Here is a 106,050-nt window from a genome sequence, read left to right as displayed (position 1 = left end):
CCATCCATCTATCTATCTATCTATCTATCTATCTATCTATCTATCCATTCCATCCATCCACTCACCCTTCCATCCATCCATCTATCTATCTATCTATCTATCTATCTATCTATCTATCTATCTATCTATCTATCTATCTATCTATCTATCTATCTATCTATCTATCTATCTATCTATCTATCTATCTATCTATCTATCCATCCATCCATCCATCCGGCTTTAATGTCACATTTCTGAAGCACATATAAATAGGAGTGAACCCATAGACTGTATATAAATAATGGACATAGTCACCCTGACATCACCCATTGGTTTGTGGACTGCCCGTTGGAAGCATCGAGTTCAGTATTACACTTGTCGCCATCTTGTTGCGCCTTGTTAGTGACCTGTCAATCAAAGGTAGCCACGCCCCAAATTATACAATTCTTTATCTTCTATTTTCTTCTAAATGGGGCCATTATTTGAACTATTAACATCAAATTGTCTTGAAGAAGATTTTTTTTACTAGTGATTGAGACCATAGTGTTGTCCTAAAAAAAATTCTGAGATAATAAATCAAGTGTGACGTTTTCTCATTTTGCATTAAAATGAATGGACCAAAATGTTTTTGCAGCCAAACTTAGCACCCCCTGCTGGAATTTTCGGTAGAATGCAGCTTAAGGCACTTCCTGGTTTGCCTCCCTGATCAGACCCGGAGGTTGCCGCCTGAGTGAACCTGCATGGCCTTTGTCTCACCACAAATTTACTCCGAATGAAACTGTCTTTGCTCAGATGAATTGTCAATCAATTTCAGGTGCTTTGCTGCAGCAGCTTTACCCTTCATGGATCCGACAACTGCAAAGCGCAGCTGGAAAATGATAAGCACCACTGCTATATGAAAATTCTCCATCTGCAATAAACTCGCTATGTCTTCTTTAAGCAGCTGGAGTCAGGGCTGCACAGGGACTTTAAATCAAGCAGCCCCAGACATTGCCACGATTAACCGTCTGTTTTTGGTAATTGGTCGGTCAAAAGTGTAGTTGGCAGCAACGAATGCTCTGCTGCCAGTCTGGCTGCCTACCTGTTACAACAAAGTTCAGCGTAGATGTGGGGAGGATGCAGAACATATTGTGTTGGTCCCAGGGTAGAAATGGCAGAAGCAAATATCAGATTAAATGAAGTTTATTAGCCCATTTAGGCCTAAAACGTCTGGAAAAAATGCCTGTAAAACCTCTGGGCGATTTTAAAATAAGCCCCTAAAACCTGAAGTTTTTCTGCAAATTCAACAGAAGTGTCAACGCTTCTACTAAATAATCAATTTTTCAGCCTCTGTAGCAGATAGAAGTGAAACTCAAAAAGTATTTGAGAGCTTATAGCTGTTATATCTGAGCTCCCTCCGCTATAGCCGCCATGATTTCAAAGTTCTGGAAAAGTCCCATGATGCATTGCGACACTCCCACATGTATTCTGATGCATTTCATTGGCCAAGAGACCGAAAATAGGTGGAAAAAACTACAAATACTACAAAATGACACATCCGCTTTCCCGGCTTTAATGGTAGAATAACGCAACAGGTTTTAAGCCACTTAATTTTAGTTTTTTTTTTAAATCAACAAACTCAGCAAATGTTACATTTGACTGAATAAAAATCCTATGCATAATACTAATACACGCCCATTAGCAAGATGCAAACATGATATGACCATTGGAAGAAATAGACATAGTTCTCATTAGCCTACTGTAATAAAATAATAATAATAATAATAATAATTATCATAATAATAATAAATAATAATAATACATTTTATAAATTGCACTTTTTCAGGGTACTCCCACATGTATTCTGATCATGATTCTTTCTTTTTTTTTTTTTTTTTTTTTTTTTATATTTCAGAGATTTATTGTTTTTTTTATTGGTGAAATGACGTAACAAACAAGGTGACATGAGAGACAAATACACTACACCATGTGGACCACAAGTAGAGAGTGTGTGTGTGTGTGTGTGTGTTGTGTGTGTGTGCGCGTGCGTGCGTGCGCGTGCGTGTGTGTATGTGAATGAGGGGCAGATGCTACGACATATATATAAAAATATATAACATGGCATCATTTATATGTATCACACAATGAAAATAAATAGGCAAACAAAGCAAGAAGCGCTAACGAGAGAAAACAAATAAACAAGAATAAATAAAATAACTAATTAAATAAATTAAAAATAAATAAATAAATAAATAATAATTACAGAAATAATAATATTAAAAATAATAATAATTATATATATACCCACATACATACATATATGAAAAAAATGTGATCATGATTCTGATGCATTTCATTGGCCAAGAGACCAAAAATAGGTGGAAAAAAAATACAAATACTACAAAACGACGTATCCACTGTCCCGGCCTTAATGGTAGAATAACGCCACAGCGCTCTCGGTTTTAATGGTAGAAATGCGTTAATGCTTTCCCATCTTAAATGGGTTAATGAAGCTCGTGTTAGACCTGAACCTGTTATGTTTTCTGTTATGATTTCATTAGCTAAACTAAACTTGTTTTTAATGGGACAACGACTAATAGTGTTTGCTCCTTAATTACCATTAGAGACATTAGGCAATGAAAAGGCTGATGATGGCCACAATGAAGCTGAGATTAGTTGAATAGAATGAAAGAGGAGGAGGGGGGTGCTGTGTCTCCTGTGTCTGACCGTGCCCAGCAGGAGTTATTTGATTTTCTTGTAGGTTGCTTAATCGAGCACTTTACTTCATGCATTACATTATTTGAGCGGAGGACAGGGAGGACAGGTTCAGGTCTCAGCAGAATGAATATGCCTTCCACAATCACAGAGCAGGAGCTGTTTCATTAGAGCTCAGCTCCATTCTTCCTTTTGATAAATATCTGAATGTGGTGTTCATCAATAATCTATGTATACAAGTAAACAGAGTTACATATAGATTGTTTTTGGTCAACTCTCACACACACCCTAATGCTGGGCTTACACCAAGAGATTTTCACAGTCCCAGACTAAAAACTGAAAGTCTTTATTAACCCTCTCATGCATGAATTATGATAAACTCAACCAGGATTTTTTTACTAAGTATTTTTATACATCATTAGGGATGTAAAAGTTTTAGTTAGTTTTGTAACCACGCAATACAGTTTCAGTTAGTTATCGTTTTAAAAAAAAAACTCTTGTTTTTATTTTTATTTCAGTTAACGAAAATGTTTTTTCAATTTTAGTTTTTGTTATTTTGTTAGTTTTCGTTAACTATAATAACCTTGGTCTGTATACACCCTGCAAACACCAACTGTAATATTTAATTTAGTGCAATATTGCCAAAACAAAAGGTACAAAGCGTTGCGTTGGCAGTTGCAGATATCCAAATTTTATTTGAAGACGGCCCACAGAGCACGGGCTTTGTAAGTCTGAACTTCTGGTTGCTCCTGACTGCAGCTAAAAGCCTCATTTGTAAATGTAATTCAGACCTATTGCCAAATACACAGAGCTAATGAGAAAAGTGTTGGACTCTGTCAGAGAACTCTTAGATGAATTGCAGAACATTTCATCTGAACCCTGAAGAAATAATGAATGTTTCTTATCTGATTGCTTTCCTATTGATCTATCCTCTCTCATCAGTGCTTCTCTGTGAAGTGTAAAATCCCTTTAATGCCAAGTTCTGAATGTCATACTGCGTTTTCTTGTTTGCATCAAATATCCAATATTAACGTGAGTTTCCTTTGTGATCTGACCTCTAGTGCTGTAGTGGTCATTTTAATCTGCTGTACCTGTGTGAAGTGGGACAGAAGTTTCTCTTATCAGCTCGCTGAACAGATTCAGGAGGCGACCTGGATTCATTCCAGTACAGAAACTGGGATTGAGTTCTCTCCCTGCTGCGTCCATGTGCCAGGGATTTACTGTTGTGTAGCATTTTGGCAAAGATTCTACTTCTCTCTCCCCTTTGAAATCCCTGTCTTTTATTCTCTTTTAGCTTTTTAAACATTTTCTTTTTGTCTTTTCATTTTTTTTTCCCCTTGTATTCGACAGCGTTTTTCAAAATGAGTACAAATCAAGGTTATTTTACACTGTAAAAAGTGTTTGTAGAAATGACAGTAAAATGCTGTCAAATTACATGAGGAATACAGCCTAAAATAAAAAATTGCATATCACCATAATAGACACTTTTAATTACTGTAAATCACAGAATAGAACAAAACTTTTGAAAAACACACAGTTTTACTGTAAAAATATTTTAAAAAATCATGTAAAATGAATGGAGAAATACCATATTGTCTCAAGGACACAATTACCTTTAAATAAAGGGACTACTCAGTCTAAATTACAGTTTTTGCTGATATTTACATTTAAATTTACAGTAGAACTCACTGTAATTTTTACGGTGAAATTCTGGCAACCACAGCTGCCGGTATTTTACCGTAAATTTAACAGATTATTTTTTACAGTGTAGTTAACGAAAACTAACGAAACAACGAAAACTAGAATTGAAAAACATTTTCGTTTACTGAAATAAAAATAAAAACTAGAGTTTTTAAAAAAAACGATAACTAACTGAAACTGTATTGCGTGGTTACAAAACTAACTAAAATTATAGTGAAAATGTCCTTAGTTTTCGTTTTTGTCAACTTTTTTCATTCATAATTCAGTGTTTCTATTGGAACATGCAACACATGGTGAATATGTTTACTGAGACTGGGATGTCTACACTAGAACCAAAATTCAAAACACCCAGAACTGTAAGAGTTAATAACCTTATTGGGGCTGAGATGATAAACCAAAGGAAATAAAGGGAAAATTTATTATGACCACTTTGAATCTGGCACCCAACACATAGCCCATTACAAAAAAACTAAAACTAACACTAAAACTAATAAAAACTAAACAATTTAAAAAAATAAAAAATAAACTAAAACTAGAAAACTCACTCTAAAAACGAACTAAAACTAACTTCAATCGAATTTGAAAACAAAAATGCACAACGAAATTAAAACTAAAACTAATGAAAAATCCCAAACTAGTATAACCTTGGTACAAATTTATAATGAGTAATGTTGGCACCTAATCGAGTTGGTACGTCTTGGTGTCCAGTTGCATCACACACAAATACACTTTTTTAACATGTTGTTTTTAATTGTTTTTGTTATTGTCATTATAACTTGTTGATGTTATACATTTGTTTTTTCTATTATCAGTTTATTACTTTCTAATGACATTTTAGGTGGAGGCTTTAACCCATTAAGGCCTAAAGCGCCTGGAAGAAAATGCCTGGAAAACCTCTGGGCGATTTTCAAATGACCCCCGAAAACCTGAAGTTTTTCTGGAAATTCAACACCTACTAAATAATAGATTTTTCAGCCTCTTAGCAGATAAAAATGAAATTCAAAAAGTATTTGAGAGCTTATACCCGTGGCTTTCATACGAAGTTGAGTTTATTCGTCCAAACCTTCAATAAAGTTTTTTAAAAAATCAACAAACTCAGCAAATGTTACATTTGACTGAATAAAAAATCCTATGCATAATACTAATACATGCCCATTAGCAAGATGCAAACATGATATGACCACTGGAAGAAATAGACATAGTTCTCATTAGCCTACTGTAATAAAAAAAAATTATCATAATAATGATAAATAATAATACATTTTATATATTGCACTTTTCAGGGTACTCAACGACGCATAAAGTAATATAAGACATAAACAGTCATGATTTCTTATATCATCATCACAATCAATTAGCCTATTATTATTATTAATATTAATATATTATTAATAATATTATTATCTCCAGATGGCCACAAATCTGTCTGTTCTTCGGTGAAAATATGTTGTCTAAAAACATATTCCTCATCCATAAATGCCGGTCGATTGGTTCCGAGGGTTCAAAGTCGGATCAGCAATAAAATCATCGGTGCTGTTTTCATCAGATCTCTTCCGTCACTTCCTGCTGAGCTCCTCCGCTATAGTCGTCTTCTGTCATGATTTAAAGTTCTGGAAAAGTCCCATGATGCATTGCGACACTCCCGCATGTATTCTGATCATGATTCTGATGCATTTCATTGGCCAAGAGACCGAAAATAGGTGGAAAAAAATACAAATACTACAAAATGACATATCCGCTGTCCCGGCCTTAATGGTAGAGTGACGCAACAGCGCTCCCGGTTTTAATGGTAGAAATGCGGTAATGCTTTCCCGGCGTCAATGGGTTAAATAAGCCCATCTGGGTTTTCTGCCTCTCCCTGCACTTTACATTATATGTTATCATTGTCATTTTATGTAATTCTAACTGTGCAAATAAAATAAAACCATAAAACCGTAAATCTGAAAGTTGAATAATCCAAATGTCATTAATCAGTGTTTCTGTTTGCTGTCTTCTAGTTAGTGGCTGAGCTGCAGCCCAGACCGTCCCCATTCCCCCCTCAGAGGCCCCTCCCCCTCAGCCCCGCCAGAGGAGCCTCCCCCACAAGGAGTCCCGCTCGGACCCTGGTCTCCAAACCTTCTCCGGGCCTGCTGGTCATGATGGCTCCAGCAGTGGGACCCAAACCTGTGGGCAAAGTCACAGCCATCCCACCTCTCAGAGCTCTCAGGTGGGCAAACACACAGCAGGGATCACTTTTAACTCTGTCTATGGAGTCTTTATGGGCTATTTTGTCCATTTTTAATCCTTTTCATCCTGCCTGAATACACTTACACTTAAAAAATGTTTCAATGCCACGTATATATATATTTTTTTTTTTCAGCCCAACCTCACCTATACGACCTAATAATAATAGATGTTTTATTCTGACTTACTGGATCAACATTTTGAACCAAAAAGAAACAAAGAAAAACCAACATAAATGTGATCTGGTTTTTATTTTAGTGTGACTCTATTTTATTTGTGTCTTGTGTGTTAAGCGTAACGATTTTGGTCATTTTGTGTATCTTTAGTCATTTTGTGTTTTTTTTTTTGTCATTTTGTGTCTTTGTTTGGTTATTTTGTGTCTTATTTTTGTCATTTTGTGTCTTTTTTTAATCATTTTGTGTCTTTTTTTAGTCATTTTGTGTCTTTTTTTTGTCATTTTGTGTCTTTTTTTAATCATTTTGTGTCTTTTTTTTGTCATTTTGTGCCTTTTTCTGGTAATTTTGTGTCTTTTTTTTAGTCCTTTAGCCCAACATAAAATGTGATTTTGAATCTTTTTTTTACTTTCAAAACACTATCATGCTCAATAAAGAATTTTAAATGTTGCAAATGTGAACAAAGGTTGCAAATATAACATATAAGAGGGTTACATCCAGTTCTATCATTTTAAACAAAATATACTTGACCTTGTCTCCAGTTTTACTTGGTATATCATCATCAAACTGAAACTGGCCTCATGGAGTTTACAGTGAGAGAGACCTTGTGCTGATTATAAAGATCTTCTGTGCAGCTGGGTTACAAAATCCATGTTTTAGAATTAAAACAGGCTTTATGATGCAGTATTTATTTCTGAATTACCAGAAAAAGATGCTATACAGAGCAAACAAAATTATTTATTTTTGAAGACCAACCCAGAAGTTAGCAGCTCCTTGGAGTCTATTGAGAATTCTCCTGTGGGATTTTTGCATTGGATTTTGGATCATTGCAGAAAATAAACTCTGTTGCAAACACACGATTCTGATGCTTACACGTTATGTTCAATAGGATAATCTTCACAAATGAACACCACTTTTATGATGTTTGAAGTGTTGAACGTCACTACCGTTATGCCTCAAACGGTCTCTGGCAAGCTAACCAGCTGTTTTGGCAAGCTAGCAAAACTGTGACCAAATATATTGTTTATTAACTCTAATCTACAAGAGTCTACAAGAGTCTGGAAAACACAACAGGCTGCAGGACTAGAAAGAGAGTTCCTGTCTGTGCCTGGCGTGGTGACGTTTAATGTCCCCGACAACCACCTTAGCAACCGCCTTTTTAAGGACACAGTGAAACTTGAAAATTTGGGAAAAACACAGATTTTAGGTCGAATAACAAAACACGAACATCACTTTAGCTTTTGTTAATCACAGACCTTATTTCAGGCATCTAACCACACAATGGTAAATGCACTGCACTTATATGCAGCTGATACTTTCCATGTTTTTCTCGGTAATGATTTTGGTTATTATCAAGAAAAACATGGAAAATGGCTAGATATCAGCTCTTAAATTAAACTTTTTTTACTTTTTATTTTTTGTTGTTATCATTATATTTTTGTCCAAACAAATGTACCTTGTACCAGTGTTTACAATGAACAAAAAAATAAGTGATCTAATAATTTTTCCATGACTGTATATAATATGAGTCTGGATAGACATGGATGTAAAATGTAACTTATTGTCATGTTTTTGTATGTGGAACTGAGTCAAATTAAAGTGTAAAGTGTGTGTTCATGGTAATAAGAAAATATGTCACTCAGTGCAACAGCATGGCTCATTTATGTGTTTTCAATAACAACAATGGATCTTTGTAGTACAAAGGAAGAAGATATATCAGGCTTTGATACGAACACAATGCTTGTTCTTATTCCAAAGCATCAGAAAGTCTGTATGCTGTGAGAGTTTAACATTAAGCTAGAATCTCTGTTTTTTGTCCTTCTCCTTCCAGACCGGTCCCAGGTGCCAAACCAAACACAGCCTCGCCTCCGCCACGAAAATGACCTTCTCCTTCCCCCTGCCCCCTCAGAGGAGGCAGCAGCTGACAGCCTATTTGCACTAAAGAGACTTTGGCTGGTAAACCACAGAGCTGTCGCACATACCAGAGGAGGACAAACACAAAGTTAAAACCTGAGACACGAAATGACAAACAGGACTTCTTACCGGTCCAGACTTCAAAACGAAACCTTATGCCCCTCTCATTCTCAATTATGACCCCCCCCCCCCCCCCGCCCTCCTCCTGACAGCGAGCTAACATTAACCATGACGACGCGGTTTTGCACGGAGGCCTTGCAGACTGAGACAATTGTTATCGCTGGGGGGACGGTCACATTTGCCAAATCAATTTTTTTAGGATTATTGTTTGTTTTTTAATCTGTTACTCCTGTCTGTGTATAAAAAATGCATTTTGTAATGACTGTTGTTTTGTTTACAGTTTGTTTTATGTCCTGTTTTATGATTTATGTTATGTGCCAAAGAGGTCTCTTCATATCTGGGGTGTGCCCTGAACTCTTGAAAATCTTCTTATGTCATGTTAAGTTTACCGCACATCAACTCCTCCATATTTTAGGTTTTATAATTTATTGTATTGTATAAGAAATGTCTGAAAATAAAAAATCTGGAGATACAGTGGAAGGAGAGTCAATCACGCAGCAGCTTCTTTTCAGCACTGTTTACATGTTGGAGGATTTGATGGATGCTTGGGACTTGCAGGGCACACCCCAGATGATCGTATTGGTTTGAATGTCTTTTGCTGTGTGTTATGACTTTTGAATTGTTACATAAAATATTTTTACAAAACTATCATCAAGTTTCTTTAATTCTTTTTTTTTTTTTCATTCCAACTACAACAGTATTTAATGGAAATTTACAGCCTGTGAATGTGTTTGAAAGCGTGAAAACATGACACATGAGCTACTTCAGGTCAGAAAATGTTTCCACTTGTGAAACTGAATCTGTCGTGCAATCTTGAGGCCAAAGTCTTTTCTAAAGAACGCAGATGAATCCCTCATTTGAGAGGATCACATTTTAGACACTAAGATTGCTCTGCTTGTGAAGACAGTTGTATAACATCTTCTCTGAGGCTTTTTAAAGTCTGAAAGAGAAACGCTCCTCATGTCATGGTGTTACCTTCAGGGTTACCTCAGTTTGCAAATCTAATTCTAACCAAAAAGCCATGTAATAAACTGCCAGCATTTCATTTAAACAGAACAGAGTTTAAAAAACATGTTATTTGTTTCATTATGGGAATTGTAGCATCCGGGGTAACGCTTTATATTAAAGTCCTTGTAATAACCATTAATTAACAAGTAATAAGGCCCTTGTAAGTCCTTACAAGATGCTTATTAACATTATTGTGTGTTTATAAGCTTAAATAAGTGTTAATAATGGCATTACAAACACCCATGACCCATCCATTATGTCTTTGCCATGGCTTTATTAATCTTATTTTGTTTGCTTATTGATATTAAAATATACTTTATTGCTCATCTATTACAAGTTAACTATAAGTTAACTATGCTTTTTGCAACTACCGGATCTAAAGCGAGAACAATGCCTTATTACTTGTTAATTAATGGTTATTAAGGACCTTATTATAAAGCGTTACCTTTATTTTTTCCTCCAATGGGGAAGGCACGACCCACCTATTCATCCTGCACCTGCACCCAACAGTGATGTCATGATGCACTGGAGTACCTGTACATTACTGCAGCAAAGTGAGAAGTTATTTTTTAATCACATGCTGGGGGGTAAGCAGATCAGGTCCAGAGCAAAAAATAGTGAGGGGCCGCTGTGAAGGGGGACACACATGTAGCAGGACAGTCCCCAATGACACAAGCTATATGAGTCAAAGGATTTTAACACTCACATGAGTCAGTGTTGGTTGGGACTGAAGACAGACCTCTGTAGCTCCTCATCTCTGAAGTGACAACAAAGTTCATGAACCATTTGCTTTATCTCTGTGTCCATGTGTTTTTTTCCATCCACCAAATATCTTAATAATTCAAAATGAAGTAATCAGAGGTAGACACTTATGAGTGAGAAGAGGGTAGATAATGCTGCTAGATCTGTTGCTGGCAGATTCGGCAGCATTACTGGGCTCCACCTTTGTGATTATCATGTTTTTACTTTGATTCTCAAAGCCACTTTTTGAATGTAAAATGTAGTGAAGTGACAACGAAGCTTCATGAACCGTTTGCTTTATTTTTTGACCCCACTAGATGGCTCTCGACTTGAAAAAAAAGGCTCTAGCAATGGTAATTGAGTGTTTTCAGCCCTTTGTTGAACAAAGAGCGCCATCTGGTGGGCTCAGAAAATAAAGACAATGGTTCATGAAGCTTCGTTGTCACTTCACTAGGGCGAGAGCATATGTGAGCAACTGCTAGCATAACACAGGTAATGGTTATGGCTAGAAAGGATCCGTCTTGGGTACAACCATAGACTGTATATTAATAATGGACATAGTGACCGTGACGTCACCCATTGGTTTGTGGACTGCCCGTTGGAAGCCTCGAGTTCAGCGTTATACTCGTCGCCATCTTGCGTCGCCATCTTGTTTCCGATACACGGAGCAGACCATATTTGGACTGTGGAGGAGCGCGAGGGATCTGACGACACTGACTACAGCCTCTCTACACCGGCAACCCGAGAGAAGCTGCTGCTAATTCATGTTAGCATTAACTGGAGCATTAACTGGGATGTTAGTTTTGGCTAGCAAAAAAACAAAAATAAAATGTATCTTTCTTACCTCAGAAAACTGAGCAGCGACTCCTTGGAGTGTCTGTTAGTCCAACCAAACACTGAACAAGACATTTTTACTGAACAAAACATTCAAATAAACTGTCATTAAGTGAAAATACAGTGTGAAAGGCCCAAATCGGTAAACGTCCTCTTTTCTATCTATATAACGTTATATATAACTTCATTGACACGTTTCCATGGATACGCATCGCTCTGCTTCTCTCCTGGTGACGGCTCGCCTTGTTACTGACCTGTCAATCAAAGCTAGAAACGCCCCAAATCATACAATTCTTTATCTTCTATTTTCTTCTAAATGGGGCCATTATTAGAACTATTGACATCAAATTGTCTTGAAGAAGATTTTTTATTAGCGATTGAGACCAAAATGTTGTCCTGAAAAATTTTTCTGAGGTAATAAAATCAAGTGAGAAGTTTTCAAATTTAGCACTGAAATGAATGGGCAGATTTCTTTTGCAGCCAAACTTAGCGCCCCCTACTGGAATTTTCGGTGAATTGCAGGCTTTATGCACTTCCTGGTTGGCCTCCATGCTCAGGCACGGAGATTGCCGCCTGGGTACAACTCTTGCAAGAGTTCAGCTCTGCTTACTGCAAACTAAGACCTCTTTGAGCAGCTGTGTTCTGATTTCTTACCTTTGGCCCATAAAGCACCCAACTGATGTTCAGTGTCAGAGAAGTACACCTATTTTCTCGATGGAAAGGTTGTACTTGAGGGTCGAAGGAGCTGTAGGCCCCTGGTGTCTTGTTCAAGAGCACCAGTGAAAAAATGGTTTGAACCAATGTCCTGTCATTCCTTATTCTTGTCTACTCTTTCTCTGTTAGGAAATGGGATGAATAAGACTTTAAGTCTTACTGTATGCTTGAAGATTGAAAAATGCTTCCCTTTAAGTCTGTGCTCTTTTATGACTTACTGCCAGTGCTCCTTTTGAGAATAAAGAATCTGGCTTATTTTGTCTCACAGTGGTGTCATGATGATCTTATAGTTCCTGGCTGATGAGCAAGTATGAAGGCTTAACTTCATGGGTAGTCTCCACTCACCTGCCTTTAATGGATTCCACTCTGTTGGAAATGAGATATCTGAAAGAGGCAGCTCTCTTCTCCCTGGAGACTAATGCATTTGAAAAGTCTACGGTTCGAGTGGAACGCTATCAGACAGCAAGGAGGAATGACCTCATGGGGAGATATATCAATGTGGACGTTTTTCTAGTCCATTACCAGGGCACCCGGCACCCAAACAATCCTGTGGGGGGAAGTCTGCACCAAATAGCCAACATGATTTGAAATGAAAAGAGTTGCATCTTTCCAAGACCACTGCCTATAAATCAAGATCTGCAGCCACAGGCGAGTGGGAGGTGAATAAATGCTTCATTGTCTTCCCTCAGGGTAGCCTTAAGTTGGTGAGCCACATAAATGAAGTGAGGAGTTCATAAAAACAGAAGCCAGTCAGGTTCTGTTGCCTTCTTAGCTCCGACGGTGCATTTAAGATAGTGAAGTGACAACGAAGCTTCGTGAACCATTTTCTTTATTTTCTGAGCCCAATAGATGGCGCTCTTTGTTCAACAAAGGGCTGAAAACACACTCAATTACCATTGCTAGAGCTTTTTTTAAACCAAGACCGCCATCTAGTGGAGTCAGAAAATAAAGTAAATGGTTCACGAAGCTTAATTGACACGTCACTAATTTAAGATAACAGCAACAGCGTCATGATGTCATAACCCAGGTATGTCAGGCTCATCAGCTAGCTTCCTGAGGGTTTGCCCGTTTTTTCTGTTTTTCCCATGTTCGAAAATGCATTATCTACATGTATCTTATAAGTATTAGACAACAGTTTGTTCAACACATTCACCAAATATGTATCTTATTGCTTTTGAAAACAACACATGTCATTATTCAATTAAATTCAATGTGTGAGAGGGGGAGAGAGTGACAGATAGACAGAGATGCACAATGACAACTAAAGAAGTCTAATGATGGTATAGTGTTGCTGGTAAATAGAACCAATCAACAGCAGTAATAACAGTAAAACTGTTAGAAGCAATAATAGAAAGAACATGTATATTTGTAAAAGTCAGTAGAATTGACAGAAAATAAAGTTGAACAGTGACAAAATCACCCAAAACATGTGTGTGCATGTCTATGGATGAACAATCTGAGCAAGACAGAGGCCAACTTCAGTATTACTGACAATCATTCTGACGATGACCCAGACTATCATGAGCCTATAGACCCGCTAGTCGACGTCAGTAGTTACAGTAGGATGATGACGTACAATGACTGAGTACACTGTGAACAAACTGTGATACAGTTATCACTCTACGACTGACAGTTTTTTTAAATAGAAAATATGGCTGTCACTTTTTTCTTTTTGTGCCACACAGTGTAATACATTTTTCACAATTTTGTTGTTGTTTGTGTTGAGAATGGTTTATGGTTTTGTTTATTGAGGTTTTAAAAAAGTTGGTTTTTGATGTTTATAAGATGCTTATTGATTTTTTAAAAATCGAAGGCAAATGTCTACAGTTATAGCCAAGGATTTATGCTTTTAAGGTGTTTTTATTTCATGTCTTTATCTGCTACAGAGACTGGGAAATACATTTTTTTGGAAATAAAGTTTTTCTAGGCGGACTTAGGTCTTAATGGGTTAAACAAAGAGAGGGTGTCTGCTAGTGAAGTGACAACGAAGCTTCATGAACCATTTGCTTTATTTTTCTGACCCCACTAGATGGCGGTCTTGGCTTAAAAAAGGCTCCAGCCATGATAATTGAGTGTGTTTTCAGCCCTTTGTTGAACAAAGAGCGCCATCTAGTGGGCTCCGAAAATAAAGAAAATGGTTCATGAAGCTTCGTTGTCACTTCACTAGTGTCTGCCTCCTGGACTGAAACTGGAAGATGGTTCCACAGGAGACTAGCTTAATAACTGAAGGCTCTGGCACCCAATCTACTTTTGGGTAGTCTAGGAACCATGAGTAACCTTGGGTTTTAAGAGGTCTACCGGGGTATTGAATACTATGAGTTCATTAAGATATGATGGCGGGTGACCATTAAGTGATTTTACATTTTTAAATTAAATTTAAATTAAATTCTGGATTTTACAGGAGGAGCCAGTGCAGCGAAGCTTGAACAGGAGAAATATGATCCTTTTATTTCTAGTACACGAGCCGCAGCATTCTGGACAAACTGAAGAATTTTAAGGGATTTATTGGAGCAGCCTGACAGTAAGGAATCACAGTAATCTAATCTTCAAGTAACAAATGCATGAACATGTTTTTCTGCATCCATTTGGGACAAGATGTATCATTTTTGTAATATTAAAGGCAGTCCTTGAAGTTTGTTTTGTATGAGAGCTAAATGACAGCTCCTGATCAAAGATAACTCCAAGATTCCTTACGGTGGTGCTGGAGGACAGTGTAATGCCATTAATGCTAATTAAACCTTAAGATAATGAGTTTCGGAGGAGTTCAGATCCCAGCACAATCACTTCAGTTTTATCATTCAGGTTTAACATTAGAAAATTGTGGATCATCCAGGTTTTTATGTCTTTAAGACATGCATTTCAGCTAGTTGATCCATTTAATCTGGCTTTATATATAAATAAATATATATCAAGGCCCACAACTAGGGTTTGGGAACAATCACATACTCACTTGTTACAGTTACAGGCACCTTTCACGTCACTCAAGGTCACCTTACAAACACAGCTAAAAATATTAGATAAAAACAAGAACACAATCAGCTACATAAAAACAAATAACTATATAAAAACAACAAACAGCAGAAGTGATAATTGCATGGTCAAACAGAAAAGGCTAATCTAAACAAGAGAGAGGTAATGTCACGGATGGTAAGTGGCTGCATGGCCAAAAGCTCTGGAGCCCATTAAAGAGAGGCAAGCAGGAGGAGTAGTGAGGAGCATGGAGGAGGAGGATTGGAGGGTCCTGGAGGAGATCAGAAAGGTACAGAGGGGGGAGGTTTTGAAGAGTATTTTGTCATCGATGCAGTATTTAACACGTAGCCAGTGGGACAGAAATGATGAGATTTATGGAGGGGGTTCTGGTGATGATCCGGGCAGCTGAGTTCTGGACCAGCTGGAGTTTATGGAGAAGCTTGAGAGGTAGACCAGAAAGGAAGGTATTGCAGAAGTCTATACGAGTGACCAGGGCGTTGACAAGGATGGCGGTACTGTTGAGTATGAGAGACGGACGGAGACAGTTGACATTGCACAGTTGGAAATATGCCGATCAAGTGATATTATTGATGTGAGATTCAAAGGAAAGAGTTCTGTCGAGGTTGCCACCCAGGCTCTTTACTCGGGAAGAGGGAGTGACTATGGAGTTGTCGATTGTTATTGTGAGGCGATCGGACTTGGCCAGAGTGGATTGGGAACCAATTAGAAGAACTTCAGTTTTATTGAAATTGAGTTTAAGAAAGTTATGAGTGAACCAGGATTTAACTTCAGAGAAACAGTCAGTGAGGGATGAGGGTGGAAGGAATGGGTTGGGCTTGGAGGAGATATAGAGCTGGGTGTCATCTGCATAGCAGTGAAGGTGAACGCCAAATTTCCTGAAGATGTGACTGTACGGTTTTATTAAACCAACTAAGTTAATCTAATAACTCCCACTGTATAGGGTGGTCTTAACTGGTGAAACAGTGTCTCACTCGAGCTCGGACAGCAGATTGCAGACTTTTCACTCGTTTATTAAGCATTAGCATTCAACAGTTTACATGCTACACTTCTTAGTACAAGGTTAGCAACTGTGCTGTTCGCCAGGTGATCAACTGAAACGACACAAATGTAAACAAAAGCACAACATTAATTACATGGACATATAATGAACTGTACAATCCGCATAAATGAACATACTCAAGAGCTTGAACACAAGCTGCAATCATAGTTTTCATACATATATTTCAACTCACCAGCTCAGCTTCACCAATCAAAACAATGGCATCAAAACAAAAGAAGTTCCGGCCGGTAAAAGCATACGCCCCAAAACACACTGATAGGACTGCCACCACGAGAGGCCGCCACAACAACCATAAATGTGGGCAAACTTCACACAGTGACTAAGAGGGTGGAGTTAAATAATGAACAGGAGAGGGCCCAAGACAGAGCCCTGAAGGACACCTGTAGTGACTGGGGTGAGCTGTGATCTGAAGTTTTTAAGTTGAACAACCACAGATATGACTTGAACCAGGTGAGGGAGGTGCCAGTGAAACTGATTGAAGCAAGTCTGTCAAGGAGGGTGATGTGAGAGATGGTGCCGGAGGCTGCAGTGAGGTCAAGGAGGATGAGTATAGTTAAGAGTCCAGAATCAGCTGCTATCAGGAGATCGTTAGAGACTTTTAACAAGGCTGTGTCAGTGCTGTGAACAGGACGGAAACCAAACTGGAATTCTTCATACAGTTTATTGTTAGAGAGATGTGTGTGTGTGTGTGTGTGTGTGTGTGTGTGTGTGTGTGAACCTGAGCTGCAACTACTCTTTCAAGTGTTTTTGACAAAAATGGTAGGTTGGAAATAGGTCGGAGGTTATCAAGGTTATTGGGATAAGCACCAGGTTTTTTGAATATAGGGGTTATTGCAGCTGTTTTGAAAGATGCTGGAACAAGAAAGGAGGTGAGAGAAGACTGGATGATCAAAGTTAATAAAGAAGAGACAGAAGGTAGACAGGCTTTAACGAGGTTGGTAGGTAAGGGATCAAGCAGACAGGTTTTTTGAATTATACTAGATATACCAGCAGTTGGGACTTGAAAATTGGAGAACAGAGAAAAGGGGTTGAGTAGAGGGTGGATAGAGTGCACTGGCTGCTGAAAGTTTTATGGAGGTCAACTGGTGATGAATATTATTGATTTTTGCATTGAAAAAGGTCATGAGGGTGTTACAGTTGTCAGTAAAGTGAGGTGGTTGCAGGATGCTGTTGACACTGGGAAATAGTCCTTGAGTTTCCTTCTCCTGACGTGATTAGGTTGGCAAAGTAGGTAGATTTAGCAGTGGAGAGAGCATCTTTGTAAAAGTGATTGTGATCATGGTACAGATTTTTGTGAATTGTAAGACCAGTTTTTGAATGCAGGCGATCCAGGTGCCGACCTTTAGTTTTCAAGAGTCGTAATTCAGGGGTGAACCAGGGGGCAGAGTGGGAAAAGGAAACAGACCGAGTCTTTAAGGGAGCAAGATCATCCAGGATGGTACGCAGTCCAACATTGTAGTGGAAAACCAGTTCATCAGGAGTGGATAAATTGTCTTTACTGGGGAGGTTGCCGAGTCTATTCATGAGAGTAGGTAAATCAATGTTCATGATGTTACGGAAGCAGATGTAACGTGGTGGGTTGGTTTTGGATATTGGTAACTGAAAGACACCATTTTATGGTTGGATATGGATACATTTGGATGGAACACAGTGAGGAGGGGTGATACTAGTAAAGTGACAACGAAGCTTCGTGAATCATTTTCTTTGTTTTATGAACCCACTAGATGGCGCTCTTTGTTCAACAAAGGGCTGAAAACACCCTCAATTACCATTGCTAGTTGGGTCAAAAAATAAAGCAAATGGTTCACGGAGCTTTATTGTCACTTCACTACTCTCTACAGCTCCATTTTGTGCTAGATTCACTAAGTCACACTCACTTCTGAGCCGTCTATTTCCAATCAAATTCTACAGATTTGATTTGAATCACTTTTAGTTTCACTCTGAAAGATGTCTGATTACTGAGACTTTAACTTCCATTTTAATGTGACTTTAAGTTTCTAAGCCATTTGTATCCTTCGTCCGTGCAGCTTCCCCTAAAAGCATGTGAGACAAAGGAAGGAAATATTATTTTTTTTCAAAGACCTTCAACTCAGTAATTTTATTATAGTAAAATAAAAGGTTCCAATTAAACCCCTAAAATCTATTCTTGAAAAATAATGACTAAGGACAGTTCATGCAAAGTTGTTATCAGAGTTTTAGAGCATGTCGTTGTCATGTTACTTGGAGGACTAATTATAAACTCAGAAGAAGAGCACTTATAAATATGACATAAATACAGTGGAGGACTGGGGACCAGCTTATACTAAGATACAGTGTATGTACTGTATAATTAACAAATGTGAACATGTCACTCCAGAAAAGTTAAATAAATATAATACAGTAGAAACATTCCAGTTATGCACTATAAAGGGAATACTGCTACACAGAATTTGGTAGTGCAGAAAAATAACAGGACTGTTAAGAAATACAATGGAGAAGGAAGGAAGAATAATAAAAGAAGTCTGACTGCACTCACTGATTTGCAGAAAGACTAATAGACGCAGTACTAAAAAATAAGCAAGGTCGATGTTCTCAAGTCTTACATTTGAAAACTGATTATTAATGAAAAGACTGATATGAAAGAATGATTTGTGTCCTTGTGATCTGTAAATTGAATGTCTCCAGATGACTTTCACCTTAAAAGTTTGATTTCATGTGAACAGAATGTTTTACATTATTGCTCAATAAAGCTGAACTACAGCTCCATATTTTTATTATCTCCAAATGCGAAATAGGAATTAAATATTTTGAAAAACACAAGACATTTTTATCAGCATGTAAATTATAGAAAGCAACTAACCACCGACCATAATCCCACAAGCCCCGTGTCTGCTGTTTTCACTCAAGCATTTTATATTTTTCGTAGCTGCACTTGGTAATCAGACATGTCTGCCCACCTGTCAGGGTCCATTGATTGTGTCAGTACAGTAATCAGCACCCATTCAGAGCCTTCATCTGTTGGCCGTTCCACAATAGCTAATAAAGTGCCTTTAAAAGTTCCAAATGCCTTCAATCAGCCAGAGAAAATAATAAATCAGGTCATGCTCGTGTTTCTCACCTGCTTTTGTGATTCCTTAATGAATTTCAGAGGGAAACTGGTTCAATTTCCTTTATTTTTTTCCCCTTTAATATTTTCTCACATCACACTTAAATAATAATAAATTCTGCTGCTGCCTTTTTATACAACACTTTCATATAGCTGATTAATGTGCTGTCTTGAGTTACTTCTGTTGTCTGGTCTGTAAACAAAATTGTATTTTTAACATGTTCACTAATTAGTATTCACTAGTATTTATAGCAGTTGTATTAACTATTGGCAATATAGTCATATTTATTATTATTATTATTATTATTATTAATAATAATAATTATTATTATTTTTAAGATTAAACAGCCTAATAAGTCTAAATTAGCCTACCAACATTATTAATAGTCATACTGAGCATTTATTAATGTGATTTTAAAAACTAGTCTATCTCGGGGAACTCAAAACTAAACTCAAAGTTGGCAAAACTTAAAGGTTAGAGCGCCGGGCCGCAGACTTTCGTAAGCTATGAAGCACATTTTAGTTGACTTAAATGTCCAAACTTTTTTAATATGCTGTAAAAAGGCTATACAATTTTACAATTGAAGAATACAAATAGTTTCTGCTCTACACCATTGATAAATGAAAATTTTAATGTAAAAAAATATATATAATATTTTTGTCTCAGCCACGGGGAGCCCCTGCAGGCGGCCTAAAGAGCCACATGAGGCTCTGGAGCCACAGGTTGGCCACCCCTGTAACAGATCATGAAAGAGAAAAATGCTTTTCTCTCCATTTATTATAAATGTAGAAATATGTTTGTGGTCTTTTTGTTGTTCAGACCCACAGTATAACAGAATTTTTACTAAATGGTGAATCAGAAGATATATAAAGTATAAAACTTGTCAGTGACACACTTCACACTGGTATGGATCAGTGATGTATCAGATCAGCTGCAGTGTCCAATCAATAACCAATATCCAGTATGGAGGCACGTCGAAGGTAAAAGACTTCCGTGTTCCTCCTCGATCCTCCATCCTCAGAGCACAAATAAGAGCTTTGGGACGGTCGTAAAGCCCAGAAGAACTTCCGGTTTAAGCGAGGATCGAGGAGACATAAAATAAGAGAAGTGAGACGTACCCCCAGTGCCGTGGTTCCTTAGATACTCTAACCCCGGTCTTTCCTTGAATCCCATCATCTGTACGCAGGGGTTCATGTCTACTTAATCTAATCTGCTGCTCCTCTCGTCTATTGCTTTGATCTCTAGCCTCTGGCAGTTGGCCACCCAAACGTACGCTGTGTTCCTTCTGCAAGCAGCACAGTCAGTTTAACCCATAAATGGGGACAATGTGCTTTTCACCTGATAGAAGTTTTTACAAATCAAGCTTTTGTTTATATGCTTTTAGTTTGACATTTTTATGAACAAAGGTTAAGAGTGCAAAATTTTTTTGAATTTTAGCTCTGCTTAACACTCAACTGAAAATGTTTTCCTTGATTAAACCTAAACAGTAATAAAGTAGTTAATGCTTGCTTATGGAGCATGTCTTCTGGGTTCCATGCACTACACAACTGTAATCTTTTGTCATTTATCTCTTTTCAGTCAATTTTTTGTTTAAAATATTTTCTTGAAGGTACACTGATTTACACTACTGGTCAAAAGTTTTAGAACACACCAACTTTTCCAGAATTTAATTGAAAATGATGCAGTTTAATGTCTCAGTGTACTCTGAAATTAATGCACATTTGCAACATTTTATTGAGCATGATAGTGTTTTGAAAGTAAAAAAAAGATTCAAAATCACATTTTATGTTGGACTAAAGGACTAAAAAAAGACACAAAATGACCAAAAAAAGACACAGAATGACCAAAAAAAGACACAAAATGACTTACAAAGACATGAAAAGAATTCAAAAATGGACAAAATAGCCCAAGACTCCATAGAGTTAAGTTGTTAACCCATTTCTTGTTCCCTGAAAAAGGCCTACTTGTATAATTCTGAAATGTACATTATTTTTCAGTTTTGGTTAACCTTACCTTTTTTTATTTACCTCTGGCAGTTCACCACTTACCTTTGTACCCTTTCAAGCTGTTCATTGGACTTGAACTGCTTGAATTTCAATAAAAAACTGAAAAAATTGGGGTGTTCTAAAACTTTTGACCGGTAGTGTATTTCAGTATATTTCCCCCAAATTTCAAACTTAGCTATAATCTGTGTCGAGTGTCAATACTAAAACAACTTCAGGGTACCTTTACATAGATAGAGTTGGCTTAAAGGTATTTTAGCTAGCTAGTAAACATTAAGAATATTCTCTGTTAAATACTCATTCGTCTTTGTATTGTAAACAAATTACCATTTGTAAACAACACTTTTATCCAAAGCGATGTACATTTAAGAGTTAATACAACACAAGCAAAGATGAAGTCAAGAAACAACATGAGCAAGTGCCATGGGTTCAGTTAAATCCTATTGGGACGTAATAATAATAATAACTTTATTTATATAGCACCTTTCAAAAGCAAGTTACAAGGTGCTGTACAACAGAAATAAAACATATCAAATACAATTTACTGACACCAAAAATCACCAATCACAACAAGGTAATCATACAACAGTAATAAAAGGAAATTAAGAGAAGGCCAATCGATAAAAGTGAGTTTTTAAAAGAGATTTTAAAAGAAGAAACGTAAGTGCAGTCACATGCTTTTAATTGTCAGTTTTATTTTGAAATGTTTTAAAGTGGTTCACTCAGTTATTCTGTAATTGTTTCAAATTATTTGTTTATTGTTGTTAAAACTGTGATCTGTAGTGAAGTGGCAACGAAGCTTCATGAACCATTTGCTTTATTTTTTGACCCCACTAGATGGCGGTCTTGGCTTAAAAAAAGACTCTAGCAATGGTAATTGAGCCCTTCGTTGAATAAAGAGCACCATGTAGTGGGCTCAGAAAATTAAGAAAATGGTTCACGAAGCTTCGTTGTCACCTCACTAGTGATCTGTGTTGATTGTCAATATGCCCCATTAATAAGTGATGCCTCTCAGCTTTACTTTTCTGAACTAAGGCTACGTTTACACGAGGACGGTCTGAACAGAAGACGCAAAAGTGGCGTCACGTCTTCACTTTTTATTCCTCGTTTAGACGAGCATTTTCGGGAGGAAATCTGCTGCATACGGTGACACAAAAGAGTGTGAAATCCGATTGTATGCAGCCAGGCGGCATCACTTAAAGCCATAAGAGCATCTTTGGGCATGCGGAAGTTTTCACGCCACACATTTTCATCAGCTACTCCTTCCACAAAGTTCTCCACCATCACTAGATCTCCCAGGTCTCGTTCACAGCCGTCTGGCTCGCCTCCGACCAATTGCTGCATCCAAAATGTGATGGAGGTAATTCCAGATCCTTCTCTGTTCACTAATACTATCTGTACATATCCTGTACATTTGGTGGAAAGACTCCTGTAAGTTTATTAGAGCTGCCAGAGCAGCTTGAAGGTCCGACGCATGGAAATAATCCCACGTTTGTTTATTTTCCTGTACTGGAGCATGTATGTGACGTAAACACATACGTGACGTGAGCAGATCAGATCAGAGTTTTGCGTCTTGTCAGTGTAGACGACACGCTACGGAGGAGCGTATTTAACTTTTCCACTTTTGAAGGTGGTTTCAGATTTTTGCATTTTTAAGCCCCAAAAACGCCGTCACCGTCTAAACGAAAGGCACTTCCGATAAAATATTTTGTCGTTTTTACCCGCAAGCGTCCTCGTGTAAACGGGACCTAATGTCGCAGTGTGAAAACAGACTCAGAGCCTCAACAGTGAGCTGTTGTTTTATCAGAAGTTTCCCACCTTGACAATCGCCTAATTCACCTTTTCTCAGCCTCGTCTCAGGGCGGGCTCATGAAGCAGGACAACAGATCTGCTGCTGGCTGATATCTATCTATGTCAGAGCATGGGGGTTCATACCCATCTTCAATTACATCCCATAAATGTCAGGCTACCTCTTCAGTCGGTTAGTGGTAGGTCTCACGGGGGCATCCAGTCGGACGTGACAGGAATCAGACCGACGACATTTCCATACACACCTGTGAGCATTCATTAAGTGTGTGTGTTATCAAGAAGGGAGGCTAAGCTGGCAACAGAAGGTTCTCCAAGGCGGAGCGGGATAGAGCAATTAAGATGATTGTCAATTAGGCCACGCTGCTAATTGACTCGTGATTAAAGCTGGAGCTGATTAATAAAGTGAAGGCAGCTCTCTTCTTCTTCTCTCTGATAGGGGGAGGTGTGACCGAGAGCCTTTATGTGGTGAGGCATAGCAATAGAAGAGGAACAGCTGGGCCCTTGGATCAAGCTTTATGCTGGATAGTTCAGCATTTGTGTGCAGTGAAATGGCTTTTCTATTTTGCCAGCTGCACCCAAATAGAGTGGAGGTCAGCAAAAGTTAAATGAATGATTTTTTTCGCTTGTCAAGGTTCTTAAAATGACGTTATATCATTATGCATTTTTATACTGTCTACATATGAAAACTGATTCATGTGAAAGTTGACAGTCTGCTTGCACAATTTGACTTTCTATGGTGCACATTTGCCACAATGTTATTGAGGCTTAACCTACTGACACTGTCGTAGAATTAATTTGAAGATGTATTAAAATATCTGACATATAGCAGTTTAAATATGCATCAAATATGTTTTGATAAACACACAGAAATCTCACAATCTCACAAAAGTCACAGTCACTTTACAGGAAACGTCTGCTTGATTGAGATATGAACAGCTCGGATTTGGGAAATCCCAAGTGTGCTCTTATATCAAATGTTTTTCACAACAGGAAATTACAGGACGTTGAACCTTAGTTACACAGAAACAATGACACGCCAACCTGCAAAGTAAAAAGAGAGAAACTGGGTGTTGTCTCTCAGTGTTGTTCTGACTTTTGGATTCGTCTGACACCTTTGGCATCTGAATCTGTTTTTCGATACTTGCTAAATAAATCCCGCACAAGGCTGCTATTCGAATCGACCTGGTCGTCAGTTGTTTTTCTTTAGCGATTTTCTACTACAACACAACCTTCTTCACGTAACTACTGGATTCTGTTACGCAGTTTGACTCCAGATAACATTGCCTCATGGGACCTGAACAACTGTTTTGTTTGTTTTTGCATTTATTGGATAGTACAAGTGAAGTGACAACGAAGCTTCATGAACCATTTGCTTTATTTTTTGACCCCACTAGATAGCGCTCTTTGTTCAACAAAGGGCTGAAAACACCCTCAATTACCATTGCTAGTTGGGTCAAAAAATAAAGCAAATGGTTCACGGAGCTTTATTGTCACTTCACTACTCTACAGCTCCATTTTGTGCGAGATTCACTAAGCCACTCTCACATTGAGCCGTCTATTTCCAATCAAATTCTACAGATTTGATTTGAATCACTTTTAGTTTCACTCTGAAATATTTCTGATTACTGAGACTTTAACTTCCATTTTAATGTGACTTTAAGTTTCTAAGCCATTTGTATCCTTCGTCCATGCAGCTTCCCCTAAAAGCGTGTGAGACAAAGGAAGGAAATTTTAAATAAAAGCCTTAAAAAAAAGGCTCTAGCAATGGTTAGTTTCCTGCTTGCTATTAGTCTTCATGCTAAGCTAGGCTAACCACATACTGACTTCTGCTTTGAAGTAGAGACCGATATTAATCTTCTCATTTAACTGAGATAAAGCTATGTTGAACTATTTCCTTAACTTGTGATATTTAATCTTACTATGAGACATGATGGAAAAAAAAAACAGAATACTTTGAAGTCATTTACACAAGTCTTTTTATTGTTGCCATGTATTTGATCTTTGGGCACAGTTTATGTAACTAAGGTCAATGTAATGAACATGTTAAATATAAAGCATGTTAAAAACAACCCTGGCCCTGAGATGAATCTCTTCGTTGTGACACTGTTAAATCTTTGCAGATGCAGCTATGCTATGCTAGCATTGTGTTGAGCATGTTTCCTGTTTAGGGACTTGCTGGGAGCCGTCTGCCAGGTCGACCAACACATGGACGGTGTGGGCAAGCCGACTCAGGCCCTCATCCTCTATGATGAGGTGGGGGGAACACAAGGAATCCTGGGAAAGGAGGAAGAAAAAGTGAGAAGATGCAGGGTCATACATGTTGTGATTGAATTGGACCTTTAATACACAATATAATGCCTATAGTCTAGACGGAATTGTCCAAAAAGTGAAAGTGAGGAGCATTTATGGGTACAAGTCGGGAACTGGCCTACTTTACTTATTTCAAAGGTGCTGAATAAAAAAAAAATGGTTCCCAAGGGAAATTTTGAGTTTTTGACCTTCTCATTTGCATATCAAAATGGCGGCCGTTGGTCATTGGACCATTTCCCCTTAGTTTTTTTGTAAGTATATATATATATGCAAAATACAAACTTTTAAGGTGAAATTCAGCATTATTTGTGTCATTTTTTTAAGGCCGACATAAATATTTAATCAATATCACTTTTAAAGGTTCCAGTTGGTATTTTGCATATATATATATATACATAAAAAAGACACTGAGCCTCCACTATATCCTTGCTCTGACCCTAGACTATGGATCCAGAAACTTAATTTCCTCATCTTTGATTGCCTACTTACAAAAAAACTAAGGGGAAATGGTTGAATGACTGTGCAAGATGGGCAATTTGGTGGCCATTTGATACAAATTAGAAGGTCAAAAACTCAAAATTTCGCTTGGGAACCATTTCTTTTGGATTCAGCACCCTTGAAATATGTAAGATAGGCCGGTTCCCGACTTGTACCCATAAATGCTCCTCACTTCTTATAGGAGGCCTTTTTTCTGAAATCCGTCTAGACTACTATAAGTAGTGAAGTGACAACGGAGCTTCATGAACCATTTTCTTTATTTTCTGAGTCCACTAGATGGCGCTCTTTGTTCAACAAAGGGCTGAAAACACACTCAATTACCATTGATAGAACCTATTTTTTAAGCCAAGACCGCCATCTAGTGGGGTCAAAAAATAAAGCAAATGGTTCATGAAGCTTCATTGTCACTTCACTAACTATAAGGTTTCATGTCATTTGCCCTTTCTCTTCCTGAATGTGCTGCTCTGAGGAGCACATTCAGAAAGCACAAGAAAGCACAATTTGTTGTTTTTATATTTCTTTGTCAGATGAGATGTGTTAGTTAATGATCTTTGGAGGCCATGTTGGTAGAATGGCTGGATTAACCCTTAAATTACTAACTGCTTTTCTGTGTGTCAGTCAGTTTTTTCGTAATTTGGTGAAATACAACTTATATTAGGAATATGCACAAAAAAAACAAAATAATAGAGGTCATTTGAACCGACTGTAAAATAATCAAATTGCCAAAAGAGAAACAACCGGGTGTTTTCATAAATGATAAATTATTATTATTTTTTTTTTTGTAAATATGTATTATTTAAATATGTATGTTTAGGGGGGGAAAAAGTGTTAATTGAGTAGTGGAGAAGGGGTAGGTTTAAATAAGCATATGCTTCATCCTGCTCCTTTTCGGACATGTTGCGTTCACATTACGGCGTTTGTTTTGACTATTGCTATTTTTTTATTTTTGTTTGTTTTGATTATTCTCATTGGATGTATTTGTTTTTGTGTTTACTTTGTTGTGTTACTCGCACATGTTCGAAATAAAAGCTGAACTGAACTGAACTGAAGAAAAGATAATGGCAGTACAGGGTGGTGTAGTGGTCAGTACTCTCGCCTCACAACGTGACAGTCGTGGTTCTTTCTGTGTGGTTTTTGTATGTTCTCCCCATATCCAGGTGGGTTCTCTCCTGGTACTCCAGCTTCCTCCCACAGTCCAAAGATCTGCATCTAGGTCTAATTGGTGACTCTAAATTGCCCGTAGGTGTGAAAGAAAGTGTGTTGCCCAATGTCAGCTGAGATTGGCTCCATTGCCTCATGCCCTGAGTTTGGATAAGAGGTTAAGGATAATGGATGGATGGATAGATTTGGAATAACATCTACTGTTTCAGTGCATGCTCCTTCCAACTAATCAGAATCAAATGTTTTATCACAGCCCTCTGTATGTGATACCAACGCACACAGAACCTTTTTACTTTGGTTTTAGACGAGTCAGGGACAGTGTATCACTTTCCACTAGTTAAAAAAAAAAACTGTGTTTACAAGAAACAGTTAACCGTAGGCAATAAAAACCACTTGGCCAAGGTTAGGGTAAAAGAACAGGGCTTAAAAACAAATATCCACAGTTAACTACCAGAAGCAGTTAATGCAGGTTGACTCCAAATAACCTTTTTGTAAATATATATGCACTCTTTATGAATTAGAAGCATTCCTTTTTTTCTTTTTTTTTGTGGAACCATGGTTGTAAATCATATTTATCTTTTTTTATAATCTCCTGTTATTATTAGGATCCCCTAGCCTGGCTAACACCAGACTAATCTCAAATGAGATCTAGTCTGGAAACCAGCCGTTCATTTCTCCGTAGAGGAGGTGTGGTTCACGATCCTCCGGAGCCGTTTATTGGGCGCTTAAAATGTCCATCAAAGCGTCTGTAGGTAGCTCTTAGCCAATCAGATCAGTTATACCAGATGACGTAGTAGAGCTACAGAAATGGATGTTTGTTTTGTGTGTGTCTGTGAGAGAGTGTTGCTGCTGCTTTGCTTCTCCAGTTCTCCCTTTTTTGCAAGATTATTTATTTTCACGCTTTATTCCCCCTCATGTCATTCAGCCACACACATCCACTGATTTTATGGGCAATAAACAAGCTGCTGCGGGTCTCTGGGGGCTCCGCTGTCCCCCGGCTCGTAGCCTCGTTACGGTAGCGCCGGTGATTAGTGCCGCTAGCGGCTATTAGCTCCGCTATCGTAACGCCGAGAGACCTTTCGCCTTTCAACTTTCACTCTAAACTAATTAAAACACCATCTACAGCTAAAGAGAGTTTCGCGTCTGCTGCAGCCATGTTGGATCCGTAAGAAAACTACAAGCTTCCGTCTGCCAAGTAGTACGCGTCATCGTCTTGCCGTCCCTCCCCGCTCTGTGATTGGATCCCTAAAACAGGGCTAAGAAACCTCTCTGGTTGCCAGACTGGATGGAGGTTCGAAATTAAATTCGAGCGCGCAAGGCAGTATGGGTATACCCAGGCTAAGGATCCCCTGTGATCCAATAAGGATATTAAGTGACCTCTAGTGGCCACCCACCCTCAAGGAAAGGAGATTCTGGTTTTAACAGGAAGTAGTTAGAATTGGTGATGAGCTAAAATATAATGTTTAGAGTACAACAAGTCTGTCAACTGTAATCGATGTGTTGTCTTTTTTCACAGCTGTGATGTGTGGGTATAAAGTCCAACCTGGTGGTGAGGAGACACTAGTGCAGTGACCCTTCAAAACATGCCTGTTCAGACCCAGTAGATTGCTGATTACCTCCAGTTTTGCTGCTTGCAGGTTTCTCGAGAACCGCTTATCCAAAGAACTTCACACCAGACGCTGCGATTCCTTGAGTCCTGACCAATACACCTCCCATGACATAGTTTTTCCCTTTAGCAATTCTAGATTGTACTGGTCAAATACTAACAGCTAGCTAGTTGGTGTCAGGCTGTTTCTGGGAACAAATTTTTGAGTTTTCTACAATGAAACATCTCCAGTTTCTTTCCTAATCTGTTGTTGAAACTTAACTGTAGTGAGAGACTTAGAACAAACTTTAGAAATACATATTTTAATAACAATTATTTTTTTCTTAGTATTGTTAGCCGGCCTTTTAGCATTTATTCTGTTAATAAAATCATTTCTTATGACCCACCTTGTGTTTAACCTTTTCTTGTTTTCCTCTCTGCAGCAGCAGTATTATTTTTAAGTTTCATTCATGCACTTTATCCCAATAAAAATATTTGTTTCCTTTTATCCTACGGTCTCTGCCTCCTCAGTCCCTTACCTGTGTCCTTATAGTAATTAATACCTTCAGTTTCATATCCTGGGGTGCAAGTCCCCAGGTGGCGTTGTCGGGTTTCCAAACTTTCTAGATTACTCCGCTCCTTGCCACATTATCATTGTGTATGTGTCTATTTCGGTTGTTACTTTCACATAAATCATACATTATTATATGTGCCATAAGCAATAAAAGGTGTTGCCTGCGATACCTGTCCATCTGCCAAAGGGCGTTCTTCTCTCCGCCTGATGCTGGTATGTGTGTAGTTTTTTAGGATTTACCTGCTGGCCCCTGATTTATTGACAAGAAGTGGATCTGTGGCAGAACATTTGTGCTGAAGAAATATTTGGCAATATCCTGCTCAATTGGGCGGCTTAAGAATAATTTTGGTAGATATAAGCTAGGATGGGTTGACAAAACTTTTGCCGGCTTGTTGCAGTGTTGACAATTTTCTTATTTTGGTTGATATTCATGTTTTTTTCTGAATAATAAATACTTGTTTTAACCAACCTGGCAACACTGCAGTCACTAGCTAGAAGGCTACTTGACCAGGCTCCCCGGCTGGTCAGACCAGATAGCGCAGCCACGCAACAACAGATTACAAGAAAGATCCCACAATTCCCAAATCCAGGTACATTTAAGGAACCTATAAGTATATACAAGGTGTGTGTCCACCGGCAATAGCCAGGGACCTTCGTACCCGTGACATCACAGCCTTGGCCCAGTACAGGGGCAGCCTGGTGCAAGGTTATTATAGTTAACGAAAACTAACGAAATAACGAAAACTAGAATTGAAAAAACATTCTCGTTAACTGAAATAAAAATAAAAACGAGAGTTTTTAAAAAAACGATAACTAACTGAAACTGTATTGTGTGGTTACAAAACTAACTAAAATTATAGTGAAAATGTCCTTAGTTTTTGTTTTTGTCAACTTTTTTCATTCATAATTCAGTGTTTCTATTTGAACATGCAGGAACACATGGTAAATATGTTTACTGAGACTGGGATGTCTACACTCCAACCAAAACCCAGAACTGTAAGAGTTAATAACCTTATTGGGGCTGAGATGGATAAAACCAAAGGAAACAAAGGCTAAATTTATTATGACCTCTTTGAATCTGGCACCCAACATATAGCCTATACAAAAAAAACTAAAACTAACACTAAAACTAATAAAAACTAAACTAAAACTAAGCATTTTCAAAAAATAAAAACTAACCTAAAACTAGAAAATTCACTCTAAAAACGAACTAAAACGAACTGAATTTGAAAACAAAAATTCACAACGAAATTAAAACTAAAACTAATGAAAAATCCAAAACTATTATAACCTTGGCCTGGTGGGCAGGTACAGGTCTGTTCAAAGCACCAGAACAAAAACACCTTCACCCAGTCAGTATGATGTCATCCAAAGACTCACTTGTTACTTGATTTCTGTGACATGGGAAATACTTTCTAAATAATCGGGCTACCATTGTTTAAAAATACAAAAAAAAAAGACAAAAATATACAGAGTTACTTATAAGGCAGCCCAACCTGTAAAGGTCATGTCTGTGAACAGTTGTCAAGGAAATCAAAGGATGGACAGAGACAGAGACTTTCTTTTTTAGTGAGATGCTCAATGGCATTCTGTAGCAAAGCATGTCATTTCACCGTGTATACAGCAGATATCAGAAACATCCTCACAATGTTGGAGTGTTTATTGCCTTCAGGGCTGAAATGAAAAGCTATTAAATCAGACTTTATTTCCACTTTCCTTTGGAAAAAGCAACCAGGTGCAGCAGGATGAAAACAACCACATACTCACTTATATGTATGATAGAAAAGCTGTTAAATGGAAAAGAAGGATCCATGTTTTTTTTATGATGTGTTGCTATGATTCAAACCATGGCAACCATAAATTATGGTTATGGTTAAATTATAGCTTAGTGACATATATTACTTGATCCCTACAATTGTAAAACTGTTTTTACAAAAAGAGTTATGTATGGTACAGCTTGTGCAAAAATGTAGCCTGACAAATACATAATTTTTGGCTGATTCTGATATCAGTATTTGTCAGTTTTAAAAGTCTTGGATTGTTTGTTTGTATGTTCATTTTCTTATTTAGATTGAGACCAGGAGCCATGCTAAGCTGGACACGGTGGAGACTTTTTCTAACTGACATCCAGCCTAGTCCAAACTTTTGCCTGTACTGCAAGTTCTTGTCACTTAGCAGATGCTTTTATCAAAAGTGACGTACAGCTGAGACTTACAACAAGCAAAGTCATTGCCATGGGATTAGGTTTGAGTCCAATAGGACTTATGTGCCATCAGGCAGCGTACAAAGAAAGTGCAAATAGTGCATAGACGCCTGTCAATGGAAGAGTACAGTGAGCTGGAGGGTGTGTGGTAGTGAAGTGACAACGAAGCTTCATGAATCATTTTCTTTATTTTCTGAGCCCACTAGATGGCAATCTTTGTTCAACAAGGGCTGATAACTCACTCCATTACCATTGCTAGAGCCTTTTTTTTCTTCAGAAAAATGAAAAAATAGCTTTGTTAGAGCGATCTAAAAAAACTGTTCCATTTCCCTTTTTCCGAAATCTTCCTGCGTTTTTAATATGGGAGCCAATGAGGCAGTTGGTGGTGTTGGTGGATCATCTGTGCGTCTTACGCCCAAACTATAACTCTGACAGCTTAACCAGAGGATTGTGAGTGAGAAGACAAATTTTCCTACATTTCTATGTATAAATTATTTCTGTAGAGTGGAATTTGCGGCCTGGAGCGCAGTTTTCAAATTTCTTTTTTGACAATTTTTTCTCTCCCTCTACACTCTGGCGATGATGTCACACACTCTGACACGAACATTCCGTGCAATACACACCCATTATAATCTCAGAATTTCTCCAAAAATGATCATGGTCATTGAACAGGGATTGATAAAAAACGATATGACCTATCGAAACGTGGATTAATACACCGATACACAAGACTTGTGTCTACTGTTTAAAGTTTAAATGGAGTCTCTAGGTGAAATTATGCCGGAGAAGTAGACGTTTAAAAATCTCCAATTAGTGTTCTTTTTTGCTCATTTTCTGTTGGCCGTCCCATTCATTTCAATGCAAAATGTTGGGCAGTTTTTCGCGACGTAATTTGTCCTGCAACTCTTCAAGTTGTAGGACTAGTAGCGGGACGAAACTGCGTCCGGAAGAGGAAGAAGAAGAAATCCACAGTATAACAGTAGTGCCCAGGGCTATTGCCCCGAGGCCCTAATAACACATTTGTACTGCATGAGATTATCATCATAGCATATGATACCTAAATGTTCTCTGTAACAATAAGACTACTGTTAGGACTCAGCTACAGCCTCTGAAAAAAAAGCCAACTGGCTGGCGGGCAGAATCTCAAATCATGATCGTGTTATATTTATATTCCAGACATTATATCACTTTTTCCCCAGTTCAGACCAAGACCGCGTGCTGATCTTTTTCTATAGTATTGCTTATTGTCTATTGTTTCACAAATTATTCTATCTGAGAATGACTTCATGTCTAGGGTTCATCTTAAAAACACTTGATGCAGCTAACTGTGAACAAAGTGCGCTTATGAAGGGCTTGTTGCTGTGACAACAGCTCCAGATAAACTTCAAGCCATCTTTGAAGCCCTGAAAATCCAGTCTTGCATGAAATCGTCGTCAGTCAAACGACACAGTTATTTAAGAAAAGATTCCAGGTTCACCTTAGTTTCAGTCTGCAACTGAAATCTCACTTTATTTTTCATGAAATGACCACTGGCTTCACTGGAAACTGTGATCAATTACAGCATAATGAAACAGTCATATGATGCACTAGGTCACAAATCGGACCTGACATAGAACAGACAAAAGCTCAAGCAAAGTCTGATTTATTGATTGTTTTATCTTGTCCAGCATGAACTGATTATTACTTGTATACTCGCTGGCTCTGTGCTTCACTTCAGTGCTGCTGCTCTGAACTGTTAGAGGTCATGAACAAACTATCCACATCCTCAGCTCATCCCTGCTCTGCACACTTCATATCACACATCACCTCACACCACTGACTTTAACAGCCATAACTGTGGCTGAGAAGACTATAATGCTTTAAACTTTAAAGGCAGAACTACATAATCCACCAAAACACAAGAAAATGTCGTTTCCTTTGTGTGATAAAAGAAAATGTGTTACAATTTCATTGCTTTTATCCAAAGGGACTCACATCAGTTCAGAGAGTTCATACAACACAAGCAAAGATTAAATCAGAATGTGACATGAAATATGACATGAATATGTGCTGATGAAGCTCAACCCACATTAGTGTCAAGTCTAGCAGAGTATCATTTAATTTTGGGGTAGCAGCATATTTTCTGATACCGGGGGTGCCAAAGTGAGACATTTTCAAACACATACCTGCTTTAACCCATTGAAGCCTGGAAAGCGGATATGTTGTTTTGTAGTATTTGTATAAGCTCTCAAATACTTTTTGAATTTCATTTCTATCTGCTACAGAGGCTGAAAAATCTATTATTTAGTAGAAGCGTTGACACTTCTGTTGAATTTCCAGAAAAATTTGAGGTTTTAGGGGCTTATTTTGAAATCGCCCAGAGGTTTTACAGGCGTTTTAGGCCTCAATGGGTTAAGGAAGTCCTTCAAATGGAAAGAATGAGGGATGGTAAGTGTATTCTGTGATTTGTGTTTTGGTGCTCTGTACAGATCTGACACAATTAAGAATCACTATGGGGCGTGTTTAGATGTATCTAAAGTGCATGGTGCACATGCATGTTCCGTGTGCAACTTACTAACTGATTAATCATAGGTGTGTTTGAGCGTAATGTGAATCCTCTTCCCTTCAAAAGCCCGGTGCACCTGGTGCATTGCTTGCTCACTGGAGAATAGGGCTGGGTGATATAACGGTATAAAAAATATATTGATATATTTTTAAATGTGATGTGGAATTAGACCATATCACATATATGAATATAGTTCAAATTTGCACTGTGATCCTTGCTCCAGGCAAGCTGTAGCTGTATTTAAAATATTTTCTATTTAAATGTGCACTTCATGGAGCTTTGATTTTCTTTTTTAAAAGGTACTCCTGTTGTTATACAGTATTTATGTTCACTTAAATACACTTTCAGTAAAACTACTTGTGACATGTCATATTTGGCTTTGATTTTGACTGAACATTTGCTCTCACTTTGCGTAAAAAATATTGAAATATATATTGTATATCGGTATTCAGCCTAAATTTATCGGGATATGATTATTTTTATTTTTTTTCAAATGTTTTGTTTTTAAAATGAATTTTTATTCTACATAAATCAAGAGGAATAATACTATTGTACAAGTAAAAATCAGCATATGTTCACTTGTAGTTATTAACTCCATGTGGCATCAATATTTGACATGGGGCATTTATATTTTTGTTCAGTATATTTGTTCTTTCATGTCAGCTGGTCAGTCATGTGAGTTAAATGTTCGCTACATCAGAACTCGTTCCCAAAAAATTTTCCATCTCCCATTTAGCGCAATAGTCAATTTTTGAAAAACCACATCCAACGAGCATAAACTTTTAACTTCGTGCATTTTTTTGTGTTTTATGAAATATTGTCGTTTTCATCAAGCCTTGCTCATGCATTGATGGAAACATGACTACTGAGGGAGTTTGACTCCATTCTCAGCCCACAGCACCATTACTCCACTATATCTGAGCAATTAGTTGTAAACTGCTATATCAATGTTTCCATCCATCCAGCATTAAATATAAATCTATTGTTTTATTTTGAAATTCACAGTATCTTCCTTACTCTTTTTTTTTTTTTTTTTTCGCCCAGCCCTAGTGGAGAAGTGATTGGTTTTCTGCCGTCTCCCAATCCCCCCTCTCTGAAAAACTCCATTTGACTGCATATGTCATATGCAAATGCACTGATAATATTTATCTGAGGAGGAGGAGGAGCACTGCTGTGTGTTACAGTGTGTGTAATCTTGATGTTTACATGAAGATTACAGTGCCTTAATATGGGGTTGTGTTTACCATATTTACCGCCCAAATCATCAAAAACTCCCATGAAAGGGCCAAAACAAACAATGTGTTAGTCTGGTCTGTGTGCTATATAAATACTGAGAGTCAATCCAGTGAGAAATGCACACAGTCTGTATTCAGAAAGTGTGATTTTAAATGACCTGTCCATAATAACGTAATGGCAGAGCTGCACTATATAGGAACAAAGTGTTGCTACATGCCATTGCACTCATTCAGTCTTTTCTCTTGTAAAACCAAAAACATATCTTTGTGTGATTTATTTATATAGTCCATGGCTTTGTCTTAATTTGTTTGAATTTGTGGGTTTAGCTCCCTGCTGCCTCCTTGTGGCTGGATCACGTACTTTTGATTCCTTTCCCCCTGTCTAATGCTACCTATACATCAGAAGACTTTGAAAAGATTTGGAAAAGACTCCTGGAAAACTATCAGCTCACACCTGCTCACATCTAAAGACAAGTGTTTAGAGATTTTAGTCCCAGCCTAGTCTCACACTGAGATTTTAGACTGTGAATCTTGCAGGGTCACTATTTACAAGACTACAGCTAGATTCTTTTAGCATTTTTTTCCTACCATGCAATTTTTTCCCCAACATGCTCTCAGTAAAAGCTTACAAATGGAGGAGAAGCAGCTTTTGGCTCCAGCTGCTCTAGTGTGTGCAGTGGTTTGTGTTGGAAAAAAAAAAAACAACAACAAAAAGAGAAGACGCCACAAAATGCCCCTCACAAAGCTGAACAAGGGTTTCTGTTTTTCTGACATGAAAAGTTGACTATTTTACAGTAAAAATAGATATAAGGAAGAATAAAGGAAAGGAACATTTAGAAATGAATTCATGAAATAAATGTATGTCCTATTTAATTATAATTTGTTTAATTGAATAATTATATTTATCAGCTCTATCAGTTTTCATTTAGTCAATCATAAATTAATCGATTATTTATTACTTATTTATGTATACATTAATTTATACATTTTAACTGGGTCTCCTTACTGTTCTCTTTACTAAGAAACAGCGCCCCCTTAAACGATGACTCCAGGTTTAAGGTTGCTGGGGTAGAGTGTAAACTCTGGTTGGCTGGCTTGACTGCAGCAAAAAAAATCATAGTTTTAAGGTGGCTTCCACCACACCAGTTATCAATAACACATTGGTTACAAGCTCTCCTTGAGGTGATCTACCTGGAGTGGTCATCAGCTCGCATTAATGGTTCTAAGCAACAAACACTGGAAATGTGGAAAAAAGCTGCAGAGGATGTTAAGATTTTTTTTTTTTTGGAGCAAAAAAAGACATTCAGAAGCTGATTAAGCAAACGCACAACAGCAGGCAAGCAGACAAACAGCACATGGACAAGGTTCATTTTTTAATAATTTCTTTACAGCGGGAGGAAAAAACTTTACATATAGATTTATAATATAAACTCAAAAATGATTCTCAATAATACAAGGCTGCCATATACATATAAAATACAAATGTGTTTCTGTTCCGCTAACATATTAAAGAATATAGCTTGGTCTAAGCCAGTGAATGAATTACTGTGATCCAGTTTCATTTATAAAATCTACATTTAAAACTGTAACAGTAGAACATTTTATTTTAACAGCAGGCTAATAAAAAAACTCGAGACATGGGACGGAAGGTTTTTACATTGGACACCAGCAGAGATGTGGACATGGACTAAAAACACCCTGTTAAATAAATAAACCAAGTTTTTAAACTATATTGCTGAATCAACAGAATGGCTTTTTTTAAAAATTTGGTAGAAGTATCATGAATTAATCGGACAGGAAATATAATTATGACAATTAAAATGACAAAATAACATTTTATAATGAGTTTAGTGTTAAATTAGGAGTCAATTTGTATATTTTACACAATATATTTGTGAGTTTTTTTAATTTTGGACACTTTGGGGCTCAATATTTTAAGTGAAACAGTCCTTTGCATATACCTATTTGATGTTTTAGGCCGTGTAACATATAATGATATTATAGATATGATAATCCCATCAGTCTAATAAGCATTATAATCAGATTCCAGCCTGTGTTTAGTTGCGGACATATGTGCATCAGGTCAGACAGAGCTTGTGGTAGAAACAGCAGAGGCATTAAATGTTTTGCCTCTAGGGTATCAATTATTTACCAATCAAATTAAGGGGCAAACTTTTAAACAATCAATGTCATTTTAACTCTGAATAATTGAATATTGATTGCATTTAATTTGTCTGTGTGTGATTTAAAACACACTGATTTCACAAAGCTTTAAAACAAATTGGCTTATAAGTTTGACCAAATGAGTGATGGCTCTGCTGTTTCCACTCAGAAACAAACAAAAAAAACTAAAAACAGGACAGATCCAAAAATAAATAAAAAGGAATAATTTAATAGCCTGTTTACATTTATACAAACATGAAGTCAGCTGGTCAAAGGGAACAGTGACAACAACAAAAAAGACTTTACACACACAACCTCCTGAGGGGTTTGTACCGTCTGGAGGAGGAACATCGCCCCCTGCTGCTCACAGTTAGCATAGCAGACATAAAAATAAAAGAGCAGTCTCTAGTCAGTGTTCAGTAAGAGGCACTGGATTTTGTCTCACTGTCACACTGTTGTGTTCTCCAACATCCAGGTTCTACATTTAACTAGCTTGCATCTGTTGAGGCTAATAAAAATCACATTCACAGTTCAGGTTACTTCAACAGCTTCTCTATCAGGACAAGTGCAGACGTCATCTCAAGTTAAAACTTGGTGAGCAGAGCTGAAGAACCAGTCAGGTTCTCTGACTGAGAAACCGATCAAACAATCCCATCATAGTAAGTTCTCTTGTTAGCATAAGCTATTGAACTAGTCTGCTGACCTACTGATATTTATCACCAGTGGCGGTTCTACACAGGGGCCTACAGGGGTCACTGCCCCTGTGAAGAAGCCCTTGGCCCCTGTTGTGGCCCCTGTGTCAATTTAATAATAAAATGATCAATTTATAACGATGAACGACGGAACAATTCTTACCTATTTTTTGTTAAAACAATATCTCATTGTGCACAAAAGGAACCCAGAATGTGTACATTGTATACTAGTTTAAGTGTGCAATAAAAGCTTGTGTGTGTGTATATATACATATATATATATATATATATATACATATATATATATATATATACACATATATATACATATATACATATATATACATACATACATACATATATACATATATACATATATACACATATATATACATATATATACATATATATACATATATACATACATATATATACATACATATATATATACATACATATATATACATACATATATACATACATATATACACACATATATATACATATATACACATATATGTATATATGTATACATATATATACATATATATGTATATGTATATACATGTATATATGTATACATATATATACATACACATGTATATGTATATATATATGTGTATATATATATATATATACACATGTATATATATATATATATATACACATGTATATGTATATACATGTATATATATATACACACATGTATATATATGTATATATATATATATATATATGTATATAAAGATCATTCTCACTATACTGCACTTTCAAAAAAAAAATAATAATAATTGTGCACAAAAATGTCAGTGTATTTGTATCAAATATACTTAAATGAGATTTTTAAATGAGCTAAAATAAAGGTTTTGAATGCCTAAATATAATCTTTTGCTTAGTTTTTTAATGTGGCCCTCTGATTAAACACTGGCCCCTGCTTGGCCCCCATAGTAAAATTAGTCTAGAACCGCCACTGCCAATGTTAGGGAAGTTGGTCTTAAGGTCATTTTATTAACAGTTTTTCTTTTTGCTGCTTTATACTTTCAAAATTCAAACTGACATCATCTGATTGACTGAGCGGGACTTGTTTTTAGTGATGTTCCCTGATCTCAGCTATGTACATGGTGAGTACAATATAATCATAACCAGTAAATGACCAGAGCTTAAAAAGTCCAAGTTGTATTTCTGGTGACGGACAAACGAAAATGAAGCCTCTGATATACTATTAATGGGTCGAATCAAAAAGTGCGGGATGGGTGAGTTGTTATAATGAACCCACGGAGCGTTACGACCAGCAGCTCTTGATCTACCAGTGAATAGAAGGAATGAAGGGCGTGGCTCCTTTTGCTCATTTGTGTTTCAGCCAATCAGATAGTTTCATGGTGCGGAGAAGCTCTTCCTCAGTTTACCACAAAACTCCTCCATGCATGCTGTGCGTTTCAGGGTGAAGGCTAAACTAGGCTAAGGCATTTCCCTCTTCACCTGCTCTCATGTAGTATTTGTCCAGTAACAGTGTCAGTGTAGTGCTTTCTAAATGACGAGCTGAAGCTCCAGTGTGCTGTAGTGTATTGGGTTTGGTAAAGGTGCTCGGCTGCCTGCTCTATACGGCTATATGGAAACACACACACACTGCAGATGACAACTGTGTGAACAGCTGTGAATGTTGGCTTCACACTCTCCAACTGTGACTGTGTGTGTCTGTGTGTGTTCGGTTAGCCTGTAGAGCAGTTCGACAGTCACGTGAATATAAAAAGCTGTGCGCGTGGCTTCTCTAGGTGAGCAGGTAGCAGTAGAGGACGTAGAGAAGGGCCATGGCCGCACAGTAGAAGAGCAGGAAATCTGTGGACAGCAGCGAGGACGATGACGACGATGACGAAGGTGAGGAAAGACAAGGAAGCTGGTCCTCCGTCATCTGTCCCCCCTCAGCAGCCAGCAGGGCCGCCACACAGCGCAGCACAGCAGACAGCTTACACAGAAGCACATCAGAGTACAGACACATGTCCGTCTGGACAGGAGACACACACACACACACACACACACACACACACAGACACACAGACAGACACAGACGCAGACACAGACACAGACACACACGCACACGCACACACACAGACACACACACACACATACGCGCGCACACACACACAGACACACACACACACCCATACACAGACACACACACACACACAGACAGACACAGACACCCATACACAGACAAAGACACACACACACACACACACATACACAGACACCCATACACAGACACAGACACACAGACACAGACACACACACACACACACACACACACACACACACACACACACCCATACACAGACACCCATACACACACACACACACACACACACAGACACACACACACACAGACACACAGACACACACACACACACACACACACACAGACACAGACACACACACACCCATACAGACACAGACACACCCATACAGACACAGACACAGACAAAGACACACACACAGACACAGACAGACACACAGACAGACACACAGACACACACACAGACACACACACACACACACACACACACACACACACAGAGGAGGAAAATACAAGTAGTTATATTGTTAAAACTAGCAGACAAAACAGCAGTTAGGGTTGGGCTGATATTTGGGCCAGACACAGACATTTGATTGATTGAATGTGATTTAATTAAGAGCCTTATCAGTCCAACCCTGACAAGATTCATATAGCAACACAACTGAGCATAAAGCACATAGAAAATGCTATTTCAACATTGATTTATTGGTGAATTTAGATTCATCAAAGAATGCAAAAATGTACATGAGTAATAAAAAAAGTTGCAATAAAAGGTGAGAAGAGTGAGAATCATAATGACACGCGGTCTTTACCTCGGGGACTCCCAGCTTGCGACAAGCAGCAATAAAGTTTTCCACGTTGAGTCGACACTTTGCTGAGCTCAGTTTTGGCTGAAAATAATATCAGAAAAGCACATTTAGTCAACCTCATCATGGAGTGAAATAATTGATTTTCTTTGTATGAATGTTATAGCTGTAAGTTATAATATAAGTTGGTATTAGAAATTCTCAAAAAGTGGATCTTGTCATGTCAGCCAGAATCCTTCCACCTAGTACCACTTTTTCAACAGAAGAATAATAAAAACAATTAAAAATCTGAAAGACTTCAAAAGGGTTCCAACATCGCTGGTACTGGGATTGACGCTGTTTGCATGCGTCAGATCCCAGCCCCCTCTGGCTGGGACCCCTGATGATAGTTGAGTTTTTTTTTGTTTGTTTTTTTAAACATGTGTTTATTAGGTTTTTGTTTGCAGATTACAGCTAGTCAAACAAGACATTATTACATGCAACAAAGAAAACTTTTTCTCCCTATTCTCCCTCCCATTCCCTCCACCAAATAAGTATAAGAAAAACACAGTAAACCTATAAAAAAAAAGATGTAAATAAAGCAAAAATTAAATAAAAATAAATAAATAAATAAAAACAATAAATAAAAGTAAATAAAAAATAAAAAACATGCATACATAAAAATAAAGAAAAAACAACAACCAAACATATATATATATACACATTTAAATTTAGTTATATAGACAAATACTGAAAATACTGAAACAAATACTGAAAGGGTCTCTCTCAAAGCATCATCACCAAATAAACATTCTGCTCCCTCAGAGCCTCCTGCTGAAGCAAGTTACCAACATTATTATCATGTCTTATAAAACTCATAAAAGGTCTCCAGATGTTATCAAAAACATGTTGTTTCTGTCTAATAATGTATGTTATTTTTTCCATTGTCATGTTTGATGCCATCTCTTTGATCCATCTTCCAATTCTTGGTCCATCAACATTTTTCCAATTAAGAGAAATGTTACGTTTAGCTTGTAATATACACATATCTACAAATCTAGATTCTTTATTTTGTAAGTGTGGGATAGTTGGATATATGCCCATGATAGTAGAGTTTGGGTACTGTGGGGTCATGTCAGTTGTCTTCAGCACCATTACAGTCAGCATCTCCTGGTTAGAGTTTTAGGGTTTTACCAAGAGCAGAATTATCTGCAGAGGAGTCCTCTTTAAAACAATTTAACCCAGCGATTCAAACTGGTAAAAAAAAAACATAAAATAAAGCAATTTCCCATTAAAAATCTATAGCTCCTTTCAGACTGCTGTTTTAAGCCGCCGTGTTTATGCCTCTGTGACTATTGTACACGTGCTGCTTATTGTACACGTGCTGCTTATTGTACACGTACTGCTAATTGTACACATGCTGCTTATTGTACACATGCTGCTTATTGTTCACGTACTGCTAATTGAACACGTACTGCTAATTGTACACGTACTGCTCATTGTACACGTCCTGCTTATTGTACACATACTGCTAATTGTACACGTACTGCTAATTGTACACGTACTGCTCATTGTACACGTCCTGCTTATTGTACACATACTGCTAATTGTACACGTACTGCTAATTGTACACATGCTGCTAATTGTACACATGCTGCTAATTGTACACATGCTGCTTATTGTACACGTACTGCTAATTGTACACGTACTGCTTATTGTACACATACTGCTTATTGTACAAATACTGCTTATTGTACAAATACTGCTTATTGTACACATACTGCTAATTGTACACGTACTGCTAATTGTACACGTACTGCTTATTGTACACATACTGCTAATTGTACACGTACTGCTAATTGTACACGTACTGCTTATTGTACACGTACTGCTAATTGTACACGTACTGCTTATTGTACACGTACTGCTAATTGTACACGTACTGCTAATTGTACACGTACTGCTAATTGTACACATGCTGCTTATTGTACACATGCTGCTTATTGTACACGTGCTGCTTATTGTACACAGCTGCTTATTGTACACATACTGCTTATTGTACACGTACTGCTTAATGTACACATGCTGCTTATTGTACACATGCTGCTAATTGTACACATGCTGCTTATTGTACACGTACTGCTAATTGTACACGTACTGCTTATTGTACACATACTGCTTATTGTACAAATACTGCTTATTGTACAAATACTGCTTATTGTACACATACTGCTAATTGTACACATACTGCTAATTGTACACGTACTGCTTATTGTACACGTACTGCTAATTGTACACGTACTGCTAATTGTACACGTACTGCTAATTGTACACATGCTGCTTATTGTACACGTACTGCTTATTGTACACGTACTGCTAATTGTACACGTACTGCTAATTGTACACGTACTGCTTATTGTACACGTGCTGCTTATTGTACACAGCTGCTTATTGTACACATACTGCTTATTGTACACGTACTGCTTAATGTACACATGCTGCTTATTGTACACATGCTGCTTATTGTACACATGCTGCTTATTGTACACGTACTGCTTATTGTACACGTACTGCTTATTGTACAAATACTGCTTATTGTACACGTACTGCTAATTGTACACGTACTGCTAATTGTACACATGCTGCTTATTGTACACATGCTGCTTATTGTACACGTACTGCTTATTGTACACGTACTGCTAATTGTACACATACTGCTAATTGTACACGTACTGCTTATTGTACACGTACTGCTAATTGTACACATGCTACTTATTGTACACATGCTACTTATTGTACACATGCTGCTTATTGTACATGTACTATGTCTGAGTGAAATTGTATTGATATGGCTTAAAACTGGATCGAAAGTCCATCTATGACAACTTCTGGCAGACAACAACAGCACTTCCACTTGTACAAAAGGGATATGACAGGTTACACATTACACAACTGTGTAGGTAATGGGAGATTTGCTGATGCTAACATACCAGTGCAAAGTGGAAGGGACTGAAAATAATAACTGAGTGAACAGTATTTTACAGAGTAGGGAGTATGACATGACTTTGTTGTACTGATGGAATTAGTGCTGTGGGTACACTTAGCTATTACAACACAGGTCATTCTAACCCTGTTTATTAGTAATTGCTGGTCTGTATTTGTTCATGCTGTTTTTATTAACCCATTGAAGCCTGGAAAGCGGATACGTCGTTTTTTAGTATTTGTATAAGCTCTCAAATACTTTTTGAATTTCATTTCCATCTGCTACAGAGGCTGAAAAATCTATTATTTAGTAAAAGCGTTAACACTTCTGTTGAATTTCCAGAAAAACTTCAGGTTTTAGGGGCTTATTTTAAATTTGTTAAAGAGGTTTTACACACAGTTTTAGGCCTCAATGGGTTAAATACCACTTTTTGAATACTGGCTTTTATTTAAAAAAATATTTAAATGTGGCAATATAATTTTACTACATTTTATTTGATGCACACAGTTGTTTAAGTATTTTGAGAGCTTGAGTCATTCCTTCCTACTCACAGATTAGTTATATTTCCTTTACAGAAACTTAAAAATAGCATCTACAAAATAAAGGCACATTGAACTTTTCATGACTTTCTGCTTAAATGTAGCGCAACAAAAGCACAAGTAGAGAAGAATCATGACCTCAGCAAACTGACTCCCCCGAGTGTACTACACTGAACAAAGCTTTTCTTTACTGCTTATGCATTTGACTTTTTTATTTACGAGGGAAATCATTTTTTTTATGCTTACAAAGCATCGCTTTAATACTAAATAAGAAACTACCAGGCAGAGGTAGAATCACTTATGAAACAAGTGACAAAAACACCATCATTGCTGTTCTTACCAAAGGAAACTAATCATTGAATGCCACTGGAGACATGTTAAATAAACTACAATGTATACAGAATAGAGCTGCCCGCACAATACTAAAGTGTGACTACAGGACAAATATTATCTCTATGCACAAGGAACTTAATTGGTTATTGGTCAAAGACAGACTATTGTACTCACTGCTAATTGTTATTAGAAATATATCTGTCCTAAAAGCACCTTCTATTTTGTTTAAAAATCTCGCTTTTAGTGCAGAGAGTCATAAATATATCACCAGACATGCAGCTGTAGGTAACTTTACATTACTTAAAGCAAGATCTAACGCCATCAAGCGCACGTTTCTGTATAGAGGTATGAAAGAATTTAATTCACTGCCTAAAAATATTAAACTCACCACTAACATAAAGCAATTCAAAATATTAATAAAACAGTATTTATCAAAATAAGAAAACATGGTATATTTATATGTATGTAGTATATTTCTATAGATATATGATATGTGTTATTATAATGTATATGCTGTAGAACGAAGGTGTATATACAACATATGTATTATGTGTTAGTAGATTTTGTAATGATGTATACATATATGTAGAAATGTGTGTAATATGGATTAATATGTGAATAATTTTTGTTTTGTTTTATTTTTTATTTTTATTATGTTTTGTGTTTTTAACTGTATATTTGATACTGTTGGACCCCAGGAAGAATAGCTGTGGCTTTGCCGCAGCTAATGGGGATCTTAATAATAAACTAATAAACTAAACTAATTGAAAAGGACAGGATTGCAGTTTATCACACTCACCACTGCTGGAGAGGGAATGTGGATGATTGCCACGGAGCGTGGTCGAATCTGATTGGCCAGCTGGCAGAGGACGGTGCCATTGGATAAGGCCTCGCCCAGATCCTCCGGTAGAGTGATCTTCAGCCGAGACTCCAGAGTCTGAGGGAGTATCGTCACAGATTTATACTCTCCAGCATTAAAAAGCTTCTTACAGAGCATTTACATTCCACATGATACTAACTTTCTAAACCCAGGATATCATATCATAACAATGTTTTCTATATGTGTAGAAACATCATACAAGTTCAAACAGTAGCATCTTACATCTTTAACAAACAGTGAAAAGAAGCTGCTACACAATATGTGTTGCAGAGTGGAAGACAGCTAATTACATTATAAGAATATATATATACACTACTGGTCAAAAGTTTTAGAACACACCAACTTTTCCAGAATTTAATTGAAAATGATGCAGTTTAATGTCTCAGTGTACTCTGAAATTAATGCACATTTGCAACATTTAAAATTCTTGATTGAGCATGATAGTGTTTTGAAAGTAAAAAAAAGATTCAAAATCACATTTTATGTTGGACTAAAGGACTAAAAAAAGACACAAAATGACAAAAAAAGACACCAAAAGACACAAAATGACTAAAAAAAGACACAAAATGACTTACAAAGACATGAAAAGAATTAAAAAATGGACAAAATAGCCCAAGACTCCATAGAGTTAAATTGTTAACCCATTTCTTGTTCCCTGAAAAAGGCCTACTTGTATAATTCTGAAATGTACATTATTTTTCAGTTTTGGTTAAGCTTACCTTTTTTATTTACCTCTGGCAGTTCACCACTTACCTTTGTACCCTTTCAAGCTGTTCATTTGACTTGAACTGCTTGAATTTCAATAAAAACTGGAAAAACTGGGGTGTTCTAAAACATTTGACCGGTAGTGTGTATATGTGTGTATATATATGTATATATATATATATAAATGCTTTATTTTTTTGAAGCTGAGTGCATCACAGCTGTTTTACACATGATTACAATGATACAGTATAAATGGACTAGAGGTAAAGTGTTGGTTGTGCGGGGTGAAGCCCTAAATAACTCCCAATCTGAGTACTTGGTCTGGGCTTCTTGTTTTGTTTTGTTTTTTAAATAGATCAGACTCAGCTCATCTAACCACAAAGATACAATAAGTCAGACCAGCCGATCAGTCAGGACCTAAAATTAATTAATGTTCTGTTCACACATAACATAAACTTAATCGTAACCTTAACCCTAAAACAAAGTCTAAACTCTCAAACAAGCCTTTAAAGAAGTGAGGACTGGCTAAAATGTCCTCACTCTGTTGGTTAAAAATGTGTTTCGGTCCTCACTATGTAGGAAGTACAAACACACACACCAGAGGTCTATTTGCTAGATTATCTTATTTTTCATTAACTGACCCACAGTGGATCGTCGTGTCACTGAATCCCAAAATAAAGGAGTTTGAGTCGACCTTCTATTCGTCGTTATAAATGTGCTTCATTTACCACCAGCTCTCTACAGACGCTAGTAATTTCACTTTAACTGTGTGTGGCTGTTAGTGCTGGAGTTTGTGAATTGGACCTCTTCTGCATTGAGGCTCATTTGCATAGAAGTGGGACTATTTTGCACCAAATGTATGCATATTACCTTGTTTGAATATGTGCTAATTGTACCGGAGCACCGAGAGGCAACATGCTTGGCAGCACGGTTAGAGGTGCAGGTCACCCTTTGTGGGTGCTTTGAGAATTACTAAGAATTAGAACTAAGAATTATTAAGTTTGTGTCAGCCTTTTATGCACGTTACGCAGGCGCAAAAGCCTCCTAGTGTAGTGTTGATTTATTTTGCAGTAAATATACCCAGTGACTGAACCAGCTTTGGCTTGTATTTGAAAAAGCCTGTGTATATTGTGGTTTACCTTGCGTAGTTGTGTAATTTCTGCTCTCTCCTCTTTAGGAGAACGCAGCATTGTGCGAGACTCACTTCTGCCGGACTCCCCGAGAGTAAAGACTGCACCTGACGAAAAGACAACAAACAACTGTTTTGTTATGTTTCTAAAGCAGTGAGTGAAGGCGTGTGAGTGTGTGTTGTGTTGTGATGTACCTGTGGGTTTGACGTTGCTGCGGGAGGTGGCGCGGAACAGGAAACTGTTGGGTCTCTGGGCCTGACCGGGCGGGGGGGAGGTCTTTGGGGAGGAAGGAACATCTGACACAAACATTCAGTGTTAAAGATGTTATATATGAGATACACTCACACAACACCATTGAATGAAATGACGCAGCGGAAGACTACAATGAATATGAAAATTTAGAATATATTGCCTGCCTTTCTAAACAGATGGAGTTTGCTCACAACAGTTATGAGTGAGTAGGACACAAGATGGAGTTTAACCCATTTACGCCGGGAAAGCATTACCGCATTTCTACCATTGAAATGAAAACATTTGAAAACAGCGGCGATGATTTTATTGCTGATCCGACTTTGAACCCTCGGAACCAATCGACCGGCATTTATGGATGAGGAATATGTTTTTAGACGACATATTTTCACCAAAGAACAGACAGATTTGTGGCCATCTGGAGATATTAACAATAATAATACCAATTGATTGTGATGATATAAGAAATCATGACTGTTTATGTCTTATATTACTTTATGCGCCGTTGAGTACCCTGAAAAGTGCAATATAGATAAAATGTATTATTATTATTATTACTACAGTAGGCTAATGAGAACTATGTCTATTTCTTCCAGTGGTCATATCATGTTTGCATCTTGCTAATGGGCATGTATTAGTATTTTGAATAGGATTTTGTATTCAGTCAAATGTAACATTTGCTGAGTTTGTTGATTTTTTAAAAAACTTTATTGAAGGTTTGGACAAATAAACTCAACTTCTCATGAAAGCCACGGGTATAAGCTCTCAAATACTTTTTGAATTTAATTTCTATCTGCTACAGAGGCTGAAAAATCTTCTGTTTAATTTCCAGAAAAACTTCAGGTTTTAGGGGGTTCTTTTAAAATCGCCCAAAGACTTGTGTGCACCTGTTCTGCTGTTGGAGCGCTGTATAAGTGAAGGAGACACTCTGCTCATCTGATCGGCGCTCTAATGAAAAAAAAAAAAGGACACAATTTAGATTTTCAACAATGGAAACATACAGAGCAGCTGTGCACCTATCAGCTCTACTTCCTGAAGGAATACAGGCTCTACTTACTGCACATCGCTGCCGCAGACCTGACTGAGAGCTGCTGTTCTCTGGAGATCCACCACTAGGGGGAGACACACACCAAAGTTTGATCACTACAGAAAACCAACAGTTCCCACACCCTCCAGCTTCCAACCGTTTCTAATTCAGCATGGAGGGACAAAATGCAAAGATGAGTGGAAGTGAGTCTAACTTGGACTCATGTGGTCATGTGTCTCTTTGCTGTCGCTCTGCTGTGCGTTTTATCTGCTCTACTTACGCTGAGATACTTCCTGTCTGTGGTGCAGTGGCCACATGACTTCCTGTTTTGGAGGATGACTTCAGCAAACTGCAAAATTAGAGTTTTTGACATGGAGAACGTATAATTAGATATGACAGACAGAAGGGAGTTGCCCCTGACGGAGCCTTTCCTTACTGTGTGTGTGGAATACAAACATATGACTATTTATAAAAGCTCATATTAACCCTTTCTTTTAGAGATAGGAAGACATAGACTCACATTTATGTAGCTTATGTCATAGGATGTCTATGTACAATACAGTCATACACTGCAAACCTTTTCTAAGATGACAAAGCACCAGATACCTCTTCTTCCTTCATAAAGGACTAAAAGCTTTATTTGATGAATCTGAATGAAATGCACTGAAATGCACTAATCTATGCACTAAATCTACACGCGACACTTTGCTATGTTATTAATATTATTACTATTATTATTATTATATACTGTTGCTGCCATTACTATTATTACTATATACTGTAATATACTACTATTATTATTATTATTATTATTATTATTATACCGGCCTTATTTATTATTATTATTATATATATTATATCATATTATTTTACTTAAAATTACTTTATTTATATTTTTCATTTTATTTTTATATTGTTTATTATCTATTATTACATATTATATTATATATATTATATACTGTACTATTATTATTATTATTATATACCGTCTAGTCACTATAGCATTGTTGCATCATATCACCAGTTTAATTATTACCATCATCTCGCCAACCATCCTACCAACTGATGTTCTTTTTTTAACTTCTTAAGTGTCCTTGTTCTATTCTGTGTTTTTTTCTATTGTTGTTTTTATTTATGCTACCTCAGTATTTTATTCTATTGTATTTTATTGTACTTGAATACCGGACTGCTGTGACAACCGAATTTCCCTTCGGGGATGAATAAAGTAATCTATCTAATCTATCTGTTATGAATGTTTATAATGAGCGTATGTATACCTGGCCTTCTCTCTCTGCTGCTGCTGCTGCAGACGCTCTCTCTCCTGCCAGATGAACAGGGTGCCCGGCCTCCTGCGCTCCTCCAGCGTGGGGCTGGAGGGGGACAGCGGAGAGGAGGTGGCCGATGATGGCGGGCCCACCTCCACATGGAGGCTGGACCTGAAGACAGAGAGAAAAAGAGAATGTCAATAAAACAAATATGAACGTGATATTAACCCACTGAAGCCTGGAAAGCGGATACGTCGTTTTGTAGTATTTGTATAAGCTCTCATACTTTGGGATACTTTGGGAATTTCATTTCTATCTGCTACAGAGGCTGAAAAATCTATTATTTAGTAGAAGCGTTGACACTTCTGTTGAATTTTCTTATTTTAAAATCGCCCAGAGGTTTTACAGGTGTTTTAGGCGTCAATGCGTTAAAGTAGCCCAAATGTTTGGTAGACATTTTTGTGCATTCGATGTGTTATGTAATAGCTGTTTTGTCAGAAGAGGGTAGAATATTATTTAACACACCCATGCCCCTAGATGTAAATATGCTCACATTTAGACAGCATTAACCACTCTGGCTTGATAACAAAATAATAGCCAAAGACAAAAAAAAAATGCAATTTGGAAGTGCACAGTCAATCCATTCTGCTTATTTAGGATACTGCACACAGTGACAGTGTCCCTGTCAGTCTCAATCAATCAGTGTCACTATCAATCTGATTTTTATTAGAGGAGAGAAAGGACTTGGCTTATTTGAAATGCAGTCTTTAACTTTTCATTGGCAAAAATCTCCAAATGGTACAAAAAACACAACATATTTTCTGGTGGTGGTATTTTTTTGTGAAATGAGCCCAAACATTGGATCAGAGTCCAAGTTGTAGAAAATATCAAATAATCACATTTTATAAGTTGCATGTAGGTCAATCCAAATTCAACCTTATTGCAAGATTTAAAAAAAAGTAATAAAACCTGATTTATTTTCCCCAATAGTAATAGTGGGGGGAAAAAATATGAAATTTATATATATATGTATGTGTGTTGGTCTTGAGTTGCTGTAAAAGGTTAAAAAAAAAGAAGAAGTTGTTAATACATTTTTTTTCTGCATGTCCTAAAACCAGTCTTGTGCCATGGGGTCCTCCATAGGTGTGATTTTTTTTTTTTTTTTTTTGCTGCCATCCAAAAATGAACAATGCTTTCAAAACTTAAGTTTGACCAAAACTTGACATAACCTACTCTGTGCATTCCCATCAAGAAATTATTATTTCACTATAACTATTGGAAAAAATATTCAGGTTTTATTACTTTTTTTATTACTTTTTTTCTCTTGAAATGAGGCCTAATTTTGTATATTTGACTAAAATTGACCAATAATAATGGAAAAAAATATGAAAATATCATATCATATCATACCGGTATATATCATATTATATATCAACATAACTACTGTTTGTATTTTCTCAAATATTCTATCTAGCAGGGATCAAGTCCCAAGCATTTCACTAACTAAAAGAAATTGAGCTGACTTGACAGATTTGCACCTTTATTTTTAAGGCTTGTGTAAAAATAATGTCATAATTTAACTGTAAAAGTCTGCTCAGAAAGTGTGTGTTGAGTTTCCATTTCAAGTGTCAGTCTTCTATTTTTAGGAGTCCCAGAGGAAGTACTGTAAGCCAAGATTTGGAACATCCGTTGGTTCAAGCTGATTGTAAAGTGTTTGTAGAGGAGATACAGGATTGTGCAGCTGCTAAACTAAATGTTGCTCAGTCAGAAGGCAGAGAGCGGCAGTCCAGTCCAGATCTGGGTTCAGTATATAAGGATTAAAATGCCTAATGATAGAGAGAGTTCAGTAAAAAACCCTCAAGGATTTAGAATTAAGCTTTCCACTTGTTGCTCCAGAAGCTGAGAACAATAGCTCTGTGTCACATATTAACATGTAGCCAATGGGATTGCCAGGACACTAAATCTCAACAATGCAGTCGACAACAGAGGAGCATGACAAAAGCTGCCTGCTGGGCTTCAGCACAAACATTTTAACAGGAAGTTTTAAAAAGCAGCAGTTCTTACAGAGTCTGACAATCAGACTGACATTTTGCTCCACTTCATTCCTTCAGACTGATTTCATGCAAATTACATTTTTGGCACAGAAAGTAACACTACTTTTCCATCCAGACTGAGCCACAACAAGCTGTCTGAAAAATGTTTTTTAAGTTTGTATCGTATCATTGATGATGCAGTTGGTACACATCGTATTTTTTTCATGTGCATTAAGGCTTTGATATCCCATTGAGGCCTGAAAAACCGCTGGGCGATTTTAAAATAAGCCTCTAATTTTCTGGAAATTCTGGAAAAAATTCTGGAAAAAAAAAGTGTCAACTCTTATACTAAATCAGGGGTGTCAAACTCTGGCCCGCGGGCCAAATTTGGCCCGCAGTGTAATTTTATTTGGCCCGCGAGGCAATACCAAATTATTATATTATTATTGTAAATTAATGACATTGATGTGTTTTTTATTTGAAATTTGATTTTGCATGTCTGCACTATTTAGTTATATATTGTATGTTTATAAGCATTGCTGGTTCCATATTTAATGTTAAAGCTAAACATGTGTGGTATATATTAAAAGGTTTATTTGTTCAATGTTGCCTCGCGATTTTATTCAAGTTTTAAATTTTGGCCCATTGTGTATTTGAGTTTGACACCCCTGCTTTAGAGTGATTTCATGCAAATTATTTTTTTGGCACAGAAAGTACACTACTTTTCCATTCAGACTGAGCCACAACAAGCCGTCTGAAAAATGTTTTTTAAGTTTGTATTGTATCATTGATGATGCAGTTGGTACACATCGTATTTTTTTCATGTGCATTAACCTCCTGAGAACCTGCGTCCTCATATGTGGACATTACATTTTAGGTTTGCTGGACCTTTATACTTCATTCTGCTTAACTATGACCTGTTGTCCTCAGTAGTACACACTCTAGAAAATACATCAAGGAGTGTAAAAATCAGATGGCAGCATCTTGGTAAAGTCAATCAGCAGCTTATCCCCAGAAAAAAAGTGGACCAGGTACAAAAGCTGATCAGATTTCATGGTTAAAACTTGTTTATTTGTGCTTAATAATGTTTGTAGTTTGAGATTTTGTAGAAATTTGACTATTTTTAGCAATAGCAACAAGCTACGACTGCTAATCAGAAAGTTCTCATTTGACAATGAATAGATTTTGCTATCGTTCTTTCAAAAAGAGGCTGTAAATGTATGGAAATAAACAGATTTACACGCTGGTGAATTAATTGTGTTCTACAGTAAAATAACGCTTCGTTTTTAATAATGCTTAGTTTTTGTACTTATCATGTCCTACTAATCCTAAATATCTAGGAGAAACTAACAATACTTACCAAACTAAAGCTTGGGTCTCAGGAGGTTAAGGTTTTGATATAGTAACTGACATGCACCGGCTCAAAAATGGAACTGCACCCAGTATGTTATTAATAACATACTGGGAAGGAGTTGAGGAAATATTAAAGTACATTTTTGAGTTTAAAGAACCTTTGCAGGTACAAAAAAGAAAAGAAAGGCTGTTAAAAACGGTGGAAATATTTAATCAAATTAAGGAGATGAACTAAATGGTCCCCTCCCCAACACGAACACTCACACACACACACACACACACACACAGATTCATGAACACGCATACATGCACCACCACTTATTTTTTCATTATATTATTACCTTTTTTTGTTTGTTTGTTTGTTTGTTTGTTTTTTTTTGTTTTGTGTCATTAGTTTGATGTTTATTTCTTTTCTTAGAGATCCTCATTTGGGGAATACCAGTTTGCCTTGTATATATGTTTGTCTGTTCACCCTATGTTTTTGTTATTTACTTTGTGAATATATACCTTGATAAAAAGGGGGGGAAAAAAATGCAAGGTACAATATTATAAAGAAAACGAAATGACTCATTATGTTTGTGAAAGTAAGAAGCCTTGCAATAAAGTATTAAAAAATGGACCTGCACGTTGGGGCTGTTGCAGCCATGGCGACAACAAGAACTTCAGTGTGGTTTCTGCATATATAAGAAGCTGGGGCCAGATGGTGTATTTTTTCTTGTCATCTGACTTGATGATGATTAATCCATTATCAAAATTGTTGGCATACATTTACATTCCTACAATAGTTTCAGAGCCGTGTAACACCTTGAACTGACTGGGATCTGGTTTGGCTCCTACACTCCCTCTGACAAGCTTCATTTTACATCAGTTTTCAAGAGAAACATGGAAATTTAGACAATGCTGTTATGCTGCCACAATGTAATACATGTTTGGGCAAGTCGGTTAGTCATGACTGTTAACTTCCCGAGATAACAGCAACGCCAGAGTTTAGGGGCCACTGTAAGCAATGGGAACAGCAGTATATTGACTTTTCCCAGCTCTTCAAATACCATGTGAAATGACCTCGTACAACAAGAAAGGAAAAGAGAGAAAATCGTGTCTGTCTGTTTCACAGTTTCCAACCAGAGAAACCAACACGCTTACCAGTTCAGTTAAAGAAAAACAGGTGACTCAAACTGAACCCATGGTTCTTATTAAAATAGATATCTAAAAATATCCCATCTTCTTTTCATTTATTTTAAATCAAATTTTGTTTTCTTTGTTACCTTTGTCAACTTTGTCAATTCTGTATTTTATTGCACTTTCTTGCACTTTTATGTGAAGCACTTGTTGCGGCTCATCCGTCTGTAAATGCGCTATATAAATAAATCTGACTTGACTTGACTTATTCTTGTTATGTTTCTTGACTTTATCTTTGCTTGTGTTGTATCATGTGGAATTAAAGGCGATATGGAAATGCTTTTCAAATACACTAGAATACTTTGGCACATCTAATGTAAGCAAATGAGACCTTGGTAGAGGTCATTACTAGCTTCCAAGACCAAAATTTCCGTGTTATGGAAAGCTGAGACACTTCCCAGAATCCCTTTTGCTTCTCATCCTTTCCTTCCTCCACTCTGCCTGAAGAGGATTAACAAATTGACAGTGATGTTTTTCAATCACCTTTAACTCCTTCCATCATCTGCTGTCACCAGAAACTCTGATATGCGTTTGAATGATGCATAATACTATTTTACTATTATGCTATATTTGTTGTGTGCTTTAAACTGGTGTTAGTGATTTGCACTATAAACTGATATTCCAAATTTGCAGCATAAACTAGGGCGCTTTCACAACCGGTTGGTCCGTTTCAATGGAACTCTGGTGCAGTTAAATCCTTGTTACGGTTCGTTTGGTCACTTGTGAACGCTCCAATACATACAATAATACAGTAAATTACAGGAATTGAACCAAAACCGGCAGATTGTGGGATAACTGGACAGGCTTTTATGTTATTTTATATTAACAACTGCTCTTTTCACCTTTTAAGGCAACTCATAACCAACAAATTGATATATAATTTTCATATTTTTTTCATTATTATTGGTCAATTTTAGTCAAATATAGAAAATTAGGCATTATTTCAAGAGAAAAAAAGTAATAAAACCTGAATTTTTTTTCTCAATAGTAATAGGGGAAAAAAAATAAATAAATAATGGGAAAAAAAAAAAAAATTATATGTGTGTGTGTGTGTGTGTGTGTTGGTCTTGAGTTGCTGTAAAAGGTAAAAAAAAAAGTTGTTAATATTTTTTTTATGCATGTCCTAAAACCAGTCTTATGCCATGGGGTCCTTTTCGACCCCTGAGGACCATGGGTGTGATTTTTTTTTTTTTTGCTGCCATCCAAAAATTAACAATGCTTTCAAAAGATAAAGTTTGACCAAAACTTGAAACAACCTACTCTGTGCATTCCCATCAAGAAATTATTATTTCACTTTAGCTATTGAAAGAAATATTCAGGTTTTATTACTGTTTTTCTCTTGAAATGAGGCCGACGCAACCACACACAATTTTAACTTATTTCACCTGGTTTTTGATAGTGTAGATATTCATTTCAAAATTCATACATTTTTCACAGTTCTTGCACTTGTATTTAAAATATTTACTTATTTTACTAAACCTTATGAAGGAGTTTATTTGTGATTGCACTCTTTTAAATTCTCTTGTTACTTTTGAATGTATGTATAGAAATCTATTTAGTTGTAGATGATCATGTTTTGCTGTGCACCTGATTTGTCCATTAGTTTACTTTAAACCAATATTCTCAGTTTGCACTTAAAACCACAATACTGGTTTATGCTTTAAACTCATATTCCTGTTTTGCACCTTAAACAAATATTTCAGATTTGAGCTTTAAACCTTGATTCCTTCTGTTGTGCTACAAATAACTATTAATTGCTGGTGTTGTAAACTGGACAAATGAAGCAGCTCTGTGTGAAAGGTGTCTTTTACAGTATGATTTACAAGATTTACCTGCAAGTTGTTGAGTCCTGGGTTTGGGATGATGAAGAGCCCTCCTTCTCCTCCTGGAAATACATGACACCATCAATAACTTAGATAACATACAAGGCAAGATGTTGAGCAAGATAATCTGACAGAACTGCTGGTCAGTCTGTGCACAATACTAACTATACTATACTATATACTGTACTATTATTACAATTATATACCGTCTAGTCACCATAGCATTGTTGCCATCATATCATCAGTATCATTATCATCATCTTGCCAACCTACCAACTGATCTGCTTTTTTTTTTTAACTTGTGTCCTTATTCTATTCTGTGTTTTTTGCTATTGTTGTTTTTATTTATGCTACCTCAGTATCTTATTGTATGTTATTGTACTTGAATACCAGACTGCTGTGACAACCGAATTTCCCTTCGGGAAAGCTATCTATCTATCTATCTATCTATCTATCTATCTAATTATGCTAGCTAGCTAGCTAGCTAGCTATCTATCTAATTATGCTATCTATCTATCTATCTAATTATGCTATCTATCTATCTAATTATGCTATCTATCTATCTATCTAATTATGCTATCTATCTATCTATCTATTTATGCTATCTATCTATCTATCTATCTATCTATCTATCTATCCATCTATCCATCTATCTATCTATCCATCTATCCATCTATCTAATTATGCTATCTATCTATCTATCTATCTATCTATCTATCTATCTATCTATCTATCTATCTATCTATCTATCTATCTATCTATCTATCTATCTATCTATCTATCTATCTATCTATCTATCTATCTATCTATCTATCTATCGAATTATGCTATCTATCTATCTATCTATCTATCTATCTATCTATCTATCTATCTATCTAATTATGCTATCTATCTATCTATCTATCTATCTATCTATCTATCTATCCATCCATCTATCCATCTATCCATCTATCTAATTATGCTATCTATCTATCTATCTATCTATCTATCTATCTATCTATCTATCTATCTATCTATCTATCTATCTATCACAAATGGTACCGTTGGGGCTGTGAGAGGAGGTGTGGGTGGATCCATCCGGATCTCATCCTCCTCTTCCTCTGTCACGCTGCTGTCCATGAAGTCCACATGCTCAGCCTCCCCATTCACTGCAAAGAGCAAGCCACAGTTAGAAGATTTGTTCTATATGTGCAAACTGATCTACTGTTTCAGAAACACCTACACTTTTTACAGAACATTGTGAAATATGCTCAGTGACATAAAAAAACAATCCAATCCAATCCCCTTTATTTATATAGCACAATTTTAGCAAACACAAGGTTTCCAAAGTGCTGCACAAACAATAAATACATAACACAATACAAAGAGATGTAGTAAACAATAGATCAGTAAGATGCAATAAGATAAAATAAATAAAAAATGGGATAAAAATAAATAATAAAATGTAAAATGTACTGACCGCACAAAATAAAATATGCATGAATACAATAAAAACAAAAAATCATAAAATCATAAAATCAACATAAAATCAACACTCTACGTGGCTTTTTTTGTAAAGCACTTTGTGTTGCATTTTTATGTATGAAAAGCGCTATATAAATAAAGTTTGATTTGATTTGATTTAACTAGAATACCTTGGCACATCTAATGTAAGCAAATAAGACCTTGGTAGAGGTCATTACTAGCTTTCGAGACCAAAATTTCCGTGTTATGGAAAGCTGAGACACTTCCCAGAATCCCTTTTGCTTCTCATCCTTTCCTTCCTCCACTCCAAATGGGATAAAAATAAATAAAATAAAATGTAAAATGTACTGCCCGCACAAAATAAAATATGCATGAATACAATAAAAACAAAAAAATCATAAAATCAACATAAAATCAACACTCTACGTGGTGTTAAAACAACAACAAGTTAGAGCAGGTGTGTCCTTCCTCACCTTTGTTAGCTTTCAGATGAGATCCATCTTCCTCTTCCTCCTCCTCCTCCAGGTTCCTCTGGTCTCTGCTGACCTCAGCCATACGGAGGGAACGCTCTGAGAAGTCATCTGCTGACTGGACACACACACTCTGAGTCATTGATCGATTGTTAACACCATAGGGCGGGTATAGGCTCTATTTGTATTTTTGTATTGTTGTTATATTTGGAAATGTTTCATTTGTTTACACTTTACACTACTGCTTGACCAAGAAATACTACAGGTCAAATGCAACAACTATGCTATTTTCATGTTGTCATATTTTGGCTGACATATTTTCTCTCCTCTACTGTATATTTTACTTCATGAATATTACATAGGAATGGGTGAAATATGTCCTCAACTGTTCATCACATCTTAAACGCAGCTTAAGTGTATTTACACACTTCTATCTGATCAACATATAGGGTGCCAAAATGAGTTCTTAAACCAGGAAGTGGATTAGCATGTTAGCGCCCTAGCGCCTAATGAGGTTAGCATGTTAGCGCCCAGCGTGGTTAGATGCCTCAAATAAGGTCTGTGTTTAACACCAGTTTAAGATAAGTATGTGTTCTGTTGTACAACATAAAATCCATTAGTAAATACAACCACTTAAACTGAATTTTAAAGTTTTCCTGTTTCCTTAAAAAGGCGGTTGCTAACAAGTGGCTAAATGAGACTACAGTGGTTGTCGGGGACATTAAACATCATCACACTGGACAGGGACAGGAACTCTCTCACTAGTCCTCCTTATAGTCGTGTTTTTCAGTCTTCTCGCGCTCCATTTTACTGTTTAGCTTGTCAGAGAGCATCTTAAGGATTATGGGAGTGAGGTTGAAGTCATTTGACCGCAGTGTATTTCACCATAGCATAACGTTAGCTTTTTACTTCGCATTTTACTTATTTGAATCTTTATTAACGCTTCAAACATCATAAAAGTGGTGTTCATTTGTGAAAATTATTCTCAGAAGCGTGTGTTTGCCACAGAGCTGATTTTCTGCCATTATCCAAAATTCAATGCAAAAATCCCACAGGCGAATTCTCAATAGACTCCATGGAGATGCTACTTCCGGGTTGCCCAACACAAATACGTCATTTTGTTTGCTCTATCTAATATACAGTACAGGCCAAAAGTTTGGACACACCTTCTCATTCAATGTTTTTCCTTTATTTTCATGACTATTGACATTGTAGATTCATCAAAACTATTAATGAACACATGTGGAATTATGTACTTAACAAAAAAGTGTGAAATAACTGAAAACATGTCTTATATTCTAGTAAGCAAAGGGTGGTTACTTTGAGGAATCTAAAATACAAGACATGTTTTCAGTTATTTCACACTTTTTTTGTTAAGTACATAATTCCATATGTGTTCATTCATAGTTTTGATGCCTTCAGTGAGAATCTACAATGTAAATAGTCATGAAAATAAAGAAAACGAATTGAATGAGAAGGTGTGTGTCCAAACTTTTGGCCTGTACTGTAGTCACTCAAGGACATGTGTTGGTGCAGTGTATATATAACTGAGCGTGTCCAGTAGCTTTACCTCATTCCCAGACCACCGTTTGCTGCCGCTGTCCACACTGTTAAAGCCAGAATCTAGCCCTCCAAACTGACCTGTGAACAGCTCCTGGTCTGACAGACTGCAGGGAGACATGTAGAACACACATTACACACACAAACAAATACACGGAGGTCTTGTTAATTGACTGCTACTTAGTGGTTCATTAGTCTAAAGGGCAGTGACTCGTGTTTTTCTCATTTCCAGATTGGAGCTCTTCTCTTAGGCAGCTAAAATGGTTCAATCAAGTTTCTTCTTTCTGCTTCCTCATAATTAAAATACACTTTCACTGTACGGAAATGGATGCCTTTATCATCCATTTCCCCATACTACATTGTGTGTGTATATATATATATAAAAATATATAAATATAAATATATATATAAATTTATATAATATATATATAAATACACATATATATATATATATAAATATATATATATAAATATATATATATAAATATATATATATAAAAAAATATAAATATATATATATAAAAAAATATAAATATATATATATATATATATATATATATATATATATATATATATATATATATGATTAAAAAAAAAAGTTTGTATGTTTAGTAAGTACTACAACTATTTCTTGGTGCACAGTTTATCCATAACTTAGAATTGCAACATCTCTAGTTGTGGTGCAAGTTTGCACTGCAGTCTTTCTCCAGACTCCTCACCAGCTGTTGAACCCAGTGGGCCTCAGGTGTCTCTCCAGCTCCTCCTGGCTCCTTTTGCAGGCTTCCATGTTGAGGTACTTGAAGATGTGGTATTTGCCCTTGGAGCAGATCTGTGCAGGTGGCATTTGCAGCGGGTTGTTGTCGAGCAAAATGCTCTGGAGATGTCGGAGATGGCGGTAGCACAGGGGCACATGGGAAATGCGGTTGCAGGACACATCAAGCCGGACAAGCGGGAGCTCAGATATTTCTGGATGGTGCAAAGAGAGGGAAATTATGTATTTGTCATAGTCTTACAACTTGTTGATGCGCACACAATAGTCATTCCTTTAAAAATAAAAATAAAAATTTATGAATTGAATTTTTGAACTTTCTCTCTCACATTCATTGTGTGCATCCTTGTGGTTTAATAAGCATGGTGTTTTTTCTTTCACATAAGCAATGTTGATTTCTTAACTATAATACGTTATAAATTGCTTTGTCAGCAGTTATAGTACTCTTAATTCCATCCTCCTAAATGTCACCCTGCCTTTAGTGTATTTAAGGCCTAACAGCTTACATCAGTTTTAAACACTATTTCAGATTATCAGATCAGATATGTCCATCATACTCCATAATATCTTTTGTACTCTTCACGTTAACCATTACATAGATTAGCAAGCTGGTTTTAATTTATTAATGGGAAAATCTCATAGTAGATTGGGAGGGTCGGCGGTTTGATCCCTAACAATGGCAGCCTACATGTCGAAGTATCCTTGGACAAGTGGTCGCTAGGACAAGTAAGTGCAAGAGTATAAGTGCAGTCCATTTACCATTTATATCAAACACACTTCCAACTTGTGCAAGTTTTGGCTAAGTTTGAACTTAGATAAAGATGGTTCAAGCTGCTTCTGTCCACTGGTAGTCTGTTAACTTTAAGAAGTGTACATGTCCTTCTATTGAGCTGGACAGTGAGGTCAACTCATGGTGTAAGGTCCATTAGACTTGCAGTGTTGGAAGGAGCTCAATACTTCCCCATGTAAACAATCAATAGCTCACAATAATGACTCAATTGACCGTTCGAAAAATTCCTCCCCCGAACACTCATCATCCAATCATACCTTAGCAAATGTAACTAAGAGAAGAAGGTCCTTCAAGCTTTGAGCTCTGAGCAACAAGGTGACACGGTGTGTGTATACAGGATTTGTAAATCTGACACCAGGTACCCTAAGAGTTCAGCAGGAGGAGTAGTTTTTCCCCTTTTCCAAAACTCTACAAAACACAGTGTGGGAGAGCCCACTCCCAATTTAATATATCAAAGATCAAAACAGACACAAAGTCTGCTCCGAGTTAAGCTGCTAGCTAGCAAATATGAGCTAACTAACGATTGTCTAGCTATGTTAGATCAGATAACCCAAACCAGATTTACCAGGTGTGGTTCCTCTCAACTAGAATTCTTACCACAACTAGTGCAGAACTAGTCCAACAAACTTATGTTAATGACACCGTCTGTTAGCATGCTAAGCTAGCTAGCAATGATGCTAAGAGCTTAATATAATACAGGGCTGTACAGTGCTAATAGCTAGCGTCACAGAACTCCACATCGGCCGGCTTTTGGCTAACATTCTATCAAAATTTCACATTAACTATTAATATAAATTATCACGTTATGTTTACAATCAATTAAGTGATGTAAAACTAGAGGCTAACTTCTTGTCTTTCAAACAATAGCCTATGTTAACAGGCCAACATGAAGTTGTTTTATTTCAATCTTTGTAGCATTTTGTGACTGGGCAGCGTACCTTGCGGAGGTATTAACGTTACTCCAAAAACACTTGTTAAAGCACCACCGGTCCGCTCCATGTCTGCTGATGGTCCTGAAGGCTTGACGGGCATAGCAACAGTAACTAAGGGGGCTGCACTTTTGCGAACGGTCAATTGCCATCTAACTTGAAGAGATCTACATTTCAATCAATGATACAGAGCTATCATTAAGCTGTTATCCACTAATATTAAGCTTCCTTAAACCTGTTAAGTAGAAGATATCTTAATCATCTCCAATAATAATCATTCATTCATTTATAATTCATTTAAATTTAATTTGTTAAAATGCAATGTGATCAACACAAGCTAAGCAGAACAAATTTGTTGTGCATGTCGTGGTTTGGATGCCAATGAAGGCTCGCAAAGCCAGGAAGTACATTTGTAAAGAGACAATAATGTCCGCCATTGTTGTTATAATGCTGCAGAGAGCTGAGACGTAAACAGACGTATACAGTGACGTAATTATGTGGCTCTCTAGCCTGTGGAAAAGCAAACAGGTTCTAAAAAGGTTCGTCCCCAACTGCAAACCTGCACCAGCACCAGCCCAGCACTAGAACTAGGTTTGCGTTGGATGTAAAGGGGTAAAAGAGGACTGAGAAATATGAGCTAAGAGGATCACACTAGCTTTATTTTGGGGAAGAGGTACCTAGAGAAGGTTTGAGATCAATGGATGATGAAGAGTGTACATACCTTCAGGCAAAGTGGTGAGCTGGTTCCTCCGCAAGTTTAAGTCCCTCAGACACTCTAGCTGGCCAAGCTCTGCAGGCAAACACTGCAGCTCATTACAGCTTACATCCTGGTAAAGAAAGACACAGAGAGAATATGGTTTACCAAAACTCACCAGCTACATGTTTCACTACATCAGAACCACATTATAGACATACATATATATATATATATATATATATACACATTATATATACACATACACATATATATACACATATATACACATACACATTATAGCACCAACATTTCTATTTTTATCCTGCATATTCAATAGCACCAACATTTTTATTTTTTATTTTTTTATTTATTTTTTTATCCTGCATATTCATATTTATTCTGCACTGGAATTTACTCCTTAATACATACTCCTTCTTTAGACACTTTATGTTTACATTACATTTTATTGTATTTTATTGTATTTTTATATTTTATTGCTTGAAGTATGCCTAGGTTGTTCTTTCTATTTAATTGTGTTGTTATTGTCTCTGTGTGTAATGCTGCTGCTACACTGTAATTTCCCAGCTTGGGATAAATAAAGTATATCTATCTATCTATAAATTGATCTTGAGACACCATGCTTTAAACTCAGTAAAAGTCCATAGGGTCCGTTTGAAACCTGTAGGATATCAAAAGATCTGTATGGAAATACTGTGTGCAGAAGTAGAATTTAACTTTTATTCTCCCACTATCACCATAAAAATAAAATCAGTTGCCTAACACTGCTGCTCTACACACAGATATATGAACGTGAGACAGTGTGGGAGTGTAAGAGTGTACATCATACCAGCTGTCGGAGGTGTGTGAGGGAGTATATGGAGGCGGGCAGTGAACACAGCTTGTTGTTGCTGACTATGAGAACTCGCAGCAGGGGAAGCTGAAACACCGAGGGGGGTAAACTGGACAGAAGATTACGACTGTGGAGACAAGCACACAGACAGTATATTTTAGTTAGAAAAGAGCTAACCACCTAGCATATACACACGCACACACATATATATATATATATATTTCATATTTTTTTCATTATTTATTTTTTCCCCAACTATTACTATTGGGGGGAAAAATTCAGGTTTTATTACTTTTTTTCTCTTGAAATAATGCCTAATTTTCTATATTTGACTAAAATTGACCAATAATAATGAAAAAATATGAAAATTATATATCAATTTGTTGGTCATGAGTTGCCTTAAAAGGTGAAAAAAAGTAGTTAATATATTTTTTTCTACATGTCCTAAAACCCGTCAAATGTCATGGGGTCCTTTTTGACCCCTGAGGAACATGGGTGCTATAAAAAAAATAAAAATAAAAAAGGCATATATTCCTAATGTTACTGAACAGAAGAAAAATCTAAATCAATCAATATTTGGTGTAACCACCCCTTGCCTTCAAACCAGCATCAATTCTTCTAGGTATGTTTTCCACACCTGCCTAAGAATTTTTCACAGGACTGTATATGACACATTTGTATTTGTAATAGTTTATTTGTATTATACACTCTATATTTCCTTTCAGTCTACTAGGGCTGGGTGATATGGACCAAAAGTCATATCCAGATATATTTAGGCTGAATATCAATATATGATTTATATCCCGATGTTTTTATCTCAAAGTGAGAGCAAATGTTCAGTCAAAGTCAAAGCCAAATATGACACGTCACCGTTTACTTAAGTGAACATAAATACTGTATAACAACAGGGGTACCTTTTTTAAAAAAAGTCAAAGCTACGTGAAGTGCACATTCAAATAAACAAATATCTTAAATAAAGCTACAGCTTGCCTGGAGCAAGGATCACAGTGCAAATTTGAACTATATCGATATATGCGATAGGGTCTAATTCCATATCACATTTAAATATATCAATATATCTTTTACACCGACATATCGCCCAGCCCTAGAGTCTACACTTTTGCCAACAGTGTTACCAGCCACCTGGACTGTCAGTATAGTTCTGTTGTTGTAAGAAGGTTTGAACAGGAATTGTACGTCCCGTCTACACCTTAAACATAAACAAACACTGAAGTTCAAATGCAGTTACTGTGCTTGCAACACTTTGCAAACTGTGAAATGGATGCAAAGTCTTGACTGCCGTCTTTTTGGTGTGATAAAGTGCAACTTTTAAACGAAAATTACAATGTATCACAACTTGGGATTTATTCATGAGTTATTACCATGGATGGATCAAGAGAATATGATAAAGTGTTGGGGTTGGGGCCCCGTTCATTTCCAATGAACAGCCTCGTGGCACATTAAGCAAAATTTAATTCCTGTGCTTAAAATTACCGAGGTCTTCCTCATCTATGGCACATAGAACAAGCGCATTAGCATTTAATTTAGCCTGGCCTTGCGAAAGGGTGACCTTGGGCCCAATGTTATTATACCCGGAAGTTGTAATAAAACTGTTTAGTCACTATATCAAATTGGCTTCACAGCCCAGAATTGTGAGCTGGGCCTTTGTTTTTCCAACTTTGACCTACAGTACTGTACTTATCACAGTTGTGTGTACACAGTTTTTCTGCAATGTAGTACAATTACAAACCTTTGGGATGCACCAATATGAGCTATCGCGCAGACTGAAGTGATGGCCAAAACTTGGGCCCAAGTTGTAACAAACACATAAGATTCTTTATCAGAGAAGATCAGACTTCAGGAGATGGAACCATCAGTGTTTTGACAGTGATAATGTTTATCAAGGGTAAAAAAATCAAAGGGAACATTACATTACATGTCATTTAGCAGACGCTTTTGTCCAAAGCGACTTACAATAAGTGCATTCAACCTGAAGGTACTAGACATAGACCACAGGAATCAAGTAAGTAAACATGTCTAACTATGAACGTTTAAACCCCTGTAAAACTGGTTTAAATGGGGAGATTAAAAACAGAACAAGGGGAAATAGAGTGTGAGTCTGGTGTTGACTTACCTGAGGTTGAGGTAGGTGAGGGCCTGGAGGTTGCCCAGGCTGGAGGACAGTGAACGCATCCCATTGTGATAAAGGCTCAGGGTCTCCAGAGAGATGAACTGACAAAGATCTTCCGGCAACTCACACAGGCGGTTCTTGGACAGATCTGACAACACACAAAATCAGTAAACATTAGACTGGTCCATGAGAGTTTCTCCAGTATTCAAACTACTACCAAAAACAATGGACATTCACTAGTGGGAACTAGAAAACAATAATACTCAAAGTTTCACTCTCAGAGTTTTTGAGAGCACTTGATTAAGGGCTGGGAATTCAGTAGAGAAAATGATAACATAATTATTTTGGGACAGATTTACAATTTTGCAAGATTGGAAAATTGAATATTCAGACTTTTCATGATTTCTGGAGTGAAATGCTTTTTCACACACATCTATAAACCACTTCAGCAAACTGTGGTGTACAGGTGAAACATTTTAGAAAGAGAAATTTCCAAACTAGGTAAAATAAACAATTTTAGCCCTTAAGACCAAACAACTGGCAAAGAATGGATATTAATGGAATCCATACTAGATATCTGGTACTTCCATAATATGGAGTATTCAAAAGAGACAGAAAAGAATGGTCCCAATCCTAGACTTCCCACGACAGCCCTTGATAGAATCTTTTGTTACAGCTCTTTTGTTTCCAGCAATTAATGCACCTTTTCTGTGATCATTTTGTAATTCCAACTGAAACACAAACGACCAGCCTAAAATGAACAAATAGCTCAAAGCAGGGAGCCCACACTGCTGTGACAGAATCTTGGCAAGATGAACATTCAACTCCTGACCAAACTGGGTGAGGGTTTCCAGAAATAGCTGCAATTGGCTGCTTCCTGCTCTCTTGTTTGCAGAGTAACTGTATCTGGGCCATTCTCATTGAAGGGTACATGGACACCCAATTCAAAATGAAGATGCATATTCTCTATCAGTGTATGGTCTATTCGTACAGTTTCACTTAACATGATATAATTCCTTCAACAAGGGCAATTTCTCCCTAGTTTGTGGATGTTATATTTTAGTCTTGTTGCCACAATAGTTCAGCTTAACCACTTCAACTCCTTGAAAATGCTTTTTGTCAAAATAAATGCTGCTGAGAGCTGAATTTTGGAAGAACTGGCATGCCCCTTTACAAAGGGGTCCCTTGACCTCTTACTTCAAGAAATCTGAATGAAAATAGATTCGATGGGTACCAACATGAGTACTAGGGGTGGAACGATATGGATTATTTTTCATTTAAACATATGGAAGAGCTCAGAACATAAAATGGTAAAATCATATTTGATTTTTCTGAGTTGATATAAACAGGTTGTGTCTAATGTGCAGGCCCCGGAATCGAACAGAATCTAAGTGGTATCGAGGCAGACTTTGTGATATTGGCAAATATCATATCGTTGTCCAATCAATTGATCTAATATCATGTGGTGATGAAACCTGTGATTAACATCCCTAATGAGTCTCCCCTTTACAGACTTCACTTTCTACTAATCCCATGTACTTTTTAACAAAAAAATACAGTTTTTCTCAGACAGTTCAAATGTGTAAGTTTTACAGTTATATTTGAATATCCAACTGGTTCAGAACGCAGCAGCTCGGCTTCTTACCGGTTATAACAGACTACATCACATCACCCCGATTTCAGCTTATTTGCGATGGCTCCCTGTTCATTTTAGGATTGATTTTAAGATTTTACTGATCACTTTTAAAGCTCTTTCAGGTCTGGCTGCTAGCTATTTAACAGAATTACTAACTCCTGGTCAAACTCTAGGCACGACATACACAAATTGTTATAGCTATAGCTATAGTATATAGTTTGTTTTTTCCAAGCATTCTGTATATCTCCTCTAAATGTCCCTTTTTATTTTATTTATTTATTCAATATTATTATTATTTGTTTGGTTTTATGTGTATGTATGTATACATGTGTATGTATGTATGTATGTGTGAATGTATATATATATGTATATATATATTTTTTGTTTTGTTTTTTATTATTGTTTATTTGGCTACTGTTCACCCCTCCTGTCTTTCTTTGAGGGGGAGAGAGTTGTATTTTCTCATTATCATTACTATTTATTGTTTTTTGCTTATTTTTTGTGAATGTAACTCTCTGGTTCGGGGGCGGGGGGTTGTTCTAAAAGGGGGAAAAATGGGTGAATTGTACCTTTTCTGATTGAATATGTATTATGTCCTGACAACCCAATAAAGATATATATGAAAAAAAAAGAATGACTAACTCCATACGAGCCGAGCCACATCCTTAGATCCTCTGGTGATGCCTTTCTGACCTTTCCAAAGTCAAAATTGAAAACCAAAGGTGACCAGGCTTTCTCCACAACAAGCTGCCCGAGGAGATAAGGCGATTGAGTCAGTCACTTCTTTTGAATCACTTCTTAAAACCCACTTTTATAGACTTGCTTTTATGTAATGCTTTCTATCTCTCCACTCCTTTTTACTTCTTCACTTTTTACTTCTTTACTCCTTTTACCTTTTATTTTCTGTGTATCTAAGAATGTCTTGTGATTGTTCCTGCTCTGTCTCTTATTGTTTTTCTTTTAATGTAAGAATTGTTTTTGGCCTCATGGCATCATTCTCTGTGTTTTTAACTGCTCTCTGTCGAAGCACTTTGTAAACTGCTGTTTTAAAAAAGGTGCTATACAAATAAAGTTATTATTATTATTTCTGTATAATGGTGTCTTGGAATTGCATAAATCGAGAATGAATGGAGAGCTGAGACTCGTGGACTTGTGGATTCAATGAGCCCAGAGTTCACTGTAATGAGACCATCTATTGAAACTTGAGCTCAGTGTATAAAATTAGCTGCTGTGACCTCTAGGATAATCACAGCCTCATGAAACTTTACAACCACAAACTAGAGACCTGGAGCATTCAGAGCATCCTCTGGGTGGCGTATGCTTAAGTATATATTGACAATAAGGGGGTTTCTCAGCATTTTCATCAAAACATTTTCACAAAATCCCAATTTTTGGGGAATTGGGCTTGTGGTAGAGCTATTTAGTCATGATTTGGTGGGACTGTCATTTTTAATTGAGCTGGAACAAAACGTCAATTGACGGAAAATTAACCAGTAACTATTTTTTTAATTGATTCATCTTTTTATTATACAGTACATGGGAAGACCCAGAACACAGTGGAGGGATTACATCTCTTGACTGCCCTGGGAAATCCTTGGGGCCCCCAGGAGGAGCTGGACGTTGTGGCTGGGGAGAAGGACGTCTGGAATGCCCTACTTATCCTGCTGCCCCCGCGACCCGGCCCCGGATAAGCGGAGGAAAATGGATGGATGGATGAGTATTTGAATAATCAAGACAGATCGATCTATTTTTGAAACACAGATTGATTGTGTTTGATTGTGAACATCATCTTCCACCATCTTCTCTATTTTCCGTCTCCTTATTTTCTTTCCTTTCTTCTACCTTACAAGCATGGCCTCTTCTTCTAGTCAGGCGGCTTAGGACCAGATTTGAGAAGAATGGGGACACACCGGACAAAAGCACCACATTTTTGTGCTCTCTATGACCATAGGTTTCAATTTTTGGTAGGAGCCACTTCATCAAGATTCCGGAACGGATATGGCACCCATATAAAGTCTATGAGAACCAGTATATCTTCCAAGCCACTTAAAATGTCAATCTTTGTGTCAAAAAATAAATTTTCTGGGTCAAGGAATCATTTAAAGCCCTTGAGAATATCAGTAGGTTATTACTTTTGCCAACAATAGTTTATTTGGTTCATTTTGACAATATATGACCATATATTCACCATTGTAGATTATGCACAACTGTTCTAATGACAGAATGGGCCTGTTCAGTATAAACCATATCACCAACATATCCTCTTCCTTGTAGAAATTAAGCTCTATATCAGGCTTAGTGTGGGATAAAAAAAAATGTGTGCAGAAGACAAAATAAAGCAGCAATAGATTTTCTATGGAGCTGCAGTGATTCCAAAAAAGCTCCATTAGCACTGAGCTTTCAGTGGCAGCGGGATGAGACAGAAGTCTGTCAATGGCAGACAGCCCAATGGCTGTTTATTGATTGCTGTTGGGAGCAGCAGGGCTGGAGGAGGGGGCAGTTCCCCTCTTTGTTCCGGCTTTATTTAGAAGACTTAAACTGAAAAAATCAAAAAAGAAAGAAAACAATCTATGACTTTTGGTAATTTACAGTTTGATGGGCTAATAAAAAGGGCACATTGTGCATTTTCATTATTTAGAAATGTATTGTATACTTAAGCAACATTTTTCCTTGATGGATTCAGGATTCAGCAATCTGATGATAGACTGATTTGGGAAATTGCAATGAGTAATTTTCATATTTTTTTGACATTCTAATACCAACAAATTTATATTAACAGATAAAGGGGAAAAAGCAGGTTTCAGCATTAACCAAGCTACAGTTAAACTATTAACCAATTTAACAACCAACATATAGAAACAAGATGGCAAACCAACCCATTTCAGATCTCCAAAAACAGCTTAGAACAGCTAACAAGTAGAAATGGCCAGAATAAGAAAGAGGACACCAGTAAAAAGAAGAAATGAGGAATAAAGCACAAGTACTTGTGCTAGCCACACTCATTAATGTAAGCATGAACAAAGAAACCAGACAGTGTTTTACTATCAGGACCATTTCCTGTGACATATACAGACAAGGTTCAATCTAAGAGTGTGTAAAAGTAATAGTGCCTGTACAGTGGTCTGAAGCTGGATTTTTCTCTGTCTTTACTGTCCCATAGCTGGAGGGGAGCTGTCTGAACATAAGATGGGGGTGGAAATAGCTGTGTGTGTGTGTGTGTGTGTGTGTGTGTGTGTGTGTGTGCTCTGGGGGATGGAAAGGTTGTATAGCCCTGTATTCATTGTTGAAAAAGACAACCAGATATCTAGGAGCTCCAGTTTGATTTGAGAAGGAGGTGAGGGTTTGAATGGAAAAAAAAATCTGCAATAGGCAAAGGTACAACCCCAATTTTAAATAAAAATGGGACACTGTAAAACTTAAATTGAATCAATGAATGCATTAAATTTAGAATAGAGTATACAAAAACCAAAACTTTCCCAGTTTGAGACCATATCTTGTCTTTGTACTGCATTCAATTGAATGTAGGTCGCAAATGATTTGCACATCACTGCCTTCTGTGTTTGTTGTGTTTTTCACAGCATCTCAACTTTTTGGGATTCCTGGTTGTATTTGCTACGCACACATTCACGCACAAAATTTTAAATACTATACGTATGTGCACCTTGCACTGACTTCAATCACTCCCTAACTTTAAGACAGAATCTAATTACATTCCAGCTCTTATCGTATCCAAACCCATGCTACATTACTACAGATATGGCCCATATTTGGTCTTAAGTACAAAGACATAGGAATGCACAAACACACACACACACTGCCTTTCCCTGCTCTCTTTTCCCCCCCCAAGAGGCATGTTGGCCCAAATGCCCCAGTAGCTCATTCACTATTGGCAACATGGGAAAAAGTATGTGCTGTGGAATGGGCACTGGCTGGCCATGGTTCAGACAGCGGGGCACTGACTTTAAACAGGCATGCTGTATGGTCCAGCACCAACTCTGTCGGCTCAACAAAGCAGCATGAAGAGGAGGCCAGCCAACATGTCATGATGACAAGAACGAAGATTCTTCCGGTTAAAGAGCTGACTCACACTGGCCCTTGCATTTTGTTTCCAAATTGTCTAGATCCAGCTGAAACAGCTCACAGCTGCTGTTTTAGTGAGTTTGTGATAGATTAGACTTGCTTTCCCTGCCTGATGCAAACAAAAAGGCCGACCTTTATGTATTTTCTCAAGTGGTTAAGTTACTTAACTCAAGGTCCATTGACTGAATTGACGGTGGTGGAAAAAAGCCAGATGGGATGTGGTCCAAGTTAAGATTTGTTGGAAAAATGGGGGGAAATACATTTGACCAGCTGGAACTTTGTAGGTGGGATTCAGCTGGGAAGTCACCCTTTACATAACTATTGAGCTATATTCATTAAAAAAAATTGATCGATCCCCGACCATGGCAGCCTACATGTCGAAGCTCCCGATGCTGCGTTCATCGGTGTGTGAATGAATTCCCAATGGTGGCACCAGTGTGCCCTGGTAGCCTCTGCCACCAGTATGAATGTGTGTATGAACGGGTGAATGAGCGTAGTGTGTAGTGTAAAGCGATTTGGATAAAAGCGCTATAAAAGTGCACTCCATTTACCATTTACCAAAAAAGGTAAGCCACACAAATGGCAAAATTTCAAGGATGACATTAAGGACGAGATCGCAGATACAAGCAGCTGAAATTATTTTTCCTCCGTAGGGTGGCTGGGCTCAGCCTTAGAGATAGGGTGAGGAGCTCAGACATCCGGAGGGAGCTCGGAGTAGAGCCGCTGCTCCTTCGCATCGAAAGGAGCCAGTTGAGGTGGTTTGGGTATCTGGTAAGGATACCTCCCAGGCGCCTCCCGTTAGAGGTGTTCCTGGCACGTCCAACTGGTAGGAGGCCCCGGGGAAGACCCAGAACATGGTGGAGGGATTATATCTCGCCCTGGATAAGCGGAGTAAAATGGATGGATGGATGGATGGATGGATGGATGGATGGATGGGGTCATTGGTGGGTGGGTGGATGGATGGATGGATGGATGGATGGATAGATGGATGGATGGTTGGATGGATGGATGGATGGATGGATGGATGGATGGATGGATGGATGAATGGATGGATGGATGGATGATAGATGGATGGTTGGTTGGTTGGATGGATGGATGGATGGATGGGGTCATTGGTGGATGGATGGATGGATGGATGGATGGTTGGTTGGTTGGATGGATGGATGGATGGATGGATGGGGTCATTGGTGGATGGATGGATGGATGGATGGATGGATGGATGGATGGATGGATGGATGGATGGATGGATGGATGGATGGACATTGACAGAAACAACGGAATCCCTCAGGGAGGCCTGTCTGAGCTCCTCACTATCTCTAAGGCTGAGTCCAGCCACCCTACGGAGAAACCTCGTTTCAGCTGCTTGTGTCCGTGATCTCATTCTTTCAATCACTACCCAAAGCTCATGACCAAATAAGTGGGTTGGAATATAGATGGACTGGTAAATGTGAATCCGATTGAAATGGTCCAGTACATCACTTGCTGACGCCGCACCAAATCATCTGTTTTGTTAAAACACTACATTTCTTCATTTATCTTGAAATAGCCAGCAGCTGCTAGCAGCACAGCTTCATGTTGAATGATAATGATGACCCTCACTACTAAAAAAAAACAACTTATTCACTTCTCTTTTTCCTCTATTTTCCTCTCAGTGGCTGCAATACATTTTTTGTGAATTTACCCATCAGGGTCTACTCACAATTTGCCAGTTGAATCATTGCACTTTTTTTTAGCTGCATTCCTGTGCACAGAGCAATGCAGGAGCAACAGCGTGGCAGGCTGTGAACTTTACAAACCCAGTCTCAAAATGATCCAACTACAAAACTAACTGCGATGGAAGTGGAGAAGGTGAAGGAAACGACAGCATGATGCTGGATGGTGTGGCAGGGTAGAGGCAGGACAGCAGGACTTGTGTCTCCAGTGCTGAATAAACTAGTTCTGAACCAAACACTGCTACAACCTCCTCTCTTGCAGTAAAGAGTGTCCGGTTGATAGCGCTGTTAGCAGCCCGGCAGGAGAAATGTCTGTTGTGCTCAGATTTGAAAACTGAACTAAGAGCAGGATGCACACTTTCCTTTGTCCGTCTCTGGGTGAAAAGCTGATGATTTCACATCACAGATAAAAAAAACAAATAAAAACAAAGGCAATTAAATGTGTGTCTTACAGGTAAAACACAAGAGAAATGTAGGTTGATACAATAGTTTAGTGCGGGGTGCTGAACTGACACCAACTGTGCAGAGAAGTGAACAATATAAGGTGCATTGCAGAAAACACATCAGTAAGAATTAGGGCCGGGACTTTAACACGTTAATTAAGATTAATTAATTACAAAAAATTAACACGTTTCAGGCGGACCGATTATACTGGAGCACCAACTAGCGTTCATGAGTTCAGACAACAACAAACCACAGTGAACATGAAGGAAGAAGCTGATGAGACCTTTGGTTGGCCCCGTGGATGATGGGACATTTTGTTACTAAAAACCAACGGATGGAAGCGTCGATAAGAGCATGGTTGTGTTGCTATGCAACAAGGAATTTGCATATCACCGCAGCACATCGAGCCTCAAGTATCACCTCAATGCTAAACATATAGCAGCTAGCGGCTAGTGTGGTAGCTAGCGTGGATTGTGTTTTACTTCAAAAACCAAAGTATTCTAGTTTACAGAAGGTCTACCTACCTATAGGCTACCTGGATTTATGAAATGTACTACATTTCTAAATATGCTATTGCTACACTTAATGGCAAAAATTGCACTGGTCTGTTGGACTTGAACAAAAATAAACAATATTTTTGTTGCTTAAGCTTATGTATTCAGTCATTATTCAATGGTATACTAAAAATCCATGTGAAAAAAATTACTTCTCACTGTTCTCAGGTCAAATATTTATATGCGATTAAAATGCGATTAATTTCGGGGGTTTTTTAATCGAGTCCCGGCCCTAGTAAGAATGTGTAATGGTAAAAACAAAAATATCTTTATTATTTAACTGATTGGACTACAGATGTCTGCCTCTCATAAAAGAAGCTTTGGTATTTTAAAATCAAATTAGGTTTGCAACCTTTCCAAACTCTGAATCAAGGGGAAGGTGTCCTACAGGAACTATGAGATCAGGTCATACATTCTAAAACAGAGACACAGGATTTCAAAGGATCAGCAGAACAAGGAGGATTGACCTGTCAGCACACAGCACTGTGACTAATTACAGGTCAGGATGTGATGGAAGAGGATCCACTTCAAACGCATCACTGCTGACCCACTGACCTCAACTACACTCTGGTAAGCAGGACTTTAGTAAAGTCTCTTAACACTTGAGAAAAACCCCGTCAGTACATTGAAACAGTTTCAATGCCAAAACAAAGGAAATACAGGCAACAACAGTCTCACATTCTAGATGGTGTTGCGTAACCTGAGGCCTCACCCAGGCCCCATTCAAAACACTGACATAATCAGCCAGGACTTTACCCTGCTGCTCCAAAATCTAACTTCATTTTGCAGCCGAGATTACACAATACAATAGTTTCACAAGTCTTCAAAGGTTTTCAGACACAATTTTTCCGGTTCCGCACTTGTTTCATTTGGCATTTGAATCATAACACAAGAAAGAAGGTGCTGACATTTTAAAATATAAGCCAATAAAAACTACACACCTGCACATAGTACTGGTTACTGTCTATAAAAACCTCACCTATTGCAGAACTTAATACCTTTGTAAGTTACAACACTGCTCCTGTAAGCTGCTAGTACCATAAGAAGCTTTGGGCCAATACAGAGTAATCAAGTTCTTGTTGCTATGGTGGCAACCAGGTGCTGTTTGTGATTGGGTGTTGCTTGGTGCATCAACAAATTCATGTAGGAGCTACAAATTGCATCGCTGACTAATTTTGTTGCTAGTAGAGACACACCAATAATCAAACTCTGTGCTCACAAATGATACCACTCAAAAACAAACATATTATATCTGAATGAGGGCTGGGAATGAACCAAACACTGGCCCTGGAGGGTGGGAGATCTTGTTGATTTTTTTCTGAAAACCAACAATGTAACAAGCAAGCCCACTTCACACAGCAAATGGCCATGTGTGTAGAGGTGTGAAAGTGGGTAGTTATAAATTCTCTCTCAAGCTCTCTTTTTCATTTGTTACACAAACAGCCAGAGTTTAATCAACTCTTTTAACACAGTCTAAAAAGCAATAAAAACTGCAAACCTAAATGATATAGTATTCACGGCAGGGCTGTTACACTGGACTGTAAAATACTTTGAGATGTTCCTTTTCATTTTTCAGTCTTCTTTCTATTTTTTGTGTTTTCAAATTCCTTCAAAAATAAGATATCAGGTTTCTGAACGCTTTACCTGCTTTAGGGTTGGGACAGAGTTCTAAAAAACGGCGAAAATAGTGAGTAATAGTAATTTTTCGGAGGCTGTAGCGTGCTCAATTTTAGGAATATACTGGAGTTACAGGTATCATATGAAACTAGAAGATCTAAGGTATCTATAGGCGACACAATATTATGATGCATGCATCATGATATCGTGTCGGTAAGTTGTTGAAATAACGCTGCAAAGTTAGGCTACTTTTTTTATGTTTCATGGTGATTTTCAAAGTAGTGATGTGACCTCTCACATGCTATTACAATGAAAATAGGCTCTCTGGGTTCCCACAAGTCTCCTCTGTACATAGATATTTTTTTACTTTATGCAAAAGCCACATAGTTTTTCTCATGTAGTAGAATTTTCCATTTCCGTCGACTGTATTTGAATATTTGTGTATACTGATTAGGGCTGGGCGATATATCGATATAAAAAATATATCGATATATCGCCCAGCCCTAATCAGTATACACAAATATTCAAATACAGATATATCGATATAAAAAATATATCGATATATTTTTAAATGGGATATGGAATAAGACCATATCGCATATCGATATAGTTCAATTTTTTTTTTCTTTATATGTAAATTCTGGCCTTACTAGGGTTTGTCATATTTAGTTCTTTTGTAATGTTCGTTATTCTTTGCTAATATATATATATGTCAGAAAAAGATACGCCTATTTTATTTCATAGACTATTTTTATTTAAGCTATATTTCTTTATTTAAATGTGCACTTTATACACTTCAAAACTACTTGGGACATGTCATATTTGGCTTTGACTTTGACTGAACATTTGCTCTCACTTTGCGATAAAAATATCGGGAAATATACCGTATATCGATACTTTTGGTCCATATCGCCCAGCCCTACTACTGAGGTCCCTAAACAGGCTGTGAATTACATAAACTGGGTATCAGTGGGAAGCTGAGACTCTTGTGGATTCAATGAGCCCAGTTTTCTTCATGTGGGATGATGTTAGTCATCAGTAGTAGCCAGTTCATTGGAGTGAGGCCATTTCTTCAGTCTCGACCTCACTGTATAAAATGAGCTGCTGTGACCTCTAGGATAATCACATAACCATAACTTACAGGAAGTAAAAGGTGAAAAAGGAAGTAAATCGATGCTGATAAATTCTTGCTTTTCTTCCTCAACCTTGGTGTGCAAAGATGATGAATAATGGGGAGAAAAAAAAACGACCTCTCTTCAATTCTCTTGGCTTAGCTTAGCTGATTAGGTCAAACTTGTTCACGCTTGCAGATTTTAAAACTAAGCTGAGTGGCGATGATGACGTACCAACAATGTCAATTTTAAGCAGCAAGCTTGAAAATATATTCCACGTCACTCAGCCAAGAAACACACAGTCACACTCGGCCCTCAGCGTGACACTGAAATGGAAGAAAAGAGGGACCCTGGGCCTCCCTGTGTGTCGAGAAGCGTGTTGTGTGTTCACAAAATGAAACTCTACTCATATCGGATTATGACGAAGGAAGGTGAGGTTTGTAAAAAGAAAAAAGAAAAAAACGGTACAGAGGGTGGGGTGGGGTGAATGAGTAACAGGCAGATAATACCAGCGGGAGAGCGTGGACAAAGGAGCTGAGGAGCAGCCAGAGAGAGGATGAAAAACACAAAGAGGCCAACCAGGATGATGCCAAGACAACAAAACCCCTGAAAGGAGTGACTCAACAAAAAGAGGTGCTCTTTACTGCTCCACGAGGCTGAAGGGACTGTTGGGAAAGACCTGTCTCTGCAAACCCAGAAATAACTGAGTCACAGGGAAAGCAATACGGATGGACTTCAAATGCTGCTGTTTACAAAGCCTGTCCAACAGCCATCAACTGACTTAGCTTGTCAAAAGTATTTCTTAGAATACTTGCGACCAGAAACCCACCATGCTAGTCAACAATGCGACCATATTTGGTGGAAATAAAAGGTTGACTTATAAGCAATAAAAGACATCACTGCTCAATACAATGCTCTGCAGCTATAGTCTTACTTGGTCAGGTATGGCAAGCTGTTTATGGTGGCTAATGTTAGCAAATGTTAGATATTGTTGATATTGTTCACCAAGCCCTGAGACACACATCTGTCTCTTTAGCTGCTAATTGCTGTTCATTAGCTAGTCTCTAATTGTGGCTGTCTAGTGATGGGTCAGCAAATGTGTCGTCTCTATGTAACTTAATAGAATACATTAGTAAATAAATGCAATAAACTCATTAATAATACAGAAATGACCCACTTGGGTAACAAGCATGGTGAAACTTTTTGTTTCACATGGGCTCAACGGGAATGAGTTCTTAAACCAGGAAGTAAGTTAGCATGTTAGCGCCCTGGGGTCTAACCTCTTTGACTCAATGAGGATTGAGAATGGGTTGGTGGTTAGATGCCTGAAATAAGGTCTGTGGTTAACACCAGCTGAAGAGACATTTGATTAATTGTTGTACAACATATAATCAATTAGTAAATCCCCCAACTAGTGAATTTTAAAGTTTTTATGGGTCCTTAAAAAGGCGGTTGCTAACAAGTGGCTAAATGAGACTACAGTGGTTGTGGGGGACATTAAATGTCATCAAGCCAGACATGGACAGAGACTCTCTCACTAGTCTTACAGCCTCTAGTCGTGTTTTTCTCTTGCAAACTCTTGTACATTGTAGATTAGTTTAATAAACAATTTATTCAGCTACAGTTTTGCTAGCTTGTCAAAACGGCTGGTTAGCTTGTTAGAGACCGTGTGAAGCTAATGGTATTGACGTTAAAGTCATGCGACCGTGGTGTAGTTCACTATAGCATAAGGTTAGCTTTTTACTTCTGTTTGCTGCATTAATGCTTCAAACATCATAAAAGTGGGGTTCATTTGTGAAGATTATCCTGCTGAGCAAAACACGTAAGTACAGAAACGTGTGTTTGCCACAGAGCTGATTTTCTGCAATGATACAAAAAATCTCAATAGACCCCATGGACATCTCCGGCCTCGGGACCGGCAAAAGTGACCCAAAAGAGACACTAACTGTAAGCCCGCCAGCAGCGACTTTGCATCATTTGCAGACTGGACGCTGAGGGGTTAACATCTCCTGCTCTGACTGCAGCTGGGAGGGACTGCTGCGGGAGGAATGGGCCGCTTGTGAGTGCTTTGGGACGGGGGAGGAGCTGCCGGCAGCACCCACTCCTCGTTATGAACCGCCAGAGTAGCCTCTCTGTGTGGGAACCTTTTCTCCTGTTTTATGTCAGTGAGGCAGGTAAGACCCCTGTATTTACTTTTAAACTTTTTATTTGTGGTTAGGTAAGTCAGTTGCAATTAAAAGATATTTTGTTTGTTGTTTTGGCCGTGCTCACCCTGAAGAGAAACTACCTGTTGTGTTAAAAATACATTTGTGCTGGACTGCAACTCTGGTCATATTCTTCTTCTCTGGGAGTTGGGATATATTAATTATAGTATAGTTGTTAGTATATGTAGCTAGTATATTTTTTACATATTAATTACACATGCAAAATGAAATTATATTGGTGCAATTTACAAGTTTAATTCTGAAACAAATCTAATTTTATAATTACCCTAGTGATTAGTTTACAGATAAACCTCTAACCCCTATGCCCCTAAAAACTGTTACTCATTTTTCACTGTAGTCCAAAGTGTTGTTCTGCGTTCCTATTTATTTTCATTCATGAGCACATGTACTCTTTGGGCAAAAAGTTAGCTTGGAGCCCTGTATATCTGACAGTGAGAGCTTTGTTCCTCTGTTATGATTTAAAATAAAAATGCTAATAAAAATAAAAAAGTCTTGGGCAGAAGGACTTTTTGACTTCTGTCCATCACCTTTAGTCATCTGGCTAGAAAGACGGTGCATATGTTGATTTGAATACACATTAATTCTTTGCATTCAGTGTCTAATCCTTACCAGGTTATTCAAAAACCCAGATTTTTCTTCCCCACATGCAAAATAATCACAATATAAATCAAAACATGCACATTCTTTTAAATTAGCTAATCTTATTTAGCAGACACACCTTACCCTGGCTTATTTAAAAAGAGAAGGATTTGAATCCGCCATTCAATCTGATGCTGGGTTTATTTCTCAATGTTGCCAATGACAACACAACTCTGTCTGCTGTAAGACAGGATGTGGTTGTATTGATTCCTGTTACAGTTTTAGTTGCAGTGAGGAGCAGAAGCTCTGTTAGCAGTATGTGGGTGTGGGTGAGACTGTTGCATGACTAGGCCTGAGTGTAAGAATTAGAGAACTACATGTTCTGTAGTTAAGTAAGTTATGTAGATGTAACTGGATAATATGAGTTAGACCCATTCCTAATAGGTTGGAGTGAGGTTCCTTCACTCCACTGTAGTCATCACTCTGTATATTCACACCAAGGTTATTATAGTTAATGAAAACTAACAAAATAACGAAAACTAAAATTGAAAAAACATTTTCGTTAACTGAAATAAAAACTAGAGTTTTTAAAAAAACCATAACTAACTGAAACCGTATTTTGTGGTTACAAAACTAACTAAAACTAACTAAAATTATAGTGAAAATGTCCTTAGTTTTGGTCTTTGTCAACTTTTTTCATTCATAATTCAGTGTTTCTATTTCAACATGCAGGAACACATGGTGAATATGTTTACTGAGACTGGGATGTTTACACTTCAACCACAATACAAAACACCCGGAACTGTAAGAGTTAATAACCTTATTGGGGCTGAGATGGATAAACCAAAGGAAATGAAGGCACATACCCATTACAAAAAAAACTAAAACTAACACTAAAACTAATAAAAACTAAACTAAAACGAAGCATTTTCAAAAACTAATAAAACTAAACTAAAACTAGCAAACTCACTTTTAAAACTAACTAAAACTAACTGAATTTGAAAACAAAAATTCACAAGGAAATTAAAACGAAAACTAATGAAAAATCCAAAACTATTATAACCTTGATTCAAACTAATTCATTCTGTGTAATAATGTAATTCTAACATTACTGAGTGGCAGATTTTCCTTAACTCCTTATTCAAATTGGCACAGCAACAAACAATATGTGACCCCCACAGGGCCAGATAATTCACAACTCCCTGCCCTCAGGACTTACTGATGGTTATCAGCTGCTCCAGCTATAAACCATCATATGCACAACACCAAAAGCAATATTATTTCCATTGCCCGCATGGCACATAGAGACAGTCAACCATTAACACTCTCATTCACTCCTACGGGCAATTTAGAGTCACCAATTCAGCCTAAGCTGCATGTTTTTGGACTGTGGGAGGAAGCCAGAAGACCCAGAGAGAACCCACTCAACACAGAAGAGCCTCAAGCCTGATTTCCACTGGGCGCAATAAGGCCGCGGAATGGCTGCACTGTTGCTGATCGCTGCCACTCTAATCAATGGGACCATTTCCACCGGACGCACCGCGTAACGTCTCAGCAGCGTCCCAGCCGCAGCTCTCTGCTCTGCAGCACAATCAATCCGTAGCATTTGGGTGGTTGACGTGAACTCAAATTCAAAGTGAAAAAAAGAATAATTCAAAAATATATGTCAAATGACATACAATTATATTCCCTTATATGTGAATAATTCAAAACTGAATGTGTCCATTTCTAATTCTTCATTAGCATATTATTAACTTTTTGGTGTGGTAGTCCTAAAATGTGTCCACCGGTGCAACAAAATAAAGAATGTCATTATTTAATTCAGAGAATGTTGGACAGATAAGATGGATAAGCCCAAGGCATATTAGTTATGAATATTTTTATCAATTTACATTATTTTCAATGATCAATCAATGCAAATTGATAAAAAAAAATTAGATCAATACTTAAACTGCGTTGTACCAAAGGACTACCTTAAGACGACCAGTTCCAACACTGCACGGAAATAGTAATATTATGAAAATATTTGAGACAGAAGTGATCTTGTGTGCAGTCCACCTGCTCCAGAGATTCTTCTGTCCTTCCTGATTCTGGAAGGACCCCTCTCAGTAATGGGGTGGTCACATTAATGCCTGTTTTATATCTACATAATGGCGTTGCTCCAGGAGGACACCAGTTTTGCGGACAAAATGTAATGTGTCATAATAACTCTACATAGGGACCTTAACACTTATATCCTCTAGATTCATTAAGTAAACACTCGTATGACATGCATTCAAGTATTTTAATGTATTTAGATTAATGTTTCATTAAATTTTTCAGGAAATCCGACACAGAATCAACGTAATACACTTCCGCCCCCTTTCAAAATAAAACACAATACACAGTTCATGTAGCCTAAAACTACTTCACATCAACATTACGTCTTGACCGCGGGCAACAGATCAGCAATCAATCAATCAAAGGGTCTCAGAGGATTGAGACATGGAGACAAGAGACTGATTGTTGAAGTGGAACATCATACAATCATTTATGACGTGACGCATTCTTTTTATAAGGATAGATGGTCAGATCAAGAGATCTTCCACATCAGAGAAGCAAAGTAAGCTGTTTATCACGGGATCTTGCGGTCTCCCGTACGTTCAGGATTATTGCGTGATCTTGTGATCTCGCATGTACACAGCTGGCTCGCTACGCTGCTGTCACGCTGATGTTACGCGCCCGGTAGGAATCCCCAGTCAGGGTGGAGTCGGACCCGCGACCCTCTCGCTGTGAGGCAAGAGCGCTAACCACTACAGTACGTGCTGTAGATTTTTTTTTTTTTTTTTCAAAAGAAATTCTTCATGAAATTCACCTGTTGACATTCCTTATGGTAAATGGTAAATGGACCTGCACTTATATAGCTTTGCGACCACTCAAAGCTCTTTACACTACAGACTGCGCTCATTCACCCTTTCACACACACATTCATACTGGTGGCAGAGGCTACCCTAAACGGTCCCACCTGCCACCATTGGGAATTCATTCACAAACCGATGAACACAGCATCGGGAGCAATTTGGGGTTCAGTATCTTGCTCAAGGATACTTCGACATGTAGGCTGCGATGGTCAGGGATCGAACCACCAACCCTTCAGTTGGGGGCCAACCAACTCTACCAACTGAGCCACAGCCGCCCCTTATGCAGATCATGACAAGCAATACCAACTTCATTTTAACAAAGGGGTCTATTCTTAACCATGGGAAATCATTCTACAACAGTGGAGAGGAATCCGGATCAGAGATAGTGTAAACGTGGAAAAAAAGACTTCAATAGCCGTTTAATTTATGCTCTATGAAAATATAGAAGTGTAACTTTTTAAACATGTGAAATGTAGAAATTACAACTGCGGTAGTGGAAGAAGGCTGAGTGAGAACTGCTGAGTGCAGTGATTCACATGCTGTTGTGACTAACCAAAACCTTTGTGCTTTAGTTAGATAACAAGACACAATATGTAAATAAGATGGTTATGGGCTTGTTTCAGTTTTTGTGGGGCTTCACTAGTCTTGCCGCGGTAGTCTGGTGTTACAGTGTTCGTACATACACCAACCACATCAGTTGCACACTTTTTTTTTTTAAATAGAAACCTATTTACTTCATTTCCGCATTTCAGGGCCACATTATTGAAATAAAAAAATATGATGTTATCAAATCTTATTCAGATGACAGGGACTACAATTAATAACTGAGAGTGACGGGACTACCCGAATGTTGGAGACTAATGGAGGAAGAAGCAAAAAGAAAGAAAAAAAAACAAACTTTAGCAAATGTATTCAAAAGAAAAGCCCCATCTGTTTCAACCTTATTTACTCGCTCTCCCCTCAGTCTGTCTCCTTTCCTCCACACAGACTCCTCCTCCTCCCCCTCCATCCTCCCACTTCCTCCTCTTCTTCTTTCCCTCCTACAGACTGCAGGGTTGCCTTAGCTCTTGTATGCAAAGCTCAATGTGGTCATGCAAAAGCGGAAATACACACCAAACACACTGCTGACGACACCTACCAAGTATACTTAACACAAGTCTTGCATTGCCAGAACATGAACATCAGTCATTAAGGCGGTGCTATCATAATATCGTGCACTGTTAAAAAAAAAAACCCTGTTGTTTTTACGATAAAAACCGGCAGCTGTGGTTGCCAGAACTTTACCGTAATAAATACGGTAGAACTTTTTTTAATATTACGGTAAAAAGATATTGGCACTGTTGATTTCACGTTTAAGATTGCCATTTTATTCCATTTTTTACTGTATAAATAAAAGATTTTTTCATCAAAAGAAACACTGTTTTGCCATATAATTGACAAGCAAATACTTTATAAATGAAAATGCATAAATTAAAGATTTTATCATTAAATATTACAGTATATTTTTGTTAGCTATATGGTGTTTAGTACATTTAACAGTGAGACAAAGTACTTTTTACAAAAGATAAATGCAAAAATGACAGTGGCGGCTTGTATATATATTACATTAATTACATATTACAGTGTATTTTACACTGGATTTTCCCCAAAACAAAACTGCAAAAAATACTGTTCTGGCTGATATATACATTTACGGTGTTTCATTGTTACTGAAACTGAATTAACCCATTTATCATTTTACGGTCTTTTACTGTCATGGTTTAGCAGTTTTTCACCGTAAAATCTACAGACATTTTTTACAATGTGGCATGGTTGGTACCTGGATTCCTTCTAGTTTCAAATGATCTTTTCCATAGCCCTAAAATTAAGCTCCCTAAAGCCACTGTAAGGGGGAAAAACAGGAAAAAAAAATGAAAAAAACAGTGGAATGCCAAGGGGTTAAGTTTAAATACAACTGTTAGCTAACAGCAGTCAAATATAGCCCACTGCCAAGATCATAGCTTTTTTAAATGTTCTAAATGCACTAAAAACAGAGAGATATTGAGATATTATAGCTGAAACGTATCTAACTCTTAGTGCTCCAGATTAACCCATTGAAGCCTGGAACGCGGATACGTCGTTTTGTAGTATTTGTATAAGCTCTGCATTACTTTTTGAATTTCATTTCTATCTGCTACAGAGGCTGAAAAATCTATTATTTAGTAGAAGCGTTGACACTTCTGTTGAATTTCCAGAAAAACTTCAGGTTTTAGGGGCTTATTCTAAAATTGCCCAGAGGTTTTACAGGCAGTTTTAGGCGTCAATGGGTTAAAAAGTGACAAAGAGGCAAACAGATTGAGCGGGGAGTAGAAATGTTAAATGTTAAATGTCAAAAACCTTGATGGCAACAGCATGGACACTGCAGGGGTGTCAAAGCCAGTTACACCACAGAAAAGAAAATACAGATGCAAAACAGGTGAAAACAATATTTACAGAAGCAGGGATTCTTTGACTTCTTTTTAAATTACAAAAATGTGAAATTATAGGTATTGGTGTCAGCCATGAGAAGCAGGCAATTAGTGGTTAACTCTATTGTGCATCCCCATAATAACCCAAAACACGCCTTCTTTCCACACCCATGGTATGTGCATAAACAACAATATTGATAAAGATTTAAGTTTTTTTGTTAACTAAAAGCAGAATGTGTGTAGTCAATGCTACTACATTAATCTGAGAGCAAATAGTTCATCAACTTCCACACAATGTAGAATAATGAACATGCATTCAACTCTCATTTGACCTATTTTCATGAGTTAATCCCTGGTTATCACAGTTCCCACAAGTTTTTTTCCCCACACATCACTGCTCAATCATCCTGCACCTTGTTTTAACCACCATACGAGTCTTTCAGTTCTTTAAAAATAGTTTAATTATTTGTGCCCTTACACTCAAAAAAAGCAAACTGGGTGTCTGTTACCTTATCCTTAGTCTAACATGTAGCTTCTACTAAATAAAACAATGTTTTAAAACATATAGTTTTAGCATAAAATGCAACACTTTAAAATTTACTAGAATACATTATGTTAAAACAACCTAATTAAATTGCTGAATATAATATTCTGTTTAAAAATGATTTATTTCCTGAATAATCACTATTATGTTCATTTTCATATGATAAAGGTAATCTTTTAGGCTAAACCACCTCAACCTAACTTTGTTTTGTTGGCTCAGCACAATTAATTCATGTACTTCACTATTTTAAAAAGTAGTTGTAACTACCCTATTAAATAAAGTAACTCTTAATAATGTCATACAAGTTTAAATGGCCCAAGAAAATTATGTTCTAAAGTTACAATTACCCTCACAAATCTAGTTGGACTGACCCCTGGTAATTAAGTAACAGTCCAACATATTTACATTTTGTTCACTCAACAAAACTGTTTCTCGCTAAAGTAAAGCATTTTATTTAGGTGGAAATGATTTCCATAATTTTATTTCCTTCTGGGAACAAGTTATTTTTTTGAGTGTATGAAAAGTTACAACCAACACCCTTCTCTCCAAAATTCCAGATTTGGATTATATTTTGTGTTAAAGATTTGGTTCAGTAAAATAGTGTATCCGGTGATATCTCTGGAGTAATATATGCATACTAAAACCTTGCTATTCCAACCTCTCCAGGGCCTCATGCCTTCTCTATAGTGTAGCGACTTCCTCAGTAAATCGGCCATCTGGACACCAAACACTGAGGCAGTTAATGGATCTGCTGGGTTACATAAGACAGGCAAGGCCTTGGCTTTCATTATTCACCAGGCAGTCCACTCACCATTAGATTATTTACACACACGCTTATAATGTTACATTATGTTGTGGGACTAACAGAGCCAGGAGGAATGGGACTGGCGCCCATTAACTAATGGCTGCCTGTTGAGCCTGGAGGAGACAGGAGTCACAGCAGATAAAAGGAAATAAAGAAAGTAGAGAGCCTTCCAACCATGCAGCCATGATGTCCTGCTTTCAATTCCAAACTGGGACTTTCAGTGTGGGTCAACTGTCCTCCAGCCTCTCTTGTCATGTCTTTCTGAGTGTGTTAAAGGAACACTCCACCGTTTTTTCATATTAAAACATGTTATTCGGTCAAGTAAGACGAGTTGATACAGACCTCTTGCGTCTCAATGCATGCACTCAATCGCCCTGGCGCGCGGAGCTACTTGGCTAGCACTTAGCTTAGCCCAGTTCATTCATTAGGATCCAAACAGATGGACAGTTAGAGACCAAACTCCTCCACGTTTTCCCTATTTAAATACAGCTACACGAGTAGTTAAACGACCAAGTATGGCGACACAAAATAAAACGTGGCGCTTTTCTAAGCGGATAAAAAGGATAACTATAATGTATGGCGGAATAGCACTTGGGAGCACTTCGACTCGGCGCAGTAATATCATCACTCCTGAAAAATCTTCTCCCCCTCTCCCCGGGCTGAACACTCAAGTTGTATAAGCTAACGTTATGTTATGGCCACTTCCAGGACAACCAAATACCATACAAAAGGATACTTACAGTGTTGGGTGATCCACTTTGTTGTGTTCGTGAAAAACGGTGGAGTGTTCCTTTAATTGGCTGAGTTCCCTGTGCTAGCTTTACAGATGCTACATTATTCTTAAGATACATGTGATGTCAATGTGGAGTGAACAAACTAAGTTGATGGTGGAACAGACAACACATCTCCTTGTTTTCAAATGCCTGTTTGACATGCTAAGCTGACATACTTGTTAAGGCTAACAACTAACAAGTGTGTCAAAGCCAGACATATCTTCTTCCTCTGTGCCATAGAATGAAATTGTTGTTCAAAAATTGTTAAAACACATCAATGTGCCGCCATAGACTGTATATAAATAATGGACGAAGTCACTGTGATGTCACCCATTGGTTTGTGGCCCGTTGGAACCATCAAGTTCAGCGTTACACTCGTCTCCATCTTGCGTCTTCATCTTGTTTCCGATACGGGGAGCAGACCATATTTGGACTGTGGAGGAGGAGAGGGATCTGATCACTGACTACAGCCTCTCTACACCTCAACCTGACTGAGAGAAGCTGCTGCTAATTCATGTTAGCATTAACTTGAGCATTAACTGGGATGTTAGTTTTGGCTAGCAAAAAAACAAAAACTAAATGTACGTTATTTACCGAAAAAAAATGAACAGCGACTCCTTAGAGTGTCTGTTAGTCCAACCAAACACTGAACAAGATATTTTTACAGAATAAAACGTTCAAATAAACTGTCATTAAGTGAAAATACAGTGAAAGGTTCAAAGTTATGAGACCAAACCGGTAAACGTCCGTATTTATATCTATATAACATTATATATAACTTTATTGACATGTTGCCGTGGATACGCATTGCTCTGCTTCTCTCCTGGTGACGGCTCGTCTTGTTAGTGACCTGTCAATCAAATGTAGCCACGCCCCAAATCATACAATTCTTTATCTTCTATATTCTTTTAAATGGGGCCATTAACTATTAACATGAAATTGTCTTGAAGAAGAGCTTTTACTAGCAATTAAGAGACCATAAACTGAGGTAATAAATCAAGTGAGAAGTTCTGAAATGTTTTCGCAGCCAAACTTAGCGCCCCCTGCTGGAATTTTTGGTAGAATGTAGGCTTAAGGCACTTCCTGGTTTGCCTCCCTGCTCAGACCCGGAGGTTGCCGCCCGTGTGCCACACTGTTGCACTGGTTGACATATTCCTTCATTTCCATGAACACACACCAGGGGAGTGGCGATTATCGGCCCGTCTGGCCATACAACAGGCTCACAAGGTTGGTTAGCGTGACGCATTTAGAGTTATGAGAGAAGTCACCTACTGGTACTACTCCTATTTCCAAAATTTCTGATGAATGTTAAACCTTCAGGCATATGTGATATATTCATGATATATTTATACTACTACTCTGCAGTGATTCATGTTTGCCTCAAGTTGACACCGTGACATAATTAGACAGTAAAAGGGTTTTGTTCTGAATTCTTTACATTCAGAGATATAAGAGAGATAATCCCAAACAGGTTTCTTACTGAAGTTGGAATAAATATCATGACAATTCAATACAAAGAGGTTGCAAAAATACCCAGAGCCGCTGTTATGGTTCTGCCGTTAAAAAAAGCACTTATTAGACATAAGTTCAGTTATTACTGCGAGTGCTGCAAGAAAGTGTGAGAGAGGAAAATAATGAGTCCACACCTCCTGGACATGGGCAAGAGATGTGAAACGAGACAAGGCTATTTTATTAGGTTTTAATAAGTTGGCTCCTTCAGTCTATTCAAACTGATAGTTATGCTGTTTATGTTATTATTATACTGTTATACTGGGCCACCAGAGGGTAGTCTCAGGGCAGCTTGGCTGAGAAACATGGCGACTTGCAGGGCTTTTAAAAACTCAAATGACTATGTTTCTGTTTGGGTTTAATCCTGATGAAAAAGGTGAGCCAGTCAATAAGCAAGCTTTTTTGGGAGATTTTTGGTATTGTATTTTACAAGTTAAATAAAGTGCCTCAGAAGAACAACAGCGAGCCAGGGCATGGCAGAGAGACAGCAGGGAACCAGCAGCATATTCTAAATCCCACTCATACAACTTAATTCGACCAAACTAGAGTTGTTGGTTGTTTGAGAAGCTGAAAGACTTAACTAAGAGGCTGGGTGACTTTTGTTTTGGTTTCTGTCTAGATTAAATGGTGTGTTCTAGGTGAGTTAACAACTCAATTAAGCTAACTTAGTGTCAGTTTGGTAAAAGAGAGAAAGTTGTATGGTTGTATTTTCTCTTTAATAAGATAAAAATTGGTGTAAGAATCATTCCTTTCTTCGCAAGAGACTGTTTACTGTAGCAATCTCATCATCGCTCGAACACATCAACAAATACGTATACCGTCATATGCCGTATACACTGCAAAAAAAGAAAAGTTGGGTGAACTCAAAATTTCAAGGCAACAAACTTCGATACAATTTTAAGTTGGACAATTAAACTAAATATTTTAAGTTTTGTTTTTGAGTTTGCTCAACTCTGAATTTCTCTGGCACGATTGTAACGCCGCTATGAAATGTCAGCTAATGTTGTGACCACAAGTTTGAGTTAGCATTGATACGCTAATGGCTACTCTTGTAGCTGTAACAAGCAGCGCCGCTAGCATCAGTTAGCCGCTAGCATCAGTTAGCCGCTAGCTTTCGCTAATGACCGAATTTCACAACAAAGAAATAAGAGTTAGCAGAACTATTGTCCCTTGTTGTGAACCCCAACTTAAAGATATAAGTAACAACAACTCACAAACTTGTTTTTGAGCAGACAACTGGCTTCCTTTGTTGTGCTAACTTACATTATTGCCCTAAATGTCAGTAATTTATATTTCCAAGTTTTACCAAATTAAATCACTGTTTTTGGCCAAAAAATACAAGTTGGCTTTTTTGCAGTGTACCCGCTGAAATCTCAGAAAGGTAGGATGGTATGAAAATGGAAACTGCCCAAGCCTAGTTGCAGCCCTACTTTAAATGTGGTTACACCTCCTGTCCAGGTGTACCTGTGTATGACTCAGTGTGAGCTGGAACCATGGACTGTATGAAGAGTGGATGACGCATCTCCACCTTCTCCCACTGAACAGTGAAGCCAAAATATCCTGGATACAGTCTGCACGGTAGTGACAGAGTGGAGCCTGTGTTGTCTAGTTCCCGCCCAAACACCCACCTGGCCAATCGTGAGTCAATTATAGCTGTCAGTCATGATGTCACAGCCCCATTTTATACAGAATAAATAACTCATTCAAACCAGAATTATTAGAAAAATGAACAGTTGAACAAACACCAGTGTGACAAGAACTACCTAAAAAATGAATTCCGAAAAAACTGATTTGACGTCTACATTGAGTTTTTAGTTTGGCTCATGTCCCATCCACTAACATGTAATTCATAAACGATGTGCCACCAGGGGACGATCCTGATATTTTGGCCTCACTTTTGGTGAGCTGTCATGTCCTTCACCTTTATATACAGTCTACACTGTAAAAAAAAAAGCTATATAGTCTAGCTGTTAGCTTGGTGTTTCCCACTGGTTAATCGCTCCATAGATCAGTGTTTCAGTTCTGTATTTTCCAGCTCCAAGGGAGGTAAGCACATTCATTCTCGTCCTTCTTAGACAATAGATTTTCAAACCATGTGCAGTTGTTGCATTTCTTGCCTCGATTGTTAGATTATCTTGAACACAACCAGCTAGATTGGATGCTAATTAGCACTAAACACGAATGTTAAGTACAACTAACCTTTGAAAGAACTTTTTAGAACTTAAATTAAGTTGAATGTAAAAATCTGGTCAGACACTTTAAGGCAGGGGTGTCAAACTCAAATACACAATGGGCCAAAATTTAAAACTTGAATAAAATCGCGGGCCAACATTGAACAAATAAACCTTTTAATATATACCAAACATGTTTTGCTTTAACATTAAATATGGAACCAGCAACGCTTATAAACATACAATATATAACTAAATAGTGCAGACATGCAAAATCAAATTTCATATAAAAAACTATTTTATTTTATTATATTTATTAAATAAAAATTAAATAAAAATCATATGCCTCTTTTCTATTTGCATCCTTCTGATTTAAATATCAAAATAAAGTTTTTCAACAGGTTAATACATTTAAAAATAAAATAACAATAATAAATCTAGTATTAGCGGTAAATGCGCCGTATAAAACTGGCGGGTCAGCTTTTATAGTACATTAATAATATAATAATTTGATATTGGCTCGCGGGCCAAATAAAATTACGCCCGCAGGCCAGAGTTTGACACCCCTGCTTTAACGTATGACTGGATGCAACTTATGCAAGTCCCCACCACTTGATGAAAAATGTATTACATGCTCACACAACATTACCAAATTACATCACACTACTTTTGCTGTTTGGCTGTCTCATTCATGAAGCCCTCAACTAGCTGCTTACTGGTTGTGTATGGGAACCCTTCACACCTTGAACCAGCTAAATGCTGCTGACATCCAGACGCATCGCAACATACTATTCACTTTGTCTTGCAATGTCTGTGGCAACTTTGCAGTAGTCCCTACTCCACACCAGACTATGTATTATGACTACTATGTACTGTATGGCGCAGTATATGTCTGTTGGCAGACTGCTGGTGTTGTGCTACAGCCTGCCTGTGTCTTTGCCTTTTCTCTGGTTACCTCCCCTGGGACTGAGGAGGGATTCCCCTCCCCACCAGCTGCTGTGCTCTGAGAGAGAAAACACACAGGCAGCTTCCAGAAAGAGAGAGAGAAACATTCAGACATTCAAAAACTAACATACTGGAAATTAAAGTATGACACGATTCAGCATTCTGCAGCCCTCCTACAACATGGGTCTAAAGTGACCCGATAGAGTTTTTATGTTCTATACCTTTGCAATAAATTATTTTCATCATTCAATATTCCAGGTTTTCCTCAATTAGTTTGTTTTTGATCATCATACATCCTAATTTTATGTTTCCCTTTTTGTGTCACTACTCTTCTAATGCACAACATGGGTCAAAAATGACCCATATCCATTTTAGTAGCTTGCTAAGATAAATACTTAGCTAACTTCTTGGCTAGGTATTTAGCTAGCTTGCTAAACTAAATACTTAGCTAACTTCTTGGCTAAGTATTTAGCTAAGTAGCTTGCTAAGCTAACTACTTAGCTAACTTCTTGGCTAAATAATTAGCTTAGCAAGCTACTTAGCCAAGTAGTTAGCTATATAATAATACCAAAACTTTTTTTCTATGTATGAGAAGCAAAATGTAAATAATAATCTGTTGTTATCAAATACAATATATTTAAAGAATACTTGGAATATTCAATCATAAAATAAGTTGATATCAAATGATAGAGCACAGAAACACACAGCAGCATTAAATAACATGGGGAATGAATGCGGGTCATTTTTGACCCATGTTGTGCATTAGAAGGGTTATATGTTGTGCATCAAAGGGTTAAATGAAGAGCTCTAAATTGAGAGGTCCCTGTTAATGTAGCAATGCGTGAAGATGTGCACGCTACTCTATGTTACAAGAGGGAAGTTTCATTCTATAATTATACAAGTCATGGCATTCATTAGCTGACAACTTGCCCAGTATTTATCAGCTCATGAAAGAATCCAGCCAGTTTCCCCATGAATATCTATTTTGAGGAAATAGTTTCATCTGACATTTAATTTTCCGCAGCATTTAAAATAAAAGCCCTTTAACAGAACTGGATGGACACATGTTGGCTGACAGAAAGCGTGGGGTAGTCAGAAAGGACTCGGAGGCAAAGACAGACAAAGCAGAAGTGAGGAGTGAGTGAACAGGCAGCCCACATCCGCAGTACAGAGGAAATAAAACACAGGGGGGTGAGCACACACTCACACTCACACTCACAGCCACTGCACCAACATGCATACACACAGTCTCATTTAATGACACAGAACAGATGTAAACAACTTTTAAAAAAGTCTACCGCCATATGTTCAGCTCAAACTGCACACATGCTTGCGAATGTGCACAGACACACACAGACAAACAGACACACACACGGACACACACAGACACACACACACAGACACAGACTCATGAAATTAAGGCTTGCTCAACACAACCATTAGTACAGTGCAGTTTTTTTAGTTTCTAGCAGCTTAACCAGAGTGCTTTTCAGCAACAGATTTTAAACTAGGCCATTTGTTTAAAGGGGCAGGTTATTTACCGTATTACTTTAGTAGTATCTACACTGTAAAAATGTTTGTAGAAATTACAGTAAAAAACTGTCAAATTGCATCAGAAATAGGTCGTAAAATTAAACATTGTACATCACCGTAGTAGATACTTTTAATTACTGTAAATCAAAGAATAGCATAAAACTTTAAATTCTACCGCCATAAACTGTAGAAAACACACAGTTTTGCTGTAAAAATGTAAAATTTTCATGTAAAGTTAATGAAGATATACCATGATGACACAATTATCCTAAAAGTAATGGAATTATTCAGTATAAATTACAGTTTTTGCTGATATTTACATTTAAATACGCTCACTGTATTTTTTACGGTGAAGTTCTGGCAACCACAGCTGCCGGTATTTTACCGTAAATTAAACAGATTTTTTTTACAGTGTAGTATACATCATACACATGAAAGGACGGCTTTCTCATCAGTGCATCATTTCTACGGAGCTAGATTGTGGTTAGACATTGTTTTACAGTTTTTGCTAACATGGCGCTAAGAGGCTAAATCCATAAATATTAACCAATCAAACATCCATCAATTTTAATTCAAAAAGCGAGAAGTTCATGTGTGGAATTTCAAAAACAAGTAATGCTAAGATAAGATTCTGTCAACACACTGGTGAATAGGAAGACTCAATTGGTTTCAATTATTCAACCATCTAAAGTCAACAAGAAGGAAAACAGGACTATACAGTAATGTTTGCAGTAAGATGTTAGCATGCTAATATGTCTACAATGACAAAAGGTAACTCGTTGATGGTAAGGGTCTACTATGTTCACAATTTCACTTCTGTTTCTGTTATTCCTGACTGTCCCCTTGAAAGTTGAAATCTCATTTAAACGATGTGACATGTAGGCCACCTGCACCTTCCAGCTATACAGTCTAGCTGTTAGCTTGGCATTTCCCGCTGGTTAATCGCTCCATAGATCAGTGTTTCAGTTCTGTATTTTCCAGCTCCAAGGGAGGTAAGCACATTCTGTGTTGTTTGGCGTTCGTCCTTCTTACACAATAGATTTTCAAACCATGTGCAGTTGTTGCATTTCTTGCCTTGACTGCTAGATTATCTTGCACACAACCAGCTAGATTGGATGCTAATTAGCACTAAACACTAATGTTAAGTACAACTAACCTTTGCAAGAACTTTTTAGAACTTAAATTAAGTTGAATGTAAAAATCTTGTCAGACACTTTAAGGCAGTAGTTCTCAACCTTTTTGAGTCTCGACCCCCAATTTAACATGCATGATGTCCGCGACCTCCGCTCACTGAACAGAATCTCACGCGCACAGTTCAGACCACCCAAAAAAAGAAACAAAATGACCAAAAAAAGGAAACAAAATGACCAAAAAAGACTCAGAATGACCAAAAAAATACACAAAATTACAAAAAGACACAAAATGACCAAAACAGGAAACAAAATGACCAAAAAAGAAGACAAAATATGACCAAAAAAAAGACGCAAAATGACAAAAAAAGACAAAAAATTACAAAAAAAAAAGACACAAAATGACCTAAAAAAGAGATGCAAATTAACAAAAAAAAAAGACACAAAATGACCAAAAAAAGACACAAAATGACAAAAAAAAACACAAAATGACCAAAAAAAGACACAAAATGACTAAAAAAACACAAAATGACCAAAAATGTTGTGTTCAAAATGACTTGGCGACCCCCAGAAATCATCTCGCGACCCCAATTGGGGTCCCGACCCCAAAGTTGAGAATAGCTGCTTTAAGGTATGGCTGTCCTGAATAACGATTGCTCCTTACCTAACAAACTAGCTGCTCACTCAAAACCTCACGACAACCTCATACAAGTTTAAGAAGAAATGTCAGATCATCAAAATCATCAGGATATACCCTGGATATCTGCAACAAATTTCACGGCAATCCACCCAACATTTCCCATTCATGTTTCTGGAATGGACTGCATTTCTGATCATCATTGGCATTTGTGGTGCCAGCTAGCATGACTACAATCACGTATGGCAACAGACAGAGAGAGAGAGAGAGAGACAGAGAGAGACAGACCTTTCCTCATTCATTATTCCTCCAGTCAGCTGCTGGCCTTCTCAGCTGTGGTATGGAGTGCATGTGCAGGCTGTTCCCCTCCTGCTCATAACAACAACCACTTGTCTCTCACATCCCTAGAGGTCATATGAGACTGGAGGTCAACTGATTAACTTTGTGCCCATCCAACAACATTTCCATTGCTTCTGCTATTGGACAAACTAAAACTGTGCTTACATGCACTGTTGTTTGTCTGAGCAACCCTCCTTTATTAAAGTAAGATGTAATAACAATATCTAGTTTATTACTTGGAGGGAGGTCTAGGGAGATTCCCATCTGAGTCATTTATTATTATGTATCTGATATTTTTATTTTCCACATTTTCTGCAGTGCTCACATTAGGTAGGATTGAATTAAAATTAGAAAAGCAATTTCAATCCATGGAGGGTAGATCCAGTATGGACCTGCTGGGGCAGAAAGGTGTGGATTTCGATAGACAACATGAACATGATGCTTCAGTTCAAATGCACTTTTAATCTAGCAGGAAATTAAATACACCTGCAAACATTACTGTCTAACAGTTTTTGACGGTTTTCTTTTTAACAAAACCTTTTTTTCAATTGATTGCTGTACACTTTCCTCACCCAGTTACCAGGTCCTTAAATGCTTCAAACAAACCAGGTTACAACAGGTCAACCAACCTCAGACTGCCAAGAGTTTAAAATCCCAAGAGAGCTTTTAATTGGGTTGCATCATACGGATAAGGAGAATGTTTATAGATGATCTTCTACATGATCTCAAACAGGCACACACCACAATATTTAAAAAATAATGGTGGCATCACACACTACAAGATATTATTACAGTTATCATGGCAGAGGGAGCAACAAATGACCAGAGTGATCTCATGGGGGCACAGATGTAATCTAATGGAGGCTGACGCAGTGCAACAACTTGCTGCTTTGCAGTGAGAAAGAAACAAAAGCAGAAACGTAAAGGAGTGTGTTTAGGCTTTTTCCGACACCTCCGGGTTCCCGACCAGTGCCCAATTGTGAACTGTTCTTTGGTTTTCCACCGCCATGAGCCGGCAAATGGCCGGGAAAATGGGTTCCACAGTGGCACCAACTCTCTGCTGGTCTTGAACCGCCAACGCTACGTCAGGGGCTGGGGGCGGGGCTATCTGACCAACAAGACCAACTCGGTGCCGTTGAGAGGACCAACTAAAACTTGCACCATTCATTTGTTTGATTTGTTTAACTGCAATGTGATTAATACGGGCTAGCGGCTAGCTTACAACAAAGCTAGCTTCCAACATTGACATCTTACATTCAGTGCTAATAAGAATGTACTTGGCGTCCATAGTGATCAAGATGAGCAGCACAGATGTGTTGTAGAGACATGTAGTCTGCCATTGTTATTATATTTGCCAAGAGGGCGGAGACATAAACAGTGATGCAATGACGTGGGTCTCTAGTCTGTAGAAAAGCAAACCGGTTCAGCGCTGGTTCACAAGTTGAATTAACTGCTAACCACAGGAGCACCGGCTCCACTGGCACCGGCCCCTGGTCGAAAACCAACTCGAGAGAAAACAGTTGGGGAGACGTAGTCAACCTGGGTTGTCCATTTTTAAGCAACAATCGCTGTTTCTAACTTTGGCATTCATGACAACACACAACTTGTAGTCATTAACCCATTGAGGCCTGAAACGCCTATTAAAACCTCTGGGGGACTTTAAAATAAGCCACTAAAACCTGAAGTTTTTCTGGAAATTCAACAGAAGTGTCAACGCTTCTACTAAATAATAGATTTTTCAGCCTCTGTAGCAGATAGAAATGAAATTCAAAAAGTATTTGAGAGCTTATACAAATACTACAAAAAGACGTATCCGCTGTCCAGGCTTCAATGGGTTAATAGGGAACTGGAGATTTAATCTGAAAGCTCAGACACGTCACACTTGTTTCTTAATGTTACGGAAGTGAAAGTCAAACAAACATGAATACCTCATAGTCTGTCATTCATGGTAACAGAGTCCAAATGTATTGGGTATAGTGTGCACTATGTAAACCTAAACCTTCACTATTTTTTACCATCCATCATTTATGATGTGTCCACAGCATTTGGGCATCACGTGACTATAGAGCTACAACACTTGAAGACATCAATTAAAGAATTAATCTAGCGACAGAAAATCATTCAGCAACTGTTTTAATTTTAAGGTTAAACATAAAACAGCCATCTCAAATGTCAAAATGTGCTGTTTTTTGTCTTATCATTAAAAGAATTGTAATATTTGGGGTTTTGATGATGATAATGATGATGATGACATACATTTGTCATTTAGGGAAATGATAATGGTCATTTTAACTGCTTTTTGTAAGACTGACCAAACATTTAATTGATTAATAAAGAAAATGATTTGCAGTTGAATCAGTTAGGTGTCACTGTAAAAGATCTAATTTGGTATCTGAATCGTAACATTTTTAAATGAAAGGACTCTCCCCAAGAACTCAATAAACAATGGTACAATAAAAAAGTAATAATCACTTTTTTTAGGTTTGAGGTTTTGATTTCTTTTGTAACTTTTGTGGGGCTTTGGCCAACAAAAACACATAGTACTTTAGCATTTTTTTTTATTATATATGTGATTGTGCACACGTATGTGTGGAAAAAGCCTGATCCCTGCAGCCATTGCTGCTCTAAGAAGAAAAGATTAAAGAGCGTGATGAGCACAGAGTGTTATGTTCATTTGCCATGTCATGTTTCTCTTTCATGTGTTGTTGTGTGATGCTACGACTGATCGTCTGTGGTATTTGTTCAAATGTACAGTGTTGTCAAACTGAATTTCCCCCTGGGGACGATAAAACCTAATCTAATGTTGAACACTGGATAAAATAAAAATCATTTTCAATATTCAGACATTCAATTTTTGCCTTAAAGTGATTATATTAAAATAAACAGAATATTGGCATTAAAAAATAATGTCATAGCTTCAATCCAGTTACACAAATATCATAATTTAAAAACCCGTACTTGGTAATCGGTGCAATAAAACGGACATGTGCAATACAATTGATATGTGCAAAACACTCAATTTACCTCATGTATAAATTATAGCATTTTGTAGCCATTTATTATTTTTATACTTATTTATTACATCACATGTCCTTGTTCTTGTTTTTGTCCTTGTTTAGCTCGGTATTTTAAAAAAAATGTTTTTACTCATGTTGTTTTTGTGTTATGATTGTCATAACTATGCACCTTATGCAGTGGCACTTTCAGTTTCGTTGTATAGTGAACTATATAATGACAATAAAGACTATTTGATTTGATTTTTGATTTGATATTTGATTTGAATCCTGATTATTACAACATTTGCCCCTTGTGTGCTGTGTATATTCACTTGTGGGCCCATAAGGTAGCATACAATAGCTGGGCTTTGTTCCCGTCAACCGCTCTGAGCTACCGGGAAACACTCTGGGGGAGGCAAGCCAAGTCTCCTTCTTTGTGTGTGTGTGTGTGTGTGTGTGTGTGTGTGTGTGTGTGTGTGTGTGTGTGTGTCTATGAACCTTTGACCTTCCTGAGGGAAGCTGCTCCAGTGGTGAACAAGGGGGGCTGCTATCATAAACACTGCAGACACAGCCTATTTTATCCCAGTTCAACCACCATATTCACGTCTTTCTGTAACAATCTGCTTGCTGCCACTCACTCTGGATATAAGAAGAGCTGTGTCTGTACTTGTGCAAATGCCCAGTTGAAAATGAAATACAAAAATGTTCCTGGAAAGAAAACAGCTGGAGAAGATTTGTTTATGACAAATATTTCAGCACAGTGTTTGCACAACGTGCCACCATTATCATCAACCTTCACCATGGACAACCAGTTTTAGCAAACAAGCTCAGACAGGCTGCCTCACTCCAGCACCCAACACCACACAATCAATATGCTGGAAATTAGCATTTAGCAGCGACAGAGACAGGTACTTTCTTTGGAAGTTGGTAAAGAGCTAAATGAGCTACAGTAAGGGGAATGAGACCACTGAACATTAACACTAGTCAGGTAGACAGAAAGAATCACTTTAATGGGATGCTCATGATGCCCTTTGCCTACTGCATGTGGGTGGTTGACGTGACGCTCAAGTTTTGTGTTCTCAGTGACAAATATTACTAAAATTTGATAATATTTCATTAAAATTAATGTTTTAATATGCAGTTCATTCTTCTACATCTAATCCATCTGCAAACAATGAGTATCGTTCTTCAACTATGCAAATATTCTGTTTTGAACATGACATTTGTCCACCGGTGCAACTGTCCTAGGTAGCATTACTTATCTTAAAACAACTGTAATTTAATGAAAAAATTAATCTAAATACATTAAAATACTTGAATGCATGTCATACGAGTGTTTACTTAATGAATCTAGAGGATATAAGTGTTAAGGTCCCTATGTAGAGTTATTAATATCAAATATTTTCATAATATTACTATTTCCGTGCAGTGTTGGAACTGGTCGTCTTAAGGTAGTCCTTTGGTACAACGCAGTTTAAGTATTGATCTGAATATTTTTATCAATTTACATTGATTGATCATTGAAAATAATGTAAATTGATAAAAAATATTCCTAACTAATATGCCTTGGGCTTATCTATCTTATCTGTCCAACATCTCTGAATTAAATAATGACATTCTTTATTTTGTTGCACCGGTGGACAAATTTTAGGACTACCACACCAAAAGTTGATAATATGCTAAATATATGAAGAATTAGAAATGGACACATTCAGTTTTGAATTATTCACATATAAGGGAATATAATTACATGTCATTTGACATATGTTTTTTGAATGATTCTGTTTTTCACTTTTCACGTCAACCACCCATGTGCAAGTTTGCTAACAACTACATTTTTCAAATATCTGAGCATTATGTTATAAGAAAAGTTTAATTACACTGTGCTTGTAATGCACCAGGTTTCACTCAAGTATCTTCCCTCATTTACTCAACATGAGGATTAGTTCACATCCACGGTGGGACCATATTTGACAGGTTGGTGAATCAGCAAGAACTGTCACCACACACACACACACAGGACTCACAGCCAGGTTTCTTTTACCTCACTGTCTGGAATAACTACCAGGTATCTCAGTGAAACTAAGAGCACCTCATTACTCACATACTAGACATTACCACAAAGACAGCCTAGGTGCTGCAAAAACATGTATTCAAGACTAAATATCTACAATCGAGCCCATGAAACAGCACGGCCCTAGAATTAGAGCCGAATGAATAACAAATGAGTCATGATGAGCCAGTGTGAAGGGCAATGTCAGCAGTTGCCTTGCTCAATGGACAGGTGAAGCCATGGCTGACTCAAGTGATGAACACATCCCATGTGGACATTTGATGATTTCTTGACATCCTGCAGGAGTTTGTGACTTTTCCTGTCTGCCAGGAATATACTATTTCCAGTGAAAAGCCAGTGCCAACAGTTATTGCTTCTTGTTGCAGACTGTAGTTATGGTAGATATTATGACTTTATGACATTATTATTATTATTATTATTATTATTATTATTATATTAGTCAATAATAAGACTTTTTAAGTTTAAAAAAATAACATGGATGGTAAATGGACTGCACTTATATAGCGCTTTTATACAAAGCGCTTTACACTACAGACTGTGCACATTCACCCATTAACACACATTCATACTGGTGGCAGAGGCTACCAGGGCACACTGGAGCAACCTGCCACCATTGGGAATTCATTCACACACCGATGAGCACAGCATCGGGAGCCATTTGGGGTTCAATATCTTGCTCAAGGATACTTCGGCATGTTGGCTGCCATGGTCAGGGATCGAACCACCAACATTCCAACCAATGGGTGGCTGCTCTACCAACTGGACCAAAGCCGCCCCAAGACTTTTTTGTTTTCTTTATCCTGTGTGACAAAAAGAATAAACACCTTCTACACCTCCATGTGCATCATGTGACATGCATAATCTAAATGAATCGCATGTATCAATACTAAGAAGTATTTCAAAATATTCGAATGGATTTTGGTAGACTGAATCAATGAGTTGACCAACAGCGTCACCAACCTAAATGACACAATAAGTTGTTTGTCAGTACCACCCATAACAACACATAATGAGTGTTTGAAAAAACGACCCATATGACCGTTTCAGCGGTTTGCACCACTGAGCGGTGCAGATCATTCCATAAATATCACGTGTCATTATACATACACGTACAACCTAGGTTTAGTAAGGTGTCATAAAAGACAGTTTAAATGGTAAAAAGTAGTTTACGAGGACGATATGACAGAAGTGACAGTCAGGACGTTTACATGACACTTGAAAAAAACAAATTATTGCCTTAATCTGACTATAACTGGACAACTGAAGTGCATGTAAACGTGTTAGTCTGACTAATGTCGGGGTTCTCCAACTCCAATTAGGACACCCAGATAAAAAAAATCAAAGCCCCCTCAAGTGCACATTTAAATAAAAAAATATCTTAAATAAAAATAACCTAAGAAATAAAATAAGCCTATCCTTTCTGAAATAAATATATTTATATGAGAAAAGAATAACAAACATTACAAAAGAACTAAATATGACAAACCCTAGTAAGGACAGCATTTATATATAAAGAAAGAAAAAAATGAACTATATCAATATATGCGATATGGTCTAATTCAATATCACATTTAAAAATATATTGACATATTTTTTATATCGATATATCGCCCAGCCCTAGCTGAGACTGCATTGTCTAGCCAGCATTGTGTCTATGCTTAAATTTAGACACAAGTTTATAATCGCAGCTGTATCTTGCATTTAAGATACAGACTTGCATTTAAATCAAAGCCCCATAAAGTGCACATTTAAATAAAAAAATATCTTAAATAAAAATAACCTAAGAAATAAAATAAGCCAATCCTTTCTGAAATAAATATATTTATATGAGAAAAGAATAACACACATTACAAAAGAACTAAATATGACAAACCCTAGTAAGGACAGCATTTATATATAAAGAAAGAAAAAAATTGAACTATATCGATATATTCGATATGGTCTAATTCCATATCACATTTAAAAATGTTATGGCCAACTTGTGGCCATTGAGAGGTTGTGATTATTCTTGTGTTTATTCTTGTGTTCATTCTTGTATTCATTTTTTGTTTGTTATGTTTGTGTTGATGCCTGTTGTCTTTGTTGTTGTATGTCTGTAAATTGTTGAGTGTTTTGTTTTGTAATGTACTTTAGGACCCCCTCAAAACGAGAGGATTCCTCTCAAGGGGTTTATCCTACTCAATAAAATTTCTGATGATGAAATATATTGACATATTTTTTATATCGATATATCGCCCAGCCCTAGCTGAGACTGCATTGTCTAGCCTGCATTGTGTCTATGCTTAAATTTAGACACAAGTTTATAACCGCAGCTGTATTTTTAATGACTTGCCAAGCTGGATTATTAGTTTATCCTAGAACCTGCGCTTGGATAAAAACATCCTGATCAAGTGGCAGGTAGATATGGGATGTATTCATCACTCCCATAGTCATTAGGGTTGGGTTGCTCCAGTGGCAGGTGCCTTTGTATGTGTTTATGTGTGTTCAAGGCCTCCTCTTCCCACAGGGCCTAGACCTGGGTTGTTATGAGCAGATGGTCATAATTACCAAAGCACAGAACGCAGTGGCAGGAGATAGGGGGTGCTGCTTTAAATCCCTGTGTAACCAGATTGATTTCAGCAACCTGGATGGAATAATCCTCTTTTCAACAAGGCGAGGTAGTTCCCGTTAATCCAAAGAGTCATCCATACCTACTTCACTGCTAAGTTTTACTCTCTGATGTCATTGTTGTTATCAAAAGCCTTCTACAATGTCCTGGGTTATTCCGCCTAATGAGGTGAAGTGAGTGTTGTTACACTATGGGCTCATCACTCGAAACAGGAAATACTCAAAACTACAAAAGCAGTCAAGCTGTAAATAAAAGAAGCTTCTAAGTGTAGCGACTCAAAAGCAAGAAACTGTATACATGCTTCAGTCGATTATAAAGGGATATGTTTAGGAACAGGAAGTCTTTTGATTTTTTCCTTAGAAGTCCACTTTACACGTGCTTAAAGCGAGTAGTAAATGCCCCATTGAAAAGACTTTGATTTAGACTAGACCAGGGATGGGCAACTGGAGGCCCGGGGGCCGCATACGGCCCGCACCCTCACTTGAAGTGGCCCTAAGCACAACTACATGCATGAGTATTGAGCATGAAATCTTAAAAGTGCAGTGTAAAAATGCACAAAATTACTTCTTGCAATTAATGTCTATTAAAGCCAATTAAAGTCTGCTGTTCTTGCAATGAAAAAAAAAGAAATCACAGTAAGTGGTTATTTTTTATTGGTTCAAACCTTTTGTATCCCTATTTATACTGTTAAATATGCATTTGAGCATGAAATATTAAAAGTGCAGTGTAAAAATGCACAAAATTACTTCTTGCAATTAATGTCTATTAAAGCCAATTAAAGTCTGGTGTTCTTGCAATGAAAAAATTAATATAAATCACAGTAAGTGGTTATTTTTTATTGTTTCAAACCTTTTGTAGCCCTATTTATACTGTTAAACATGCATTTGAGCATGGAATATGTTAAGCTACTGCACTGTTAACATATTTAAAATTGCAGTTTCATTATATATGGTGTCGTGCACGGTCCTATATGTGGCCCTGTGGTAGTGAACATGAAAAATTGTGGCCCCCTCCAGCATTTAAGTTGCCCATCTCTGACCTAGACCACCAAACAGGGAAATGCCCCATTGAAAAGACTTTGATTTAGACTAGACCAGGGATGGGCAACTGGAGGCCCGGGGGCCGCATACGGCCCGCACCCTCACTTGAAGTGGCCCTCAGTAAAACTACATGTATTTGAGCATGAAATCTTAAAAGTGCAGTGTAAAAATGCACAAAATTACTTCTTGCAATTAATGTCTATATTAAAGCCAATTAAGGTCTGGTGTTCTTGCAATGAAAAAAAAAAGAGAAATCACAGTAAGTGCTTATTTTTTATTGTTTCAAACCTTTTGTATCCCTATTTATACTGTTAAACATGCATTTGAGCATGAAATATGTTAAGCTACTGCACTGTAAACATATTTAAAATTGCAGTTTCATCATATCTGGTGTCCTGCACGGTCCTATATGTGGCCCTGTGGTGTTGTCGATGAAAAATTGTGGCCCTTTCCAGCATTTAAGTTGCCCATCTCTGACCTAGACCACCAAACAGGGACTTTGATTTAAAAAAAAAAATCATAATAATAAAGTTCCGGTGCACATTGAATGCTAATAGTAACACTGAGCTCACAGCAGTTTGGTGAAAGAAAACTAACGTTATGAGCAGAATCGTATTGATTTCACAACAGTTGAAGCTATTTGCTACATATGCCGGAACAAGAGCGTTGCTGCAAAGATTTAAACCAAGTCTTAATTGGTTATTTGCTTGGTAAAGAGTTGAGACAGTCATCAGGGCCAAATAAAACTGCGGAGCTACTTGAGAGTGTTGTGAAACGTGTCGGGTGGAGGAAGAATGTGCTTTCTCCGTTAGAAGAAAGAAGCAGGTGGCGATAAAACAAAAGGCGCTTCATATAGAATAACTGCTGGCACACTCGTACTGGTTTTGGAAGTTGGGGGACACCCTGAGAAAGCAAACAAACCTGCGTGTGTAATGTCGGACAGGTCGTAGTTCCTCGCGCTCCGGGGGAACTCCTTCAGCTTTCGGTTGGACAAGTTAAGAGCCCCGCTCGCGGCAGCTTCCTCGAGCGCCTTCTCCACGCTCCGGCTGGCCGCTACTGTGGCAGGAAGCTGGGCTCCATCCCCAGCAGCCATCAACGGACAGGTCTACCTCCCCTCGACTGGGCTGGGAGCGTCCACGCTACTTTCAAAAACCCGTGTTCGAAACCCCCAAGTACAGTTTACTTCCTGTAAACTTCTTTAAAAGTACATTAAATCCGAGAAGAAGCAGCTGGCTGGGCACATTGTGATTGTACTCTCACACAACGGGAGCTATCGTTTCCACTAGTAAACGAGAGCGATACAAGCTGTCAATCTGTCGGGAAATTGCATCAAGCGGCACATTTCGCAATACCGTTACCGGAACTTCATGTGTCGCCTTCAAAATAAAAGCGCAGAAACGGCCACTTCAGAACAAACATCACTGTTTTGATCAGTGTTGGGGGAAGTATTAAGATCCTTTACTTAAGTAAAAGTACTAATACCACACTGTGAAATTACTCCACTACAAGTAAAAGTCCTGCATTCAAAACTTACTCAAGTAAAAGTACAAAAGTATCCGCATCAAAATGTACTTAAAGTATCAAAAGTAAAAGTACTCGTTATGCAGAA

The 106,050-nt window shown here is 37.5% G+C and overlaps 2 protein-coding genes across 3 annotated transcripts in view; one reads left to right on the top strand and one right to left on the bottom strand.

The window, feature by feature from the left end:
• Positions 1 to 8,870, top strand: part of adam19a (ADAM metallopeptidase domain 19a) — a 266,100-nt gene extending 257,230 nt beyond the window's left edge. Inside the window, exons 22-23 of the mRNA XM_059354555.1 lie at positions 6,372 to 6,580; positions 8,602 to 8,870. Coding sequence (XP_059210538.1) covers positions 6,372 to 6,580; positions 8,602 to 8,653 — 261 coding nt within the window. The 3' untranslated portion in view covers positions 8,654 to 8,870. The remainder of the gene's footprint in view (positions 1 to 6,371; positions 6,581 to 8,601) is intronic.
• A 16,156-nt stretch (positions 8,871 to 25,026) lies between these two features.
• Positions 25,027 to 105,743, bottom strand: lrch4 (leucine-rich repeats and calponin homology (CH) domain containing 4). Of its 2 annotated transcripts, none has more exons than XM_059354564.1 (18): positions 105,363 to 105,743; positions 66,035 to 66,179; positions 63,898 to 64,027; positions 63,075 to 63,180; positions 60,585 to 60,831; positions 59,876 to 59,972; positions 58,309 to 58,423; positions 57,413 to 57,519; positions 56,381 to 56,433; positions 49,996 to 50,154; positions 48,999 to 49,067; positions 48,749 to 48,803; positions 48,579 to 48,639; positions 47,637 to 47,738; positions 47,452 to 47,549; positions 45,527 to 45,664; positions 40,900 to 40,977; positions 25,027 to 25,324 (listed from the first exon to the last, which is right to left on the bottom strand). In XM_059354564.1, the coding sequence occupies exons 1-18, from the start codon at positions 105,532 to 105,534 to the stop codon at positions 25,187 to 25,189; spliced, it is 2,070 nt and encodes a 689-aa protein (XP_059210547.1). In that variant the 5' UTR covers positions 105,535 to 105,743; the 3' UTR covers positions 25,027 to 25,186. The 2 variants fall into 2 exon arrangements, with proteins under 2 accessions (XP_059210547.1, XP_059210546.1); XM_059354563.1 differs by lacking the exon at positions 25,027 to 25,324 and adding an exon at positions 38,997 to 40,018.
• Between the last annotated feature and the right edge of the window lie 307 nt (positions 105,744 to 106,050).

This window comes from Centropristis striata, chromosome 17, assembly GCF_030273125.1.
Source record: "Centropristis striata isolate RG_2023a ecotype Rhode Island chromosome 17, C.striata_1.0, whole genome shotgun sequence".
NCBI classification, from domain to species: domain Eukaryota; kingdom Metazoa; phylum Chordata; class Actinopteri; order Perciformes; family Serranidae; genus Centropristis; species Centropristis striata.
The sequence above is the reverse complement of the archived record's forward strand: the minus strand, read 5'-3'. Positions and strand labels throughout refer to the sequence as shown.

Coding starts and splice junctions, on each gene's coding strand:
- lrch4 (XM_059354563.1), bottom strand. CDS start 105,534: ATGGCTGCTGGGGATGGAGCCCAGCTTCCTGCCACAGTAGCGGCCAGC. Junction 50,155..56,380: donor CAGGACTCAACAACTTGCAG/GTAAATCTTGTA, acceptor CTCTGTCTTCAG/GTCCAGCCTCCATGTGGAGG. Junction 40,978..45,526: donor ACATTCCCTCTCCAGCAGTG/GTGAGTGTGATA, acceptor TATTATTTTCAG/CCAAAACTGAGCTCAGCAAA.